Source organism: Pseudocercospora fijiensis (genome assembly GCF_000340215.1).
Source record: "Pseudocercospora fijiensis CIRAD86 unplaced genomic scaffold MYCFIscaffold_8, whole genome shotgun sequence".
NCBI lineage: Eukaryota > Fungi > Ascomycota > Dothideomycetes > Mycosphaerellales > Mycosphaerellaceae > Pseudocercospora > Pseudocercospora fijiensis.
In genome coordinates, this window is record NW_006921539.1 from 180897 (window position 1) to 309139 (window position 128243).

At 44.8% G+C, this 128243-nt stretch overlaps 24 protein-coding genes across 24 annotated transcripts; 10 read left to right on the forward strand and 14 right to left on the reverse strand.

Annotated features, from left to right (window-relative positions):
* Positions 1 to 37228: 37228 nt before the first annotated feature.
* MYCFIDRAFT_177677 (uncharacterized protein) lies at positions 37229 to 39594 on the reverse strand (the record flags this gene model as incomplete). The annotated part of the gene is made up of 14 exons (XM_007931637.1): positions 37229 to 37407; positions 37529 to 38175; positions 38202 to 38234; positions 38273 to 38726; positions 38756 to 38961; positions 38996 to 39007; positions 39052 to 39070; positions 39107 to 39160; positions 39189 to 39228; positions 39260 to 39274; positions 39300 to 39337; positions 39364 to 39396; positions 39449 to 39551; positions 39583 to 39594. 14 exons carry the CDS (start codon positions 39592 to 39594, stop codon positions 37229 to 37231), a joined length of 1845 nt encoding a protein of 614 aa, XP_007929828.1.
* A 536-nt stretch (positions 39595 to 40130) lies between these two features.
* MYCFIDRAFT_79874 (uncharacterized protein) lies at positions 40131 to 41033 on the forward strand (the record flags this gene model as incomplete). Its single annotated transcript, XM_007931638.1, has 4 exons — positions 40131 to 40268; positions 40323 to 40700; positions 40750 to 40920; positions 40980 to 41033. 4 exons carry the CDS (start codon positions 40131 to 40133, stop codon positions 41031 to 41033), a joined length of 741 nt encoding a protein of 246 aa, XP_007929829.1.
* Positions 41034 to 41474: 441 nt separating this feature from the next.
* Positions 41475 to 43817, reverse strand: MYCFIDRAFT_208641 (uncharacterized protein; the record flags this gene model as incomplete). Its single annotated transcript, XM_007931639.1, has 12 exons — positions 43283 to 43817; positions 43097 to 43249; positions 43040 to 43059; positions 42816 to 42992; positions 42512 to 42790; positions 42103 to 42473; positions 41822 to 42066; positions 41691 to 41787; positions 41653 to 41658; positions 41558 to 41624; positions 41515 to 41532; positions 41475 to 41490 (listed from the first exon to the last, which is right to left on the reverse strand). Exons 1-12 carry the CDS (start codon positions 43319 to 43321, stop codon positions 41475 to 41477), a joined length of 1488 nt encoding a protein of 495 aa, XP_007929830.1. The 5' UTR covers positions 43322 to 43817.
* Positions 43142 to 44123, reverse strand: MYCFIDRAFT_166897 (uncharacterized protein; the record flags this gene model as incomplete). Its single annotated transcript, XM_007931640.1, has 1 exon — positions 43142 to 44123. One exon carries the CDS (start codon positions 44121 to 44123, stop codon positions 43359 to 43361), a length of 765 nt encoding a protein of 254 aa, XP_007929831.1. The 3' UTR covers positions 43142 to 43358.
* Positions 44124 to 44153: 30 nt separating this feature from the next.
* Positions 44154 to 45170, forward strand: MYCFIDRAFT_212105 (uncharacterized protein). The gene has a single exon (XM_007931641.1). It carries the CDS (start codon positions 44296 to 44298, stop codon positions 44620 to 44622), a length of 327 nt encoding a protein of 108 aa, XP_007929832.1. The 5' UTR covers positions 44154 to 44295; the 3' UTR covers positions 44623 to 45170.
* Positions 45171 to 45340: 170 nt separating this feature from the next.
* MYCFIDRAFT_190069 (uncharacterized protein) lies at positions 45341 to 46755 on the forward strand (the record flags this gene model as incomplete). Its single annotated transcript, XM_007931642.1, has 2 exons — positions 45341 to 45462; positions 45513 to 46755. The coding sequence occupies 2 exons, from the start codon at positions 45341 to 45343 to the stop codon at positions 46753 to 46755; spliced, it is 1365 nt and encodes a 454-aa protein (XP_007929833.1).
* A 1555-nt stretch (positions 46756 to 48310) lies between these two features.
* On the forward strand, positions 48311 to 49991 carry MYCFIDRAFT_204651 (uncharacterized protein). The gene is made up of 2 exons (XM_007931643.1): positions 48311 to 48528; positions 48655 to 49991. The coding sequence occupies exons 1-2, from the start codon at positions 48337 to 48339 to the stop codon at positions 49735 to 49737; spliced, it is 1275 nt and encodes a 424-aa protein (XP_007929834.1). The 5' UTR covers positions 48311 to 48336; the 3' UTR covers positions 49738 to 49991.
* An 8396-nt stretch (positions 49992 to 58387) lies between these two features.
* Positions 58388 to 59464, reverse strand: MYCFIDRAFT_35055 (uncharacterized protein; the record flags this gene model as incomplete). The annotated part of the gene is made up of 2 exons (XM_007931482.1): positions 58388 to 59293; positions 59345 to 59464. The coding sequence occupies 2 exons, from the start codon at positions 59462 to 59464 to the stop codon at positions 58388 to 58390; spliced, it is 1026 nt and encodes a 341-aa protein (XP_007929673.1).
* A 179-nt stretch (positions 59465 to 59643) lies between these two features.
* On the reverse strand, positions 59644 to 60562 carry MYCFIDRAFT_183603 (uncharacterized protein). The gene has a single exon (XM_007931644.1). The coding sequence runs from the start codon at positions 60184 to 60186 to the stop codon at positions 59917 to 59919; it is 270 nt and encodes an 89-aa protein (XP_007929835.1). The 5' UTR covers positions 60187 to 60562; the 3' UTR covers positions 59644 to 59916.
* On the reverse strand, positions 60242 to 61651 carry MYCFIDRAFT_108105 (uncharacterized protein; the record flags this gene model as incomplete). The annotated part of the gene is made up of 3 exons (XM_007931645.1): positions 60242 to 60674; positions 60717 to 61293; positions 61354 to 61651. Coding segments are annotated over 3 exons (1308 nt in total), but the record flags the coding sequence as incomplete, so codon positions are not given.
* A 1226-nt stretch (positions 61652 to 62877) lies between these two features.
* On the reverse strand, positions 62878 to 63618 carry MYCFIDRAFT_177683 (uncharacterized protein; the record flags this gene model as incomplete). Its single annotated transcript, XM_007931646.1, has 7 exons — positions 62878 to 62977; positions 63013 to 63031; positions 63068 to 63109; positions 63159 to 63230; positions 63279 to 63329; positions 63362 to 63557; positions 63592 to 63618. The coding sequence occupies 7 exons, from the start codon at positions 63616 to 63618 to the stop codon at positions 62878 to 62880; spliced, it is 507 nt and encodes a 168-aa protein (XP_007929837.1).
* Positions 63619 to 64090: 472 nt separating this feature from the next.
* MYCFIDRAFT_79866 (uncharacterized protein) lies at positions 64091 to 65778 on the forward strand (the record flags this gene model as incomplete). The annotated part of the gene is made up of 5 exons (XM_007931647.1): positions 64091 to 64151; positions 64204 to 64295; positions 64349 to 64420; positions 64489 to 65467; positions 65552 to 65778. 5 exons carry the CDS (start codon positions 64091 to 64093, stop codon positions 65776 to 65778), a joined length of 1431 nt encoding a protein of 476 aa, XP_007929838.1.
* A 707-nt stretch (positions 65779 to 66485) lies between these two features.
* MYCFIDRAFT_109391 (uncharacterized protein) lies at positions 66486 to 67833 on the reverse strand (the record flags this gene model as incomplete). The annotated part of the gene is given in 2 exon segments (XM_007931648.1): positions 66486 to 67593; positions 67610 to 67833. Coding segments are annotated over 2 exon segments (1332 nt in total), but the record flags the coding sequence as incomplete, so codon positions are not given.
* Positions 67834 to 68106: 273 nt separating this feature from the next.
* On the forward strand, positions 68107 to 69637 carry MYCFIDRAFT_166906 (uncharacterized protein). The gene is made up of 3 exons (XM_007931649.1): positions 68107 to 68224; positions 68442 to 68525; positions 68587 to 69637. The coding sequence occupies exons 1-3, from the start codon at positions 68125 to 68127 to the stop codon at positions 69552 to 69554; spliced, it is 1152 nt and encodes a 383-aa protein (XP_007929840.1). The 5' UTR covers positions 68107 to 68124; the 3' UTR covers positions 69555 to 69637.
* Positions 69638 to 74857: 5220 nt separating this feature from the next.
* Positions 74858 to 77422, forward strand: MYCFIDRAFT_156328 (uncharacterized protein). The gene is made up of 2 exons (XM_007931650.1): positions 74858 to 75872; positions 76077 to 77422. The coding sequence occupies exons 1-2, from the start codon at positions 75429 to 75431 to the stop codon at positions 76977 to 76979; spliced, it is 1347 nt and encodes a 448-aa protein (XP_007929841.1). The 5' UTR covers positions 74858 to 75428; the 3' UTR covers positions 76980 to 77422.
* An 867-nt stretch (positions 77423 to 78289) lies between these two features.
* MYCFIDRAFT_198895 (uncharacterized protein) lies at positions 78290 to 80008 on the reverse strand (the record flags this gene model as incomplete). The annotated part of the gene is made up of 1 exon (XM_007931651.1): positions 78290 to 80008. One exon carries the CDS (start codon positions 80006 to 80008, stop codon positions 78290 to 78292), a length of 1719 nt encoding a protein of 572 aa, XP_007929842.1.
* A 345-nt stretch (positions 80009 to 80353) lies between these two features.
* MYCFIDRAFT_34820 (uncharacterized protein) lies at positions 80354 to 81372 on the forward strand (the record flags this gene model as incomplete). The annotated part of the gene is made up of 2 exons (XM_007931465.1): positions 80354 to 81215; positions 81266 to 81372. 2 exons carry the CDS (start codon positions 80354 to 80356, stop codon positions 81370 to 81372), a joined length of 969 nt encoding a protein of 322 aa, XP_007929656.1.
* Positions 81373 to 81830: 458 nt separating this feature from the next.
* Positions 81831 to 82624, forward strand: MYCFIDRAFT_57882 (uncharacterized protein). Its single transcript, XM_007931571.1, has 2 exons — positions 81831 to 82108; positions 82182 to 82624. The coding sequence occupies exons 1-2, from the start codon at positions 81861 to 81863 to the stop codon at positions 82288 to 82290; spliced, it is 357 nt and encodes a 118-aa protein (XP_007929762.1). The 5' UTR covers positions 81831 to 81860; the 3' UTR covers positions 82291 to 82624.
* Positions 82625 to 83945: 1321 nt separating this feature from the next.
* Positions 83946 to 85444, reverse strand: MYCFIDRAFT_190078 (uncharacterized protein; the record flags this gene model as incomplete). Its single annotated transcript, XM_007931652.1, has 4 exons — positions 83946 to 84253; positions 84343 to 84744; positions 84801 to 85043; positions 85096 to 85444. 4 exons carry the CDS (start codon positions 85442 to 85444, stop codon positions 83946 to 83948), a joined length of 1302 nt encoding a protein of 433 aa, XP_007929843.1.
* Positions 85445 to 86010: 566 nt separating this feature from the next.
* On the reverse strand, positions 86011 to 86244 carry MYCFIDRAFT_123698 (uncharacterized protein; the record flags this gene model as incomplete). The annotated part of the gene is made up of 1 exon (XM_007931653.1): positions 86011 to 86244. A coding segment is annotated over one exon (234 nt), but the record flags the coding sequence as incomplete, so codon positions are not given.
* A 390-nt stretch (positions 86245 to 86634) lies between these two features.
* On the reverse strand, positions 86635 to 87361 carry MYCFIDRAFT_212110 (uncharacterized protein). The gene has a single exon (XM_007931654.1). The coding sequence runs from the start codon at positions 87248 to 87250 to the stop codon at positions 86657 to 86659; it is 594 nt and encodes a 197-aa protein (XP_007929845.1). The 5' UTR covers positions 87251 to 87361; the 3' UTR covers positions 86635 to 86656.
* An 821-nt stretch (positions 87362 to 88182) lies between these two features.
* On the reverse strand, positions 88183 to 90536 carry MYCFIDRAFT_190080 (uncharacterized protein; the record flags this gene model as incomplete). Its single annotated transcript, XM_007931655.1, has 3 exons — positions 88183 to 88426; positions 88562 to 89625; positions 90522 to 90536. 3 exons carry the CDS (start codon positions 90534 to 90536, stop codon positions 88183 to 88185), a joined length of 1323 nt encoding a protein of 440 aa, XP_007929846.1.
* Positions 90537 to 102093: 11557 nt separating this feature from the next.
* On the reverse strand, positions 102094 to 105224 carry MYCFIDRAFT_208647 (uncharacterized protein; the record flags this gene model as incomplete). The annotated part of the gene is made up of 7 exons (XM_007931656.1): positions 104634 to 105224; positions 104458 to 104599; positions 104304 to 104419; positions 102284 to 104260; positions 102213 to 102254; positions 102149 to 102182; positions 102094 to 102118 (listed from the first exon to the last, which is right to left on the reverse strand). The coding sequence occupies exons 1-7, from the start codon at positions 104662 to 104664 to the stop codon at positions 102094 to 102096; spliced, it is 2367 nt and encodes a 788-aa protein (XP_007929847.1). The 5' UTR covers positions 104665 to 105224.
* MYCFIDRAFT_51051 (uncharacterized protein) lies at positions 104499 to 106775 on the forward strand. Its single transcript, XM_007931537.1, has one exon. It carries the CDS (start codon positions 104568 to 104570, stop codon positions 106599 to 106601), a length of 2034 nt encoding a protein of 677 aa, XP_007929728.1. The 5' UTR covers positions 104499 to 104567; the 3' UTR covers positions 106602 to 106775.
* Positions 106776 to 128243: the final 21468 nt, after the last annotated feature.

The window sequence follows — 128243 nt, forward strand, 5'->3', positions numbered from 1 at the left end:
ATAAGCAAGCGTAGGATAAGCGGCTTACCGGACTCCGCGACGGCTTAAAGCATATTAATGCTCTTACTATATTAATAGTACGTGTTAAGGTAAGGGCTAAGGACATAGATAGGAGAAGTTATAATAACTCCCTAGTCGACATCGCAATATATAGTAACAGCGATAGCACTAATACAGTTAATCCGGCTGCTAGTGCTATTAGATACATATAATACGTACCTCGTTTAATAGCGAGGGTACTGTTAAATAACCTTGTAAATAGGGATAGTTAATCGTTTATAGATAAGCTGTTACGGGCTTAGTAGAGGGACGCCTTTGCTACTAAACGTATAGACAAGCTTGTAAGTAGGCGAAAGACTCGATCTAGCAAGAGTAATAGTTAGTCGATCGACGACAAAGGTTACTTAAAGTTTAAGGGCAGATACTATATCCCCGCTAAACAATCGATTAGACAAGAGCTTTTAAAGAGGCACTATAACGGTAAGCTCGCTAGTTACTATAGCACAGAGAGGTCGCACGAGTTACTATCGCGCATATACTACTAGCCAAATAGTAAGCGGTATATAAAGGAGTATATGCAGACCTATGCAGTATACTAGCGAGTTAAAGTACTAAAGCACTTACTATTTAGCGAGTTGTCTTTACTCCCTGTTCTAAAGAAGCCTTTTGTAGAGCTTACAATAGACTTTATTACAGGTCTCCCCCCTACTAAGCGAAGAGGAAGCAAAGACATCTTTAATGCTATCCTAGTCGTCGTAGACCGATTTACTAAGGGCGCTCGTTACATCCCTGCTAGGAAGGATTAGACAGCTATTAACTTAGCTAAGTCACTATAGAATAACATCTTCTATAGCTATTAGGGAACCCCTAAAGGGATAGTCTCCGATAGAGGCTCGACATTCACATCTTACTATTAGAGTAAGATATGCCTATAGCTAAGACTTAAGCATCGCCTGTCTATAGCGTTCTATCTACAAACAGATAGCTAGACCGAGAGGCAAAATGCTACGCTATAGCAGTACCTGCGTAGCTACATTAACGAGAACCCTAACGACTAGGTTAACCTCCTATAACTAGCCGAATTCGTATACAACAATAGTGTCCACTTATCTACTAAGGTTTTACCTTATTTCGCTATAATAGGCTAGAACGCTGCTATGCTATAAGACCCCCTATCGCTCGAGGCCGAGCGTAAGGAAAGGGAAGCGGGTTAACCTAAGATACTAGCGGCTATTAAGAGGGTTCAAAAGATGCGAGAAATTCACGCTAAGATAGCTAACAAACTAGTAAAGGCCTAGGCCTATTAGAAGGCCTACTATAATAAACACTACCTCCTAATAACCTTTAAGTAAGGCGACCTAGTTATGCTTAGCATAAAGAACCTCCGTATCCGCAAACACCCCTCGCTTAATAGCAAAACAAGGCCTAAACTCGCACTAAGGTACATTAGCCCTTTCCGTATCCGAGAACCTAGGGGCACCTAGGCCTATTAGTTATAGCTTCTACCTTATTACACTATCTATGACACCTTCTATGTGTCCCTCCTTAAGCCGTACTACCTACGCGAAGGGGATGAAGCACCTACTAAATCCGAGGACATACTAGCTAATAGCGAAGAGCTATAGTCTATAGAACGTATCCTAAAGCATCGGACTAGGCAGGGCAAGAAGGAGTACCTATTGAGATAGCAAGGCTATTTACCTAAATAGGACTTATAGGAAGCTAAAGGTTCCTTTAAGGACATAACCGAGTTATTAGATAAGTATTAGACTAGCGTAAAGAACAAGAAGAAGGCTAAAAGCTTATAATGTTACTATTAAGGCCTAGGATTAATGCTACCCCCGGGGTACTATTAGCTAACTAATTAGCTACAAGCAATTGTTAGCAATAAGAGACAATAAGGCTATACTACTATAGTAAACGCGCACCGAGTGTTAACAAGCGCGCTACGACGCGTTAATTAGTTACTGCTCTTTTAAAGACTCTACCTCTTGTTCCTTTATTCTACCGAGGCCTCGAGGCCTAGGCAATCGACGAGAATACGCGCGCGCGCGTACGAACGGCGGTGTATTAGAAGATGGCTAGCGCGGCTATGTTAGTAACGGTGTTACAGAGTGTGTTGCTGTTCGAGAAAAGAAGGATACCGCTATATTAGTAACGGTGTTGCTAATGTTATTATTAGTTAAAGAAGGAAACCGGAAGCAAGGTAAAGTTAGCGCTAAGACGGCTAGCGCCGCTATTATTAATATTACCTAGTCGCTACTATTATTAACCTTACCTACGTTAAAACTTTAAGGCACCTTTAATTAAAACTTTAATTAAAACTTTGAGGCTAAGTTAAAACTTTAACTAAGTTAAAAGATTAAGCGACCTATAGACTAACTAAGGGCAAAACTATAGAGCTAAGCTAGCCGGGGTCGATCTTACGGACAATAGGTTACTCCTCGATCTATCTAACCCTTTAAGCGAGGCGAACCTCTACTACTACACTTATAATAGCCTTTACCTATAGAAACTAGACGAGCTGTGTTTTTTAAAAGATAAGATAAGATTGATAATTGAAGGCTACCAAACCTAACTAATTAGGGCTAGCGAAACTACGAACAATAATAGCCCTCGTAATAATAAGAACAATCCCTCGGAACGGACAACCCTCGGAAGCGGACATTTCTAGGTCTTTTAAGAGTAGACGTAGAGAACTCGGTACGATATTACTTAGAACAGAGGTAGTGCTGCAATACCCCGTATACCTACCTATTATAGTAGGGAAGGTACGCTCGTATTATAATTAGTCGATAGTCCTTAATTCTTGTAGCTTTATGTCCCTTTACTTTATTATATATAAGGATAGCGCAGTTGGAGTTAGATATTGTATTAGAAGGTGAGGTTTGATATAGTTATATAATCGGTAGTTGCGTATTCAATTTAGCGCGGATTAAGCAGCTTATTAGACCTGCTAAGTTAGCAGCGATAGAGATTAGAACAAGACCGGCTACGAGGGCGCGGCCTTTAGAAGGGAAGCGTATATTAGGGCTAAAGAGGCTACACGTAATTAGCATGTAACTAGGCCGAGTGAAGCTAGGGTCTTAATGCCTTAGGTAGGGCTTGGCGCTTAGCGTTAGGCTAACTCTCCTACCTTCCTCCCTCTCCTCCTAGATCCTTATCGAATACTATACTAATTCACTACTACCCTATCTACCTGCTAACATAACCCTTCTTACAAAAGACCCTTAAGGACGACTTACTACCTAAGACCGACTCTATCTAGATATCTAAGATACGACCTAAACTAAGATAGGAACTAGTCCTTAAATTAGACCGCCGCTATGTATTCGAATAGGCTAATCTTATACGTATTTAATTTATAGTCGAAGTAGAGATAGCTAAACGAGCTATTTAGCTCTAATAACGGTTAGAATCTAAGATACGCCTAGCTACCTACCGTAGCCGCGGAGGAAACTAAGGTTCCTACTAGAACAATAATGCTAACAATAGGAATAGTAACAACGACTATAGAAGGGGCCGTAGCCGACGGCTATATAGAGGAGGCCGTAATAGGGGCCGTAGAAGGGGCTCGTATCCCTACAATACTAATCGCTTAACTAATAATAGCAGTAATAGTAGCTATAGCAATGTTCTAACCGGATTAAAGTGCTTCAATTGTAATAGTACTAGCTATCTACTAGGCTAATGCGACAAACCTAAGGACTAGGCCCGAATCGACCGTACTACCGCTAAGCACCGAAAGCACCTTTTAGTAGCTAACGCTACCCCTATAGGCTAACCTTCTTATTAGTCGAAAAAAGAATAAGCGCTATACTAACTATTAGCCTTATACGGCGTAAGACTATCGATATTGTACTAGCTATAATACGCTCCTACCTTATATAGGATACGAAGGATACTAACTATTAAACTAAGGTTATACTAGATCTAGGAAATTCAGTTAGTGCCCTTATTAGCTATCGCCTAGCTAAGTAATTAGACCTTCGACAACTGCCTAGGACTAACCTACTACCCCTTGCTTAGTTTAATAACGCTCGGTACTTAACCTATAGAGCCTACTATATTTATATAGTTCTAAGAGATAACCTCGGCAACGAGCGCCTACTAGACTTTACCGCCTATATAGTAGATATAGACAACCTATATAGGGGAGCTACTATTGTTATTAGCAACCCTATTCTTAAGCACTACGCTATTACTATAGACTTAGGCCTTTAATAGTAGCGATTTAGAATCGCTAGGAAAGAGGACATTAAGTATATCGACGTTAGCGAGTGCCCTAACGATATTAGGGTCCTATTTATTAGTAACCTAACTCTAGCGGATCCGACTACCGACCTACTCGGTAGTAATAACGACGAACCTATGCCCCCTAATAGCATAGATCCTAATTAGCTTGCTCGTATACTATAGCCTATTCGCGAAACCTATATTAATATATTTAAATACTACCTAGTATCGACATTGCCTATGTTTAAAGAGACAGACTATAAGATCGATATTATATAGGGTAAGGAGGTTCCTTTTAGTCCTCTCTATAACCTTAGCGAACGAGAGCTTGCTATATTACGTAAGTACCTAGATAAAAATCTAGCTAATAGCCGGATACGGTATAGCAATAGCCCTACTAGTACACCTATCCTATTCGTACTAAAGAAGGATAGTAGCCTACGTTTATACGTTAATTACTATAGACTTAATACTGTTACTATTAAAGACCGCTATCTACTTCCGCTTATTAATAAGACCCTCGATCGCCTTTCTAGCGCCTGTTTCTATACTATATTAGACATTAAGGATGCGTACTATCGTATCCGCATTCGTAAGGGCGATAAATAGAAAACAGCCTTCTATACCCGTTATAGCTATTTCGAGTACTTAGTTATACTATTTAGGCTAGCTAATGCCCCTACTATATTCTAGTCTTATATTAATCGGGCCCTATTAGGCCTATTAGATTACCTTTGTATAGTTTACCTAGATAACATCCTAGTTTATATATACTTACCTAATATTGCGGAGTACTAGGCTATAGTCCGTAAGGTACTCGATCGCCTAAGAATATATAGCCTATATTACAAGCCTTCTAAATATACCTTCGCTGCTAAGGAGGTAGCCTTCCTTAGCTTCCTTGTATTAACCGAGGGTGTTAAGGCTAAACCTAATTAGATTACGACTATTACTAAGTAGCTAACGCCTACTAGTATTAAGGAGCTTTAATCGTTCCTAGGTTTTACTAACTTTTACCGCCGCTTTATTAAGAGCTATTCGAGGCATATAATGCTACTTACTAAGCTTACTAAGACTAAGGCCAACCCTTCTAGAGAGTTTAAATAGACTAATAGAGTACAAGCCGCTTTTAACGGTCTAAAGTAACGCTTTACTAAAGTCCCCCTATTATACTATTTTATACTAAGTAAGTAGATCCGTATTAAGACTAACGCTTTATAGTTCGCTATATTAGCTATTATGTTATAATAGGCTAATAACACCTACTAGCACCTAATTGCCTTCTTCTCGAGAAAGATAATTAACGCTAAGCGTCGCTACGAGACCTACGAGTAAGAATTGCTAGCTATTATCGAGGCCTTTAAGTATTAGAGGCACTACCTCGATAGGGCCTAATATACGATTTAGGTCTATACAGACTATAACAACCTCCGTAGTATTACTAAGGTTACTAGGGTTATAGGTCGATAGGCTAGATAGGCCGTCTACCTCGCTAGGTTTGATTTTAATATATTATATCGGCTAGGCGTAAGCAACCCTACTAATAGCCTATCGAGGCGACCTAATTACGATAGCGAGACCTAGTATATTAATTCTTTGTTTCTAACCCTATAGTATAAGATTGCTATAGACCTTGCTATAAAGCAAGCGTAGGATAAGCGGACTTCCGGACCCCGCGGCAGTAACAAATACTATAGCGGAGTTATCGTTCTTCTAGTATATATTAAAAGAAAGGACGTAGATCGCTCGAGCTATAATAACTCGATTAAGGACATTGCTATCTATAGTAATAGTCTATATAGCGATAGTACTATAGAAGAGGTTATAGTAGTTCCGGCTACTAGTACTATTAGATATATATAATACGTACCTTATTCGATAGCGAGGGTGCTATTAAATAACCTTACAAATAGGGATAGTTAATCGTTTATAGACGAGCTGCTATATACTTAGTAGAGGGACGCCTTTACTACTAAACGTATCGATAAGCTTATAAGTAGGCGAACGACTCGATCTAGTAAGAGTAACAATTAGTCGATCGACGATAAAGGTTACTTAAAGTTTAAGGGCAGATACTATATCCCCGCTAAACAATCGATTAGAAAAGAGCTTTTAAAGAGGCACTATAATAGTAAGCTCGCTAGTTACTATAGTATAGAGAGGTCGTACGAGTTACTATCGCGTATATACTACTAGCTAAATAGTAAGCAGTATATAAAGGAGTATATACAGACCTGTATAGTATACTAGCGAGTTAAAGTACCAAAACACTTACTATTTAGCGAGTTGTCTTTACTCCCTGTTCTAAAGAAGCCATTTGCTAAGCTTATAATAGATTTTATTATAGGCCTCCCGCCTACTAAGCGTAGGGGTAGCAAGGATATATATAATGCTATCCTAGTCGTCGTAGATCGGTTTACTAAGAGTGCTCGCTATATCCCTACTCGGAAGGATTAGACAGCTATTAACCTAGCTAAGTTACTATAGAATAATATCTTCTATAGCTATTAGGGAACCCCTAAGGGGATAGTTTCTAACTAAGGCTCGACATTTATATCTTATTATTAGAGTAAGATATGCCTATAGCTAAGACTTAAGCATCGCCTATCTATAGCGTTCTATCTATAGGTAGATAGCTAGACCGAGAGGAAGAATGCTATACTATAGCAATACTTACGAAGCTATATTAATAAGGACCCTAATAGATAGGTTAACCTCCTATAACTAGCCGAATTCGTATATAATAACAGTATGCACTTATTAACTAAGGTCTTACTCTATATAGCTATAATAGGCTAGAACGCTACTGTACTATAAGACCCCCTATCGCTCGAGGCCGAGTATAAGGAAAGGGAAGCGTATTAAGTACTAATATCTAAGACACTAGCAGCTATTAAGAGAGTTTAAAAGATGCGAGAGATTTACGCTAAAATAGCTAATAAACTAGCAAAGGCCTAGGCCTATTAGAAGGCCTATTACGGTAAACACTATATACCGATAACCTTTAAGCAAGGCGATATAGTTATGCTAAGCACTAAGAACCTCCGTATCCGTAAGTACCTATTACCTAACGGCAAAACAAGGCCTAAGCTCGTACTAAGATATATTAGTCTATTCCGTATTCGAGAAATTAAGGGCTCCTCCGTATAGGCCTATTAGTTGTAGCTTCCTCCTTATTACACTATCTATAACACCTTCTATATATCCCTCCTTAAGCTATATTACCTACGCGAGGGGGATAAAGCCCCTACTAAATACGAAGACATACTAGCGGATAGTAAAGAGCTATAGTCTATAGAACGTATCCTAAAGCATCGAACTAGATAAGGTAAGAAGGAGTACCTCCTAAGATAGCAAGGCTATTTACCTAAATAGGACTCGTAGGAGGCTAAAGATTCCTTTAAGGATATAGCTAAGTTGTTAGATAAGTATTAGACTAGTATAAAGAATAAGAAGAAGGCTAAGGGCCTATAATATCGCCTAGGAATAATACTACCCCGGGGTACTATTAGCTAACTAACTAGAGGCAAGTAATTGTTAGTAATAAAGGATAATAAGACTATACTAGGCGCGCTACGACGCGTTACCTAATCGCCTACTCTTTTAAGGATTCTACCTCTTTACTAACGCGCCCTATAGGTCTCTCTCTTATTCCTTCCTTCTATCGAGGCCTTAGGGCCTAGGCAATCGGCGAGGGCGGCGCGCTTATATATAAATAATAATAATAATAATAACGACGGCGCGGCCGGCGCGGCTATATTAGTAATAGTATTACGGAGTATATTGCTATTTAAGAAAGGAAGGACATAGCTATATTAGTAACGGTATTACCGAGTTGTTATTAGTTAAAGAAGGAAATTAGAAGAAGGTAAAGTTAGCGCTAAGACGACTAGCGCCGCTATTATTAATATTACCTACTATTACTACTATACTTACGAAGATAACCTTACTTATTATAAAGGAATACCCTTCTATACCGCCGAGACCCTTACTAGGTACCTATAAGGTATCCTAGAGGTGCCTCGCCGGTAACCCCGAGTTACCTAACTCTTAGTACTATAGGATAAGGCGCCTATTCCTATCTCGAGAATCGCTCGTTCCTTAGGCGATATCGTTAAATGCTAAGACTACTATTTACTTATATTAATACTCCCTATATACTACTTCCTTATAGAATATCGCCTCTAAATCCTCCTTAGAAGTATAGCCGTACTAAGTACGACCTCTAAGTAGTAGTACCTACGTCGTCGGTACCTACTAGGCCCCTTTAAAGTGCCTCTAAGCTACCCGAAAGTACCTCTAACTAGCGTACCTACTTCTAACGTAGTACTACCTACTTATTAGTGCTATACCTCCTAAACGAAGTAGTAGGGCCGCCGGCGGAACTAGTATATCGTTATCTAAGAGAAAAGGTCCTAATATTAACCCTCTAGTAGAAGAACAAATATTCCCTACTAGACCTAGAGACTAACTTTAGGACGATAATAAAGAAGATAACGATACTACTCTAGACGATACTATAAGTACCTTAAAGGGACCTCGTAGCTCCCGTATAAGTAGCCGTATAGAATCCGGTCCTAAAGAAGAGGATTAGAACCTAAACCCTTAGGCTAATACCTAGTAGATAGTAAAGAATAATATTAATCGAGTTTCTCGACTTATTAATACCCTCGATACCTTACTACTAGAGGAATTAGAAGGCTAAGCTTTCGACGCTTACGTTTAGAAGCGTAAAACCCTTATAGATCTCCTTACCTCCTTTAAGAGTAAGATTACTATTAAAAGGAAGAGGGTAGAGACCGTCGACGAGACCGTAAGTCCCGCCGGCGCCTCGTAGGTACCTCTAGGGCCTCTAAGAGACCTCTTAATTAAGCTCTTTAAGAAAGATCCTCCCGAGCTTCTTACTATAAATAACTAAGCTTTTCTTAAGTAGGCCTAAGTATACGAGGCCCGCTTCTTCTATATAAATTATACCGATCGAGATAGTACTAGACGTACTTTATAGGCGACTAGTAAGGTTAAACTAGTAGAGATTACTACTACCGTTAAACGGCGTATCTAATCGTATATAGATAACTATACTAAGTTTAGATAGTCCGAATGCAAAGAACTTATTAAAGATACTATTAGGCCTCCGGCTATATAGCGAGCCGAGAATGCTATATCCTACTAGGGTACTATATACTACGCTAATTAACTAGTAATAAAGTTCTACGCCTATATAAAGAAGGTCGAAAGCTAAATTATTAAGATATTAATTAAGAGGCTATCTAAATTAATAACGAGTTAAGGAAGGAAAGAAGAAGCTCTTCTATAGAAGGGGCCTTTTATCCGCTCGGCGGAGGCCGCTTAGCGGAGTCCGTAGGCTTTAGATTACGTAATTCGGATTACGTAACCTTAAGTTACGTAATCTCGAATTTTATATATAAGTCGCTAAGATCGTAATAGCACTCCCCCCCTTCGTAGGCGACGTCTACGGCGCTATTACTTATTATCCTTAGATTGTTACGATTATAGCAACTAAAAGTAGTACGCTTAGTCGTATTAGTACCGCGGAGTTAGTAATACGTAGTAGGCGCGGTTTGCGTAGGTATTAACGGTAATAGTCTTCTACTACTTCTTATATATTAGTAACGTCCTTAGTAGCTTCCTATATTAGCTTATTATAACCGATCTACTTTACCTTATATTATATATTATCCTTCTTTCCTTTCGAGTCTAATATCTATTCTACCTCCTATTCCTCGTTACTATCGATAATTAATAGTAGTAGCGGCTCGTATCGCTAACTAGGCACACTCGCTTTAGGTACTAGTATAAGGAGCGACGTATAAAATATATCGTATACTCGTATTAAGTTAGGTAGCTTTAGCTAGTACGCGTATAGTAATACGATTTTAACGATCTTATATAGGCTAGAGTTCTTAACGTCGAGCTTAGCGTTTAGCCGGTCGGTACTTATACCTTTAAGGGATAGAAATACCTTATCGCTAACTTAGTACGTAGAAATAGGTCGATAGTATTAGTTAGCGGAGTCTTCTATACGAGACTATTAGTATCTTATCTACTCGATAAGGTAGGCTTCGAAGGTCTAAAAATAGTCTATCTAGGCCTAAGCGTTATAGTTAATTAGTAGGTCCTTTTCTAGTAATATTAAAGGCTCGCTTCCGAGGCGCGGATTGTAGCTATAACTAGCTTAGAAAGGTAATAACCTAGTAGTCTTAGATAGTACGTTATTTATTACGAATTCGGCGATAGGAAGCTATAAGCTCTAGTTATCTTACTCATAGTTAATATATAACTAGAGATATCTCTCGATAACCTCGTTTAATCGCTTAGTCTATTTATTAGTTTAAGGGTAATAAGTAGTTAAAAGGTTACGCTTAATATATAGGTACTTATATAAGTAGTTCTAGAACTTAGAGATAAACTACGTACCGCGGTCTAAAGTAATAGCGTTAGGAAGGCTATAAAGCTTCTAAACGTACGTAAGGTAGATATCGGCAACCGCCTAAGCGCTTAAGTATCCTTTTTTATATATAAATAGGATAAGATATCGTATCTTAGTTAATCGATCGACGACGATAAGGATCGAGTTATAACTAGAGCTATTAGAGAGGCCGGTAACGAAGTCTATTATTACGCTCTTCTATTAAGTAGTTAGTATAGGTAGAGGGCGAAGGAGTCTACGTTTCGCCTACTACGACAATTTAGTCCGAAAATAGATATAGTAGGTACTAACGTATTATTTAATATCTTTATATATTCGCGGCTAGTAGTAACTACGGCTAGTAAAATAGAATATTTTTATAATACCGAAGTACCCGGTAGTAGAATAGTCGTAGTATATATAGATAATATCGGTATAGAGTAATCTATCTATTTCCTTAGTCTCTAGTATATAGAAGTAATTATAGTAAAATAGAAAATTATCTTTAATTTCGTAATTCGAGAAGAATAAAAGAAGATTATTAGAGGGATTCGACCCGCTATAAAGATATCCCTTTACTTATTAGAAAAAGGCGTCTTTAATCGAGGCCTCTCGAATTCGCTTAGTAATACTCTCGGCGTTAATTAAAGTCTTAGCGCCGAGGGATTCTATAGCAAATATAACCGTATTATCGCTAGCGGCGTCGATACGAGCTTTTACAAATTAGGGTTTACCCTAACCCTAACTCTAACCCTAACCCTAAGGGTCGTTACCGTAAAAAACGTAAAAGTCGTTAAATCGTCCGTTTCTTCGAGAACCGTAGTTATTTACCTTAGGGTTACGTAACCCTAACCCTAACTCTAGCTCTAACTCTAACCCTAACCCTAAGGAGAAGATTTTATAGGCGGCAGATCGGAGGTCTACTACTAGGTTATATAGCTTTAGTACGAGTTAGTAGTTATACTTAATATATAGGTCTTCTATCGATAAGAATAGATCGGCGAAGCGATATATAAGCGAGTCTAGCTTAGCTCTTTATTTACTAAGGTAGTATATAATCTCGAAATTAAACCTACTAAGGAACTCGCTCTAGCGAGCTTAGCAGCGGTTAAGTTGCTTAGTAGATATATAGAACTATAGGTTACGGTAATTAGTAATAATATAAATAGGTCCTTTATTAGACTAATAGCCTTCTAATTTAAATTTCTAAGACTCGAAGGCCTTAATAATAGCGAGAAGCTTTTTATTATAGATCTTATAATTATATTTAGTAAATATTATCTTTTTTAAGAAGTAGGCGACGGGCTTCTATATACCGTTAGTATATAACTAAAATATAATACTAGTAGTAATATAATCGGAAGCGTTAGTCTCGATTATTACTAGTAGGTCTAGATTATAATAGGCTAATACGGGTATAGAGGTAAAGGCGGCCTTAAGCTAGTCGAAGGCGTCTTAGTAAGCCGCTATTTATATAAAAGGAGTATCTTTATAAGTTAATAGGACTATAGGCTTTACGATTTACGCGAAGTTATAAATAAAGTAGCGATAGAAGTTTACGAAGCTAAGGAAGGACTATATATCCTTAACGTTAGTAGGAATAGGCTAGTTATATACGGCCTCGATTTTCTCGTCGTTTATATAGATACTATCGATACTAATAATAAGGCCTAGGTACTTAACTATTATTACCTCGAACTCCGATTTCGATACGTTAGCTTATAATCCGGCCTTTAGGAGCGCGTCTATTACTTAGCGTACGTAATAGTAGTATTCTTCGATAGAGTTAGAATAGATAAGTACGTCGTCTAGGTATATAGTATAAAATACGTCGAGGAAGGGCCGGAGAGCGTCGTTAATATATTATTAGAAAGTTAATAGTACGTTATATAGATAGATAGATATTTCATTTGCCTATTATAGTGCCTTTCGGCCTATGTAGGTCTGTTTCTATATATTGTTTTAGGTAGGAAACCAACTTAGTTAGTAAAAACCTCCCTCCTGTCCTATTTATAAGTATTAATCTTCCTCGTTTCCTTATTCTCCTTCCTCTAGGGTGTACTAGTGTTATAGTTATTACCCTCTGACTACCTTGCCTGCTACCCTGCCCTTCTTTCCCCCTCTTCTTCCCTCCTTCTTATCTACTCCTTAGTTTCCCTTACTAGTGCGAATTGTTATACAAATCCCTGTTTAATAATCTATTTTACTATCCTCTTTAGGTCCTCTTTGCTCTAGATTAGCTTATCGTATTCCCTTTCTATTGCTTTTAGTCTCTAATTACTTCTGCCTTCTAACTATTAAGGGCAGACTAGCAGTATATGCTTAGGGTTCTAAGATTGGTAGCTATATTAGTAAGCCCTACTTTCAATTCCTAGGACGTTTCTTCTAAACAGGTAAGATCTAAGTCTAATATATTCAGATCTGATTTAGATAGCTAGGCTTGCCTCGGCCCTATTTAGGTCCTTGTAGAGCTAGTAGTTATGTTAACTAAATTTGATTAGCGCCTTTAGGGTTCCTAGTCTAACTTGTGTTTTGTTCTATTCCTACTCCTATAGGTATCTAGCAATTGATTCTACTAGGCTTTATTTCTCTCCCTTTAGCTTGTCTTCCTTTAGCCTTATATTTAGTCCCTAAAGCTCTTTCTCTAGCATTTCTCTTATTAAGACTCTATATTGCTCTAGGTCTTTAACTTTCTAGGGAGTTATTTATAGTCTATCTCGCCTCCTAGTCCTAATATACTAGGCTTTTATCTTGTCTAGTGCTTTTTAGATAGTCTGTTAGGCTAGGTATTCTATTGTCTTTGCTATATATTAGTATCTTAGTCCCTTAAAGTATTGTTTGACTAGTAGGATCCCTAATTCTATTTCTACTACCCTTATTAGTATAGTTTTGTATGCTCCTAGGATTTTCTTTAGGCTTTGGGTTTAGGACCTACTAACTAGTTACTTAATCCTCTTTAGTGTTTTCTCCTAGGCTGTCTATATCTGTACTCTATATAGCATTGCTAGCTTAACAATTGCTTTGTATATAACTTTAGCTTTCTCGAACGTAGCCCCCTATATAGAGGCTATAAGCCTATTAATAGATTGTATATTAGTATCTGCCCTCTACTTTGCCTTCTTTACTTATAGTCCCTAATTTAGTTTTGGATCTAGCTAGATCCCTAGTACTCTAAGCTCTACTAATAGTTAGGTTTTAAAGCCTTAGATAGTGATTGATTGCTTTATATTATAGGTTAATTTAGCCTTACTAAAGTAGATAAGCTAGTACTTTTCTAGGGCGAATTTTGCTCCGTACCTCCTTACCTATTTCTTACACTCTTAGTGCTTCTCTTCTAGGATCTTGCAGTTTGTTTCTGTTGTCTTAGACTAGGCTAGGATGTTTGTGTTATCTACAAACGGTAACAAACCCTAATGCTAATATGTTTTTTGATTCTAGGAGTAGGAGTAGGTCTACTATAAAGATAAGGAAGAGGATTAGGGAGAGTATTAATCCTTAGGGGATTCCCTTTTTAGTTAGTATTAGGTCTAATTTGAATTTACCTAGAATAAGCTATATTAATCTTTCCTATAGGAAGGACTAGATAAATTAGATTATCTAGCTTAGTATAGCTTTCTATCTAAGTATATATAGGAGCCTTTTATAGGAGACATTGTTAAAGGCTCCTAAGATATTAAGGGAGAGGAGGGTTGCTACCTAGTTTTAACTATAGTACTAGATATGCTTAATCTGTTCTATAATTAGTTCTATAGCTATTAGTATTAACCTCTTCTTTCTTCCTCCTATCTAGCCTTTAGGAAGGATATTCCTTTCCTCGGTAAAGGTTGTTAGCCTTTTAGCGACAATTTTTTCTAGTACCTTGCCTATTGTATTAAATAGGGCTATTAGTCTATAAGCCTTAAGCTATATATAGTCTTCCTTCTAAGGCTTCCTTAGCACTACTGTTAGGGACTTCCTAAATAGTCTTAGGTAGTGTCCTAGTGCTAGGCTTTATAAAAAGATATTAGCTAGTACTAGGGCTAGCCCCTTCCTATATGCTTTTAGAAGTTTGTTGTAGATCTTGTCTTCTCCTAGTACCTTATTGCCTGGAATTTTCTTTAGGATCCTTTTAATAGTTTCGGGTTTAACCTAGGTGTCTCTTAGTGTGCCTAGTAGTAGAGTCTCTTGTTCTTTCTCCTTTATATCTAATAGGTCTGCTTGTACTTTTCTATAGAAGAAGTGTTAGCCTAGGGCTCTTACTTTCCCTTCTATTATAGTCTGCATTTGTCCTTATTAGTCTATAATGTCCGGGAATTATAGTAGTATGTCCTTATCCTGTTTAGGTCTCCTTGCCTATTTAGCTATCCTCTATATCTCCTCTAGTTTCTTTGTAATTATTCCTATTATAGATCTCTATTCTTGTATCTTGTCTTTCTTAATCTAGATCTTCTTTTCTTAGTAGGCTTTATTGTAGTTGTCCTATGCTTCCTAGGTATAGGTTTGTATCTACTGCCTCCTAGCCTTCCTTACTGCTTTAACCTTCCTTATATACTTATTAGTCTAGTATAGTTGCTAGTATAGTAAATGTTTCTTTACTAGGGTATGCTTTCTAGCTACCTGTTTTAGGATTCCTATTAGTTCTTCTACTGCCTTATTAATGTCCTCTAGCTTTAGTAGGTACTTTGTTAAGAGTTCCTCTAGTTTTAGGTCCCTTTCTAGTTCCTCCCTAATCCTGCCCTATTAGGCACCTTTCTAGTTAAGCTTCTCCTCTAGTTCCCTTTCCTAATTAGCTTAGACATTTAGCTCAATCTGTACCGGGAAGTGGTCTAATAATTCTTCTAGTTCCTAGTTAACCCTATATCTTGTAATCCTGTTCCTAATCTAATATAATATAAAGTATAGGTCTAGTATGCTGCTACTTCCTCTTGCCTCCTAGGTAATTAGTCCCTTTAGGGTAACAATTTCTATTCCTTCCCTCTCTAATATATCAATTAGTCTTCCTACTAGGAAGTAGTAAGCTAGGGTAAAGTCTAAGCCCTAGAGGGGGTAGTAGAGGTTGAAATCCCTAAGTAGGATTTAGTAGGTGTTCCCCTAGATAACTCTAGGTAGTCTTTCTAGGGTTTTTAGTTAGGTACTGCTTCTTAAGTCTAGTAGTAGGTTGTATATACAGTAGACTTAGAGTGTACCTTAGGATGTCTCTATTTGAACTAATATTAGGTCCCTATCCTCCTATAGTATAGCCTACTAGGTTTCTGTATCTATCTCCTTACTAATATAGATATATATCCTTAGGGCTCCCTAGTTGTAGATAATTGGGTAGTATCTTAGGTCTTTAACTATTGCTAGTCTCTTTATATATAGGTTGAGCTAGGGCTCTTAGATTACAATAATGTAATGTTCTTTTAGGTTTAGTGCTTAAAGGAAGCTCCTCTGCACCTTGTCTTTACTTTTGTTAACATTGTACTATATAATGTTTAGTAATATTGCAATGTTTATTAGGTTTCGTCTATATTATTTCCCTATAAGTTTTCCTTTAGTCTTCCCTTACTTTAGACTAATATTTGACTAAGCTTTGTCTGCCCTACTTCCTTTCCTGTAATGTTAAGGTATCTTAGTCTCCCTAGTTGCTAGTAACTCTCTTATACTAGTAAGGCCCTAAATGTAAACCTATTATCTTGTCTAGACCTCTTTTGTAGCACTTAGCTAGGTTGCTTCTGCACCTAGCTGCCCTAGCTTATTATATATCTTTTTAGTGTATTAATTCTAGCTTCCTTTGCCTTCCTAGCTGCCTATATTCTTACTAGGCATTCCTTCGCCTAAGAGGGGTGTCTTTTAGTGCAGTATATATATCTTGCTTCTCCCTTATATGCTTTGCATTCTTTGACCTAGTAATCCCCTATATAATAGGAGCAGGTGTTAGTTGTCTTTATACACTTTGCTGCTAAGTGCCTATAGTGTTAATATTTAAAGCACTACATTATCCTATAGTTGCTTCTATGTATCTCTGTTTCCAATCTTTTAAAGTCCTAGAACAACCCCTAGTCTAGCACTATATTAGCTTGCTCTGTACTCCCTACCTAGATAATTAGGGAAGACTGCTTCTTAGTCTCTTCGATTTTCCTTTTAATCTATACTACTTTTGTGATCTTTAGGCCTAGGTATGTAGCTTAGTTTTGTCTCTATAGGCTCTTAATATCCTATTCTTCCTTAAAGCTTCTTATTATACTATAGGCTATAATTATAAATTGCTGTTAGGAGACCTTTGCTGTTTTCCCTATCTTAGTTGTCTATTCTTTTTGTATTTCTAGCTTCTTTTTGTCCTGCTCTTATGCTATAAATAGCTTAATTACCCCTTTACCTTCGTTCCTAGCCCTAATTACCTCTTTAACTGTAATTCTTTCTACAATCTCTTTCCCTATAAGTCCTTAGATTTCCTTTTGCTCCTATAGGTCCGTAATGTAGACTCTAACTACTGTCCTCGGGGGTTTTAGCGCCTCCTAACTAGCTACTGCTACCTAGGTGCGGTAGTTTAGGCTTGTCTCCTATTGTTTCTTCGTAATCTTTGCTGTAACTGTATTAGCTACCTTTGTAATTACGTAGCTTGCCTAGTTATAGATTGCTTTTAGTCCTCTAAGGAGTTCTAAGATTATTATCCTATATGCCCTCTTAGGGGTTCTTCTATCTTCCGCCTTTAGTACCTCCTCTGCCCTAGTATACAGTGCTTTCTATTCGTCCTCCCTTCCTTCTTAACTGTCCTCCCTTCGTCTCTAATTGTTCGCTGCCATTTTTTTTTTTTAACCTCTAACTATTCGGCAAAGGATATATAGTTGTCGTAGCGTATAGAGCACACTACTAGATCGTTTTCGGCTATTAAACGGTTAGTACGTTATATAGCCCGAACGGTATAACCTTATATTCAAAGAGGCCGTATCGAGTACGGAAGGCTATTTTCTACTCGTAGCCTAGTTCGATATAGAGTTAGTTAAATACTAAGATAATATCGAGTTTAGTATATACTACTATCTTACTTAACCGATCGAGTATCTCTTAGATAAGAGGGATTAGATATCTATTCTTTACCGTAATCTCGTTTAGCTTACGATAGTCTACGTAGAATCGTAAACCTCTACTAGGTTTCTTAATAAATAGTACTAGCGAAGAGTACTATAAGGTTAATACTTAAATAAACCCCTTATCGAGGTTGTCCTTTAAATAGTTACGTAGGACTTCTAATTCCTCGTACGATATACTATAGAGCGGGCTATACGTCGTTTCCTTACCTTTAATAATATCGATATAGTAATTTTACCTAGGTCGATACGATAGTAGCTTCTTCGTATCTTCCTACGAGAATAATATTAACCTACCGTAGTAGTACTAAGGGACTTTATCGGTAGGATTAATATACTTCTTCTTAGCTATTTCTTTCTCTATATCCCGTAGCGATATAGCGAATACGAATAAATCCTTCTTCTTTATTTACTAGTTAAAGACCTACGTACTTATAGGAGCTATAGTTATACCGGCGATATAGATAAGCGGCGGTAATAAACGTTTTAGCGCTAGTCGCGGCGATAGATATAGCGGAGGTAAGGGTAGAGATAAGAACTATATCGATACTAACCGGCGCGTTAGATAGTCGCGCTATATATAATATCTTCGTATCGAGTCGATAAGTTTTACCGTATCGGTATTATCTAATAGATTACGAGCTAATTACTACTATTAATAGTATTGTATTGCTATAGGCTCGGCGTAAGCTAGCGTATCGTTATCTTTGCGATCGGATAGGCCGTAGGTACGAACGATAGTATATAAGTCGTTATAGTATTCCTTATAATAGTTAGAGTTAAACTATACTCGGTTAAGCTTCTAGTCGATACGAGGGTTATACTTATTAAGCTATAGGCGGCCGAGAATAATAGGATAGTGTCCTAGCATAGTAAGGTAGAAGGCCCTATATTCGATATAGCTATTAATATTAACGGTCGCTCTAGTATACTAAGTAACGTTAGCTATAAAGCTACCGTTAAAGGTAGTTAATCTACGAGGCTCCTTTAGGTTATAGATAGGGAGTTAGTATTAGTATACGTAATATAAGTCGATAAAAGATAAACCGGTATAACCGCAATTAACTATTACTAATAATTAATATTCGATATTCTACCCTATATCTAGTACGCTAGACTAAGGTTTATTACGAGCCGTTAAAGTATAATATAAGACGAGATATTAATTATCGCCCTTAGGTATAATACTTCCTAATAATACTAATAAACTAATCTTTAAATCTTTCTACTATCGATATTTCTTTCTATAATTATAGTATAGGCTCTTCGGAAATAACGGTATAGATAACTCTATCGGTATAGGCTCTTAAACGCGACTTTATTTAAGAGCTATACTTTTCTCTCCTTATCGCTACTATTAGCGTTCTTATTATTAGTAGGAGATAAATCGGTCGGATTAGTAGCGGCGGTACTAAAGGCGGAAACGTTAGTATTTAGACAATTACTACGGCCTTAAGCGCGGCGGATAAGCTCTAGATAAGTAGTATTAGAGTAGACGTAGTTACTACTATAGAAGCGGTATAAACCCTCGTAGCGGCGGCGATCTCTCTCTTCGATCGTTACGTAGCGACTATTACCCTAACCCTAACCCTAACCCTAACCCTAAGTAGTAGAGAGGTCTATAGTATCTAGGTCGCGGATAGTTGTAGTCGTAGTCGTAGTAGTACCGGGGTTATTATTATTATTGTTTGCCGAAGTAAATTACTCTTAGTTATTATACGGAGTAATATATCCTTATAGAGTATACTAATTATTAGAGCCGCTAGTATTATTATTGCTACGGTTAGTATTCGAGCCTTAGTTAGTAGTATTACTTAATCCTAGCTTAGTATTATCGCGGCTACTTTCTATACGATACTAGCGGAGCCGATTATCGATAATAGTTAGTCGTCGGTATAATACTAAGAAGTTAGTAGGCTTATTATATATATTACTAAGCGCTACTTTTAATTCGGAAGATAAGCTACGCTTAAGAGCGTTAACCTAAGCTCGGCCTTTATAACTAAGTAAGGCGTTAAGTCGATTAAACTCTATAAGGTAGTAAGTAAACTCCTTATTCTTCTACTTTAAGTTATCTAGCTTATAACTAGTAGTAGCGACCTTATTAGGATCGCCGAAGGCATTAACTAATAGGTTACGGAAGTTATCGAAGTCGTCGAAATCTACGATTACGCCTTATTTATTATAATAGATATATAGCTAGACTATCGAGCGGGCTTTACTAGTAGTACGACTATATATATATTAACCGATCTTATAGTATCGGAAAGCGATTATTATTAATTGTTAACTTAATCGTAAGCTTAGTAAGGAAGGGCTTTAGCTTCTTGCGGTGTCTATCGTATTTCTCCGGATCTAGATACTTCTCGCTTTTACTATATCTAGTATAGTTATTATTATCGTCGAAGCTACGGTTAAATCGAGGGCAATAGGGAGGCTCTAGTCGATCGCGAGATAGGCTATAACCCTAGTTATCGTTAAGGTTAAAGGAATCCTCTTAACCCTTAGGGTTAGCGTTTAGGCGACCGAAGTATAAATAGCTAAGATAGTCGAAAGTACTAAGAGGTCGACGAGAACTACCGCTACTAGGTATAGTATCTCCTAGTACTAGGTATACGTCGAAAGGGCGATAGAATAGGGGTCGGCTATTATTTAGTATAGGTCCTTAGCCGCCGACCGGATTACGTAATAAGGACGCTTCGGCGTTACGGCGAGTATAGGTAGCTTATTCGCTAGCTCGGCGGGCGATATCTTCTACGGAAGACTACTATTATTATAGACGTACGGCTTACTAAGCTAGATTATTACGTTGCTAATATGCGATATCTAGTATATTACGTACTACTTCGGCGGCTTAGCGTTAGCGTTCTACTTTAGTATAAGCCTACGCTAGCTCGCTATTAAGGTAAGTATTAGTCTTATAGTAGGCTTGTTATATCTACTTAAGTGCCTCCGCCCCTTACTAATATTATTAACGAAAGATAGCTACTAACCGGTATAGCGCAGTTATATACTAAAAGATGTATTCGGCGGCCTCCTACTTATTTACTCTACTAAAGAGCTACTAGAAGTCCTAGAGGTTACTAGGTAGAGGCTAATATAATATACTATCGATATCTATAAGACTAGGTCGTAGACCCTACGGTAGTTATAGCTCTAGTATATAGTTTAACTAGGCACTAGCTATTCCTACTTAGTTAGGCGTATTTATATATTCCGAGCTACTACTACGATTAGTAGGCGGTCGTAAAGGATCTATAACGAATTAGCGGTATTACTACGGTCGAGTAGCTTACTATACTTAGTATAGATTAGTGTATAGGTCTTAATACGATATAAGGTTTATTAGCGCTATTATATAACGAGAAGCGTAAAAGGGCGATAGCGATCGCCGGCGATATAATTCTTCGTATAGATAAACGATAGTACCTACGACGCTATCGTAGGTAATAAAGGAACTCGTTATTCTATTAAGATATTAATTAAGAGACTATCTAAATTAATAACGAGTTAAGGAAGGAAAGAAGAAGCTCTTCCGTAGAAGGGGCCTTTTATCCGCTCGGCGGAGGCCGCTTAGCGGAGTCCGTAGGCTTTAGATTACGTAATTCGGATTACGTAACCTTAAGTTACGTAATCTCGAATTTTATATACAAGTCGCTAAGATCGTAATATAAATCGAGTATAGTTTTCCTAAAGATAGATCGTATAAAACTATACGTATCGACTTCTACTATACTAAGCTTCTAAAAGATATCTAAGTAGAGATTATCCGCATTAATAAGCTAATTTCGTTTTAGACCGTTAATAATCTCTTTAACGAGGCATACCGTATCGAAGACTCGGAGTCTATAAAGAAGAAAGATACCGCTAAGAATACTCGCAACTCTAGCGGGTCTTCTAAGCAAGTATCTAGTTCTAGAACCGATACCCCTCCTAGTACCTTATAGGTACCTCTAAGGGGCCTTAGGGATAGAGGTAGCAGTCGGGGTTAGTTTAGAAACCGTAGCCTAGGCTAAGCCTAGGGCGGATTAGTAAATCTAACCTCTAATTCCTCCGCCGGAGACAGCTAAGCCTCTACTAGTTCGGAAAATACGAAGCCCTAGTCGCTTCCCTTTCCTTACTACGACTAGGGCCTAATACTAGAGGAAGAGAACGACGTATTATCGTCGACGTTAAGGTGCCTTATAAGGGCCTTACGCGTACCCTTAAGGCACTAATCGATTATAGTACTTAAATTAACCTTATCTCTTAGTATATAGCGAAAGTCCTAGACCTAGTACCGCTAGATCTAGTCCCTCCGAAAGTTACTTTCCTCGATAACAATCGTATAACGATCTATAAGGCTTACTCCCTCTCTCCGATAGTAAAGGATAAGACGGGTATTAAGCGTACTATCCCTTAAACCTTTTAGGCTAGGACCTTTACCGGATACGATATAGTTTTAGGATAGGACTAGCTCGCCGATACTAATCCTCTTATCTCTTTCCGAAAGGGAACCTTTATCTAGAACCCGATTACCGGAGACCTAGAGGACTACTTTAAGGCGCCTAATAAGCCCCTCGGAGACTCCTACGAGGTCCTTACGAATAATCCTATCCGTCGTATTCTTATAGTAATCGTTAACGGATCGGCTGCCTTCTAGCTTAAAAATAGCCGGTATATTATTAGACCCGAAACTACTAACGAAGAACTACTAGGTAATAATCCTAACGTCGCTAGTGCCTCGGAGGTACCTCTAGACTACCTCTATACCCTAGTAGTAGAGGCTCTTACAACCCTCTCTACCTAAGGAGGAGGTAACCGCGATCCTACTACTATCGATTGTAGTTAATAAGATCGTTAGTAGATCGGGGCACTTATTACTTATTCTAGGTTTAAAACCCTTTGCGACCCTTACTCTAAATTAACTTCGCTTCCCGGCTCTATCTATTAGTATACTATTATCGCTACTACCGAAGTTTATTAAGAAGTACCCGAAGCATTTTAAGACTACGTCGATGTCTTTAATACCGACCTTGCTAGTATTATTCCTTAGCATTCTTAGTACGACTATGCTATTAAACTAGAAGTAGGTAAAGTTCCTCTATAACTTCCTATTTATAACCTCTCGTAGGACGAATTAAAGATACTCCGCGAATATATCGATTAGGCTCTAGCTAAAGGCTAGATCCGGCCTAGTAAGTCCCTATATAGTATACCTATCCTCTTTGTCCCTAAGAAGGATAGTAGTATTCGTCTATACGTCGACTATCGTAGCCTTAATAAGATTACTATTAAGGACCGCTATCCGTTGCTACTTATTAGTAAGCTTCTTAATCGGCTTAGTAAGGCTAAGATCTTCTCTAAATTAGACCTTAAAGATGCCTATTATCGTCTTCGTATTCGCGAAGGAGATAAATAGAAGACGGCTTTTAAGACTCGTTATAGACTATTCGAGTATCTCGTTATACTATTTAGCCTAGCTAATGCCCCTACTACTTTCTAATTATATATTAATTAAGCCCTTATAGGACTAGTTAATCGCATCTACGTAGTCTACTTAGACGATATCTTAATCTATTCTAAGAAGCCTAAAGAGTATAACAAGCATATCCGGATAGTTCTTAAAAGACTGCGTTAATAGAAGCTATATACTAAGCCTTCTAAGTGCGAATTCTATACTAAGCATATGGAATTCTTAGGGTTTGTTATTACTCCGGAGGGTATCGTTATAGATAAAAAGCGGGTAAAGGCTATCTAAGATTAGCCTATACCTCGCAGTTATAGAGACGTTTAAGTCTTCTTAGGTTTCGCTAACTTCTATCGACGTTTTATATAGGGATATTTACGTATCGCCTGTCTATTAAATAAGTTATTAGCTAGCGGGAAGTTAGAAGAGAAAGGGAAGGGGAAGAAGAAGGTTATTAGAGGGCTATAGCAATAGATAGAAGATACCGAAGAATCGTTTCGTGCTCTAAAGTAGGCCTTCTAAGAAGCTCCTATCTTACGACACTTCGACCCTACTTTACCGATTATAGTTATTACTAATGCCTTAGATACGGCCTATACTAGTATCCTCCTCTAACTAGGTGCCTCGGAGGCACCTTATTAGTGCTACTAGCACCCTATTACCTACTACTCTAAGAGTTTTATAGGCGCGCAGATCCGTTATAGTATACTAGACAAAGAATTAATAGCGATTTCTAAATACTTTAAAGTCTAGCGATACTACCTTAAAGGAGTAGCGTATCCGATTAGAGTTATAACGGACTATTATAACCTAAAGTACTTTATAACGACTTAGGAGCTTAATAGCCGTTAAGCCCGCATTGCTAAACGCCTTACTGCTTATAACTTTACGATCGAGTATAAGAAGGGAATATCTAATCTATCGGACGGTCTCTCCCGCCGTCCTAACTACTTCGGTAGGTTTAAGGACAATACTAAACGTAGAGAGCTAAGGGACCTCTTACTTAGCCTTAAGCGTTAGTTAGAAGTTACCCGGGACCCGCGGCCTACCGTAGAGGTACCTCGCGGGCCCCTCGCGACCGTATCGGTAGAATAGTCCTCTCCTACGGACTCGCCCGAGGATAGTTAAATAGATTATTTAACGATAGCAAGCCTCTGCCTCTAAGAAGAGAACGAGGACTTAGATAACTACGCTTTCGACAATGTTGTCGGACTATACCTGTAAGAAGGGTATATTAGTAGGTAGATAGGGTAGTAGTAGATATAGGTAGTATTCGATAAGGAGCTAGGAGGAGAGGGAGGAAGGTAGGCAAGTTAGCCTATTACTAAGCGCTAAGCCCTACCTAAGGCACTAAGACCCTAGCTTTACTTAGCCTAGTTATATACTAATTACGTATAGCCTCTTTAGCCCTAATATACGCTTCCCTTCTAAAGGCCGCGCCCTCGTAGCCTATCTATATTCTACGACCTCTATTACCGCTAACTTAGCAAGTCTAATAAGCTACTTAGCCCGCGCTAAATTAAACACTTAACTACCTAATTATGTAACTATGTTAAACCTTACCTCTAATACAATATCTAATTCTAACTGCGCTGTCCTTATATATAATAAAGTAAAGGGATATAAAGCTATAAGAATTAAGGGCTATCGACTAATTATAATATAGGCGCGTCTTCCCTACTATAATAGGTAGACGTACGAGGTATTGCAGCCCTACCTCCGCTCTAAGTAATATCGTTCCGAGTTCTTTGCGTCTACTCTAAAAGACCTAGAAATGTCCGCTTCCGAGGGTTTATCTACCCCGAGGGTTGCTCTTATTATTACGAGGGCTATTATTTACTATCGTAGTTTTACTAGCCCTAATTAGTTAGGTTTGGTAGCCTTTAAGTCTTAACTAATTATATCTTTTCAAAAAACTTAGTTCTTCTAGTTTCTATAGGTAAAGGCTATTATAAGTATAGTAGTAGAGGTTCGCCTCGCTTAAAGGATCGGAAAGATCGAGAAGTAACCTATTATCCGCAAGATCGACCCCGGCTAGCTTAGCTCTATAGTTTTTGCCCTTAGTTAGTCTATTAGTCGCTTAATCTTTTAGGCGTCTTAAAGTTTTAATTAAAGTTTTAATTAAAGGTACCTTAGGCTCGTAGTATAGGTAAGGTTATATCCGTAGGCGTAGTAATAATAGTAAGTAATATTAATAATAGCGGCGCTAGTCGTCTTAGCGCTAACTTTACCTTGCTTTCGATTTCCTTCTTCGACTAATAATATACTCCGTAATCCCGTTACTAATATAGGCGCGCGCGCTATCTTCTAATACGCCGTTATTCGTATACGCGCGCGCATCCTCGTCGATTGCCTAGGCCTCGAGGTCTCGATAGAATAAAGGAACAAGAGGTAGAGTCCTTAAAAGAGCAGTAACTAATTAATTAACGCGTCGTAGCGCGCCTAGTATAGTCTTATTGTCCTAGTTTGCCGGCTTCTAATTAGTTAGCTAATAGCACCCCGGGGGTAGTATTAATCCTAGGCCTTAATAGTAACATTATAAGCTTTTAGCCTTCTTCTTATTCTTTACGCTAGTCTAATACTTATCTAACAACTCGGCTATATCCTCGAAGGAGTCTTTAGCCTCCTACGAGTCCTATTTAGGTAAATAGCCTTACTATCTTAGGAGGTACTCCTTCTTGCCTTGCCTAATCCGGTGCTTTAGGATACGTTCTATAGACTATAGCTCTTTACTATTAGCTAAGACTTCTTCTAACTTAGTAGGCGCTTTATCGCCTTCGCGCTAGTAATATAGTTTAAGGAGGGAGATATAGAAGGTATTATAGATAGTATAATAAGATAGAAGCTATAACTAGTAGGCCTAGCTATTGCCCTTCGGTTCTCGGATACGGAATAGGCTAATATATCTTAGTACGAGCTTAGGCTTTGTTTTACTATTAGGCGATAGGTGTTTACGAATATAGAGGTTCTTAGTGCTAAGCATAACTATATCGCCTTGCTTAAAGGTTATTAGCGTATAATGCTTGTCGTAATAGGTCTTTTAATACTCTTAAGCCTTTGTTAGCTTCTTAGCTATCTTAGTATAGATTTCTCGCATCTTCTAGATACGTTCTATTGCCGCTAGTGTCTCTAGTACTTAACGCGCTTCCCTTTCCTTACGCTCGGCCTCGAGCGATAGTAGGTCTTATAGTATAGCAGCATTCTAGCCTATTATAGCTATATATAGTGAAACCTTAGTAGATAAGTGTACGCTATTATTGTATACGAATTCCGTAGGCTATAGGAGATTAACCTAATCCTCGGGATTTTTATTAATGTAGCTGCGTAGGTACTACTATAGGGTAGCATTCTGCCTCTCTGTTTAACCGTTAGTCTATAGATAGAAGGCTGTTAATAGCCGATACTTTAGTCTTAGCTATAAGCAAATCTCGCTCTAATAGTAAGATATTAGTGTCGATCTACGATTAGATACTATCCTCTTAGGGGTTCCCTAATAGGTATAGAAGATGTTAGTCTATAGCGCTTCCGCTATATTAATAGCAGTCTAATCTTTGCGCGCCGGGATATATCGAGCGCCTTTAGTAAATCGATCTACTATAATAAGGATAGTATTATATACATCCTTGCTGCCCCTACGATTAGTAGGAGGAAGGCCTATAATAAAGTCTATTATTAGCTTAGCAAATGGCTTCTTTAGAACAGGGAGCGAAGACAACTCGCCGAACGGTAAGTGCTTCGGTGCTTTAACTCGCTAGTATACTATACAGGTCTATATATACTCCTTTATATACCGCTTACTATTTAGCTAGTAGTATATACGCGATAGTAACTCGTGCGACCTCTCTATACTATAGTAACTAGCGAGCTTACTATTATAGTGCCTCTTTAAAAGCTCTTATCTAATCGATTGTTTAGCGGGGACATAGTATCTACCCTTAAACTTTAAGTAACCTTTGTCGTCGATCGACTAATTACTCTTACTAGATCGAGTCGTTCGCCTACTTATAAGCCTATTAATACGGTTAATAGCAAAGGCGTCCCTCTACTAAGCCCGTAACAGCTTATCTATAAACGATTAACTATCCCTATTTATAAGGTTATTTAATAGTACCCTCGCTATTAAACGGGGTACGCATTATATATATCTAATAGCACTAGTAGCCGGAACTACTATAACCTCTTCTATAGTACTGTCGCTATATAGGCTATTACTATAGATAGCAATGTCTTTAATCGAGTTATTATAGCTCGAGCGATCTACGTCCTTTCTAACGTATACTAGAACTAGAAGAACGACAACTCCGCTATAGTATTTGTTGCCGCCGTAGGGTCCGGAAGTCCGCTTATTCTACGCTTACTTATTAACAATACGGGCTATAGCAATCTTATACTATAGGGTTAGAAACAATAAATTAATATACTAAGTCTCGCTATCGTAATTAGGTCGCCTTAATAGGCTATTAGCAGGGTTGCTTACGCCTAGCCGATATAATATATTAAAATCGAACCCGGCGAGGTAGACGGCCTATCTAGCCTATCGACCTATAACCCTAGTAACCTTCGTAATTCTACGGAGGTTATTATAGTCCGTATAGACCTGAATTGTATACTAAGCACTATCGAGATAGTAGCGCTAATACTTAAAGGCTTCTACGATTGCTAAGAGCTCTTACTCGTAGGTCTCGTATCGACGCTCTATATCGATTATTTTTCGTAAAAAGAAGGCAATCGGGTACTAATAGGTGTTATTAGCCTATTATAACATAATAGCTAATATAGCGAACTATAAAGCGTTAGTCTTAATTCGGATCTACTTACTTAGTACGAAATAGTATAATAAGGGGACTTTAGTAAATCGCTTCTTTAGACCGTTAAAAGCGGCTTGTGTTTTATTAGTCTATCTAAACTCTCTAGAAGGGTTTGCCTTAGTCTTAGTAAGCTTAGTTAATAGCATTATATGCCTCGAATAGCCCTTAATAAAACGGCGGTAGAAATTAGCGAAGCCGAGGAACGATTAAAGCTCCTTAATAGACGTAGGAATAGGCTATTTAGTAATTGTTTTAATCCGGTTAGAATTAGCCTTAATACCCTCGGTTAAAATAAGGAAGCTAAGGAATAACACCTCTTTAGTAGCAAAGGTGCATTTAGAAGGTTTGTAATATAGTCTATAGGCTCGTAGGCGGTCGAGGACCTTACGTACTACGGCCTAGTGTTCTATAATATTAGGTAAATATGTATAAACTAGGATGTTATTTAGGTAAACTATATAGAGATAGTCTAATAGGCCCGAAAGGGCCCGATTAATATAGGACTAGAATGTTATAGGGGCATTAGCTAAGCCGAATAGTATAACTAAGTACTCGAAATAGCTATAGCGAGTACGGAAGGCCGTCTTCTATTCGTCGCCCTTGCGAATACAGATACGATAGTACGCATCCTTAATGTCTAGTATAGTATAGAAGTAGGCCCTAGAAAGGCGATCGAGGGTCTTATTAATAAGAGGGAGTAGATAGCGGTCTTTAATAGTAACAGCATTAAGCCTACGATAGTCGATATATAGGCGTAGGCTACTATCCTTCTTTAGTACGAATAGGATAGGGGCGCTAGCAGGGCTGTTACTATACCGTATCCGGCTATTAGCTAGGTTTTCCTCTAGATACTTACGCAATATAGCAAGCTCTCGTTTACTAAGGTTATAGAGGGGACTAAAGGGAACCTCCTTACCCTCTATAATATTAATCTTATAATCCGTCTCTTTAAATATAGGCAATGTCGATACTAAGTAGTATTTAAACACATTAATATAGGTCTCTCGAATAGGTTCTAGTATACGCTTAAGCTGTTTAGGGTCTATGCTATTAGGGGGCATAGGTTTATCGTTATTACTACCGAGTAGGTCGGCAGTTAGATTAGCTAAGGCGGGGGTTAGGTTGCTAATAAACAGGACCCTAATATTATTAGGACACTCGCTAATATCGATGTATTTAATATCCTCTCTCCTAGCGATTCTAAATCGCTATTGTTAACTGCCTAAGTCTATAACTATAGTATAGTGCTTAAGAACAGGGTTGCTAATAACAATATCGGATAGAAGGCTGTCTATATCTACCGCGTAGGTAGTAAAGTTTAGTAGGCGCTTATTGCCGAGGTTATCTCTTAGGGCTATATAGATATAGTAAGCTCTATAGGTTAAGTGCCGAGCGTTATTAAACTAAGCAAGAATTAGCATCTAACTCTAACTACGAGGAACCTAACTAGTCTAGCGACGAAGACCGCCTAGAATTATAGCTAGATCCTAAGACTAAATAACCTTAGTTTTATAATTAGTACTATACGAGTCCGATACGAGATAGGTGCGTATAATAGCTAGTACAATGTCGATAGTCTTACGCCGTATAAGGCTAATAGTTAGTACGGCGCTTACTCTTTTTTCGAAGGTTAGCCTATAGGAATAGCGTTAGCCGCTAAGAGGTACTTTCGGTGTTTAGCGGAAGTACGGTTAATTCGGGCCTAGTCCTTAGGTTTGTCGTATTAGCCTAGTAGATGGCTAGTACTATTATAGTTAAAGCACTTTAATCCGATTAGTAGACTACCGTAGCTATTATTATTATTAGTAGAGCGGTTAGCATTATAGGGATACGAGCCCCTTCTACGACCCCTATCGCGGCCTCCTCTATATAGCCGCCGGCTACGGCCTCTTCTACGGTCGTTACTGTTTCTATTATTAGCATTGTTTTTATAGTAGGAGCCTTAGTTTCCCCCGCAGCTACTACGGTTGCTACGGTTAGTACTAGTTAGTCGGATCCTCGATTCTAGTCTTTATTAGAGTTGAATAGCTCGTTTAGCTATTTCTACCTCGACTATAAATTGAATACGTGTTAGGTTAGCCTATTTAAACACACGGCGGCGGTCTAATTCGAGAATAAGCTCCTATCTAAGCTTAGGGCGTATTTTAGAGATCTATATAGAATTAGTCTTAGCCGGAAGGTTATCCTCGAGGGTCTTTAAATAGGCCTTAAATAAGCGAGCCGATTAATTAGTCTTCTATTTAGCTCGAAGATATAGGTCCTAAGTATATTATTGCCTTAGTATAGGGTTTCTAAGGGTATCTAGTATAATAGTTTTATAGGTTTGCTACTAAACAGCGGTCTAATTAGTAAGGGAGTTAAAGTAGTTATCCTAGGTACGCTTTAGGTCTCTATTAATGTACTATATAGCACAGACGACTAGCGAATAGTCGTCTAGTAGGGCCCTTAGTGCATTTCGCTAGTCTAATTTACAATCGCGTATGTAATTATTATACTGTTTACGGCTAGAGCTATTAAATACGGTATAGTCTTTAAGCTTAGCATCCTTCTTTTAAATAGAAGGTCCTACTACTAGTTCTAGTCTAGCAGTAGTTGTTAGGGCTTCCTATAGGCGGCGAATCTCGAGGAGATTATCCTTTAGCTATTGTTCTTAACGTAGGGCAGTAAGCCTGTTTTAAGTAGCTTCTTAAAGTCTCCCTACTAGTTAGGGGCTAAAGGCTAGTTAGCTATATCGTCGATTAACAATATTGTTAAGAATGTCGTTAATAGGCAATTCTAGATTATTACCTAGAATTATAGGTTCTTCTTTAGTAGGCCCTATAGTAGGCTCTTCGGTAGGAGGCACTTTAGTAGGTGCTTTAGTAGGCACTTTAGTAGGCACTGTACTACTAGCGTTGTTATTGCTAGCGCTGCTAGCGGTAGCACGGTTGTTATTGCTTCGTAATAAGCCGGCTATTATAATAGGGGGTAATACTAATAATGTATTATTAGCCCCTAAGATGCGGATATAGCAGAATTAGTAGATATTAGTCTAGTACGATTGACTTAGTGTAATAGGCCGTATAGAAGGCCTTGCTTAATAATTAGTACGGTTGTTTCGATAGAATAGTACGTATAGGTCCCGTTCTTCGGGCGTAATATAGTTAGATTAGTCTTGTTCGTAGCTATACCGCTAAAAGCTTAAAATAAGGACTATCTAGCTACTGCCCTTAAAGGGTAGATCGAATACTATATAAGAAGGGTATATTAGTAGGTAGATAGGGTAGTAGTAGGTATAGGTAGTATTCGATAAGGAGCTAGGAGGAGAGGGAGGAAAGTAGGCAAGTTAGCCTATTGCTAAGCGCTAAGCCCTACCTAAGGTACTAAGACCCTAGCTTCACTTAGCCTAGTTATATGCTAATTACGTATAGCCTCTTTAGCCCTAATAGTACCTTACTAGGGCAGGACCGACGGCTAGTACTAAGAACCGCAACCTTTTAATGCCTCGCTGTCTTATTACTACGTTAGTAGATAGTAAAACGGCGTACGCTATCGAGCTACCGGCGTCCCTTATAGACCTTATTCGGGAAGCTTAGCAAAAGGACGCTTTTATAGAAGACATCCGAACCGGAGCTATATAGGCGGCCGGAAGCGATGCGGATAAGGTACTAATAGAGCCCCTCCTAGGTACCTTAAAGGCACCTTAGCGCCCTCGGCTAGAAGGATACTAGGAATTCGATAATAACAACCTTCTTCGTTACGACGGAAAAGTATATATTCCTAGCTTTGTACCTCTTAAGTAAGAGATCCTTCGACGGAATTACGATAATCCTATCGCTAGGCACTATAGTACCGTACGAACTTAATACATTATCGCCGCTAAGTACTATTAGCCTAGGATTACTAAAGAAGTATCTAAATACGTCTCCTAATACGATGTCTATTAAAGAACGAAAACTAAACACTATAAGCCTTATAGTCGGCTACGCCCGCTAGAGGTCCCTAAGGTGCCCTAGAGGTACCTCTCTATAGACTTTATTACTAGGTTGCCGCCTTCTATTAGGTTTAGAGGTCGTATATATAATTCCGTCTTAGTTATTATCGATCGATTTTCTAAAATAGTACGTTACTTCCCCGTTATAAAGGACATTAACGCAGTTGCACTAGTAGAGCTTTTCTTTAATAAGGTCGTCTATAATACTAGAGCTTCTAATAAGTTAGTTTCTAATCGGGGATCAATCTTTACTAGTACTTACTAGAGTGCTTTCTATTACTATCTCGCTATTAAACGCCGTCTTAGTACTGCTTTTTATCCTTAGACCGATAGTTAGACCGAGCGTATAAACTAGTAGCTTAAGAACTATCTTCGTATCTACTATAATTAGGACTAAGACGATTAGGCTCGGTTACTATATACTGCTACGTTTGCTTATAATAGCAAGCCGTATAATAGACTTAGTAGTAAATCTCTAATTAAGGTTGCCTTCGGTATTAAACCGAACCTTCCTAATAGTATTAAGATCGTATCGAGTAGGGAGTACCTACCTCTAGGGTACCTCGATAGTACCTCGCTAGTGCCGCCGAGGACTAAGAAGCTCGCGGAAGAAGCGTATACGTTTCTATCCGATAGACTAAAAGACTTCGAAGAAGCTCGCTCCTCGCTCTAGTATACTTAGGAGCTATAATAACGCTACTATAATAGATTAACGAAGGACAAGCACTTCGCTATCGGTAATTAAGTCCTATTATCGGCAAAGAATATTCGTACGAAGCGTCCTTACCGTAAGCTCGATAATAAATATCTTAGACCTTTTACTATTATAGAGCGCTTCGGAAGCTAGGCTTATAAGCTTAACCTACCCCCGTCGATAAAGCGCTTATACCTAGTATTCTATATATCGCTACTAGAAGGATATAACGCTCGTAAAGGCTACTAGCTACCTCCTATCGACGATATTAAGGAGGATAGATTAGAGGAAGAATATAAGGTCGAGGAGATCGTCGCTTATAAAGGAAGAGGAAAGAATAAGAAGTTTAGGGTTAGATAGAAGGGGTATTCGCCTAAATAGGACGATTGGATAACGGAAGAGCAGTTAGCTTATTCTCTAAATCTACTCGTAGAGTATAAGGAGAAGATTAAAAACGCCGCTAGTACCTAAAGCACTATAGAGGTACCTCGGAGGCCCTCTAAGAGGGCTCGTAAGACCCTACCGACGACTAAAGCATCTTCTTCTCGTCGGCCTAGTCTCCGACTAAGGGCAAATTAAGACAGTACTAGTAGATAAACTTTATAGAAGTTATTAATATTACCGGGCGACTGTTATTAATTTCCTAGCTATCTAAAGTATCCTCTTCTTATTTAGGATAATAGTATTAAAAGCATACCTATTCGTAGAACCTTCCTATCTCTACCTATACGCTAAGCGTACTTAAGGTATTCTCGAGTCGCGTATATTCTCGCTCGAAAATTTATAAAAGCAATACTCTATACCCTATCCGCTTAACCTAAGCCCCTCGTAGGTACCTCCGATACCTCTCGAAAATCCCTTAGCGGACTTTATAGCTAAGGAAGATTAGACGCTAAAACTTCGTACTAAGATACTCCTTACTAATCGCCTTAAAGTACTACTACTCTATCTCCCTATCGATAGTTATATTCTAACCCTCGGCGGTTAGATCGACTAAGCGTCCCTTCGAGAAAGCCTCCTAAGCCGCCTAATAGTTAGCCTTTAGCTAGTTATCGTAATTCGACTAATCCTAGCTAGAGGGTTCGCGGTTAAGGAGATTGTCGTTCTTTAGACGAAGGCGGATACAGTTATAGCCTACCTATATCTTATCGGCGTAGTTGCGCTAATCCGCCTTACGGCGAAGGGTGTCTTAATAAAGAGCGCTATAGTTATTAATGCTTACCTTAGCGTAGCGACGGAGGTACTCGAGAAAATTAGCTATACGCTATATTATAGGAGGGATCTATATAGCGGATTAGCGGGTGCCTCTAGGGCGCCTCGTAGGTAACACTTATAGGCTTGCAACCCTAACCCTATATAGGTCTATATCGGCCGCACTTTATATCTTCCTTAAATTCGTAGCTATCTAGTATAGAGAGCTACTTACCGATAGTTATCTTGTTCGTACCGATATTCTAGCTCCTACGGACGTACTCGAGGTAGCTAGCGTAGCTAGTACGAAGCTCTAGGCGAGGTTCGAGAACCGGACTTACTCTATAGAAGTTAAATAGGACGTCCTTAGAAGGGGTATTAGCCTCGCTATCGATATAGAGGCGGCTATCGTTATAGTGCTCTAAGGGGCTACCGCGACCTAAGGTCTTCTAAGCGTACGTAAACGAGTTATCCGAAGTACTACGCGGTATACCGCTACCGCCTTAATTAATAGGAGTAAAGTTGCGACCGCTACTACTACCGGAACCTAAAGCTATAATAAAAGGGTCGGCGAGAGTTAGCTCTTATAATAATAGCGGTAATAGTAGTACTTAAGAGGTATTAGCCTTAGTGTTTAAGGGACTAGGAGAAGTATATCGGAGCGGAGAAGTATATCGGAGCGGAGTAGTATTAAGCGGGCGATCTAATACTAGTTAGTATTAATAAAAAGAAGAAGAAGGTTGTTTAACGAAACGCGCGCTTTTAACCCTAGCGACCTATACTTACTTCGCGTATAGACGCTTCTAGTACCTTATAGGCACCTCGGCGGTAACTCTAAGAGGTCGCGAGTAAAGCGTATATAACGTAGGTAACGTAAAGGGTCGGCGTAACGAACATACCCTTATTAATCGTTATCCCTAGTAAAAACTAAGTATACCGACCTCGACTACTTCTACGCTTTAGTATATAAGCACTCTTTATGTTTCCTAGGGAAACTATAGTATTTAGTAGATATCGAGGGCGAAATTAGGAGAAGGAGAAAGTAGAAGAAAAATACGCGATTATCTAATTCCTAGTAGTAAACAAACCCTATATATAAAAGTTCCCTAAGTAAAGGAGCAAGTACCGCAAAGGTACCGTAACCCTACCTTAAAGGTAATAGGAACAAATAGTACGTTCTAAGGCTAAGCCTAATAAGTATAACCGCCGAGCGGATACCTATATATACGGCAACGACTACGCCTTAGCGAATAGCTCTTTAGTCGTTTAGCGCTTGCCGTCGATGCTAGAGGTTTCTACTAGAAGTAGGGCAAAGGTCTATATAGGACTACTCCCTAGCGCCCTACTCTTCTCGGGCGTAAGCCCTATATAGAGGCACCTTAGAGGTACCTCTATCCTACTATCGACGTTTCGTAGTAATATTTCTACTACTAGACCGCGTATCGCTATACTAATCTAGTAGCGGCGTAGGAAAGCGTAAGTAGTAAAGGAGGTAGCGGCGCGGGAAAAACATATAACCTAAGAATAGGCTATCGAGAGGAGGGGGATACTATAAGGGAATACCCTTCTATACCGCCGAGACCCTTGCTAGGCACCTATAAGGCACCCTAGAGGTACCTCGCCGGTAACCCCGAGTTACCTAACTCTTAGTACTATAGGATAAGGCGCCTATTCCTATCTCGAGAATCGCTCGTTCCTTAGGCGATATCGTTAAATACTAAGACTACTGTTTACTCGTATTAATACTCTCTATATACTACTTCCTTATACCTATACTACGGCCTAAGGCCGGAAGCGTACTATACTAACTAAGTTAAAAGAATAGCTATATTAAAGGTTTAATTAAAACTTTAAGCCGCTTAAAAGATTAAGCGACTAATAGACTAACTAAGGGCAAAAACTATAGAGCTAAGCTAGCTAGGGTCGATCTTGCGGATAATAAGTTACTCCTCGATCTTTCCGACCCTTTAAGCGAAGCGAGCCTTAACTATTACACTTATAATAGCCTTTACCTATAGAAACTAGAAGAACTGAGTTTTTTAAAAAGATATAACTAGTTAATACTTAAAGGCTACTAAACCTAACTAATTAGGGCTAGTAAAACCGCGATAGTAAATAATAGTCCTCGTAACAATAAGAACAACCCTCGGAACGGACAAACCCTTAGAGCGGACATTTCTAGGTCTTTTAAGAGTAGACGCAAAGAACTCGATACGATATTACTTAGAGCGGAGGCAGTGCTACAATACCTCGTACGTCTATCTATTATAGTAGGGAAGATGCGCTTATATTATAATTAGTCGATAGTCCTTAATTCTTATAGTTATATATTACTTTATTATATATAAGGATAGCGCAGTTAGAGTTAGACATTATATTATATTAGAGGTAAGGTTTGGTATAGTTATATAATCGGTAGTTATGTATTCGATTTAGCGCGGATCGAGTAGCTTATTAGACCTACTAAGTTAGTAGCGATAGAGGTTAGAATAAAGACCGGCTACGAGGGCGCGGCCTTTAGAAGGGAAGCGTATATTAGGGCTAAAGAGGCTATACGTAATTAGTATATAACTAGGCCGAGTAAAGCTAGGGTCTTAGTGCCTTAGGTAGGGCTTAGCGCTTAGCGTTAGGCTAACTAGCCTACCTTCCTCCTTCTCCTTCTAGACCTTTATCGAATACTACTTGTACCTACTACTACCCTATCTACCTACTAATATAACCCTTCTTATATAGTCCTATAGTTCGAAGTTTCTTATAAAAAAAGAGTAGTATTACTTAATACCGACTAATCCTAGCTAGGTAAGATTCGTATCCTTATATAAGCGATTCTATTCGCATTTATCCCTAGACTATATATATACGCGAGCCCGACTCCTTTCTACTAGTTATAATCTGGAAGCGAACTAGGTAAGGTATCGAGACGGAGAGACTACCCTAGCGTCGTTTATTAGTATTATACTATCTATTTACTATAGTAGCAGCGGTTCTAAATAATATTAGCTTCGTACTACGAGGCCTTATCTATAATATTTATAGCTATAGATATATACTAGATATACTTACTACTAGTTAGCGAACTTAAGTTCTAAGTACTATCTACTCCTTATAACTTACGACTCGAGTTAATCGAAGTAAGCTAGGCGATACTAAAGGTCTTCCGTAAGTGCTTCGAGTCGTCTTTATTTCCTATCCGCGTCGGTACGTAAATACTACTGCTTTATACTACTCTTATAACCGTAAAGCGAGACAGGTAAAAACTTGTAACTTACTTTATTATCTCTAATAACCTCGAATTGTCCTTAAGAGTAGGATTCGACTTCGACTCCCTAGTTCCTATAGTACTTTCGAAGCGAACGAGGCAAGATACGTTCCGAAAAATTCCACTCTATACTTACCTCTCAAAACGCTTCGAGTTCTTCCATCTCGCCCTTGTTCATGGTCTGTACTCGATGAAACATTGCTGCGAGCGAGCCGCGGAGGTCGGAGCCTGTGGGAGCTTCGGTGTATTCTGCCAAGAATTCCTTGTACCGCTCTTGGATGGTGTCGTCCTTGTAGGTGCGTCTCGTGAAGCTGAGCTCTCGTGCCGGCTTCAAGGCGGTGTAATATTTAGATAGGGATTCGACCTCGACTGCCTAGTTCCTATAATATTTTTTTCGAAGCGAGAGAGGCAAGATTTTTCGATACATCTCATCTATCACTAGATCTCCGCCACGCTCCCGTCGATCGTCTCGACGTCTGTACCGGGCCACTGCGAGTTACCGTGCGCTCATCCTCCGCCCACGAAGGACGATCCTCTCCAATGACTTCGTACCACCTCCCCTTGTACTTGTACTCCTTGACGTAGTCTATGGGCGCTGTTGGATCTAGCTTGGATGTGCCGGCGATGGTAAGGTCCTCCTTGTTCAGTATGCCCTTAACATTGGTCCTGACTTGCTTGGGTGGAGAAGCTGGCTCAGTGCTTAGAACTGGAGGAGCCACTGCTCTCGAGGCTGGAGGGTGAGCTGATTGACCTTCTTGCACCGGTTTGCGCTTGGGAGCTTTTGCTGGTGACTTCCGCCGAGCCTTGGAGCTTGCTCTGGGAATGCTTTTGCTTGCCTTTGGTGGCGGTCGAAGATCATCCGGCGCTTCAACGTCTTCCAAAGAGCGCTTGGGAGAACGGCCTCGCGAAACGGACGCGTTTTCTGAAAGTCCAGCGGTCGCTTTGGGCTTCTCATCTTGCGAATTCGCCGGAAAATTCGAGAAGGACAATTGAGTACTTGTCGGTGTAAGAAGAGTTGGGCCGTCAGAAGACTCGAATTTGTCCACTCTTTTCGTTATTGGAGATCTTATAGTGAGCTTCGTGGTGCTATATCATGTCAGTGATCATTCGACAAAATTCGTCCGTGGCGTGCGATTGTGCCCGCACTGCGTACACGGTGGCACAGCCGCTCGAGCTTGCTCACCTTGGCTTGACCTCGCCACCTGCATCTTCGGGGGTTGAGTCCAAGTCGGTGAGAGACGAGTCGTCGTCCTGATCTTTGACCTTTACGACTGCGCTATCTCTGCGTGAGACGTGGGCCCTTTTGGAGCAATCTACAAGGACAGCTGCCTTGTCAAGCGCAAGGTCCTGTGCCGCCGTGGTATCCGGATGAGTATGACGGGGCTTGCGGGGACCTGGGTGTCTGATTTCCGCGAGATAGAGAGTAGCATCTTCCTCTGAGCGAAAAGGCGGGCTTTGATATCGAATACGCGTCGATGTTGCGCCATCAACTGCCCGCTTCATTCTTGACTGAGGTTCCATGGTCTTGTCTGGTTCATGTGCTTGGTTACTGTGATTTTTCCGTGGAGAACTAGGCTGCAGGCATTCGCAAGTGATCGTAAAAGTAGTTTCGAGATGTATCTGGCGATTCTCGCCAACTTACACAGTGGCGGAGCTGTACTAAAACTCGTTGCGTCGATTTCCGACTCGGTTTGCGCCGTGGTGTGACGAACGGGCCGACAGGGATACGTAGCGTCCGATAAGTCTGCGCGTTTGACTTGTTCTGGTCTTGAAATATTCGCGGAGTGAATGCGTGTTGTGGGATGTTCAAATGATGATGTTGGAGATGTAAGGAGAGAAGAGGATTCTAGACCTGAAGAGGAAACCTCACTCCTAGCGCGAGGCATCAATCACATGGAAGGCACACTCGCAGTTCTGCCTGAATTTTCCGGTCCGACAATAGGATGCGTTGTAGGTACACACTTGAGCGATTTCGTTGATTCTCATGAAAACAATGTCAGGTTGAGATTTCAGGGACGGCAATTCCCAACTTTTGTTCCCATGCCAAGGTCATCATCGGCAGTGTTCCAAACTGTGTGCCACCAACCTTGTACCCTCACAAAGCTTGCTCGTGTCAGACATCAAAAGCCGCTCTGGGTACTTGTCGAACATCGATCAATCGACTTGTTACAACCATCTTACGGTCCTGACATTCACAAAACTTCATTGACTGCAGCCCAGCTCACGGTGGGACGGGGCTGTACTTTCGCTCACCGATCGACGAATGTGTCAGACAAAGCAGAAACACAGCCATGGTACCAGACTTGACTACATTAGCCAGAAAATTCTTGAGAGCCTCTTTATCTTCTTCGAACAACACACCCATGCTGAATCTCATTCAGTCTAGTGGATAAAGCCACGGTCTGTCCTCCTTCGATTCCCTCGCTGGTATCGCTCGCCCTTCTATTCTGCACCCTATCAGGCTACACAAAACCGAGCTGCATCGCCCCTTACCATCATGATCATGTTGGAAGACTGGCCGTCGTACCAAGTTGACGTGACCAATGGGTCTTGCGAAGAAAGAAGCTTCTACCACTTGCCCGGCACGGCGACGATATGCCTCAGCTGTCGTTAGTACATACCTCAATCTCATTGTAATCTCCGATCAGCTCCATACCCAGCCTTTAGTCATAGCCGTAGATTTCTTCGCCGTTCGTGCAAGTCTTTTTGCAGAGGACCCAACAGATGTCTTCATATGTGACCTGTAGACGCAAATATCACGCGTTCAGACTCGAGAAATCCTTCTTTTGTAGACGAGCTCCGATAGAAAGGGATTATGATCTTCATATCGTAGCCGCAGCCTTGTCATGCTACGCAGAAGCAGAGCACCTGCCTTTCCCTACGATTGCAGTGAAGTGATTCGTCCTTTGCATTCCTGCAGCGGCAGCAGCGACCTGAGCGCGAGAGCCACTTTGAAGTGAGGTACATATATGTGTTGATATCTGAAACTTTTCACCGACCACGCAGCAATTCCAGAAACACCTAACATCAATTCGTGGATCATGAGAACTCCTCCGGCGCTGCCGAGTCTTCTACTTACCTCGACAACACTCTCGACACTAGCTTGTCCGTCACCAAAAGAGCACATCCTCAAGCGGTGGTACAGTGTTTGGATTCCTGCCGAAGGCGATCCCCGTGCCGTAAGACCAAACAGATTCCAACGCACAGGTAACTGCTGACGAGACTCGGTACAGATTGGGGCGTGGCCTGTGGTTGAAGGACGTCCAGGAAGTCCTCGCATCCAGCCAGTCCGGTACTGCTGGGCAACTGAAGCCGATTACGAGACTTTGCACGACCTCTTCATTCAAGCAGTCGCAAAATGGAAGATTGCAATCATAACATCAGCCCTGAGAATCCAGTCTGATACCGGAACAGAAAGCGAGCCTCACAAGAAGTGTATCTGCAGCGATTCTGGAGTTCGTGACGATGCCCTGCGGATTTCTGACATGACTGGAGGAAACGAATACCCAAACAGTGCCGGTGTCGCCACCCTGGGATATCACTATGTCCAAAGCCACGCGGGCCGGCACTTCCTCAAGTTTTGTCGCAGTGTCGATGCAGGATTTGATTCTGTAAGTTGGGGAGTCCGACATGTCAATTCTCCTGCTGACGGTCATCAAGTTAAGTATGGCTCATGAGATCGGTACGGCATGGAATCCAGATTCTTTTGCGTTACATGTATCTCAAGCTGACCACGCAGGGCACGTGATCGGCTTGCTCCACGAACAGGCCAGACCTGACGCGTCCAAGTGGATCGAGTTTCGATGTGAGAATCTTATAGACTACGAGGCGGTAAGTTTTCTCCCATCTCCAGCATGGCGCAAACCGACTCAACTCACCAATGTGTGAAGGCCAAGAAGAGAATTGGAGCAGCCAATAATGGGCACACAATCAAAGATGCGTGAGTCTAACCAATAACACTGTGCGCCGCGATGATTTTGCGCTGACCGATGGAAGCTGCAATGATTTATATATCGCCAGGAATTATGACTTCTTGGCTACTCAATACTTACCCAGAGTGACCGGCAAACTAGGTTCTCCTCAATGGTCAAAGGACTTCGACTTCCAAAGCATCATGTTGTACGGCTCATATTTGGCAAGCAAGGACAAGGACAAGAAGCCCGTGATCTTGAGGAAACGAAAATTCCGGAGATCTAAAGCTGATCTGGTTATGGGCGGCTGGGCAAAAACGGTTTCGATGGGCGATGCAGCTCGTGTGGCATATCTGTATCCAGCTGAGGACTTCGATGCGGACGCGCAGAATGAGTCCGAGCCAGAATGGGCTCCTGTATCTGTCACTTGGGTGTATCATGATTAACTGAGACTGGATTTCCTTCTTGGGCAAGTTATAAGTTGGGGGATCTGCAGCTGAATAACTTGCTTCACCTTTTCAGATGACCTTCTCTGGACATGTGAGCTATGTGCTTACTTCTCATAATTGACTGAATGTAGCATTGTTGCACCAAGATGCCTCTTGTTTTCTGGGGGCGTCTTGACTTGAGATCAAGCACAAGGCTCCTTGACTCCCGTCTTGATGAGCCACCACTACGTAAAACAATGACAAGTCAGCAGATTCTTCATCCACCATATGATAGAAGGGATCGAATCAGTGCTTACATTGATCGGTACACCAGTCCAGTGGCCTAGAAACATTCCAATCTATCGAAGACCTCAGCTAAGTCGACGTACGAACCGCGGCATTTCGCAAACATACCTGCATCATCCACCAGTACGTGACTGTATTCATCTCCAGCTTCCATTCGAAAATCGCAATCTGGAAGATGGCCATCCAAGCAAAGAGACCAATCTCGAAAAAGAGCAACGACAAGAAGTCTGCCTTTGCCGCTCGCCACAATGTCTTGGTGCCATAGTCACCAGTCATGGGTGCTATCGAGTAGTACTGGAACACGATACCGAACGCTATTGCGAATGCAAAGTCTGATGACAGTCAGAATGTAGCATGTAGATAAGGACAGGACGACTGACCGATGAGATATGCTGGCCAAAGTGTGCGGCCGTTGATCGTGATGCCTGCGCCGTCGACGATCCATTCGCCGATGATGTCACCGAGAACGCAGCCAGCACCACAATGGCAGACAGCTACAGTGATCGTAGCAAACATTGGTCGGTCTTGTCTATGACAGGCTGGCTCGGCCGTTGCTGGCTCCTGTTCCTTTGAGCCTCCATGGCAGCAATGGCCCGCTCCCGACTCCACTGCTGGCTTCTCGTCTGTCTGTGATGGCAGTCTGCTTCGATTTGGTGGCTTAGCTGGTCTGCCATAGTTGAGGTATGTCCAGAGCGTGATCGGCCAAAGGTAAAGCGCGTTGACCACGTAGACGGGTATCCTGCAAAGCAATTTCAGCCATGCACTCCATTGCGTGACGTGTTATTTCCATTCACGCACATTACCAGCATCATGGTCCTCCAACCTCGTCGAAGGATGATGTCGATGGCGATGACAAGTGCGGCGATGGCTGCGATCCCGATGGAGACGGAAGAGATCACGATGAGAGCCAACGGCTCGTGGTAACCTGCGCGTGCGCCCTGTTGCTCCATATTGTTGTTGTGCTTCTCGCTGTCCAAGGAAGGATATATGTTTCGGTTCTTTGCTGGATGGAGAAGGAACAAGTCACTTTGTGCATCAGCAGGCGCAACGCAGACGCTCTTTTGAATCCGCACCTGGTGACGGCGTCGTGAGTTCTGCATTGAGCGCTTTATGCGTATGTCGCAATTGTTTGCTGGCGAAATGTGCTATGCACGTCGGCAACGGCAAGGTGAGTTGAAGCAGAACTTCATTGGCACGCACAAGTACCGCAAGCGATTTCAACGTCATTGAACGCACAGAATCTGTCACGACAGACTCGCTGAATCCACGGTTGTCACCAGGCCAGCAAGCATACGTTACGAGCACGTAAGCACGCCTCTAATTATCTGTACGAGGGAGGCATGCACCTCCTCGGCACTGCACGGTTCTGGAGCTGCTAGCAATAATTGGGACGTGAATGCGACTGCTGTGGATCAACGGGTAATGCGGAAAATATGTCCATGTTCCTTGCCGATGAAAAGACCTCCGCCGCATGCAGTCTTTTCCATCAGAGCAAAGCCAAGTTTTTGTTTTAACCTGTCAGAGTAATGCTTCGAAGTATTCGGCGACAGAATCAGACTCCCCTCTCATCTCTGGACGATTTTCCATTGTCGTGAGATCATGAACAATCAAGCTGTTGCAGGTTTCAGAGCTTCTCGCGTGGGAATTTGATCCCGCTGATCTGCTCCAACTCCTTCAAGAGTGTGTCTTGAGCATCGATGTCACCGGCCACGCTCTGATGTCGTCGTCCTTTCTGTGCGCCAGGTCCCCAGTATTCGCCCGTAGATCCAACACCCTCGGCCAGCGCAACGTAAGTCTTCACAGAAGCATTGATATCATCGGGAGCGCTTGCACCACCCATCTTGGTCGGCACCCATCCCGGATCCAGTACATTGCTCTCCTCTACGCCTTGGGCTTTCAGATGCCTCGCGAATCCAAAAGCAAGCAAGATGTTGTGCAGCTTAGAATCCCCGTAGCCGCACTCTTTCAGGTTACGCAGTGAGCCATCGCCTCCATTGGACATTTGAGAACCGAGAAATACGTGTCGCTTTGAAGCACCAGCGACCAGAGATGTGAGAGCAAAGGGCGCCAATGTGTTGGTGGCAAATAATAGGCCATAGTCGCCTTCCGCTGCCTTCTTGCCGCTGACTCCGTGCATCACGCCTGCGTTGTGGACGATGGCATCGACAGAGCCTAGGCTTTTGATGTCGTCGGCGAGCTTTCTGACATCTGAAAGTGAGGAAAGGTCGGCAACGAAGCACTTTTCGGCTTTGGGACAGTTCTTCATTGCATCTTCGGCACGAGACGCAGATCGCGCATGGAGGTAGACTTGATGTCCACGGCTGGCAAGCTCCTTGGCAGCCAAGGAGCCAAGGCCATCAGCAGATCCGGTGATGATGATGCGTGCCATGTGGGATGTTGGTTGTGCTCGACGGATGAAGGTACAGAAGAGATGGAAGTCAATGTTGTCAATGAAATGGGGATCAACCAATTACGTCAGGCATTCGTAAAAGCCGGCTTCGAGGTCCTTTCGGTCGCACAGGACAGGTACTCGGGATCTCTGGGACCAAGCACCCCGAAGCATGCGAGCAATGAATGTAGTCGACGACATTGTCGGCTCGCCGCACATTGTCTCCAGTAGCACTGCCCAGCCTCTGGATGCCATCTACCATCTCTTCTCGATCATCATTCTGGCCTTTCAGCCCGACGACCTTTTCTTGAACATTATCGATCGTCTCTTCCGTACGACTGACCCCCTTTTCGATATCCCAGCTCTTCGTGTACACACGACCAATCGTTTCTCCGACTTATTTCACCTTTGCTTCTACACTGTTGCTCGTCTCTTCAATTTCGTCGGCCTGATTACCGTCCCTGACCCAGCTTCAAACGATGACTGCTCGAGCACTTAAACGGCGCCTTTGGCTGGAGCGTTGCCAGCGCGCACAGTTCTACGTCTGGGAGCCATATCGATGTCGTAGTCTACTGTGTCGGGAATACTGAGATCTCAAGCCCGTCATCGTGTGAGAAGACTGAGCGTACAACGGGGAAATGAGAGCAGGAGTAACGCACAGAGCTGCAATGAACGGGAATGTCCCTACTATTCTGTACCGCTCGATCTTGGACTGCATGTATTCCTGGAGACTCTCGCAGTTGGTGCGGACGCGCTACGTTGATGCAACAGGCGATGTGAGAGGAGGACCGGAACCGGAACCAAGAGCGACAACCTGAGGCTGGTGCACGTCGGCTTGGCAGCGGTTTGCACTTTCTCCTTCCTTCCCTTCACTCCGATGTCTTCTCTGGCAACATTTGACGACGAATGGAATATATCAGCTACACTTCCAGGATCTTCGCGAAGGTCGTGAGGGACAGTTTGACGCCACCTGAGCCACCCTTCGGCCAGGAACCCACTGGACTGTACGTACAATGGAGTACTGGCCGATGATAACAAATCTTGCCCGAAATGGTTTCCTTGAGCGGCCGTCTGGCCTACGTGACTATGTCCATGTCAACCGATGCCGATAAGCAATGTACTGTACGTCATGACCTGCTCTCAGCACAAAGAGACATGTCGAGAAGACAGTTCAGAAATTCTTCGACACTGCGAAGCCGTAGACAAAGTCCGGCATAATGTTCGCTTTACGGCCTTCAAGGCCGTCCTACATTAGAATTAGCAGGAACACACTCCAAGCGTATAGCAGCCTCACTTCGACGCATGCTCAGAAGTTTACGATCAATGGCGACAGACTATGGTAAAGAAGTTACTGCGTGAAATTCAGAACGATCACTGAGCTGAGGCCAGGAACGATATCCATCACACAGCACAGTGGTCTGCCCCTAATGCCACGACCGCGGCTGGAGGTCTGTCCAGGCTGAGCGGTACAAGCTACGACAAAATGGCCAGAGACTGGTTTCGCGATCAAGTCACGGCACTTGGAGCAGAAACGTATACAGTCAATGCCACCGGTTCACAATTTGCAACCTTCCCGGGCAAGGGCAAAGTGCCGCCAATCGCTATGGGCTCTCACCTTGACTCAGTTGCTACGGGAGGTCGCTTTGACGGTCCGTTGGGAGTGTTGGGCGCTCTCGAAGTTGTCCGCAGCATGAAAGAACAGGCTCTTGAGACTTTCGCACCTATCACGCTCATCAACTGGACCAACGAGGAAGGCGCTCGCTTCTTTCCGCCACTCGGCTCCTCTTGTGTCTACGCAGGCCAGAGCAGTGTGAATGCTGCGCATGAGAGTAAGGCCAACGATGGCGGGAGCGACACTCTCGGTGCTGCTCTTGCGTCTATCGGATATGTTGGACATGGACCAAACACGTTCCAGGAGTTTCCCATCTCGGCACATTTTGAAATTCATGTTGAGCAGCAGACCACTTTGGAAGCAGCGGGAAAGCCAGTGGGTTGGGTGGAAGGCTGGCAGGGCATTTCCGTGCTTGCAATGACGTTCCATGGCGAGGACGGGCATGCGAATACCTATCCGATGGAGCGCAGGAAAGACAGTCTGGTCACAGCTGCAAAAGCGATAGCTGATATCGAAGACCTTCCTTCAACACATGGTGGCTCCACAACAGTCACGAGCATTCTGTCAGGCCCTGTTGGCTGCTGCAATATCCAGAGCTGGACGAAGATCGTTTTCTGCTTGATGCACCCGGACTCGGAGAAACTTGCAGCCATGGCGAAAGATGTAGAAGCCCGAGCAAACAGCCGAGCGGCAGCCGCAAGAGTCAAGCTTGACACTACTCGCATCATGCACTTGGAGCCCGGCAAGTTTTGGCCTGAGGCTGTTGAATGCGTGAAGCGTGCGTGCGGCGACAAGGGCATTGGAGCTAACACTTTGACTGCTCACGATAGTACGATGACCACGCTTGTGTGTCCTACGGCGATGGTGTTCGCACGAGCCCAAGACGGAGTGTCACATGCTGCCAAGGAATGGACGAGCAAAGAGGATTGCGCTGAGAGCGCTTTGGTGCTCGGAAAGTCAGTGCTCGAGTATGATTACCTCCTGCAGCATGATCTGACTGTCGATGCTTTGTCTGCATAGTTCGTGCGGTGGAAATTTAGCGAAGCACACATCTGAAAATTCAGTGGCTGTCATCGTACTTGCCAGAAAATGAGTCGAAGCAGTCGCAATGTCCGCGCAAATCAGGATCAGATTGAATGGCTCCTTCCCATACACTTCACATGCGCGTTTTGGCAAGGGCGGGAGATGCCCGTGCTGGAAAGCCTCACGGTTGTCAACATCTTGAGACTCCACATGCAAACCTGCGTCGCAAGTGCACGCCGCAAAAACCGAACATGAAAACCCGAGGCCTCATCACCTGCGCTGGCCTGCTGTACGAAGGCAGCAACTATTCCAAATGGCGCGCCAAAGTCGAAGCCATCATCAAGCTCCACTATGGCAGCACTGACCCGCGCCAGCCCCTACCAATCTTGGCATATGTCGACTCTGAAACATCATCAGCAAAGATCCGTTATCTTGTCAGTGAGGGACTTCTGCAGCGTGTGCCAGAAAACATCAAGAGCAAGCCTTTGCCACTTCTCGACTATCTGTCGGAGCTGGCCAAACCATTTGATTTGATGGGCCTCACAGCAGAGGTCAGGGTCAAGATCTATGATTACGCGCTTCAGAACGAGGAGGGATTTCATGAAATATGGTGGCAATTCGAGGGGATTTTGTACAAGTCAAGATCTCCAGCGCTGCTGTGCGTGTCACTGCAGGTGCGAAAAGAAGCGATGCCTGTCTTCTACGAGACAAAGAAATTCGGTGTTAGATTTGCAGACAGCATCGGCCGCTCGACTAAACACACGACCTTCGCGCTCCAGAAATGGGCAGCCAATATCGCAGGAGAACGACTCCGGCATCTGCGCAATGTCTTCTTCCAGGTCCACCAGGAGCATCTCACGTTCGACGTCGATCTTCACTACTCCGAGCAAGAAGGTCTCCACATGTCTTGGTTCAAACTTCATTACAGCGATGACGATCATTTCGAAGACCAGCTGAAGGCTCATATCGCAGCCACTGAAGTGTACCGACAAGCTACCGACATGAAAGGCGAAGCCATCATCTTGGTTATCACAAGCAAGCGATCGCTGTGGGGGATTGATGTATGAATTGAACGGTGGAGGGCGACTTGATGGACAAGGGGATGTGTTGATCTGTACGCAGTACGCAGAGTCGAGGAGTGACACTTCGTCCAGGGAGGTGATGGTGATGCCGCTTTCAAAGACCGGATCAGGGACATGCCAGATGCCTCGGCATCGAGTGGTTCAGCACGGGTACCTGAGAGAGACACTGGGAGATGGTGGTATCATCACATGCAATGATAATGATCCGGATGATCAAAAGCTATCGTCTTCTTCACTTCCCTCTGTCCCTTCCACTTCTCCATCACAACCCTTTCCCATTACCTAACATCCCGTTTCCTCGCGACCCCAGTCTCCAGACGCAAAGCTACGGCCAATACCAGAACCGCGCGTCGACAAGGGTCCAGCAGCCGCGCGCCGCACCTGCCCGACGTTCCCCAGAGCCTTGAAACACCAATTGAAACTTGGAAAGATGACCTCTACAAATACAACAAACAACTCACCGCCAAACCAACGATTACAACAACTCCAAGGCCAAATGGGGAGCATTAGCAACGGAAGCGTGGCCACGTCGTTCACCAGCGATGTGTGCCCTCAAGCTCCAGAAGACCCGCTCTTTGGACTGATGGCCGCCTACCGCAGAGACACTGATCCAAAGAAAGTCGACTTGGGCATTGGAGCGTACAGAGACGACAACGCAAAGCCGTGGGTGTTGCCAGTTGTCAAGAAGGTAAGGCCATTCGACGGCCCGGTATAGGCGTTGTCATATGAGCTCTACGATGATCAGATCGTGATCGGGCATCGGCTGCATGCATCACAAGTTTCAATGACTCCAACTCACTAATGGGAATCTCAGGCCGACGAGATCCTTCGCAATGACCCAGACCTCAACCACGAGTACCTCCCAATCGCTGGTCTCGCCGACTTCACATCCGCCTCACAGAAGCTCATCCTTGGCAAGAGCTCTCCTGCTATTGCTGAGAAGCGGGCAGTCTCGTTCCAGACCATCTCAGGCACTGGTGCAGTCCATCTTGGTGGTCTCTTCCTTGCCAAGTTCTACCACCCTTCGAACAGTGAAGCGAAGGCAGTGTACGTTAGCAACCCAACATGGGCAAATCACAACCAGATCTTTGGCAACGTGGGCCTCCAAGTAAAGACATATCCATACTTTGACAAGAAGACCAAAGGTCTCGACTTCGATGGCATGATCAGCGAGCTTAAGAAGGCTCCTGAGGGCGCCATCATCCTGCTTCACGCATGCGCACACAATCCCACCGGAGTTGACCCAACACAAGAACAATGGAAGCAGATTGCGGAGGTGATGAAGGCGAAACACCAGTTCCCATTCTTCGACACGGCATACCAAGGATTCGCCTCAGGATCGCTCGCAAAGGATGGTTGGGCAATCAACTACTTCGTCGAGCAAGGATTTGAGCTTCTCATCGCCCAATCATATGCCAAGAACTTCGGTCTCTACGGCGAGCGTGCAGGCTGTTTCCACTTCATCACTGCTCCCGGCCAGCACGCCAACGAGACGGTGGCACGCGTCGGCAGCCAGCTGGCCATTCTCCAGCGATCCGAAATCTCCAACCCACCTGCTTACGGCGCTCGCATTGCCTCACTCGTACTCAACGACGACAAACTCTTCGCGCAGTGGGAAGAGGATCTGCGCACCATGTCTGGTCGCATCATTGAGATGCGCAAAGCTCTCCATTCCAAGCTCAATGAGATGGGCACTCCCGGGACTTGGAATCACATCATCGATCAGATCGGTATGTTCTCTTTCACTGGCTTGAACGAGCAGCAGGTGGCCAAGCTGCGCGAGCAATTCCACATCTACATGACCAAGAACGGCCGTATCAGCATGGCTGGTCTCAACACCAAGAACATTGACTATTTTGCCAAGTCAGTCGACAGCGTGGTGCGGGAGACTTCATAGAAAGAACGGCTCTGGAAGAACTTGACTTGAATGACATGAGAGGATGAATGAGGAAAAGAAAAATCGACAGCGGCTCAACGCCATTGGGGCGGAGGGCTGCATGATACAGCTACGTGTATATGTGTAAAAACTCAGCATGGGAATGGTGTGAAGCCTGGCGCTCATCGACTCAGTAGAAGCTGACCGACCGAAAGAGCAATGCAATGCAATGCAATTGTGGTAGGCTCACTCGTACCTCTGTCTACAATTCTTCCACCATCTCGCCCTTTCTCACCTCCTCCCCTCAAATCCATACCATCTCCTCCCCACGTCTCACATACGACTAGTTGAAAGATTAAAAGCCTTCCTACCTAACTATAAGTCTATAACACCCTCAAACAAACAATATTACTCCTCTACTACGCAACTCCTATTAACAAACTAGCAGTTAGTTCCGTAACCCGTGCGGTATTGTAAGAAGCTATTGTGTTATTATCTACCTATAAATAGAACAACCTCCCCCTAGGAATAATTATAACACTTAGCTCCTAATAACTAGTTATAACTAGTCCGCTATTTAATCCCTAGGTAAAATTATATTTAATTCTATATATACTAGACGTAGATTAGTTATTATTATATTAGCTAGATAGATCTATATTGATTATAATATTAGAGTAGTTAACGAAGTAGTATATAGTATATTAGTAGATATAGTAGGTTATAGGTAGGTCCTAGTTACTAAAGTTACTAAAGACTCTTACTAAAATATACTAGAGATTTCTTAGAAGCTTAGTACTAGTTCTTCTAGTTACTAGGTCTTCGACTACTATATAAAGAGTATAGTAGGTATTAGGGCTAAAGAGGCTATACGTGATTAGCATATAACTAGGCTAAGTAAAGCTAGGGTCTTAGTGCCTTAGGCAGGGCTTAGCGCTTAGTAATAGGCTAACTTGCCTACCTTCCTCCCTCCCCTCCTAGCTCCTTATCGAATACTACTTGTACCTACTACTACCCTATCTACCTACTAATATACCCGTCTTATATAGTATTCGATCCACCCTTTAAGGGCAGTAGCTAGATAGTCCTTATTTCAAGCTTTTAGCGGTATAGCTACGGATAAGACTAATCTAACTATATTGCGCCCGAAGAACGGGACCTATATATACTATTCTATCGAAGCAACCGTACTAATTATTAAGCAAGGCCTTCTATACGGCCTATTACACTAAGTTAAGCATACTAAGCCGATACCTACTAATTCCGCTATATCCGTATCTTAGAGGCTAATAACACATTATTAGTGTCGCCCCTTATAATAGCCGGTTTATTACGAAACAACAACCATACTACCGCTAGTAGCGCTAGCAATAACAACGCTAGTAGTATAGTGCCTACTAAAGTGCCTACTAAAGCACCTGCTAAAGTGCCTCCTACCGAAGAGCCTACTATAGGACCTGCTAAAGAAGAACCTATAATTCTAGGTAACGACCTAGAATTGCCTATCGACGACATTCTTAATAATATTGTTAACCGTCGATATAGCTAACTAGCCTTTAGCCCTTAGCTAGTAGCGAGGCTTTAAGAAGCTACCTAAAACAGGCTTACTACCTTACGTTAAGAATAATAGCTAAAGGATAATCTTCTCGAGATTCGCCGCCTCTAGGAATCTCTAACAACTACTACTAAGCTAATAGCAGGACCTTCTTTACTACCTATCTAAAAGAAGGATGCTAAACTTAAGGACTATACCGTATTTAATAGCTCTAGTCGGAAGTAGTATAACGACTATATTCGTAACTATAAACTTAACTAGCGCAACGCACTAAGAGCGCTACTAGACGACTATTCCTTAGTCGTACACGCTATATAGTACATTAATAGCGACCTAAAGCGTATATAGGATAACTATTTTAACTCCCTTAACGATTAGACCGCTGTTTAGTAGCAGACCTATAAAACTATTATGCTAGATACCCTTAGAAACCCTATACTAAGGCAACAATATGCTTAGGACTAGTACCTTCGAGCTAAGTAAAAGACTGACTAATCGGCCCGCTTATTCGAGGCCTATTTAAAAACCCTTAAAGACGACCTTCCGCCTAAGACTAATTCTATATAGATCTCCGAGATACGCCTAAAACTTAGATAGGAGCTTATCCTCGAATTAGACCGTCGCCGTATATTCGAATAAGCTAATCTAATACGCATTTAATTTATAGTCGAAGTAGAAACAGCCGAACGGGCTGTTTAGCTCTAATAACGACTAGAATTAAGGATCCGACTAACTAGTACTAACCGTAGCAACCGTAGTAGCCGCGGAGGAAACTAAGGTTCCTACTATAATAACAATACTAATAATAGGAATAGTAACGACCGTAGGAGAGGCCGTAGCCGGCGGCTATATAGAGGAGGCCGTAATAGGGGCCGTAGAAGGGGCTCGTATCCCTACAATACTAACCGTTCTACTAACAATAACAATAGCTACGGCAGTCTACTAACCGGATTGAAGTGCTTTAATTGTAATAGTACTAGCTATCTACTAGGCTAATACGACAAACCTAAGGACTAGGCCCGAATTAACCGTACTTCCGCTAAATACCGAAAGTACCTCTTAGCGGCTAACGCTACCCCTATCGGCCCCTCTAATTAGTCGAAAAAAGAGTAAGCGCCGTACTAACTATTAGCCTCGTATAGCGTAAAACTATCGACATTATACTAGCTATTATACGCCCCTGTCTTATATAGGACATATATAGAGACAACTACAAGACTAAGGTTATGCTAGATCTAGGAAATTCGGTTAGCGCCCTTATTAATTACCGCCTAGCTAAGCAATTAGACCTCCGATAATTGCCTAGAACTAATATACTAACCCTTGCTTAGTTTAATAACGCTCGGCACTTAACCTATAGAGCCTACTATATTCCTATAGTTCTAAAAGACGACCTCGGCAATAAACGCTTACTAGACTTTACTGCCTATATAGTAGACATAGACAGCCTCCTATCCGATATTGTTATTAGCAACCCTATTCTTAAGTACTATGCTATAGTTATAGACTTAGGCAGTTAATAATAGCGATTTAGAATCGCTAGGAGAGAGGACATTAAATATATCGATATTAGCGAGTGTCCTAATAATATTAGGGTCCTGTTTATTAGCAACCTAATACCTGCCTTAGCTAATCCGATAGCTAATCTTCTTAGTAGAGATAACGATAAACCTATACCCCCTAATAGCATAGACCCTAATTAGCTCTCTCGTATACTAGTGCCTATTCGAGAAACCTGTGTTAATGTGTTTGAACACTACTTAGCATCGACATTGCCTATGTTTAAAGAGACGGATTATAAGATTAATATTATAGAGGGTAAGGAGGTTCCTTTTAGCCCCCTCTATAACCTTAGTAAGCGAGAGCTTGCTATATTACGTAAGTACCTAGAGGAAAACCTAGCTAATAGTCGTATTCGGTATAGTAACAGTCCTACTAGTGCACCTATTCTATTCGTACTAAAGAAGGATAGTAGCCTACGCCTATATATTAATTACCGTAGACTTAATACTATTACTATTAAGGACCGTTGTCTACTTCCGCTTATTAATAAGACCCTCGATCGCCTCTCTAGTACCTACTACTATACTATATTAGACATTAAGGATATATACTATCGTATCCGTATCCGTAAGGGTAATAAATAGAAAACAGCTTTCCGCACTTACTATAGCTATTTCGAGTACTTAGTTATGCTATTTAGGCTAGCTAATGCCCCTACAACATTCTAGTCCTATATTAATCGGGACCTTTCGGGCCTATTAGACTATCTCTATATAGTTTACCTAGATAACATCCTAGTTTATACACATTTACCTAATATTGCAGAACACTAGGCCGTAGTGCGTAAGGTCCTCGACCGCCTACGAGCCTATAGACTATATTACAAACCTTCTAAATACACCTTTGCTACTAAAGAGGTGTCCTTCCTTAGCTTCCTCGTATTAACCGAGGGTATTAAGGCTGATCCTAATCGGATTAAAACAATTACTAAATAGCCTGTTCCTACGTCTATTAAGGAGCTTTAATCGTTCCTCGGCTTCGCTAATTTCTACCGCCGCTTTATTAAGGGCTATTTACGGCATGTAATGCCCCTAACTAAGCTTACTAAAACTAAGGCTAACCCGTCTAGGGAATTCAAATAGACTAACAAAACGCAACCCGCTTTTAACGGTCTAAAGAAGCGATTTACTAAAGTCCCCTTATTATACTATTTCGTACTAAGTAAGCAGATCCGAATTAAGACTAACGCTTTATAGTTCGCTATATTAGCTATTATATTACAATAGGCTAATAACACCTACTAGCACCCGATTGCCTTCTTCTCGAGGAAGATAATTAATGCTAAACGTCGCTACGAGACCTACAAGTAAGAGCTCCTAGCTATTATCGAGGCCTTTAAGTATTAGAGGCATTACCTCGATAGGGCTTAATATATAATACAGGTCTATACAGACTATAACAACCTCCGTAGTATTACTAAGGTTACTAGGGTTATAGGTCGATAGGCTAGATAGGCCGTCTATAGTAACGGTCTACCTCGCCGGGTTCGATTTTAATATATTATACTAGCTAGGCGTAAGTAACCCTACCGATAGCCTATCGAGGCGACCTAATTACGACAGCGAGACCTAATATATTAATTCTTTGTTTCTAACCCTATAGTATAAGATTGCTATAGCCTATATTGTTAATAAGCAAGCGTAGGATAAGCGGACTTCCGGACCCCGCGGCGGTAACAAATACTATAGCGGAGTTGTCGTTCTTCTAGTGTGCGTTAGAAAGGACGTAGATCGCTCGAGCTATAATAACTCGATTAAGGACATTGCTATCTATAGTAATAGTCTATATAGCGATAGCACTATAGAAGAGGTTATAGTAGTTCTAGCTACTAGTGCTATTAGATACATATAATACGTACCTCGTTTAATAGCGAGGGTACTATTAAATAACCTTGCAAATAGGGATAGTTAATCGTTTATAAATAAGCTGTTACGGGCTTAGTAGAGGGACGCCTTTGCTATTAACCGTATTAATAGGCTTGTAAGTAGGCGAACGACTCGATCTAGTAAGAGTAACAACTAGTCGATCGACGACAAGGGTTACTTAAAGTTTAAGGGCAGATACTATGTCCCCGCTAAATAATCGATTAGACAAGAGCTTTTAAAGAGGCACTATAATAGTAAGCTCGCTAGTTACTATAGTATAGAGAGGTCGTACGAGCTACTATCGCGTATATACTACTAGCTAAATAGTAAACGGTATATAAAGGAGTATATACAGACCTGTATAGTATACTAGCGAGTTAAAGCACCGAAGTACTTACCGTTCGGCGAGTTGTCTTCGCTCCCGATTCTAAAGAAGCCATTTGCTAAGCTAATAATAGACTTTATTATAGGCCTTCCTCCTACTAAGCGTAGAGGTAGCAAGGATGTGTATAATGCTATCCTTGTTATAGTAGATCGATTTACTAAAGGCGCTCGATATATCCCGGCGCGTAAGGATTAGACTGCTATTAATATAGTAGAGGCGCTATAGACTAACATCTTCTATATCTATTAGGGAACCTCTAAGGGGATCGTATCCGATCGTAGATCGATACTAATATCTTACTATTAGAGCGAGATTTGCTTATAGCTAAGACTAAAGTATCGGCTATTAACAGCCTTCTATCTATAGACTAACGGTTAAACAGAGAGGTAGAATGCTACCCTATAGTAGTACTTACGCAGTTATATTAACGAGAACCCTAACGACTAGGTCAACCTCCTATAACTAGCTAAATTCGTATATAATAATAGTGTCTACTTATCGACTAAGGTATTACTATACATAGCTATAATAGGCTAGAACGCTGCTATACTATAAGACCTACTATCGCTCGAGGCCGAGCGTAAGGAAAGGGAAGCGCGTTAAGTACTAGAGATACTAGCGGCAATAGAACGTATCTAGAAGATACGAGAAATCTATACTAAGATAGCTAAGAAGCTAATAAGGGCTTAAGAGTACTAAAAGACCTACTACGATAAGCGCTATATACTAATAACCTTTAAATAAGGCGATATAGTTATACTAAGCACTAAGAACCTCCGCATTCGCAAGCACCTATTACCTAATAGCAAAACAAGGCCTAAGCTTGCACTAAGATATATTAGCCTATTCCGCATTCGAGAGGTTAAGGGCTCCTCCGCATAGGCCTATTAGTTGTAGCTTCTACCTTATTATACTATCTATAACACCTTCTACGTATCCCTCCTTAAACTATACTACTAGCGTAAAGGCGATAAAGCGCCTACTAAGTTAGAAGAAGTCTTAGCTAATAGTAAAGAGCTATAGTCTATAGAACGTATCCTAAAGCACTAGACTAGGCAAGGCAAGAAGGAGTACCTACTAAGATAGTAGGGCTATTTACTAGAATAGGACTTATAGGAAGCTAAAGACTCCTTTAAAGACATAACCGAGTTGTTAGATAAGTATTAGACTAGCGTAAAGAACAAGAAGAAGGCTAAGGGCCTATAATGTTACTAGAAAGGCCTAGGAACAATACTACCCCCGGGGTGCTATTAAGCTAACTAATTAGAGGCAAGCAATTGTTAGCAAAGGATAATAAGACTATACTACGATAACGAACGCGCAACGAGTACTAACGAGCGCACTATAACTGTTAACTAATCGCCTGCTCTTTTAAGGAATCTACCTCTTTACTAGTATACCTTATAAGGTCCTCCTCTTAGCGCCCCTCTTATTCCTACGTCCTATCGGAGCCCTAAGGCCTAGGCGGTCGACAGAGGCGGCGCGCGCGCGTAGGCGGATAGTGTTAGTAATAATAATAGTAACGACGGTATTACGCTTATACTAAAGGGCGACACGGCCGGCGCGGCTATATTAGTAACAGTATTATAGAGTGTATTATTAGTCGAAGAAGGAAATCGAAAGCAAGGTAAAGTTAACGCTAAGACGACTAGCGCCGCTATTGTTAATATTACTTGCTACTATTACTACGCCTACAGACATAACCTTACCTGCACTACGAGCCTAAGGCACCTTTAATTAAAACTTTAATTAAAACTTTAAGCCGCCTAAAAGATTAAGCGACTAATAGACTAACTAAAAGCAAAAACTATAGAGCTAAGCTAGCTAGGGTCGATCTTACGGACAATAGGTTACTCCTCGATCTATCTAACCCTTTAAGCGAGGCAAACCTCTGCTACTACACTTATAATAGCCTTTACTTATAGAAACTAGACGAGCTGTGTTTTTTAAAAGATAAGATAAGATTAATAATTAAAGGCTACTAAACCTAACTAATTAGGGCTAGTAAAACTACGACAGTAGATAATAGCCCTCGTAATAACAAGAACAACCCTCGGAAGCGGACATTGCTAGGTCTTTTAAGAGTAGACGTAAAGAACTCGGTACGACATTACCTAGAACGGAGGTAGGGCTATAATACCTCGTATGTCTACCTATTATAGTAGGGAAGACGCGCTCGTATTACAACTAGTCGAAGGCCCTTAATTCTCGTAGTTATATACTACTTTATTACATACAAGGATAGCGTAGTTAGACTTAGACATTGTGTTATATTAGAGGTAAGGTTTGATATAGTTATATAATTAGGTAGTTAAGTGTTTAATTTAACGCGGGCTAAGTGGCTTGTTAGACTTACTAAGTTAGCGGCAATAGAGGTCGTAGAATGTAGATAGGCTACGAGGGCGCGGCCTCTAGAAGGGAAGCGTGTGTTAGGGCCAAAGAGGCTATACGTAATTGGTACACAACTAGGCTAGGTAGAGCTAGGGTCTTAGTGCCTTAGGTAGGGCTTAGCGCTTAGTAATAGGCTAACTTGCCTGCCTTCCTCCCTTTCCTCCTAGCTCCTTATCGAATACTACTTGTACCTACTACTACCCTATCTACCTACTAATATAACCCTTCTTATATAAAGAGTATAGTAGGAGAGTCCTAACTAGCTAGTAATCTATAACCTATTATTACTAGTAGCAAATATCCCGAAGTCTAGATAGAACGACTCTAAGTCCTCTTTAGTATACTATAAATAAGAATAGAGGGAAACTACCTAGTACCTATACTAGAGGAATTTTTTATAAATTTCTATTTTTAATTCTAGAGCGTCGAAAAAGAAGAAGAAAAAGAAAAAAAAAGAAAAAAGAAGAAAAAGAAGAAAAAGTAGAATAAGAAGAAGAATAAGAAGTCTAACTAGGATTTTTTAAGATTTCTAAGAAGAAGAAGAACTTATTAGAAGGTTAAGTTACTAGAGGAGGAGATTTGCTATATAGTAGAGAAACCTTAGTTAAAAGTATATATAGTATAGTAGTTAAGCTAAGGAGGGTTGGAGATATTATAGAATAATCAAGGTGCTTCAAAGGTATGTATAGTTGCTATAGGAATTTGGAACTAGTAGAGAAATCTGCGTAGCGTTAGTCGGTGGTTTGCAAGTGCACATGCAAGAGCATTAAACAGTAGCGGGCGGAAATTTTTGATTCCTTGTTTATAGCTCTTGTGCATTTGGCGATGCTAGTATAATGGAGATTTTCAAGATCCACACATTCCTATAGAGCTCTCCCTCCCTCCTTCCCTCCCTCCTTCCCTCCTCCTCCATCAAAAAACCAAATCCCAAATCACTAGCACCGAACAAAAAGCAGCCGAAGACCAAAAAAGCGCCTGAGCCGTACTCCTCCTCTCACTCGCTCGCTTGAGCTCTTGATTCCCCTTCCCAAGATTCTCCGTCGTCAAATACGAGTCCTGCACCAGCTGTTCAATCTGTTCCGCTTGCTGGGAAAGATTGGCGTGAAGCGTGGTATGGAGTTCCGAGATTTCGAGAATGGAGCGCTCAGCGGTGCGCACTTGGTCGAGTTGGGTTTCGTAGTGTTTGAGGAGTTCGTGGTTTTCGGATTGGAAGGTTTGGAGTTGTTCGGGAGTTAGAGTTTCTGTTGCGTCTGGATCCTGACTTCGATGCACTGTGCTTGCTTGCTCGTCGAGCGCGTGTTGGACATTTGCGCCAACGGTGGATTTGGCGAGGATGGATTTCGCCTTCTCTTCTGCTCTGCGTAATCGCGCGTCCATCATTTCCTGCTGGATGGAACTGGCATCTTTCAGTTTGGTCTGTAAATATAGAATCACGCTCTCGCGAACGGCAGAGATTGTTTTGCGCGCCGCTTCTTCCATCTCTTCCTCAGGAGACTTGGCCGTCACCGCGCCACCTGCTGCCCATCTTCCCAAACCACCTAGTCCACCTCTTGCTCTTTTCCGAAGTGCCACCACCTCCGCTGCCTCGTTCCTGGCATCTTCGACCTGCTTCAAAGCTGTGATCGCGCCGCTAAGTTGCTTCAGCAGTCGTTTTGTCTCGGCGTCGAAAGCGTCACGTTCACGGTCTGTCAGAGGTCGGGCACGATTGCCGTCCGGTCCTGGCCCAACTTGTTGTCGTCGTCGTGAGGGTGGGGCAGCAGATAGATAGGCAGGTCGTTTGGCTCGCAAATCGCGTATCAGGTCAGTAATGTGGGTGTTCTAGAGAATGGTCAGAAAATGCCAGGTCACTCTGCCAGAAGTTCTTCATACTATGGCATATGCCTCTTGAAGGAAAGAGTTGATGGTGTGAATATCGTATTCTTTCTTCAATACTACTTGGCCTCCTTTCTCCTTAAGGCAGACATTGAAATCAGCAGTGATTTCTGTCATTCTGCTTTTGCCCTGTCTCAACGATCTTTCTGCTCGTTTGTGACATGAAAGTGTAAAGCATTTGAGGAGCAAGGCCAGGTTACATCACTTCCCGTCAAGGCTCGGTTGGCTTGTGCCTTCCGCGCGGCAAGCAAAGCCAATCACGAAGCTCTGCATCCGCGCCTGTGGACTTCTTACTTGACACTGAACATGAATGCTAATGATAGGTCTAACGTCTCTTGGAGAGAATCTCGCTTTCTTGGAATTGAACTATCCCTCTAGCACCGGCAGCGAATTGCCCGAGCAGCTGCCCTTCCTTTTTGGCCCAGCAGCCATCATTTCGCACTTCTTCGCAGAGTGGTATACCGTGACCGAACAAATCATACACGCTAAAATGCTGTAGCAACTCTCTCTTTCGTGGTATCTTGCGTTCGTCTCATCGCTTCGTCAGTGGCACACTCGAGGCAGAACGCCTAGCGAGCAAAATCAAAGCAGAGGCTGTCTAAAGCAACAGCCTGGAGCAAAGTAAGCAAATGCATACCGACGTTGGAAGCCGGGTCGTCATTCATCGTCGTCTCGTTGGTATTGAGAATCGAGCGCGGCAGTTCAGCGCGGTCCAGAATATGGCGTGTTTCCAGAGCTATTCGCTCCGCTGTTGCTGCCCATGCCGTGGCTACCACTGTTGCTGCTCCTAACGAGCCCAGGGTCGCCGAAGATCTGAGGGCCACGAGGTCCAGGGCCATCGCCAAGGCCAGGTAGGTCCTTGGTGTTGTTTGGTTGAGCACGTGGGTCGCTAGACCACACAGGGAGGCCCTCTGATGGCAAGGACTCTCCGCTTGGCTTGCCATGGGCATAATCAGCCAAAACTCCATTGATCCCAGTGAGCGCCCAAGCAAAGACAGCTTGTTCGCGGATGGCAGCCATGAAGTCCATCTGATCTGGTCCGGCGGATGACGAAACAGTTGAAGTGCCCTTGCGAGCACCATGTGGGCCGAGGGATGGCGCGAACCCAGTACCGTAGCCAGCGGCGGCTCTGGTTTCCATTGGTGGCAGCATTGGCTCCAAGGCCCAAGGAGCGGCAAAGAAGCCCCTGTGGTGCACGGGCTGTGATGGGCGCTGAGTAGGGTGTGGAATCATGGGGCGAGCTCTCCTCAAACACACCACAAGGCCGTCGGAGGTGCAGGAGATGACGGCTTCGAGCTCGATTGGATCGCGTTGTACTTGAGGCGACCTTCTCTCGCGCTCTGGAGAAGGCGCCAAGGACGATGTGGACGACTCAGCGCGAGCTGCCTGGCCAAAGATTGCTTCGTGGGTATCGGCGTTGCGAGTGCTGTCGCCCGAAGAATGCCTGGACTCGTCACTATCGATGTCCATGGCTCCAGCTTGAGTGTCAGTCGGTGTTTCGGCGGCACGGAGATGAACGCCGCCTTCTTCGCTGGTGGTGTCGGTCGTAGTCATCTCCTCGTCACTCACGTCAGAGGCGGCCTCTTCGTCGTCGAGGCGAGGATCTCTGAACCAAAAGCGAAGGTAGGCGATGGAGTCGTTACCCTTGGCATTCTCGAGGCACTTGACCGCATCCTGCAGGCAATTCTCCGAGATGCAGTAATAGAAGCTTCGGCCGCGCATGGCTTCCGCTGGTATGCCAATGACTTCGGCAAGACCGCTAGTGGCGTACATAATGGTCAAGGTGCGCGTGAATCGATTCAGGAACAGGGCTGCTCGCGGTTCGTGCTGCTGCTTCTTTGCAGGCAGCGAGAACTTGGCCGAGAGATGTGACAACATGTGGTATCTGGGGTCCTTCGGCGAGGAGGAGAAAATGCGTCGTACCACTGGAGCTTCGAGGGCTCGCTCTAGTCACGTCAGTGATGGATTCTATGGCGCGCAGGCAGGCAGGCACGATAGTCACTTACTGTCAGATCTGAGTCCGCGACGATAGACACTGGTACAGACGACCATGACATCGTAGACGATGGTGAAACAGCATTCGCAGCCGATCCATTGACCATCAGCGTTGCGCACGCGGATGTAGGCCAGCACGGCAGCCTTGTCGGTGGCAACACGCTTCTGGTGGAACTTGCGGGCCGCTGGCAGCTCGTCCTCCGGGAAGAAGTCCCATGCGGAACGGTTGACGATTTCATCGGGCGTGAAGCCCAAGATGTCGACGACGGAGTCGGAGGAGTACAGGATGGTGGCGTTGTCGGTCAGATCTGGGCGGCGGGTGAGTGAATAGTGTGGAGAGGCGCACGCTTGCTGCACGGCTCACCATGAATGGAAATGAAAGTGGTGTCCATATCGACGGCAATGGAGGCAGTGCTGGCAGTTGGGGGAGGAGATGGAGAAACAGAACGTCGTGCCGAGTCAGCGGCGACAGCACATGGCCAGCGGGCAGGCTAAGCGTGAAGACTGGTCGGCGGCGGTCGCAAAGGTTGCTTTGTCGACGGCGAGGGCAGTACAGCTCTGCCGGACCAGGGCGAGGTGGAGTTCGGACTCGCTGGTCGATAAAGGTTCTGGTGCTTAAGCGGGAGCAGAGGCCTGGTGCTGTTCCTGGCTGCTGATTCGTCGTAGGCAACGTGGATGATGGCAACGGCCGTGCCAAAGTCAATTGCGGGCCAGGCAAGTGCTGGGGGAGCGGCGAAGGTTAAGGTTAATAAGGTGCGGTGCCTGGTCAGGTTGGAGTTTGGACGTGAGAGACAGGCACAGGGCGCGGTTATTGGAATCGTGTGCGTGAGATGGGCGTGAGAAGCAACGCTCTTGGAGCTGGAGTTGGTAGAAGTGCAGTGGGTGTGGGTGTGGGTGTGGGTGTGGGTGAGTCCGTAATGCGGGTATAGCAGCAGCAGCAGGACCGTTGTGTCGCAGACGTGCTGAAGTGTCAGCGTGTCACGTGGTTCTGCCTGAGGGCTCCGTGTGGAGGGGTCCGTGGAAAAGCGTCCGTGCACGATGACGCAGCCCTGCGGCAGCCGCTGCCGAGAATTTATTAGGAAACGAACGGGTCAGGCGCGCGAGGAATGCCACGACCACCGCTGCAACACGCATCGCCTTGACGCTCATCACCCTCAGGCCACACATGGTATTGTTCCAACTTCCAAGGCTGCAGGCCGTTCTGCTGAAGCCTGACGTCTGCTGTATAGCGCCAACGCAACGCGTGCGGTGCAGCGCCAATCTTGGCAACAGCATACCCGCTCTCAGAGTCTCAGACGACTGCTGCAGGGCTGCCTGTCTCCCGTCCCCGCGACTACTAGACTACGCTCCAATAATGTATGTTTTGCCTGGCCTACAAAGCCCATACCTTTTGCTCTCTAACCCAAATAAACATCCCTACAAGACTCTGCTCCGCCGCCATAGTATAGTATGCCCTCGACTAGCACCTGCTCGCTACTACTAAGCACCTTCACAGACTCCTCCGCCCCTAGTTACTACTCTTTCCTCGCGCGCTGCTATATTCCCTCCCTTGATGATTCGTCAGTCCTAGCGGGATGCTGGTAGCACGTAATGAGCTCGCCAGTCGCTAATTTCCACGGATTAGGAGGCCGCCACCTACCTACATATTAGCAGTTCTACAGAACCTTCACCTGATCATACCCCAGCACCCTAGAATACCTTATTGCTCCCGAAAACTAGGCTCACGCCCGTCGACTGCACCTGCCGGCCTGCACATCTGCATACCAACTTGTCAGCCTTCATAGGTCAAGGAAAGGCTCAATCCAAAGCGCACCACCGTCCTCTCGCCGGCGTGCAACACCATACATGAAGCCTTCCACTGCAGCACCAAGCATTAACACCCCGGTCGCTCATGCATTGATCATCCGCCCGGCCACCGCTACCGCTACGGGTCCACGTCTAGCTCCTACAACTTCGCATTCATCGTCGATTGAACTCGCTGTGTGACCTTCGCACGTGCACGCTCAACGGCGTTTCAACGGCTATCCGCAGCATTCGATAGCACTGCCGCATCGCTGTGAAGTCCGGCCAAAGGCGAGTCCTGCTTTGCTTCGCTGCCAAAGCTGCTTGTAGCAACGCTGGTCTTCACGGCAGTTATTCCCGCGTGCTGTCTCCGTACTGATGAGTCCGATCGGCTCAAAACTTCAGGAAAGCCGAGCCCTCGCCAATGCGATTCCTTAACTCAACGGGCCTATCTATCGAAATAGTACGTTTTGTATATTGAAATGCTCGTCCATACTGGAACGGTCGTTTTGCGTTTAGTATAGAGCCCTATTAGAGATACTCGTTGAGATCTAGCTAAATCCTCTTACCCTCTTCTTGTCGCGATTTCTCCCTACAGAACATAGAGTATGTACCTTTTCCAATACTTCTAGAAGATATAGATCAGATACGTAGCGTAGATGATAACGACAAAATGCATCTGTATTCAAAAATATATGCCGATTCGCGTTCTCGAAGGATCTCGTGCTCGAGGTTCGGCTTTCCCAAGCTTTTGAGCCGACCCTGTTTTGCATGACCGGCCAGACTCTGTAGAACCAACAGGGTAAACTTCCAGCAGCACCCTCGACAGCGACAGGCACTCTGGCGCCGCGCCACGGTCGCTCCTTCGTGCTCACAGTCACAGATAGCTGATGCTCGCAAAAACAAAAAACATCGTGGCGAGGTGTCAGGAAAGCGCAGTGATACCGATAGCGCACCAACACGGAAATGGCCTCACACACGCACGAGGTCTTTCCCAAGCTAGATTGCTGCACCAAATGGATGAACGGTAGGCGAGGCGCTCACTTTATATCATCTCTACGTCTGCCGCTTATCAACAGAACCATCAGATGAGACCATCTTCGACGTGAAATTCTACCCTTACGGCACTGAAGACGACGAGCAGATTTTTGCTTTCACGGGATCCACTGATGTACGTGCGCCAAACTCGATTATTTCCACGGATACATTATCTGACCTTCGCAGACGGTCGTATGTCGTCCAAAGCGCGGCGCGGACCCGCCGTTTGAGATATTGAGGTGGTTTCGGGACAAGGATGTGAGTAGCTCCGGCTTTTTTTTTTCATATGACGAGTTTCCCGAGTGCCACTAATCACATAAGCGCAGGCCGACGCTTCCTACAACAGCCTTGTGTGGACGAAGTGTCCCGAAACGGGAACTCCATGGCTCTGTATCGCGGGCTCCGAACCAAAGCACATCAAAATTCTGAGCATTGAGACTGGAAAGCCCGTGCGCACTCTCACCGGTCATGGAAAGGGCATCAATGATCTCGCAGTCTCGCCATTGTCAACAGACCTTCTAGCATCATGTGCGGACGACGCAACGATAAGGCTGTGGAACTTGGCGCGGCGGTTCGAAAAACAACCCTGTGTTGCATTGTTTGGTGGAGCAGGGAATCGGGCACCCGTCCTTGCCATTCACTTTCATCCGAACGGAAGGTGGCTCCTCTCGGGAGGTATCGACACAGCAGTATGCCTTTGGGCCGTGCCTGGGTGGGAGGAATTGGAACGAGCTGAAGACTCTAGCAGAGCCAGTGAACCCTTGATCGTCTACTACCCGCACTTCTTCTCCAAAGAATTACACCCGAACTATGTGGACTGCTTCGCATTCTATCACGACCTCATCCTCTCCAAAGCAGCCAGGGCTGCGGACAGCGACAAAAAGAAAGGCGGCAACCAGAATGAAATTCTCCTTTGGAAAATCGATGGCTTCGACTCCGATGATCCACCGCCAGAAGAACCCCCAATCCCAGAACCAGGCCACCAAACAAGATCCTCTTTCCCGCACGACGAGAAATTTCGGGGATTCCGTCGTCTTCTTACCTTCAAGATCCCGCACACCGACCGCTTCTACCACCGATTCGGCCTACTCCATACCCCCAATGTGAGACCAATCTTATGCATGGGCAACCAAGAATCTCAATACCTATTCTGGGACATGCAGCGATTAGAAGAAGGCATAGATCCTCAAGACCGACCCCTCCCCAAACCCAAGAAACGCGGCAAGCAAAGAAAAGGCCCCGCACTACCTAGCGACTTACAAAAACGAAGCGAGAGCGTGGCGGATAGTTCATCCCGAGGAACACGTAAGTCATGCCTACCTACCTACCTACCTACCTACCTACCTCTCTCGATGTCTCTATACTAACCCACCACCACGACACATATAGCCGAAGCATCTACCACCACAGCAGCTACAGAAGAGCGAGAGTACACGCTCGGCGATCCTTTCTTCCCCCTCGAAGCTCATGAGAGTGTGACCGCCAACACAAAGCTTTCGGCCAGGACGCATTTTGCCACTTCTCAGATTGCTTGGAGTCCGGATGCGACGGTTATGGTTGGGGTTGGGGATCGGGGGATGATTTGTGTTTTTTATAGGGAGAAGAGGGGTGTTTGAGTAGGCCGGGAAAAACAAGTCAGCAGCATCATTCAAAAGCCGAATGCGATGTCTCTCTAATACACGACAGACATGGTCGTGCAATTTCACGAAGGTTGGAATCTTGCCAAGATCGAGGCGGAGGCCGTTGTTTGGCGAAAGGACGAGTGGAGCAGCGTGAGACTATGCATCGCAGGCCTCAGATCGGATTGAAAGTAGGGCGGGATAGAGTACCGGATGCTAAATATTGGCGTCTGCATCCAGGGTAGGTGGCTGGAAGACCATCCATACATAATAGATCGAAAGCCGTATCTCTAATGCCAGAGTGAGAAGGTCAAAATACGGCCTTTTCCAGCGTCTTATGACTGTCCGCAGCTGATGTCGTATGGGACAGATGGTCATAGTAACACTATCGCTGCAGTCTACCAAAACTCGGCCCAGAAGACTTGTGATATGAGGTCGTGTACGCAGTTGAGACCAGAAGATGTGTTCAATGTCCGTTTTGAGTGCGCGTGGCCGAAGGTAGACGAACGACTACATATAAGCAAACGGTGCGCCAGTCCGGCAATATGACCTTGGAAAGTGCGCCCCGCAGATACAGGATGCAGGTTGGTTTGACCCGCTCAGTCTGCGACTGTTTTGCCAGCTTCTTCCGGCTCGGCAGCGGGAGATTCTTCTGGGTCCATAGGATCTACCGACTCCACTTTGACGTGAATACCTGTATGGGGCTCCAGCTTAGGTTCAGCATCTTGCTCCGCCTCCGCCAGAATGACAGTCTCCTCTCCAGCCTCGACCTCTTCGCCAGCCGTTTTTGGCTCAGGTGTTGCCGGCTTGAGGGTATCGGTGCGCTCGATACCCAGAGTTGGTACTTCATCTTCCTCTGTTTTAGTCGGTTCAGCCACAGGCTCTGGATCAGGATCTGCTGCCTTCGTGTATAAGATAGTGGTCGAGCGGTCAAGCCCTCGCTTCGGTTGTGGTGGGTCCTCGTCCTCCGGTTCGGCTTCCTCTTGGATGACCGTGGCTACCGTACTGGATGGATCCCTGGTGTGGGTATGGCGCTTTGTGGTATTGCCATGCGCAATGGTTGTGTTGGCTGGATCTGGGAGGGAGATGTCCTCGGGTGGCCTCGACAAGATGCTAAGCACCTGTGGTTTCTCATTCTCAGCCCGAGATGCGTCTGGTTCCTGACCTTCTGCTTCGGGTGGGATGGTGTAATTTTCGGGCTGTATCAGGTTGTACTCATCGCACACAGTCTTGTAGAAGATGTACAAGCCGGTCTTAGCCTCGACTCGCCAGAACATGTCACGATGCTGGAACCAGGCATGCGCGAAGATGCGGTAGACGCGTCTGAATATGTTTGTAATCTCCTTGAGCTGGGCTTGCATAGTCTTGTCATGTCCGCCCCCCATGCCCGCGGTGCCCAGATTTAAGCGAGACGGGAACATCTTGCTGCTAGTCAAAGATGTCGCTGCCCAATCTAGGGTATGGCAGCAGTAATCAATTGCTGAACAGCTCTTGGGTGGGTCGTGGACTGCGCATAGATATTGCCATTCGCTGGCTCGCATCTCGGAGCACGTCTGTGGACTGCATGGCGGGTCGTCGGCGAAGAGGTGCACAATGATGGCATTAGTCTTCTGGATGAGGAAGCGGCCCAGCTCGTACAGCCAGATCTCGGTGGAGGTGGCGTCGGGTGGTCTGCACAGCTGGCGCGCGAGGTCGGCCGTGATGGGCACGGTGGTGTTGGAATCGGGTGGGTGAGTGTGGTGGTAGTACAGTGCTTTGAGGTGTTCTGTGAGCTGGAAGGCCGTGTCGATCTGCACATTCCAAGTCAGCATGCTATATGGTCGGATACTGGGAGCTGGTATATGCCTCTGAAAGCTCGACCAAAGGAGGACCTTCCGTCATATCCTCTGATTTCGTGCCGGGGCGTATTCGCCGCGAAGCTCCACCGTCAAGGCTCTGCGACAGCAGCTTGTCTTGGTCTTCGAACAGCGACACACCAGGCGATGTTGGCCCGATCTGATCCTCTGCTATGGGTGGTGGTGATGGAAGCCGCGGTGACGACGACGGCGAGGCTGCGGCCGCCATGTCAGGCCGTTTATGAATGTTTCTCTGCTCTCCAAACGCCGTCCAGCTCTTCTCGCACTGCGCCGTGCTGTTGTTTCCAGCCCCCAAAGTTTGCCAACCATAGAGAAAGTCGATGCGCGTCCCGAATGGCTGGCCTGGCGTTGCGGCGCCTCGGATCTGGCTCCGATTTTGAGATCTGCAAGGGCCACCGAGCACGTCTCTCCAACATCACCCTTTTCTTCCCTTTTCCACACAGCCTGACTAGAAGCAGATATGGAGGGAGACGACGATGTGCCACCTATGCTGGTCACTGCCGATGGCGCGGATGCTGTCGAAGCCGGGCTGAGCTCTGAGATGCAGGATGTAAAACTATCTCGAGTCCCCATCACTATTATTACAGGTAGGTCATATGCTGATGCTGCGATCGGGCGCTAGCGAGCACTTTACATACAACTTGATACAGAGAGCGATATCACAGCTCATCGGAGACATTCGAGCTGCTCTTTCTCTGCTATCTGGACGAGATGCAAGACAGCATGTCTTCTCAGATCTCACAAATACATCCCTAGCCTTCTCTCGTCACACTTCAATGCTGGACACCCACTGACCGCATGAAGGATATCTTGGAGCTGGAAAGACCACCTTGTTGAACTACATCCTCACAGCACGCCACGGCAAGAAGATTGCTGTCATATTAAATGGTGGGTCGGTCTATCACGAATGATTGCCCTCTTCTTCAACACCGTAACCAATGATCTCCAGAATTTGGCAACAGCACCGACATCGAAAAATCCCTTACCATAAACCAAGGCGATCAACAAGCCGAAGAATGGCTCGACCTCGCGAACGGCTGCATCTGCTGCTCAGTCAAGGACTCTGGCGTGAACGCGATCGAATCACTTATGGAACGCAGAGGTGCTTTCGATTACATTCTGCTCGAAACTACAGGCCTAGCTGACCCAGGCAATATCGCTCCACTATTTTGGGTTGACGAAGGCCTCGGAAGCACGATCTATCTGGACGGCATCGTAACACTCGTCGACGGCAAAAACATCTTGCGCAGTCTTGACTCGCCACAAGGCGAAGAAGCAGTCAAAGATGATCATCGCGATCACATCGGACCGGTCCTATCAACTGCGCATCTGCAAATCTCACATGCCGACATCTTAATCATCAATAAGACCGACCTGATCACGAACGACGAACTCAAAGCCGTCCAAGATCGTGTCCGCTCAATCAATGCTTTGGCAAGAATCGAAACCACCGACCATTCCCAAGTCCCGCAACTTGAAGGTTTGATCCTCGATCTTCACGCATACGACAACGTATCTGCCGAAAACCTCGAATTCGCAAGCAAAGGTCACAGTCATCTGAATCCAGCAATAGCCACCATAACCTTGCATCTCCCCGTCCTGACCCCATCTGGGCTTGAAAAGCTCGACGAATGGCTGAGGACCACCCTATGGGAGACACGGCTACCCGGTGCAGCAGAACTTTCGTCAGAATGGGAGATCCATCGGATCAAAGGACGCATACCGCTGCGAGAAGGAGGTCTGAAAATCTTGCAAGGTGTGAGGGAAATATTCGAGTTAATCGATGCTGTTGAAGACGGTTCTGCCGATGGCGTCGATGGCAAGATTGTGATTATTGGACGGAATATTGGTTATGAGCAAGCTAGGAAAGCTTTCCAGGAGAGTATTTCGCAAGCAGTAGCTGGTGCGAGATCTTAGGTTCAAGAGATGTGCTGAGTTGAAACCGTGACCAACTTCACCAGTCAATGCTGTACCTATTTGCGAGGAAAGACAGAGAGACGATCCCCACGTCCTTGGAGTTGGAGGAATGCTCTCCTCGTGCAAGGAGGGCAGGTCAATTTCGACAGGACCAAGGCTCTACTCCATTCATCCCATCTCCATCTCCATCTCCAGACTCCACTACACTCTTCCCCCATTCGGCAACTCAAACTGTTAGGCGCCAGATTTGTCGGAGACCGAGGATGGAAGTACAGGGTGACCCCCTTGTCTCGGAGACAATGAAGGTTAGAGTTATCGACAAGGGCCTATCTATAAGCATATGAAAGCGGCTTAGCGTTGCTAAGAGAGAATAACCTTAGCTGCTAACTATTGTAGTAGGTAATAGATTGATTGCTATAGGCAATAGGCAGACTACTAGCAGCCTAATAGTAAAGATTATAGCATATAAGAAGCGCTAAGTAGACTAATCGAATTGGATTGAATACCGCGTATAAAAGCAGCTAATTACAAGAGCCAGTTATGCCTTCATTCAAACCTCCGTAGATATAGGAGATAATAGAAGAGACCAATCTAAGTAAATACAATAAGGTTAGGTTAGTAAGGAATGCCTCCGCTATTAGCAGTAATTACTGCTTCAACCCTCGCTAGTATACTATTAAGAAGGTTCCTAATATAGTCAACAGTTACGATATTAGTCTATAGCTATATAACCCTAGCTTCTATATTAGTACGTTTAGTAGGCACTCTGCTAGCATAGAGTGCCTTCTTAATAGCTGCCTATACATTCTTAATAGGGTTAAGGTCCGGACTGTTCGGAGGCTAGTCTATAAAGGGTATACCGTATACAGTTAGCTAGTCTTTAGTCTTCTTAGTACTATAGGCAGGAGCGTTGTCTTATTGGAAGAGTACGTATTTAAGATACTTATAGGGGTTAAATAGAAGGTCGTTGTCGTCTATAGTGTCTAGTATGCCTACGTCTCTCTCGAGGGCTTCGTTAGATAGCTAGTCGCCTATTAATCGCATATATTTAAGGACTGAAGGAAGGATATACTTAATATAGGAGGTAGCATTAATAGTACCCCATTCCTTCCGTTGCTATAGAATAATATTGGAGCGTCTAGTGCGGCCGGAAATAGCACCCTAAAAGAGAATATAAGGTATCTCTTTGAACTTAGGTACTAGGCATTCCTTATTAAACACCTTATTAGGTTTACGAGTAACATAGAGCCGTTAATAACTACCCCTATAGTAGGCAAACTCGTCCGAGAAGGACACGTTATACTAGTTACCTGCCTTCTAGGTACGGTATGCGAGTGCCTACTATAGGCGCTTTGCTATTGACTATTAGTATATTATATGCTAAAGACAATAGACAAACACTTGCCTTTGGTCCGCTTACTAAGCTATAGTCGTACTACTGCAACACAACGACGATAACCTATAGCTCTATAGATACGTCTTATAGTCCTTGCTAAGCAAGGTAGGTTCAAATAGTCTCTAAATTAGCTATAAGTTATACGCTTGTAGTTAGCATTGCCTATTTAGTTGATTAGCAATAGTTAGTTAGCAGAGGTTGTTTACTTGCCTTTAAGTGCTTCTGTTACTCTCTTAATTAGAGTCGGTTGTATCTTATTAATACTATCTAGCAGGAAGCGCACTCGTCGCTTCGGAGGTAATAATATTAGCCTAGATTTAGTAGGAGTGATTATCTTATAGACAATGCGAGAGACATTCTAAGGGCGTTATTATAGGAGGCTAGAGATATTATAAACAGTCTAACTACGCTCAAACAGCTCCTTTGTAGTAGCTCTAAGCCTATAGCGCTTAACAATGTCCTTACGCTTTATACGTTGTATATATTGGAAGGTAGTCTCTTTAATAAAGGACTTATTATATACCGGTAAGAAGCTATCTAGTTGCTGCAGTATAGCTAGCAGTTGCGAGTCACCTATCTTAGCTTGCATCTCTGCCTAGTTTAAGAGCCGCTAGAAGAAGGCCTTATCTAGTAGTGCAGTGCTAAATAATGGGTCTATAAGACCTAAGGGTAAACTAGGCTCCGCTATAGTGCTAAAGGACTCCTTAAATAAGTGCTAAAGAGGTAATAGTATATTAAATAGATCAGATAGTAGTTAGGTTAGAATAGTCGCCTTAAGAACAGGCGAGAAGGGAGGAGTTATCGGAGAAGCGGAGCCCTCGCTAGAGGAGGTATCCTCTTATATAGGTATTATAAGAACCTACGGAAGCGTACGAGGTATAATTATAGTATAGAAATAAGTATAGGAGTATTCTAAGAGCTCTAGAGGGTTCGAAATAAGGGTGTTAGGGAGTATATATCTCTCTCTCTGTTTATTAGCTTCCTCTAGCTAGCTTCTTATATCCTCCCTTAGTACCTACTATACCTATTGTTTATACGGCTCTTACGCGCCTACCCTGCCCTAAACACCTCCTCTTTTGCTTTATTCGGAGGCAGGACATTGCCTATATATCGTTGGCATAGTAGCAATGCTAGTATACTGCTAGAAAGAGGTATTATTAGTATAGGAGACTTCTAGTAGTATAGGGGTTGGAAATAAGGCCTCTTTATTAAGCCTTCTTAGCACTATAGTATGCGACACTTCCAATCGGATAATAATGCGAGTATTGAGTTGTTATAGACGTAGATAACCTAGCAATATTGCAAAGGTTAGTGTCGGAAAGTTAAGTTAATCTTCGGAGATGGCCAGACTCTGTATAAATAAGGCTGAAGTTTGAACTATCGTAGGTAGCATCGACCGGAGTTTCGTAATGAGTTAATTAATGCACTCGACAAAAGCTAGTTTTAGAAGACCTGTTTTCAAAGACAAGCCATCCATGCGTGAGATGATGGTAAATGACGGAAGGAAGTGTTGGTACGTACGTACCTTCGAGTTCCACGGAGCAAGGTTAGTTCTTGAGCAAATATCCGTTCTGCAAGAGACTGCGATACAGATTAATCTGGAAGTAGCTCGGCTCGGTGGATGCTGTATGTATATCGGAAGCAAGGCGGCAGTATGCAGTAGAAGAAAGTCTCACGACTAGCAGTGAAGTATTGCATCTGCTGATTCAATTGTAGCAATACTCAACAATGTCGATGTCGATGCGAGGAATTGAAACCTGTTTGCCGTGATTTCCATAACTTGATATCCGAGAAGTAGAGTATAGGGAGCTAAACTAATAACGATCGGCGGAAGTATACGGTTCGAAAAGTCTGTGAGGAATTCCGAATTCCTCTTTATCGCGATTTTCCCTAAACGGAGATACCATTATCAGTAGTGTGGCTGTAGACCTAGCTTGTGGGCAATCGTGTTCGGCGGAAGACTAGGCCTTCCTACGTGCGCGGTGCTGGAGATGAGAATGTATCCGCAGCTAAATTGGAGGCAAACGCCGCTCACTCCGTGAAGTAAGCGGCGTGTGACTGCACCAAGCCGCGGATAGAGGCAATCTTCACGATAAGAGAAGGTTTGACATGGCATAGGTCCGCGCCAGGCATAATAATCTTGTGTGGGAAACGGTGAGAGGCAAGCTAGCCTGACATTGCGACTTGCGGTGGGCGCACATGAAATCACATGAAAGAAGATACGAAAAGTTTCGGAGAAGGATGAGGTGATGGTGGAGGATGTGGTTGTTAGCTAATACTTCTAGTGCCTCTTCTCCACAACTCGGAGCAAATCGGGTGCTGCTTTCTTACCTTTGATCAACGAGTGCGACCTCGGCTTGAGGCTTACGGATACAGTACAGCAGAGTATCTGGCCGATACAGCACCATCGGTACACGACGGGGAGGAGAAGCCTTAGTAAGCTGCTGGTGTACGCAAGGCTCTCGTCCCCACATTCGCTGCACACCGCATCATATGATAGCCTGGTGGTTAGATGAATGGAAAGTGCAGCAGTCGCACGATACCTGCACGATGCACCTTCAGGCCTCTGCCTCGCTGGACATGTTTTATACGCCGCGATTGCTTGCACTTTCTGCTTTGAGCATGCTCCCACTGTGCATCCATAATAGATCTCGACACGTTCTCAGAACTCTGCGATTTCGTCCGCAGGCTTGTTAAATCCTCCGTCCTGCCACGAATTTAGCCTATATTGGTTCCGCAGTCAGCCTCGTGGAGTCATGGCCCGTGGGGGTTGACTTCGTTCCGCATCAGCATGTGAATTGTGGCTTGTGATTTGCGCGGGCAGCCAGTAGGAAGGCGTCGCGGCATTCTATTCCTTGGCGATTCCCGGAAGAAGTCGAGAACATGTCACAACTTCACTCGGTTTCCGGGGACTTGAACAAGACTTACCAAAGCCGTCCACTAAGCACGGTATTAGACGGCTGATACTGCACTGTAAGTTAGCCATGCTTTTGCCGGGTGGAGTGGAGAAGCCTCATTTCATAAGAATCCACAGGGAGCGCTTGCCGGGCTTGCCGGATCAGCGGCTGCTATCGCGTTCCAAACTCCTGGATCCGCGAATAGTAACGCAGCCAGGCTTCATCTACATGTTTTGCGCAGCAGAAGATGGCTGCCGCAGGCGTTCAAGGCTCCGCTGTTTGTGTGTTGGGTATTAAAATAAAAGGGACTGCCATCGCGAGGCCGAGGCTTGGCAAGAATTCTCAAAGATAGGCAAGCCCAACACGCAGCTCTTGTACGGAGCAAGACGTGGAGCGGAGTCGACTCCTTTCCCCAGATTGCTTGCCCGTTAGAGACAAAGGATCCCGTTCATCTCAGGGTGTAGGCTTTGGTTCGGGGGCGCACCGCACAGTGACAGACAGTGCCACCACCTGCTATTCCTGTCCTGTCCTGTCACGGATGCGTGCTGGTGCATCCTTGTTGTGCGGGCAACGTTGCGGGATGAGACACAGGCTCATTGGGCAGCTTCGAACAGGAGACAGCGGATGAGTTGTTGCGATTCAAAATCATCTTTCCGATCGCAAGTGAAATTGGCGCCTGTGATACGGGCCATGTTATCAGAGACTTGCGGCGGCGACTCGTCATCATGTCGGCCTCGCTGTTGTCGGTGAAACTGCGCTCTTCTGTATGCGGGCCTCTGTTACACCCTATGCGGCCTGGGAGTGCGCTCTTTTCAGTGCAGAGCTTTCTTGTCGGTCCGACGGTGGGACTCCATCTCGGCCAAACTAGGCAGAATTTATTGCAGCGCCTTCCTCAGCCCTACAGACATGATGCCGAGCGCAGCGCAACAGCACCATACTGCTGTAGTAGTAGCTCCGAGTGATGATATGATAAGAGGGTGCCACGCCCACGGATGCTCAGCCCCGTCTGACCGTCACAGGCCAGGCCAGGCCGCGAGTCGCAGAGCGAGGCTAGGGTGATGATAGATGAGCGTCCCCGTCGCGGCGTCGCCCTCGCCCTCGCCCCGTGGGTGCCCCGGGCAAGCTTCCGTAGCCGCATGATGCATCGTCCACAGCAAGGTGTGGGCCACGGTGTCGCGGTTGGTTCCTGCATGACGCAAAAAGGGATGCGGATAGAGACATCGATGTCAGTGTGGAGTGGGCACTCTGACTTTAGTTCTCCCGGCAGCACTCCCGCGCTTGTGAATTCCTTTTCTACGCACGCGCTTCTGCTTTCCGGTAGCAGCACCGCGCAGCGCAGCGTCACCCTTCACCACCATCCAACTCTGCTCTCTGCCCTCGCAACCAACCTCTCTCCTCCACAATCCTTGCACACTGCAGACCTACCCCGGATCAGCGTCTGCATTGCATTCCTCCGCTCCGTACATCCCGTGCGCACTGCGTCACCACTCACCACACCACACGCAAAGAGAATTTGGCTCGCCCGCTTCAGCCAAGCCAAGCCCCAAGCGACAACCGACGCCGCCCTTTCTTCCCGTCCACATGAACCTCAGCGACTTGCTTCACTCGCAGCAAACGCAGCAATCGCCGTCCGCCTCCGCCTCCGCCGACGACACCACCCGCCACGCACCTTCCACGTCGCCCAACGCGACCGCATCGACGACGACTTCCGGACCCATGGCCGGCTCCGCTGCGACAATGCCGGCAGTGGGCGTCGCAATGCAGAACCAGGACGAACACCGACCAGATTTGCCGCGTCCGTACAAGTGCCCGTTGTGCGATAAGGCCTTTCATCGTCTCGAGCATCAGACAAGACATATCAGAACGCATACCGGCGAGAAGCCGCACGCCTGCCAGTTCCCCGGTTGCACAAAACGATTCAGCAGATCCGACGAATTGACTCGTCATTCGCGCATACACAATAACCCCAACTCACGTCGCGGCAACAAGCAACAACATGTCGCTGCCGCCGCGGCAGCTGCTGCCGTCCAAGGCGGCATGTACGACAACCCGGCAACGCACCAGTTGAACCAAATGAGCCAACTCCACCAGATCAACCAGATCAACCAAATCAACCAACTCAGCCAGAATAACCACATGCAGCAATTGAACCAGCTCAGCCAGGTGAACGCCTTCAACCAGATGAACCAGTCGCCGAGCATGTTCAGTCAGCACTCGACTCCGATGCAGACTCCGATCCACCAGCCGCCTCCACCGATGAATCCCATCATGGCACCTCCAGTTCAGAAGACGACACATTCAGCCCCCAACTCTCAGTTGAGCTCTCCTAACGTGTCGCCTCCGCACTCTCATGCGTCTACATACACCAGCACTCCAGGCTCTTATCTTACTCGCAACAGCAGTGGCGATATTAGTCCAGCGCAAGGTGGCAGTCTCCATCGACCGATGGATATCAACCTGCTGGCCACGGCGGCATCGCAAGTCGAGCGTGAAAACAACACTCAGCTACCCAATCCACACTTGAATCTACCGACGAGGCATACCCCGTACCATCATCCGTACAACACTGGTCGCATGCCCTCGCTTTCTTCATACCACTACTCGTCAAATCCGACGTCGCAGCCTATGTCGAGATCACACTCGCATGACGAAGATGACCACAGGCCATACAAGAAGTCGAGACCAGGCTCTCCACAATCCACCGCCCCGCCATCGCCATCTTTCTCGCACCCAGACACTTCTCCAACTCCCGACCATACCCCACTTGCAACACCCTCGCATTCTCCGCGACTTCGCCCGCAGTTTTTCCACGCGAATGGCGTTCAGCTTCCGACATTGCACCACCTATCTATGGCTCACCAACCACCTCCGGCACTAGCACCGGTTGAGCCGTCGGCTGATGGTCAGCAGCCATATGTTCCAGCTCAGCACAGCGGACTGAGAATCAGCGAGATCATGGAAGCTGGTGACGGCGCTCAGCGAAAGCTCCCTGTGCCGATGGTCGCAATCAAGGAGAGCACGTATCAAGTCAAAGAGATCAAAGACATTTCCAACCCGGGCAGTGGCATTTGCAGCGGCCAAAGCAGTGCACGGCAAAGCGAGGCAGGCAACGATCTTTCAGAACGAATTTAGGCCTTTGCAGTCGTTCTAACTCGAGTACACTGGAACGACAATGAATGCAGAATGACAGAACCAGTCAATTGATAGAGTAATGGACCTGGCCTTTCGGGCACAGTCACGGATAGATTATGGACACATGACCGAATACTTTTTATTGATTTTATGGCGAGGAGTTCTAGCGAGATAGATCGGAAACGGCGAACTGTGGCGAAGAGAAGAGAATTCGCGGTCGCGAGACCTGCTGGGATGGGTTGGCGAAATGGCAGTGGCTATAGCAATTGGGTCTGATACTGATATGCTGCCATGATTACCAGCGGTCGAACCAGACTGGAAAGTGAAGGGGGGGTTTTTTTAGCTCTTGAGAGCTGATGCAATGCGCCATTCAGTCGCTCGTCGTAGCGCCAGCACCTGTTTATTATTACTACACTACTGGCAATAGAATGCTATCTCGTCTCACAATTCACTCGCTACTCTCAACGCTTGCAGCCAGCGCCAATAATGCGACAAAGCAGTAGCGAAGCGAAGCGAACACGCACAACTCTGCGGTCTCGGTCTCGGCTTACAAAGATTCTACTGTACAAATTTCGTGTGGTGATGAGCTGACTCGAGCATGTTGATCCCCCCCAATCCGTTGCTGTGCAGCGAAACTACTGCCACTTCCAACACCCGCGGATCCTCGGTCAAAGCCTTGATTCGGGAGGGAGGGATACGTCGGCGCTCACCGACAATTCTTTTCTCTTCTTTTTCTTTTTCTTCTTCTAGACAAGATAAGTGGAGCCGGGGAAGTTTGGAAGCCCTGTCAGATGGCGTCTGTGGAGTGCAGTGTGGAGAGAGAGAGAGAGAGAAGAAAATAATAAGCATTTCGGGGCTCGTTGACGCGAGGGGGGGGGAAGGTGGAATTGGAAGCGAGGGGATATTCTAGTTCTAAAAAGGTAAGCGAACGTGCAGTGCAGTGTGGAGGAACAAGTTTTTTTGTTTTTTTTTGCCGGATGCATCATGGCGACGACACGACACGTCGTTGTTGACAAGACAAGTTGTAGAAAATGTGGGGATGAGAATTGGTGCGGTTCAGGTTTATCATTCATTCATTCCATGTACTTATAAGTGATGCTAGCAAATAGGTCCAAGCAAATGGGTATCGTGCGCCAGCAAATGCACTGCAGCCATATCACAGCCATACGTCAATCATGAGCCATCCTCCATATCATGCATTCATCCCACGGCCAGAAACGCCGCGCTTGTGATGATAATAATAATAATGCAGAAGTCCAAAGTCCACATCGAAATCCACATGTTGCTTCAGACATTCAAGCCGTCATGAATCACTTGGCCTTCCTCGTCTTCTTTGGTGTGCCTTGAAGCACCTTTCCACCACTCTCCCTCATCTCGTTCATAGCAGCCTCTGTGATCTTCTGCTTCTTGGCCACCATCTCGTGGCGGTGCTCGATCTCGTTTTCGAACTCGCGAGCAGCGGTGCGCTTTGCATTACGGGCGTTCTTGAAGCGGCTTGCAAGCTCACCGAAACGATCAAGAAACCAGTCTCCGGCTTGCTCCCACTGGTCGAGGTCGAGAGTAGCGAGAAAGTCAGCTTGGCTATCTGGTGGTAGACCTGCGGCTGCTTTGAGCCTCTCGTCAAAGGTGCCTGCTTGTTGATTAGGAGGAAACTCGAAAGGTCCCATGTGGGGATCAGCATCGAACGGCTGCGCCTTCAAATTGCTGTAGTCCATCCTGAAGAGCTCTTTGTCTTCGTAATCGAGAGCACTCTCCTCTATTGGAGGATATTGCTCATCATGGCCATTGGCGGAAGGCCAGCCGTTGAAGCCAGGATTTGCTCCATCAGAGTACTCCTGGGCTGCTTCGGATGGTAGATCTAGACGCTGCTGGAGTGGGGTCTCTGCGCGATGTGCACGTTGCTTAGAGGGGAGCTGTACCTGTCCGCGCTCGAATGGCGAACGCGTCTCGCCACGTTCGTCCCCCGTGGGCTGCTGCGGCGGCTCATTCACTGCTGGAGCACGTGGCTGCTGGAGAGGTGGCTCTTCCGAACCGTGATGAGCCTGATCTGTTGGAACTGACCTGTGGCCATGCTGCGTCGATGGCCGAACCTGCTGCTGCTGCTGCTGCTCTTGCTGCAACATAACTTTCTCCTGCTGATTGTGACGCTGTAGCTGCTGGGTGGGCTGCAATGTGCGAGCCTGCGCAGGCTGCTGGCCGGGTCTTGCCATGTTCAGATGAGCTTGTGGAGGGGGTCCGAATGAGAAGTTTTGAGCCACGTCTTCCACAAGCGCAGTCATGTTCTTGGGTCCTGGCTGACCGAAGATGTTCGGCACTCCGAGTGCACCATGCTGCGGTAGCTGTGGCGTCGAAGTCTGAACCTGGACGTGCTCGCCAGCCGATTGAAGAGCACGAGCACCCGGTCCACGAGAACGCATGGCCGGATGAGCATATTGAGCGGTTTGCCCGCGACGGTCTTGCACGGCATTCTGGTCAACGGTTGATGGACTGCCAGAAGTCGTTTCTGGGTAAGAGTCGCCGCTCAGACGCTTGTTGATGGTGCTATGAGGCATTGCTTCATGACGTGCATCTCCGGAGGAAGGTCTTGACTGTTGTTGACCGTTGGCTGGCTGGTTCACGAATTCTCGATGGTGAGTATAGTTCTCTTCTCCCTCGCCATCATCGTACTCAGCTGGGTCGTGGACATTTCTCGATTTGGGCTGCGAATTCTCAAGCTGCTGCTTTGTCTTGGGCTGTTGCGTGGCTCTCGCGCTTTCAGCAATCGACGTCCTGTCAGCGGCGCTCGCATCAGTACCGAACACGTTCTGCTGTGCATGTGGCGGCGAGTCTCTCTGACCAGCAGATCTGGTGCCCGCATGCCGAGCCTGGGTTCTGGTTGTTTGCATGTTGGCCGACGCTGAGCCTTTCTTGCCGTTAGGTCCGATTTTGAGATCAGACAGATCACCCATGTCGTTCTGTCCATCGTACCCAGCTCCAGCATGCTGTCGCATCACGAAGCGATGCAGGCCTTGATCGTTGTCCTTGGCCATGATGGGCAATTCGCGCATCCGCCCCCTTCTCGCTGCGCACTGAGAGGTGGTCGATGCCACAAGAACGAGGCCACGAAGAAGAAAGCGGAGCCCGGCGCGTCGAACAGACCTCGGCAGCGGCGCCAAGATGACGCGAGACTCGGTGACTTGCAACGATCCTTTCGACCTTTCAATCACTGACGCTGAGCCATATTCTCTATCTACACTGCCAGACTTCCATTTCTCTTTGTAATCAATAAGACTCTGTAGCCATGGCCGATCCAGCGCATATCTCGCGCGGCATATTTGCCTTGCCAAATGAAGTGCAATCCCTCTTCTCGCATTGACCAAACACTGGCTTACCTGATGCAGATTCTCCTCAACATCTTTGCCCAATTTCCCTCTAAACATCTCATCCACTTCACGCCGACTTGTCGCCACTTCCACTCCTTGATAGTACGCTTGCTGTGCCATCGACTCCAGCTCGCGGCATGTCTCGACGGACAATCCGCGCTGTATCTTGAATGCGGTCCGCCGAGCGCGAAATGGACCATGTCAAAAGTAATATGCTCCTCCTTAGGCACTGGCGGTATGGAAGAGCTGGTCTGCGATGTACAGGAGCAAAGAGATCGAGTCGGTACAATCAAACGTATGGGAGACTTGTATACACGATTTCGGCCCATGAACCAGGAACCAGACTGGTTGTCCATCCCTCGACCTCATCCTGCTGGAGACATACCTGGCTCACGCTCATACGTCCCTGCGGATGCTGTGAAAACAAAGTTGGCAAACGCTGGTAGCGTAGTGTCGAGGACGATCGGCATCGATGCCGATTTCTCCTTCTCCCAACTTGAGACAATGGCTTATCTGGGCAAACGTGAAAGTACCCGTGGTCTGCTCTGCAGTGTACAAGAGCTCTGCAGAGGCACCATTCGTGTCTGGCGGCACTGGTTGGCAGATCACTGCGAGAGTAAGAAATGGTCTGATGGCGAGGTAGTGAACATCATCCGTGACCATGACGATACTGCAACTAGTAGCAGGTCCAGGACCAACAGTATTGCCAATGCTCTGGATCCACGAAGAGATTCGACCATTCTCTGGCTGAACACCGGAGATGACAATGCTGGAATCAAGTTCCGTGTGAAGGAGCAGAAATGGCGTCGTGACATACCTGTACTATTCGCTAGCGAGATGGATGCTCCTGTCAGCTACCAAGTCGAGCTGGAAGGTAAGCGTGAATGATCGTGGAATACTTGAATTGGCTGACAATCGATTTAGAGGTCCTTATAAGAACGACTCACCTCCTGCTGATGCTTGAGGAATCGCAGGGCCGGGTCGTTGAGAACACAGGCAGAGCATTGATCTTCGGCTCGTACACAGGCTGATGACGTTCCTGGAACCGTTTTCATACACAAGCGCCTGTGACTGTGTCTATGGACAAGGTCGCTCCTAGACGCTCAATGCTTTCACGGCTTACTTGGGCCCTTGCGCTGTTCCTAAGCAAGGTCGTTGCACTGGAGATCTGCTTCAGACATCATCTGTGCCTCGCGCTTTTAGACTTTTAAAGGCCTCGTAGGAGACGACTCAATGCGCTGATGAATCGAGCGGGCACTTGGCTCTAGAGCGATGCCAACGCCTGTCGATGGCTGTCAAAAGATTTGATCGTGGCGCCGTCGAGAAAAACAATGGACGGCGATTTTGTAGCATAGTCAATTTCACGAATCTCATCATTATGGGAAAGCCGACCTCGGCAAGAGCTCCACCGACGCGAAAGCCAGAGCTCCAATTCTCATGAAATAAATGGCAAGCCCAGCCACAGCCGACCTAGAAGGACATCGAGCAACAACAACACCCAAAGGATAGACACGGAAGCATGACTGCAGAACCACGCCGCATTGGGCAAATCGTGCGCCTGAAGCGCGAATGTTTGCAGGCATACAAGGACTGCCATGCCGCCGTCTGGCCAGCTGTGCTCCAGCAGATCAAAGATTGCAATATCGTCGATTATTCCATCTTTCTCGACGAGTCTTCTATGACGTTATTTGCGTCGATGAAGTATGCTGGCAGCGACTTCGATGCCGATATGGAGAAGATGAAAGCGAACCCAGAAGTGCGCAGGTGGTGAGTGAGGCTCCGACCTTCATGTTCATTCTCAATAGCGGAAATGGAAGCTGACAACGAGGTATCACATCAGGTGGCAGATGACGGACAGCATGCAAGAATCACTTGTGCCGGGTAGCACAGGTAGCACAGACGAAAAAGGCTGGTGGCAGCCACTGGAAGAAGTGTTTCGAGCCGATTAGGATGTATATACTATTGCCGCCAAGCTACAACATCGACCGGCGAATCCCAAAGATCAATCGCGAGCTTGCGGTCCATTACCTCTCCACTGTCCGGAGGCAGTCTCCAAACAGTAATCCCGAATCCGCTCATCTTCAGACTCGTCACCAGTGGGCCGAGAGTCAGCCTTCGCACAGTGAAACCTCGCCTCTCGAGCTCGACCTTCGCCAGCTCCGCAAATCGTGCCAGGACTTCGTCCGAAGTGCTTCCCAGACTATTCAGCAATAGCACGACCTCACCATCGGTCTTTGGGTTGGTAGAGCTGGAGAACGGAATGAAGGCTCGATCCTTGTCTGAGACATCTAGTAAAAGATCAAGCATCTGCGACACGAGAGCGTCTGGAGTAGGAATAGGTGAGATCTGTTGCAATCCTGGCTCACCATGAGCGCCCATACCAAGCTCGATCGTATCAGGAGGAAGCGTCTGTAGATCAGTCAAAGTCGCGTTCGGGAGGGCAACTCTATTTCAACAATCATCAATTAGCATGATTATTATCATTAGTCCCGCGTCCAACGTGTCCCATTTCTTCCAACATACCTATCAAAAGCAACTCCAATCGTCCCAACATTCGCCGCAACATACTCCATCACCTCCGCAACCCTCTCCAACCTCTCCCCCCTCTCCGCCAACCCACAAGCACATTTCAACGCAACCAAATGTCCACTCAACCCCCTCCTCCCCACCCTCCCCCCCTTCTCCCTCCCCACCCCAACATCATCCCCCACCGCACAAAATCTCACATGATACCCCTCCGCCCGCGCCCTCGTAATCGCCAACCCCGCATTCAAAATATCTCCCGTGTAATTCCCACACACCACCAACGTCCCTTGATTATTCCTATCACTAGTGCTCAAAAGGTTTTGTCGTTGGCAGAGTTTTATCGCTTCGAAAATCTGCGTCGCGGTCGGGGAGGCGAAGATGTTTCCGGACACGGCGGCCGAGAGGTGGTTTTCGCCTACGAAGCCGCTGAACATGGGCTCGTGACCGGCTCCTGCGAAGCCGATGGTCGTGACGTGGGAGGAGGAGAAGGTTGGGAGGTCGGTGCGGTAGAGGATTTTGGAGTCCGGGTTGTAGGAGAGGGTGGGTTTGAGGTGGGTTAGGCCGGTGAGGGCGTCGTGGATGGTGTTTGCTGGGTCGTTGATGAAGTGGAAGGTTTCTTTGTTGTTGGAGGGGGGAGGGGGAGGTGGTTGTTGCTTGGTTTCTTCTGTTGACATTGTGATGATCGAGGTTTCTTTTTCTTTATTACTTGTGAAGGAGAGAAGATGTGGAATTGTGAGGGGAGAAAACTGATCGGGGATGGAGCTTCAATAATTCCGACTTATTACGCTGTGCAGCATAGCATCTACGTACACTGGCAGCCATGCAGTGCATTCTTATTATGAGAGCTTGAAGAGGGGTGAGGGCCAGAAGGAGCAAAGAGCCACGATGCCTCCACCTTGAGATGGCCGAGGCCGGATTGCTGAATTGGGACAGCCGAAGGACATTCACTCACGCTACTACAAGCACGAGAAGGCAGGTTGGTGATGAGATGCCAAGTTGGTCTTGAGTAAATAACCCGAAACGCGTTTTGTGGAGTATTCTATGTACGCAAAGTCCACAACTGTTGCGTACTCTCAACTCACGAAGCCTTCACCTCGCTGTCGTCCTGATCACCTTTCTTTATAGCATGAATTCTATCCCATTCTTCCCTGTCATCCTCTTCATCGGCGTTGTTAGCAGTGAGCTCGGGAGAATCTTCATCCTCAATCTCCTCAGGCAAGACCAGATTGAGAATAAGTGCCAAGAAGCCCGCGACTGCGAAGCCAGTTTCCATGACCAATTCAATGGCATTGAAGAAGCCAAGGAGCGCTCTGTTATCGCCCGAGGATGTGAACACATAGCTGAGCCATGTGGGCTGAAGAGTGGCACCAAAGCCAACAGCGAGTGCTGCAGCCAGAATGAATCGATTCCGCCTCGTGAATGGCATGGTGGAAATGATTCTGATACCAGATGCAGCGACAGAGGCGAAGAGGAACCCAGGACTGCGTTTGGAATCGCAACGAGTGCGGCGGCGAACTTGGCGAATATACCCATGATCAGAAGCCAGGAGCAGCAAGCATAGCCAGCTTTTCGGTTTGCGCATCTTGTCAAAGCGATGACTCCGTTGTTCTGCGCGAAGACACTCATGGGTGTAATCGTGAAGAGTCCGGCCAGAATCCTGTTGATGCCATCTGATAGCATACCGCCTTGAATGCGACTGTCCAACATGGGCCCATCGACTTGCAGTTTTGAAACGTCACAAGTAGCTGTAATGTCTCCGATGGCTTCCATAGCCAGGACAACGTAGACGGCAAGTAGGGGAAGCACAATCGGTCCATATACGCTTAGTGGGAAGGTGTGTACCCAGATAAAGCTGGCGACTGGTGCAGAGTCGATTCCTGTACGTCTTAGTGTTTCCATACGTCTTTCTCTTCCTCATGCCTTGAAGACTTACCGGAACGATCAAAGTAGCCACATGCAGCAGCGACAATACAGCCTACAAGGAGGCCGAGGACGACCGCACAACTCTTCATAATCGGAGAACCAAAGCGTTCGCATAGAATAATGGTCAGAAAGACCAAGAACCCGAGTCCAATAAACTCCGCGCTTCCCCAGGGTAAAGCATGCGGCGCACTGATAGTCGGACACAGCTGGGAAAGTCCAGTCTCAGGTCTGCTGGAGCAATCACCAGAGCCGCCTGCCCAGTTGGCCATACCAGTGGCGATGAGTTTCGCACCGATCAGGAGTACGGACAAGTGGCGGGAAGATCCTCTTCAAGACTTCTAGCGGCATAAACGACATTAAGATTTCCAGTAGTGCGCAGACGCACTGGGTCCCGAGGATGGCGCCGTCGCCACGAGGACATGGGAGTTTCGTTCCATCTGCGGCAGTTGGACACATCCCGATATCGTACATTTGAGACAGAGCGCCAGTTGCTACAGGAATCGTAGCGAAGGATGTCCCAACCACGGACATCAAGCCGGTTCCAACATAGTAAGGAGTTTTCCAGATATGGAATCTGCTGATCTGGATGGAAGAAAGAATGGCGCAAACGATGAGTGAGGTGCTGACGAGGTAGGACTGTTGCTCGCTTGCCATCAGTTCGCGGCGGGATCCTTGATGAGATAAGGATTCCTGAGCGAAAAATTGATCGAGGTCTGTTAAGGTCTCCAGGAGATTATTCTACTGTGGCCATGACTTTTTTTGTCGCATCGGATGTCGGCAAATAAATAGATCCAATGCGGCCCTGAATTCAATTCGCCAAGCCAAGCCCCAAGGAGGACTCAGAGCCATCCGAGTCGAGAGTGAAGGCTCCGTAGCTAAGAAACCACGTCAAGACAAAGAAAGCATCAAGCATCAAGCCTCTAAAGACCAAGAAGAAAGAAAAAAAAAAGGAACGCGTTCACAAGCTTCAAAATTTCCCCCTACAGCAGAAAAATATCCAAATGCCTAGAACTAACCCGCCAACCAACCAACCATCGCTATGCCCAACTAACTAACCCATACCTCTGAATCCATCGACGACAAAGATCCCCGTACTGTCCTGTGTTCCATCCGATCGCCCCAAGTCCCGCTCCCATCCCCTCATCCAACTAAGTATGAATAGCCCCACCCCTCTGAGTCGTAGTCGCAGTCGAAGGCGTAGGCGGAGCGGGAAGAACGCCTAACATCTGCAACGCCTTCTCGGCCGCATCTTCGCGTGCATTGTTGATGTATGTTCCATCGTACCAGAAACGAGCCGGGAAGGAGCCGGCGCCGGCGATGCTGACGACGCAGCTCCAGGCTGTGCGGCCGCCTGGGAGAAAGTGAGTGAGTGGGTGGGGAAGGGAGGGGGGGAGGGGGTGGAACTTACCGCGTCTGTCGGAGACGATTTGGAAGTTGGGGGTTCGGATGCCTTGGGTTCGACAGAAGTCTGGAACGAGGATGAGGTGGTTAGGATGGATGGTAAGGTAAGGTAAGGTAAGACGAACTTATAAGACGCTCCTGATGTGGAGAAGGTTGGGGGCCAGAAGACGAAGTCGATACGGAAGCCATGATTTGTTTCGAAGAAAAAAAAAGATTTCGTGTTGGCTGGCTGGCTGGCTGGATGGATGGATGGAAGCGTTGTCGACTGGAATAGGAAAGAGTAAAGGTAAAATGTGAAGGCTAATGGTAGGTAGCTTATGCCTTCACGCGACAGCAGCAAAAGCAAGGGCTTGCGGATTGGGTATCAAGAGAACAAGAAGGTTTGACTTAGCGCGCGCGCACGCAGGTGAGATACGTCTCGAGAGTAGAGAGCAAGAGCAGAGCTGTGGCCCAAGGGAAAGATTCTTATAACGTGTGTGGTTTTTGTTTATCAGCTGTGGCAGCGAGTGTGTGTGTGTGTGTGTTGCGTTTTGCATTGTGGTTGTCAATCACAAGAGAAACGTGGCAGCGTTGCGAGCAGCACGCAGCCGTCGGTGTGAAAGGTGTCAGACCTGTGCCTTTCCAGACCGCGGTGTTCAGAGAAGTGATGGTGTAAGAGAGGACTTCTTTGTTGGAATGATTACCGCGCCAAACGACGACTGCCCACTTAAAAGACAAGCAGCCGAAAGGTAGCCCGCATGGCATGGCACACGCCTGGAAAGGGTGGCCCCATGGACTGGATCCTGCTCGTGCCATCCGAGGGCCCGCTGGATCGGCGCGTGAAGCCTTGGACCGAGCCGGCACCCATTGGGGACCGAAGCACATGAACTGCTGATCAACGGCTGTGGTCGGAGTGCTCGAAGGACATTGGGTATGTTGATAGCGCATATCCAAGGCATAATGGAAGCTACGAAGCTCTGTGGTCGCCGACAGGACGCGATTGACTGCCGTCCCCAGGGAGCGTTCATGCATGAGTCCACACTCCACCGCGGACGGGATACTTGGACCAACAAGGTGCATTAGAGTGCTGCGTGACGTGTCGATGGCCTGAAGCACAGCAGCCCAAGAGGCCAGAAGTTTAGAGGCTAGAGAGGGCCTATGACGTGCGGACGCAGCACTGTCCTGTTTTCCCGCTCCACAATTGATGACATGACAGCAAACTGGGTGGCGTTGTTTGTGCGTGAACGATGTTTGAAGCAAAAATCCTGTTGAAACTCGCAAATCACATTGGTCGGTTACACAGGCGTCGATGGTACTGGTCGGGTTCCTGCCGTATTATAAGTCCCGAGCTGCACCTGTGGGCGACGGAGAGCGGGCGCTCGCATACGTACGGCCTGTCAAAGCGGCGGCATGCATATGAACCAGGATCAAATCTCCTCAGACTTCCCGTGCGTGCAGACTTCAGGAAGCGAAGCGAAGCTTTGCAGAATAATGAGCGCGAGCGCGCTTGCTGCGTGCTCATTGGAGCTGGAACTGAAGCTTGTTGATCTGTCGGTATCAAAAGGATATCCTCCACAAGACCGCAACACCTTTACAACCCTTTCAGTGTGCATTCCACACATCTGTTGTTGCATCCCTCCAAACGCGAGTATGTGCTGCTTGCAGTATGAAGGTTTCGGCGTCAAACGCCCAGCAAACACTGCGCTAATGCCATGTCCATGCTCTGCTGACTGACTGGCATAGTATGCTCCACCCGCGATGCATATTCCATGCGATGCAGTACTGTCAAAATGTCAAATGCTCACAAGGGGAAAATGGTCAACCCGAGATCCTGCTTCCAGCAGTCAGAGGATCAGAAGCTCCGACGGAAAGATGCATCCAAGCCTCAGTGATACCGAGAATCTGTCACGTTGACCTGACCGCCTCAGCGTCATCGATCCGATCCACACACCGCTCGAGAGGTGTGTCGCATCGTGCTCGGCGGTCCGTGGAGCCGGGTCATACGACGACGATCAATTGACCGCTCTGGGAGCGGTAGCACCTGCGGAACTTGAGGGTCGACTACTGCTGGACATCTGGCGACTGTGACTCCCACTCGTGTCGCGCTTGAACATCTCATTGATCAGGCGTTTGGGTCCGACATATTCGACGCCCATTTGTAGTCGTGGAATGAGTAATTGTTTCGAGGTCCTCGAGTGGAAGTGTGTCTTGATGGAATCATCGACGAGGGCGAGCAGACCAGTCGCAAGAACCACACTGCAACGATGGTTAGCAAGGGGGTGAAGCGTCCACGCTGCAGCCTGCTTCAGCCTGCTCCAAGTCATGTCGGGTGTGGAAATGGTCGCGCACGACGCTGAAGCAGGCTGATCGCGCACACATGATCGGACTTACTCTGCAACATCTTTCTGCCCACGGGCAATGGCCTCATCGGCGATCCACATCGAGCAAGGCGGTACCCAACCTCCAAGCCTGTGTTCCTCCTCCATCTGGGCAGGCGTGAGCGGCGCAGGAATGATGTGCGCAACAGGTCCGTCTTGACCAGCTTTTGTAAGCTGATATGAGACTGCTTTGGTCTCGCCCCCCTTTCGCACAGTGCGCCTCCAGGAATAATGCGAACCCCAGTACTCAAAGCCGTAGCGCTTACTGCCCTTCCCTCCAGCCCGCTTCATGTCGAGATGCGCATAGTTGGAGAACTCGAGATGCATGGTGTTCGGATCGACGTGCTGCTGCTGGGCTTTTGGAGTGGCGCTCGCCGAATGCGGCCGAGGATTCCCATCGAAATCAACGGACGAGTTCAAGGACGCGTAACCAGAGTCATTCCGTTTGAGACTTGCCAGGGTTGGAGTTTTCTGCTCGGACCTTGTCCGCATACTACTCAAAGCATTGCTCAACGATCGTTGAAATCCAGGTCGCTTTTCAATCGGCGACTTGTGGACCTTACGAGATGAGTGGCAGACTTCACGACCAGAGTCTCTGCAGTAGCGACGCAAGGAGAACTCGCGATCTCGTAAGTCATGCATGCGCAAGTGGAAGAGAGTCATGTCACGTCTTCGGCCATGGAGATTGACGTCGGTGTCAACGCGCAAGTTCATGTTCCCATCCAAGGTAGAGTCGTCATGCCGAATGGCAAGTCTACGATGTGATGGGAAAAGCTGGGAGAAATCTGCTGGCGTAGCGGCAATGGCGGCTGGACCATAGCGCTGTGCACTGTACTCAGGGACGTGATAATCAGGAAGCTCGTCCTCTGCCGGGAGCTCGTCGCTAGCTATCGAAGACGTGTACGATTCCACAGATGTACGTGGACTTTGTTGAGGTATTCGATCGTCGAAGTAGCGAGGTACATTTTCGCTTACGCCTTCGCAGGTGTTGTGATGTATTCGAGTGGGTCGTTTTGAAGAAGCGCTCGAGTATTCGGTGGGAGCTGTGCGGTATGACTTGTCGCTGCCGCTGTGTGACTCCTGATAAGACCTTGTTTCCAAGTCACCGTCGGAATCTTCGGGTCGGTCGCTGTCGTAGGCGGATCGGATGTTGTCGAGGTCGCGTCGGTGATGGAGCGGCATTATGGCGAGTCTGGGGGGGATGTCGAGTGTCGAGGTGGAGCTAGCTGCAATGTATATGCAATGGCAAGATGCTGGCAATATGGGTGATAGTGGTGCCAGACGCCTCTCCACGTGTGTTCCCGAGCACGACAGATGCTGTGCAAGTGGTGTAGCTCTGGTGCATAAAAGATGTATATATGCGTGTCGAGTGAAGCGGAGCGAAGCGCGCGTGAATAAGCTTCGCGACTTTGACTTGTTCTATTGAGTTTGGGGCATGGCCATGGCTGTGAGGATGGGTGGCGAGTGCATGCCGCGCGCACGGGTCCCGGGGACGGTGAGGCACTGCACTGGACTGCGAGAAGTGGACGGGCGTAGCAAAGGCAGAAGAGTGCGCGTTGGAGATGATGATAAAGGCGAGGAGGATGGAGTCTCCTGATCTCTCAGCGTTCCCGTTGCCGCTACCGTTGCCGTGCGAGTAGAACTAACAGTAACGTTAGTAACCACAGCAGCAGTGAAGCGGCGCTGAAAGGATGAGCACACGCACACGCACACGCACACACACGCACTCGCACTCGCAACCGAGAAAGGCGTCTACCGCGGTCCGCGCTGGCGGCAAGGTGCCAAGGTGTGCAGCGAGAGTTTTTAGACGACGAGACTAGGAAGGCTGGCCGCTGGTGGTGTGCGCGCGGCGAACCCAACGCAGAACGCCATTTGCCATTTGCACATCGCACATGCGGCGCCTCGCTATTGGACTTGTCTCCTGCAAAGTGACCTGCAACGTCGCGCGCGAATCGGACAATGCTGCAACACACCTGCTGAGCACCCATTTCAGGCAGAATAATGCTACAGTACTGGCAGGCAGATCAGCATCCACGGTGCAAATGTGACCGCTGCTCAGAACAGGAGATTGTCAGTCGCAGATTGAAAGCACAATTTGACGCGCCGCTGACAGTCCCACGGCTTTTGCCGAATAATGATCACCATCTTGGCACTGCCACTCCAGCGAGCCTTTCCGACCACACCACTCATATTCTCCGCCCTGACACGAAACAACAGGACCATGCACCTGGATCATCACCTTCCAACACAATCATCAAGGCCTCTTCATCTATCCATTGATGCATCTGTCACAGCATGCTGTACTGTACCACAGCCTTCACCGCGGCAATGCAATGTGATTGCAGCTGTCGAAAGCATGCTTCTCCAATCGCTCTCCCGCCACTTCTCCTTCGAAGCAGTCACGAGCTCATCTGGCAGCTGCAATCTACTCCTAACCGACACATCAAAGCTCATCATCACTTCCTCTCTTGCAGCCAAGTGTGCAGCTAACATCCACACCACCATCCCACCAACCGGGAAGCCTCTGACCTCAACAGGCATACAAACAATCAGAAGCAAAAAAAACCCCCCTTCTCCCAAAGCTGACGACACGTGATTCTTTACCCACAGTAGAACTAGAGCTAGCCTTGCAAAATCGCACGAATCATCTGTGCCAGCTTGTCTCATTCGCTGCCCTTATCCTCGTTTTGAAATCAAGATTTCCAAGGAACATCGGCCCTCCACATGCTGTCCACGCTGCATCTCGACAGTCTAGAATACAAGTCAGCCTCCAATCGGCCCAGAAGTCCCGTTCTCTACAAATGGGAGCAAAGGCCGCTCCAACTATCATACAAGACAAGAGTCATCAGACCTGCTTCACATTCACACGCAGCAGGGAATTCACCACTCCTCTCGAGCCAACCAGTCCAGTAGACATATACCTCCCTCCTCCCTCCTCCAATCCGATCACCGATCGCATACACACTAGAATACGGTAGTAATAAAAAGCAAAAAGGAAAAAAAATGTCTTCAAACATCGCGTACAAGCTTCTATAAAAAAAAACAAAATCTACCTATGCACATAAACTTCGTATATAGTACTAACAAGGCCTTAGGCTATATAGACAGATCTAGAACGTGTAATACATACATATAATAAATACTAATATAGTACTACTCTATATAGTATAGCCTTAACTATAAATTCGGCTTTTACCTCCCTCCCTAGTACCGAATGTTTTACTATAATTAATTAATATATATATAGTATACATAATGCCGTCATCCTACCTTACCGGTCCGTAGCTTATTACTTAGGCCTTAAATACCTCGCGTTAAATTATCGATAAGTATTAAATTATCGATAAGATAGTAAATCTCGTATCCTCGTCTTATTATAGCGTATCTTATACTAATTATAAGTATTTAAGCCCAATTATCGATTTCCGCCTTCTTAGTACTATACTATAACCTTATCTCTTACTATTACTTACTATTATTATCCCTCTTGCTATAGATAATATCGTATTCTTATAGCGCCGAAGTAGGCGAAGGTAGCCTTAAAAGCCTCGAAGGTATTAAAATCGACGAAGAAGGCGGCGGCTATAGTAGAAGGTATAAATAAGGCGGAGGGCGAGGTTAAGAAGCGCTAGCGATAGGCGCCTTATAACTAGACGGAAGAATAGGTAGAGTATATACTAAGGGCACTTATTAAGCGTATAGCGAAGCAGAATAATAACTAGGGCTTTCTAGAGTCTAACTTATCGGACGTCGCGAAGGAGTTAAATACTTATTATAAGGTAATAATTACCTCGAAGTAGGTACGTAACAAGTTTAACGCTTTCCGACTACTATAGAAGAGATAGAAGGGGCACCTTAGAAGGACTAGTAGATAGCAAGGTTAGCCGCCTCGCTCGGAGCTAGACGTAGAAGACGCCTACTTCGAGGCGCATCTAGATTACCTATCGTTTAGAGAGAATTTGCCGGACTTCTATAACTAGTTAGAGGTGCTGTTTAGTAATTAATTAGCGACTAGTAAAGGCGCGTTAGAAGCGGCTAACTTAGCGATGCTAACGGTAGAAGAAGAGGTAGAAGGCGAGGTTATCGCGAATAAGGAGGAATAGCTAGAATTAGATAAAGAAGAAGGCGCTTCTATTATACCGAGTATACTACTTAGTCGCTTAATAAGCACTAATAGCAGTATTAGCAGAGGCAGGAAGAGAGATACGCTATCGCTATAGAAATAGGCTATAGCGGCTTCCTCGAAGAAGACGAAGAAGAATAAGGATATAGAGTCCGAGCTATCTAAGACTCGAGTCTACTCTCGCGATAATATTAGTATCGCGATTAACAACCTCGAGAAGCCACTCTAGCGAGTAATAGCTTCTATTAGCGCTAACCGACAGTTTACGGCGGCTCTAAAGGACACTATTATAACAGCCGCTACTCGTAAGGCTATAAACTGCGAGGGCATTTAGAAGCTTCTATTTAGCGCTCGTATAGCGCTTATAGATATCCTCGAGAATAAAGGTATATTAGGAAGGGTGCTTAGTTGTCCTAATAAGGACTTTAAGCTAATGCTAAAGTATCTGTTAAAGAAGAGAGGCAAGGTAGACGAGAGCGAGTTAGAGCCGGTTGCTAAACCTCCCGTAGTCGAAGTACCGCCTTAGACTGCCCCTAGGCAGGTTAATAATTAAGCGTACTAAATACTAAGTTAAATAGCGCCTTAGAATATGCTGTTTGATTACCCTAGTTAGCAGTTGTATTAAGCAAATAGGGGGCAGCTATTGCCGTCGCTCTAAGAGATAGAGTCTAGTATTTAATATAGATATTAGTAGTCGTAAATTAGGCGTAGGTAATGCGCATTTGCTAGAATGTCGTAGCTTTGTCTATACTATAAATTTGTATAGAGGTGTTGTTAGTTTTTGCGTAAATATATTAGTACAGACTTAGGAGCTGCCGTTACGGTTATTTTTAGAGATGTTGTCGCCCTAGAAATAGCTCGAAGTATACGTATATATAAAGCTAAGCTCGAGGCTTAGCTAAACCTTCGGAATTGAGCTTTATTACAACATTCCTTAACAATATATTAACTAATTTTCCTCGTTATTTTTTTATATAATGCGCCTGCTAGTAAACTTTTAGAACAATATATTACGAGAGAAAAATAGTAGTATTATTATAGGGATAATTGCGATATAGTAATAGGTATCCGATTTTAACGCTAAGCGCGGAGGTACCCGCTTTTAGATACTAAACGACTTCTACAGGCGCCGACGATAATAATAGTGCGTACGAGATCTATTTAAAGTTCTAGAAGATAGCAGAAATAGCGCTATAAGGTAAGGAAAACCGCTAAGACTAGAATATACCGAACTATACGGCGATTTCGACCGCCGCTCTACTATTACTACCCCCTAATTATTACTTTCTACCTTTAATCGTTATCGTATAGAGTATTAGTTGCCTGTCTTAGCTAATACTCTCGCTACGCTGCTATCGATATCTTATCCCTATAAACTGCTATTTTACTCTTTAACGCTATCGATTAACAGTTAATCTTAGCGACCTCGTCTTCGACAATATTATCCTTATTAAAGCTAGCATCTCTATCCGGCGGCTCCTATTAAAATACCTCTGTTTCGGCCTAACGGTAAGCGATTATAAAGTTGTTTAAGGCGTAAATAGCGACGACAAATCGCGCCTATTAAGTCGCCGAATAGCCCTTGTTTAGTCTATAGCTAAATAACTACTACTGCTCCTTTAGTATACTAAATCGCCGCTCGATATTGTTACGGACAGGCTAGAAGCCAGCCCTCTATAGCTAGGTCTTAGCATTGATGCCTTAGGTATTAACTTAATATACCTAACTTCCGCGTTTACGAGAGAACTTCCCTCTCTACGCTTCGTCGACTATAGCTAGCGACTTAATATTATTTATTCACTTACTCGTTCCTTAACAGTACGAAGCGTCTATTAACCTCGCTAAAGTCCTTAGGTTCTCGTACTAGAGGCACGCCGACTTTACGCCGTGTTCGAGACAAGACGACCTACCTATTATAGTAGGCGCCGTGCTACGTAGGATCTATACGCTAAACTCTATTAAGTAGAGCCCGCACTAACTAAGAGCCTATTAAGAAGTCTACTACTATATCGCGTACGTCGCTACTATAGATAGTAAGGTATCGCCTCGTAGTATACCGCTACCTAACGATCGACTAAACCCGTAGGACTAATACTATACGATTAGCGACCCGTAGTAGGCACCTCCTACTCTGTAAGAGCGCCGCGCTAGCAATGTTAATATTTAGACTATTCCGCCTACCGCCGAGCTACTCGTATAGCTATTCTAGTAGTTTAATAGAGAGCTTACGTACCGACAGCTCTATCGCTATCTTTAGACGTACGAAGTATAACTACTTTAGCTTAAAAGCGAGCGGTTATCCGCCGAGAAAGAGCGTAATAATGCAGAGGTACGAGCCCTCGCTACGGAAGCCGCCGCTACGGCGGAGATTAACTAGACGCAGACTTAAGCTAAGAGTAACGTAAAGACGGCAAACGACCGCACCGCATACCTCTAATAGCAATAGAAGCAAGCGATAGACGAAGTCGATCGTCTTAACAATACGATTTAGACCGTTAATAGGAGTAAGGGCTTCGGCCTACTATAGTAGAGGCCCGAGAAGTCTAAGAAGATACCTAACCCCGACGCGTACGATAGAGACAGCAAATTAGTACTAAAGACCTAGTCTATTGCTGTATTCCTTAAGTTAACCGCTAATGCAGACCGCTTTCTAACCCTCTATAGCAAGCTTTCTTATATATATAGTCGTCTCGGTCCGAAAGCGCGTATCGTCCTTATTCCGTACGTTAAGATCGACCGAACGAACGACTAGCCGCGAATTACCTTTACCCTTAATACGGTCGCTGCCTTTAAGAAGGTTCTAATTAAGGCATTCGGAGACACTAACGAGGAAGCTACTACCCTAGCTAAGATAAAGAGCTTAAAGCAAGGTAGTAAGGACTTCGCTTACTATCGAGCCGAGTTTAATACGCTTAATACTATCGTCGGATACGAGGGATTAGCCCGTAAGGAAGCCTTCCGCAACGGCTTAAGTAAAGAGCTTCGTAATAAGTAGGCCCGCTAGTAGGATGCTAACCTGCTCTCGTACGAGGATGTCTATAAGCGTTTAGAAGCTCTTAATCACTCGATCCGCAAGCGTAAGACTAAGGTTAAGGCCTCTAGCACCTCCTATAGCGCCTTTAGCTCGAACTCTACTACTAATAATAGTTAGAACAAGACTTTAGTAGGCTTATCCCGGTCTGCACCCGCTGCTTAGTAGTAGGCTTAAGCTTAGCAATCGACTAACCCTTAGCGCCGTCCGTCTAGCGCTCTAGCTTAAGCAACTCTAGGCGCTAATAGCGCTCCGCTAAACACCTCTAATAGCGGTAATGCGATAGATCTCTCGGCTATAAACAATAGCAAGCGGGCACCGCTAACTTAAGAATAGCGCGACGAGCGCCGCCGCCTAAACCTCTATAGTTATTATAGTAAAGGCGGGCACTAGAAGAGCTACTGCCCTAACACTCGTAAAGGCCGCGCTAACCGTAGCGCTAACATCTCCGCTATAGCCGCTAGCAACCTAGACATAGCTCCGGAAGCTAACAACCCTTCCGCTAACAACTCTTGGTAGTAGGAAAACTCCTAGTCTCTAAGTTAAGTCGCTCTTAGAGACCTCCTATCGACAGTCTATAGAACCTAGTCTAGCAATTAGTCTACACTCCTTTAGTCTAGCGTTTAGCATTATAGCATCGGCATAGATACCCTTAGCATCGTAACGACACTTGTAACCGTAAAGAAAGAGATATGCTTCGTATTAGCTTAGCAGCCCTTAGGGTAGAGCCTTTTATTCGCCCTAACGAGGAACATTTAGTCTTACCCTATACACTATATACAGACTCTGTAGCTTACGAATTATACAGTATAGTTGACTATAGCTGTACTAGACACGCTTTTATAGACACTAATTGCGCGTATATGTGCTAATTGCCTATCTTTAAGTTGCCTACGCCTCGACAACTTAAAGCCTTCGATAGTACCCCTATACCCGATGTAACTTATATAGCTAAAGCTACCCTCGATGTTCTCGGTTACAAGGAACATATCTACTTCTTCCTTACTAAGCTTAGCTACTATCCGGTAATACTCGGCAAGCCGTAGCTAAAGCAATATAACCCTCGTATACGCTAGTACGATAATACTATACTCTTCGACTCCGAATACTATAAGGAACACTATAATAAATATTACGCAATAGTTAGAGTTACTAGCATCGCTCCGAGTAAAGACCCCGTTATTAAGATATCCGTATTACCGTCGACCGGATCGCCGACACTCTTACACTTTAAATTAGAAATAATAGACTACCGAGAACTACGAGATACGCGCAACCGCCCTACGAGGCCTAATCGGTTACCGTTACCGTTACCCGCTTTTAGTTACCTAGTACGCTAGAGCTCTAAATCACCGTCGATTAATACCGTTAATAACGAGCTAGAACCTTTACCTATACTAAAAGCTCCGATACGCCCTTCCGCTATTGCCGTCGTATATAAAGCACGAGCAATAGGTATCTATACTATTAGAGCCGCGCCGTTTAATACCCTCTCTACTAAGAAAGGCTACTAAGTCTTTGCCGTATCCCTTTGTAATATTAAATAGGCTATTACCGCGAAGAAGAATATCGATCCGTCTATAAAGCTCCCTTCGTACCTATACTATCACCTTCCGACGTTCTTAAAGCAAAACGCGTCTACCCTGCCTCCGTACCGCGCTTACGACTATCGTATCGATACTACTACGGAACTAAAACACGGCCCTCTGTACTTAATGTTATATAAGGAGCTAGAAGTGCTACGCGATTATCTTAAAGACAATCTTAAGAAAGGGTTTATTCGGGCCTCTAGCTTACTAGTATCCTTACTAGTGCTGTTTGTTAAGAAACTAGGCGGTAGATTGCGCTTCTATATCGACTATCGCCGCCTTAATAAGATTACGGTAAAGAACACCTATCTAATTCCCCTTATCTAGGAGACTCTGTTACGACTTAGTAGGGCTAAGTACTATATAAAGCTCGATATAATCTCCGCTTTTAACCGCCTTCGAATAGTATAGGGCGATAAATGGAAGACTGCCTTTAAGACCCGATATAGACTCTACGAATACCTAGTAATGCTATTTGGACTAGCTAACGCCCCGTTATTATTCTAGCACTATATTAACGATACGCTAGCTCCGTACCTCGATGTGTTCTATACTACGTACCTCGATAACGTCCTTATCTATTTAGACTCCTTAGAGGAGTATCGCATCTATATAGATCGTATACTTACTATACTAGGCAAAGCCGGCCTACACTGCGACATCTCTAAGAGCGAATTTAAAGTACAGGAAGTCAAATACCTTAGACTAATCGTTACGACTTAAGGCATTAAGATAGACCCGGAGAAAGTAGATGCTATACGCAATTAGCCTACTCCTCGCAATATTAAGGATGTCTAGGCGTTCCTTAGGTTCGCTAATTTCTACCGACGCTTTATTAACAAGTTCTTACGAATAGCCCGTCCTCTAATAGAGCTTACTAAGAAAGGAGACGGCAAGAACCGCTTTTAATAGACTAACAGTTGTTAAAGGGCTTTCGATACGCTAAAGGCCGCCTTTATAGCCTAACCTGTCCTCGCCTACTATAACCCCTCGCTACTAATTATAGTCGAAACGGATGCTTTAGACTACGTCGCTATAGGTGTTATATTATAGTAGCACGCCGAAAGCTCAACCGGAGGGACTTAGAAGCCTATTGCGTACTTCTCTAGCAAGATGTCTCCTATAGAATGCAACTACGAGATCTATAATAAGGAATTATTAGCAATTGTAAAGGCCTTCGAATAATAGCGCAGTAAGCTCGAGGGTTATCTAGAGATTATAAGGGTACTTATAGACTATAAGAACCTAGAATATTATATAACAACAAAACAGCTTAGTCGTCGCTAAGCACGGTAGAGCGAGTTCCTTAGTCGTTTCTGTTTCTAAATTACTTATCGAGCCGGAAAGCTAGGTGTTAAGCCGGATAGTCTTACTCGTAGATTAGCCGACCTACTAATAGTTAGGGATACGGTAGACGAGCGTATACGCGCGCAATACTAAGTCGTCTTAAAGCCTAGAAACCTCGACTCTGCACTACGGTTATCTACGGTTACATTCGATAGCAAATCTATCTTCGATAATATAGTAGCCGCGAGCTATAACGACAAACAGGTCCTACGTATAAAAGAGTGTCTCGATATACGTACCGCTCCGTTAAAGTCCGATAGCACATTGTACTAAATGTTACCTTCTAAGTGCGAGTTTGTCGCTAACCTATTATACTATCGAGACAGTCTGTTCGTTCCGGACACCCGTAACCTACGCATACGCATTATCGAAGCTTGTTACGCTTATCCGAGCGCTAGACATCCTAGACGAGAACACATATACGACCTAGTTAGCCGTTACTATTACTAGCCTAAATTACGTCGCGATGTAGCTCGGTATATTATACACTGCTATATATATAAACGTACCTATAGTAATCGCTAACGAAAGCAAGGTCTCCTTCGCCCGTTACTAGTGCCCGAATACCGCTAGCAACATATTACCCTAGACCTTATTATAGGACTTCCTATATTAACTACCGGACACAATGCTATACTCGTAGTTATAGACCGGCTTACGAAAATAAGACACCTTATCGCTATAACTAAGAAGCATACGACGGCCTTAGATATAGCTAAAGTCTTCTTAGACCGCGTCTAGAAACATTATAGCTACCCGAGAACAATAACTTCCGACCGAGGCCTATAGTTTGTGTTACAATTCTAGCGCGCTCTCTATCGGCTTACTTATACTAAGCTCTAGCTATCGACTGCTCGATATCTATAGACCGATAGGCAGACGGAGAGGTTTAATAGCACAACGGAAGCGTACCTACGAGCATATATGAATTATAGCGGTAACGACTAGACCTAGTAGCTTCCTATAGCCGAGTTTGTAGGCAATAACTAGCGCTCCGACACTATCGGCATGTCGCCGTTCTACGCCTGCTACGGCTATAACCCTCGTATAGGTATTAAACTCGATAATGTACCTCCGGGTACGGAACTAGTAGTAGTCGACTTCGTTCGTTGAGCTTATAAGTTAGAGCAATAAGCCGTACGCTACTTACGATAGGCCTAAGCGGAAATAGAACGCACTACTAACAAAGAACGCCGCCCGCACCTAGCTTACGACGTTAGCGATAAGGTCTTCCTCTCTTTAAAAGGAATAAACATAGAGTGTAACCCGAAACTCGAATAACGTAAAGTAGGACCTTTCCGCATTATCGAAGTAATATCGCCGTATGCGTACAAGCTCGAATTACCTTAGTCGATAAAGATTTACGACGTGTTCTACGCTTTACTATTATTACCGATGCCGCGATCCTCGCCGATACTAGGATAAGACAATGCACCTCCGCCGCCCGTTAATATCGATAGAGAGACTAAGTACGAAGTCGAAGGCATTATTAATTTACGCTAGTTTAGCAAGAAGAGAAGTAAGAGTAGAGTATTTAAATACAAGGTCCTTTAGTTAGGATACGATAAGAGCGAGGCTTTATAGATAATAGTAGACAATGTCGCTAATGCGACTAAAGCAGTCGCTAACTTCTACGTACGGTATCTAAATAAGCTACGCTCTAGCAATGTCCTACCTACCCTCCCTACTTCCGCCGCTGCTATACGCGTCTATAGCATTGCCGCCGCTGCTACGTTGTCGCTAGCGGCTGCCCTAGAGGGGGGTAGTGTTACGGACAGGCTAGAAGCTAGCCCTCTATAGCTAGGTCTTAGCATTAATGCCTTAGGTATCAACTTAATATACCTAACTTCCGCGTTTACGAGAGAACTTCCCTCTCTACGCTTCGTCGACTATAGCTAGCAACTTAATATTATTTATTTACTTACTCGTTCCTTAACAGATATAGTTACGAAGCTACGAATAGCGTAGATTAAATAGCTCTTCCTTCCGCTTAGGCTTTAACTCGGAGGTATACTATTCTCGAAGGTAGTATCGCGTCCTTTAGTAAGGAACTAATATATACTTAAGGTTCTTCGAGTAGCTACCGTCGGCGAGGTAGAACCTGCCTTTAGGTATCCTTAACCCTCTTCTAACCGCCGTTTGTAGTATAGTACTATCCGCCGCCGAGCCCTCCTATCTAGGCAATATATATATTATATAGCCGTTAAAATCGTAGCAAGCAAGCACATTCTACGAAACACTATCTTTACGATTGCGGTATGCGCCTAGATTAGCTACCCTTACGGCCTTAAATAGTACGTAAGTGCTATTAAGGGCACCTATACAACCTAAGAAGTATAGCTAGAATTTAGGGTTGTCCGATATCTTACTCGGTATACCTTCGCTTCTATTAGGTTGCCGCGACTTATCTCGAAACAACGTATATAACAACCGACTAATTTTAAGAATAGCTCTTCGATAGCTTAATAACGAGTGCTAATATATCCGCCGCAATTAACTATAAGTTATACCGTACGCCGCTATATTAAGGAATATAACTACCTATTTAGCCGGACTAATTCGCGGACCGCCGGTAAGGTCGTATTCTTCTATAAAGGTGCTTACTAACGCCTTAAGAACAGGCTGTCGAAGCCTCGTCGTATTATAGCAGTATTCCGGCGGTCTAACTAGTATAATCTACGTCTACTACGAGCCTAACTCTAGCGCTACGAGAGTCGATATTATACCCTTCGGTCGATAGCGTAGTCGCTCCGTCTCGTCTAGCAATAAACGAAGTATCTAAAGTACTATATAGACTAATAGGCATAGTACGAGGTCCTCGAGATCCGCCTCTATCTCCTCGAAATCGTCTATTCTAGCTATATACCCTATAAAATACCTACTTCTACGACAACTGTAAGAAAGAGCGAGATATACTATACTAGACCGGATAGAGATATATCCGTACGGGAATAGGCGCCTGCTCTTTAGTAGTTTAATTATAAAAGCAAGCCTGTCTTGCTAAAAGGCTACTTTTAGAATTAGCCTGTCTAAAGAGGTAGATTATAGATAATTGGACTGTCTTGTAGATAAGATCTATAATTGAATGGATTATAGGTATTTAACGCGTCTTATAGTAGACCTACTCGTCTTATAGATAAGACGCCTCAATTATAGATAATTGAGCGCGAGGTATTCAAGGCCTTACCTGACAACGTCTGTCTCGGTTCTCTCTCCTCTCGCTTTCTTTATTCGGCTTCCTTCCTTCCTTCCTTCCTTCCTTCCGAATGAATCCACAAATTGGCGAGAAGCGAGCCGACGGGGGACCCGACGACGACATGCAAAGAAACCACGTGGTTCTAGTGGGAAGAAAGGAAGGAGCGTAGACAGGTAGGTCGAAAAGCATTTTCCATTCATTCATTCATTCCCTTTTTAGACGAGCACGAGACCACAAAAAAAGGATTGTTTTTTTTTTGCTACAGGTACACGAAATACCCACCACTCACTCCAGCAAGTTTGATTTCTTTTCACTAGTAGCTGTCCGCTGCACTTCCATGTCCATCACCTTGCATTCATTCTTCATTCATGATTCCACGTCGATGCAATACACCGGTGGTGTGATTCATCATCTCCAACTCTGGCTCGAGCTGCGATGAAGCTCAGCACTCATCGATTCGAACTCCATATCCCAATCGTCAATGTCGGCGAACTTGGCCTTCGCAGCTTCCAACTCCTTTGACTTGACCACTTCTTGCATTGATAAGCATACTTCCGGGAGTGTGGACTCTTCGGCATCCTCAAAGTCTGAGCCTTCATTCTCCTTGTCGGATTCCTCGAGTCTGCGACTATACGTCTTTTGCTGTTTCTTACTCGTGGCGGCGGAGGCTTTGGCGGGTTTGTTGGTTGTCGTCTGCGTCGTCTTCGATGATTTGCTCTTTTTCGTGGACGCATTCTTTCGACCGGTATATTGCACGCTTTTCGTTTGGTTTCGCATTCTCCCTCCAAGTTCATCTTCATCAACATCGAGATGGCTCGTCTGCAAAGGCGCGTCCGAGTCTTCGTCAGATTCTTCGAAATCGAATTCCGATTTCCGGTGGCGAGGTTTGAGTGCACGTCTCCTCCTGGGAAGCATTGATTGCAGCGTTGCGGTTTTCACAGGTTTGGACTTGGCTCTCGACTTCCTCTTGACCGGCTCGGGAGATATCTGGGTGGCCGGTGGTCGCATAAAGTCTTTTTCACCTTGTTCATTGTTGAAAGTGTTATGTAGTGGGCTGCTGCTCAACGGATCGGCCATGGTCGCATTAGGCACATCGTCATCAGCATCTCCTTCATCACGTTCAACGCTCGGCCGTACGTCCGCTTCCTCGTCGTCCTCCCTTTCAGTAGACGGAACAATGAAACTGCCACCTTTGGCCAGATAATCCTGCCGTGATGGTGGCGGATCTGAAGGAGGCGTTGAAACCGATGGTGAATTCTCGACTTGAACGTCGGAAGTCAATGTTGGTTGAGGTGTGTCAGCTCTTGCGGTGGAGGACCTAATCACAATCTCTTCATCAAGCTCATCCTGCCCGGGTTGAGTCGCTTCGTATTCATCTTGCAGAGAGTCAGGCACCATCTTCTGCCTTTTCGCTCTGAGAGCGCTAAGCGATCCAGAGGACACGTCTGCCTCATCAGACTTTCGCTTTTTCTGCGTTGACGAGCTCGACTGCCTCTCCTGCGCCTTCGATTGGCTCAAAGTTCTCCTCTTAGCCCTCCCGACGGAGCTTCGCACGACTTTACCAGCATTCAAGGGAGTGCCTTCGGCTTCTGGCGCAAAGTCGTCTTCATCTTCATCCTCGCCATCCAGGTCAAGATCAAGGAGACTCGAGTCTTCGACAGCATTATCGTCCACAATGATGTTGGTAGCGTTTACCAGAGAAGGTCGCGCACTAGCTGTCCTCTGCTGAACCATTTGGAGCATGCTTGGCTGACGCGGCCTGCGTTTGAAGTTCTTCAACGCAAGTATGCTGCTTTCGACGAGTGGAGTATTGTGTGTCTTCATGATAGAGGCGGGTGGAATGATCGAGGTACGAGTTCCTTTCACCGCGCTGAGCTTTCCGGGCGGTGGGGGCGAAGGTGTTAAGGAGGGTTCAGATGGCTCCGCGGCATTAGTGGTCGATGTTCGCACGTTGTCTTTGACCGATAGAGGGTCAGATGATGTTACCACCACGTCTGATGGGATTGCTGTAGCGAGTGGTTTCGCACGCTGGCCGCGCGCAGTCGCTTCCATTCGTTCTTTCAGTCCTTGAAGCACCTTGCTCGACGCTTCGCTCTGAACAATCTTTCGTGTAGTGCGCGCGGGCCGGGTATTTGTCTTTGGTGCCGCAGCGGAGGCAGTCTTATTCTCGACCAGCTCATCTGTGGTCAATGGCGCTTCAGCTGGCTGGCTGGCGCTCTTGTCACTCATCGGCCCCAAACCACCTGCCATGACCAATTCATCCTCATTCTGCTTGTACTTCTTCGGTCGCCCACGCTTTGGCTTCGCGTCCTTGACCAGGCCCTCCGTGTCCCTATCATCGGGGTAGACTGGTACATTGACTTTCGCCGTGTTGGTCTTCTCCTTCAGAGCCTGTCGCGTCGCTGGCATTGCGGCTTTGGTGCTCGCTTGCGACGCCGGATGATTGCGCAGTCGTGCCATGGCTGCCACATGTATTGGTTCCCTCCCTCAGCGCATTCCTATTGATGATAGTAGTGGTTTCGACGTGGGCGACGCGTGATTGTGGTGGTGATGTGGATGACGCGAAGAAGCGAAACCAAAACAAGCTGAGCGGGCAAGTGCTGCCGAGGCTCGATAATAACACCTCCCTTTCTCGACCATTCTCCCGACATCTCGGAGCGCTGCCAACACTGCACCTTTGACTGCTACAACCCGTAAATGCTGGGTCAAAGGCAGTAGATCGATGGTGTTCCGATGAATACTACGTTTCGCTTGGCCTGCAGACCCTTGATCAGATCAACTGTTCCCACTCCCTTGCACACCACTTTCTCATTCGCATTGTCATTGTCATTGTTATGCAAGTCGTTCTCCAACATGGCAATCAGAAAAGCACCAGACCATGTGGCCAAAGAGGCTGCCGCCACCATCCACGCTCCTCGAGATCCAAACACGCTGTCCAACTACAATGCTTGGCGGACGAGGCACACGACAGCAGACTTTGATGTCGATTTCGATTCCAAGCGCTTGACGGGCGTGGTGCATCTGGAGTTGGAGAAGCGTGCCACGGAAACCAAAGTCATTCTCGATACCAGCCATCTCGAGATCACCGGCGTCGAAGTCGAGGGGGAAAAAGCTCGATGGGAACTTGCTAAATCCAGGATTGAGCCATATGGAAGTCCACTGACCATCAATGTCGAGGAGAAGCATCGCCAATCCTCCAGCCCGATACTCAAGCTCCGCATCGGAGTCAACACGACGAAGGACTGCACTGCATTGCAATGGCTGACCCCTGCCCAGACCAGCAATAGGAAGCATCCTTACATGTTCTCGCAATGCCAAGCCATTCATGCTCGATCGCTCTTCCCTTGTCAGGATACGCCCGACGTGAAGTCCACATACAGCTTCAACATCAGATCCCCTCTGCCCGTGCTAGCCTCTGGACTTCCAGCAGGAGTCAAAGACTTCCGACCAGGCGAAACTGGCAAGCCGGGCACTCTTCTGTATGCATTCCATCAGGACATTCCAATCCCGTCATACTTGTTTGCGCTGGCAAGCGGCGATCTAGCATCCGCCTCTATTGGTCCTCGGTCGACAGTGTGGACAGGACCAGAAGAGCTCAAGGCTAGCCAGTGGGAGTTCGAGAAGGATACCGAGGCTTACATCCAGGCCGCCGAGAAGATCGTGTATCCTTACGCCTGGACGACGTACAATGTACTTGTCCTCCCACCTAGCTTCCCCTACGGCGGCATGGAAAATCCTATCTATACTTTCGCAACACCAACTGTCGTGTCTGGCGATAGACAGAATGTTGATGTCATTGCACACGAGTTGAGCCATTCTTGGTCTGGCAACCTGGTCAGCAATGCTTCATGGGAACACTTCTGGCTAAATGAGGGGTGGACCACTTACCTCGAGCGTCGCTTGCAAGCCGACATTCATGGCGGCGATCAACACCGTGATTTCTCAGCGATTATTGGGTGGAAGGCGCTTACAGACAGCATCGAGCAATTTGGCGAAGATCACGAATTTACGAAACTCATTCCTGACCTTAGCGGCAAAGATCCAGACGATGCCTTCTCGTCTGTGCCATACGAGAAGGGCTTCAATTTCTTGTATCATCTCGAGAAGCTGATCGGGAAAGAGAAGTGGGACCGTTTCATTCCTCACTACTTCACAACTTTCAAGAAGCGAAGTGTCGACAGCTACGAGTTCAAGGCTACACTCTTGTCGTTCTTCGAGTCTGACCAAGAGGCATCGAAGAAGCTCAATGATCTCGATTGGGACACTTGGTTCTACAAGCCTGGCTATCCTCTGAAGCCCAGCTTTGACACGACGTTGGCCGACATCCCACTCACTCTAGCCAAGGAATGGCAAGCTCTCAACGAGAGTAAGTCAGACTTCAAGCCCAGCAAGCAGGATATCGCAGAATTCAACAGCAATCAGAGCGTCGTGTTCCTAGAAGCCGTGCAGACTTGGGAGAAGCCGTTGAAAACAGATCTTGTCGATGTGATGGGTGACATATACTCGTTTGCAAGCAGCAAGAACGTTGAGCTCGTATCTCGATACTTCGTCGTTGGCCTACAAGCTGGTGCGAAGAGCGTGTTTGAGCCCACTGCCAAGCTTCTCGGTGAAGTCGGCAGAATGAAGTTCGTTCGTCCATTGTACAGAGAGCTCATCAAGAATGATCCGGAGCTCGCGAAAAAGACTTTCGAGAAGAACAAGGACTTCTATCATCCGATCTGTCGGGGTATGGTGGAGAAGCTGTTTGAGAAGCATGCGAAGGCCTAGGTTCCACACAATAATGGGAGATGGCAACGGTTCAGCCTTCGCAGGAAACTAAGCCCTCTTCTAAGGTTTCGGTGCTACTAATTAAGCGAGATGGCGGAAGGGGGTAATCCCTGAAAACGGGGTCTAACTGATTAAGGCTAGCGTACTACCTAAAGAAATTATCCGCCTTTTTAAAAAGTTCACGTCTAACGTCTTTAAGCTAGCTACTGTCTACGGGAATTGCCCCCGTCCGCTATCTCGCTTAATTAGAGTATACTATCTATACCCTATAGAAGAGCCTCCGACCCTTGCGACTACTATTTTATTAGATAGGAGAAGCATATTATACCTATATTAAGTTGCAATCTTCTACTCGGATAGTAAACGCTAGCATTCGGTTCTTAGTAAAAGAGGGTATATAAAAGCACAGCTAGTATTGCGAGTCGCTCTTAATATATAAGGCTAACTAAGCCTAGCGATTAATAGTCTAAGTATTTTCGGACTTTAAGTTACTTATTATCCGAGCGAAGCCGGATGTTTTTACATTACGGAAACTTTTTTACTAATCGCGACGATCCTGTCGATAGGATCGCTTAGGATCCTTAGGATCCTTAGGATCCTTAGGATCGTACGTTAAAGATCTTGTCTAATAGGATCGTCGCGATCTAGAAATTCTAGCAAATCTGTTCGTATTAAGAATTTTGTTCTTTACCGTCCGACTCGTATATCGAGTCGGGCTCGAGTCGTCGTATATGCTAGTACTAGCATTTAAATTACATTTTCTATCGGATCTGTATATTATACGATAGTTGCTTCTACTAACATCTAACGTTTATACGCATACTCGGGTAACTACTAGCATTTGTATACGTCTACTACGTATACTAAGTTAGTACCGACTTAGCGACCGACTCGTATAGTATTAATAGATTTCGTTATATTGTATAGGGCATCTATTTATTATAGTTAACAAGAATGTATTCTATTCGTCCTCTACGGCTATATTAAAGCGATATACCTCTACCTTCTTTCGTTTGTTTCCTTTCGACTTCTTCTTCTCTTTTACTATATATCTCCTAATTCTTCGATCCTACGTTTCCTTATTAAATACTATCTTCTTAACTTTGCCGCCGTCCGCCTCTATATCCGCCTACTATATCTACTCCCCCTCTTCTAGCTCTAATATATCCCTAACGCGATTACTTACCGCCGCGAATAAAGTCTTGTCTATTATATAAGACTAGTCGGAATACCTACTATTCTTATAGTAATTAGCGCGCAATCCTTCCCTATTGCTATTACCGCGGTATATCTATACCTTTAGTATTAATTGTCTTCGGTTCTATTATATTCTATTATCTCGGTTGCACTTATGCCGTTGCCTCCCCGTACCGAAGCAAACGGATTAGCAGCCCCCGTCGGCTCCTAATCTGTCGCTTAGAAACTGCTCTATAGTGTAGGCAGTCTAATATCGTTTTTCTTAGGTAGGGCCTCCGCCTCCGCTAACCTATCTATCGTATTGTCGCCGGCTTTGAGTTGTTTACTTAATTATTACCTAGTAGACGCTTTAGGACCTGTCGATTATATTAGTAGGTAAGAGAAATACGGCGCTCGTAGACTACTCTTACTATAGCGCTCGATCGATCCGCCTTTATCGTTAGAATCTAAAACGACGTCGATTGCTATAAGTGTATCGATGTCGTTACGTACGCTCTCGAAGTTATTTATTAATAATTTAGGGGTATCCTATGCTCTGCCTATATACCGTGCGTATATCTTCTACGCTTTCGACAACCGAAGGTTACGAGCAGCTTAATCTGTCGCATTCTACGCAGTTATCCGATCTAGGAACGGCTAGTGTATTAACTTGTAATCTAGGGCTAGCTAGATCGCTTTACCTCTAACTTTAGTTAAATGCGACTCTATCGACTATCCGGTTAGTATTCTACCGAGTACCGTAGCGGTAGACAATATTATAAAAGGGGTAACTTTGTAGTAGTACTATTTGATATATATCTTCTAGCCTCGCCGATCCTACTAGAGTAGCATATCCGCTAGACATTTGTATATAAGCTTACTAAGGTAGCGCGTAGTATATGTCGACCGTTAGCTATTATCTAGTAACTATACTATTTTAGAGAGGGTCTTACTAGTTTCTCGTCGTAGCACTCGAAGATTTAGTTATCGAGCATCCTCTTAGCGTATACTATCCTTTTTAGAGTGTCGGTTATTGCGATCGGTGCTTAGTTTATTAAGGTCAATCGGATATAGGTATTAATATAGCCTCGCTCCTTTCGTATAGCTTCTCGTAACTATTCTAATATTAGTCTCGATGCTGTTATATCGGGATCTCTACCGACTGCTTAGACTACGTCTCTCGATAGTATATAGCTACCCGGCTATAGTACTATTGTACGTAAAGCTAGTAATCGATCGTAGTTTTTACTATATACCTTCTTAATTGTTTTATCTACCTATACTAGGGTTTAGGTAGTAGGAAACATCGTCTTACATCCTCGGGCCCTAGTTAACGTAATAGCGAATAGTTTACGACGCGTCTCGTTTAGACCCCGTAGTGGTTCGGTTTCCGAACTACTAAACGTATATAGTTTGGTTTCTTAGCGGCGAACTAGCTCCCTAGTTCCGGTTTGGTTTTTTCGAACTATATAGATTCCTAGTTTAAACTAGAGACTATATTAGTTTTACTATAAGGACACTCTTATTCGACTGCCGGCTACGATTGCCGGCTATAATAGTAACTCTATTATATTTACTACGCTCTTTTGCCGTTGCTAGGGCGTAGTTGCCGTTGCTAGGGCGTGGTTTTGCTATAAGGACACTCTTATTCGACTGCCGGCTACGATTGCCGGCTATAATAGTTACTAGGTTGTATTTACTACGCTTTATTACCGTTACTAGGGCGTAGTTGCCGTTGCTAGGGCGTAGTTGCCGTTACTAGGGCGTAGTTGCTATTGCCGGGGCGTAGTTACTGTAGTTACGAAAGCTTACCTATATAACGTTACGTAGGCGGCAACAATTAGGGCTTCGCGATATTCTTATACTTTCAACTTCTTCCTCTATACCTATACCGACAACAACTACTATACGCTACGCCCCCGCCCCTTTCCCTTACAATAGCAAGAGAGAAGCGCGCCGCGCGCTAAATAGAAGATAGAACTAAAGACCGCGAGTTTGTTTTGCCTAAGCGTCTAACTAAAAAGCGTAAGACTAAAGAGGAGTACTCTACGAAGAAGAATTCCGTACGAGACCGCGAGAGAAAGGACAAGATAGATAAGGATAAAAGAGCTAAGGATAAGAGAAGAAAGGCGCGGAATAAGGCATTCTATCGATAGCTAGCGCCTATAGAAAAAAGTAAAGGTTGGAATAAGAAGACAACCTAAGAGAAGGCTAAGAGGAGGAAAGAATTACGGCTAGTTTTCGAGCGTAAAGTTCTAGTAGCGTAAGTCAATCTAGCTAGCGGCTATAGCTAGCAGCTATAGCCGGCAGCCGTAGCCGGCAGCTATAGCCGGCATATTTTTCTTTAATACGTTAACTAATAGCATTTAGACCTATAGTCGCTACCTCTATCGATACGACCGATAGTAACGGAGATGTTTAGATAGCCGAGAACAACAATACTAGAGTTTAGGATACCGCGACAGAGCTTAATACTACGAATAAAGGAACTAAAAAAAGCGAGGAGATACTATACGTCGATCTAGTAATAGGTGCAGTCTTAGGGCCTAACGCTATAGACGATAAGCGCTAGGAGTAGATCGAGTACAGTTAAAGAGACGAGATACTAGTAAAGGGCTAAGGCATAAGTCCTATTAATCTAGAAAATTATAGTCAAAGCTACTACGAAAAGCTAGCAAGGATTGGAATCGAGACTAGTCGTCTTTATATCCTCGATATAGAGTAGAAGTTTCTTTATTAGTATTAAAGCGAAGCCTTTACGTCTATAAAGGCAAAGTAGCTTGCGATTAATGCGATCGGGGCTAGGTATCTAGGGACGGCAGAAGTATTACTATAGGAGGAAGGGGTATAGGTAATTATTCTATACTCGGCATATATAGCCGGCGTTCGTAGCCGGCAGATACTAACAGTTAAATAGAAAGCGTTTCTCGAAGGTAGAGTGCTACTACTATATAAAATCTTTACTAAGGCAGAGAGGGCTTGTATCCGGAATCTAAGCTACTAGTAGGATAGGTTAGCGTTGGAATTCTCTAAATCTCTATATAAGCCTCCGAAGGATTACCTATTTCAGCGATACGGCTTTATCTCGACTACTCCGTAGGCACCCGAAGAAGCTCGAGCGCTCTTTAAGGTCTTTACTAAGAAGCGGAAGGAGTCGAGGATTAGGATTAGTTAATAGAGCTATTAGTTAGTCTTAGGTTTCGTAGTTAGACTCGGCCTAAGCATTTGCTTATCGAGTATCTTATACCGAAAGAGGATGGATTAAGACTAAAAACGAGCTTAGATTCGTTAGGTATAGTAGCTCGGTTCCGTTAGTAGGAGAGAGCCGCCGTATAGAAGGCAAAATTCAGGTAGTTAGGGTAGCTAGGAAAGAAATTCTAGTAGTTAGGCTAGCTAGGGTAGCTAGGAAAAAAAATCTAGTAGTTAGGTAGCTAGGAAACAAAAAAAAAAGGTAACTAGCTATTTACTACCTAGCTATTCCTAACGATACGATGCTATAAAAGAAAGGGTGTTTCTCTATAGCTACTAGTATATATCTACTACTCCTAAGTCCTTACCTTACCGTACGAAACCTTAAAACATGCCGACCGACATTGTATATACACTAGGCGCTATACTAGGAAGGGTAACAACGAGACGATAGTCGAAACAGTCTAGTATACGAGCGAGATTACGACAACGTCGAGAGGAGGTCGCATACTTACCTTCGAGCCTATCGAGTCCTAGACGACGATTAGGGCTAGATTTATCCTCTCCGAATCCTAGTAGTAGGAATTCATTATAGGGTACTACTACCTAGTCCTTACCTTTACGGAGTCTAAGCAGAAGGTTATTCGGAGACATAAGAACATCGAGTATTAACCCGGAAATCTTCGAAAAGGCTAGCTAGGCGTATCTTTAGAAACCCGAGTATATAGAGCAGTTCAATTAATAGGTCTATAAGATATAGTTCCCTTTATACTTACGTTCGAAGGAGTATAAACTCCGGAAGTACTCGATGCGATAGGGGAGTAAGGAGCGAACGGACACATTCTAGAAGTTCTTTATAGAGGGGGTATTGCACCGTTATACGACTTCTCGACTTAAAGGTTAACTAGTAATTGTCTATAACTTCTACGGTTTAATCTTAAAACACCCGAAACTAGGGGATAGGAACTTATCGCCTACGAACTATCTCTATTCTAAACGGTGTCGGGAATCTTAAGGAGAGAGGAGAGTTAATATAGATATAGCGTTCTAGAAAGAGGTATGTCTTCTAAAATACCGGCTATAGCTGCCGGCTATAGCTGCCGGCTATAGATTCCGGCTACCTAAATCAACCGTAGAGATCTAGCTAATTATTATAGGCTACGCTTAAGGAAGCTCTAGGATTAAAGGCTACCGATTTCTCCCCCGAAGACTTTAAGCAACTAGCAAACGAAATGCTAGCTATAAACGGTCTTCCGGAAGACTTCTACGAAAGGGAGTCTATATAGAAGACATACCTATATCTTATAAACTACCCTCCCCTATTTCTCGGCGCGACAACCTAGCGTATTATATTCGAAAAGAACAAAGAGGCTACGTTAGACGATATTCGGGAGATCCTCCGTAATACTCGCCGAGTAGCTATTACTATCGATAGCTAGTTAAGCCGGACTATAAGAGCCTCCTTCCTCTCGATTATACTATACTTTATCAATTCGGATTAGAAACTCTAGGAACTTATAATCGGATTCCCTAAAATTCTAGGTTCCTATACTAGTAAGGATATAGCGAAGCTTGTCTATACGGTAATAGACAGGGTTAGCGTAATAACGAAACTGATCTCGATTACTACGGACAACGCTAGTAATAATCGAACATTGTATAAGGCGTTGTATATACAATTTACTCGTATATATCTTTAAAATTACTAATTGTATCGATAGGGTCGAGTACGTAGAGGAGATTATAAGGTCTACAATCTAGCTTAATCTTCCGAATATTAAGCTCGCTACGATTCCGGATACGTACGACAATACGCACGATAATAACGATAAAGAGGAGCCTATTAATAGCCCTAGCCCTATTAAATCGGAGCCGACGTCGTTGCTAGTTGCATCCCTATAGAAGTTTCCCTGCCTCGCTTATATAGTTTAAATCGCGATCCGAGCCCTCTTTAAGACGCTTAAAATTACACTATTAAACGACGACTAATAGAAGATCCTAGATAAGGATAAAGCAAAGTCGAAAGTCGAGAAACTTATTATAGCAATAAGACGGGATAAGGTAGAGAGCCTCGCTCTCGTTTTATATAAGGTATAACTTTTGTCCGTAGCCGGCACCTATAGCCGGCAACCTAGTATAGTTCTAACTCTTTTTCTCTAGCTTCGTCGTCTAGCAATATATACGAACTCGAGCTTATAGAGATGTAACCGATTCGAGGCTATTTAAAAGAACCTAATCGAGCGCCCTAAAACCGATGCCTAGAATATCGTATAGAATAAGCGATAGCAAAAGCGGCCTCCTTAGCGCCTACTCCGTTTTACCTAAGACGTTAAGACCCAGTTCGATTCGACTTTCTATATAGTTACGAGAGGATGTACTTTACGTACCGCTCTCGAGATCTATTAGAGTTCCGAGGGTATTAAGTAGCTCGGCCTTACCGCCGCCGAATAGCGCTAAGTAGAGTATCTCGTCGATATTAGTAAGTATTACGCGAAGGTTACTACTACGATTAGAAGAACCCGAGGACCGACGATCTACCTTGTCTTTACGTACTATAACTAGCTCTTTAACGAGCTCGAGGAAACCGTAGCTAAGCTAGCTAAGAAGAGCGTTCCCTAGAAAGTAGCTATAACGAAAGCTATAGATACCTCCTATACTAAGTTGCATAAATATTATAGTACTACCTTTAACTCGTTCGGGGATATCTATAGCGTTACGTGCTTGCTCAACCCGGTAGAAAAGGATATATACTAGTAGAGGCCGGAATAGAAGGCGGACGAGGTATAGCCGAAGCATTACTAGACTATTCTAGAAAAGATATTCTACGAGCGTCGGAAAGAAACTAGTCTAAATGCAGCTCCTATAAAGAAAAAGAAGGTTTAGAAGGCTCCGATATTATACCTGTTTCGTAGGCAGGAAGTAGAGGCAGAAGAGGAAGCAACTACTAAAGTAAATAAGGAAGAGTTCGATCTCTATCGGCGCGCGAGTAAGTATAAACCCGTAGGCTCGGAAAGAGGGCTAATAATCTCTAGATCTTACCGGTCTTCTAGACGAATTCGGAGACGATATTCTCGCTATATAGTAGCGGTTAGAGCCTAAGTTTCTAACGATAGCGTCGGTCGCTCGGGACGTCCTCGCTATCCCGAGCGTAGGTATAGGCTATAAGAGGTCTTTTAGTATCGCTCGTTACTAGGGCCGCTTTAATCGAATATACTCGCCTACTACCTTCGAATCTATTATAGTATTCCGATACTATCTCCTCTACTAGAATCGCTAAGGCAGGTTACTAAAGATTATACTAAAGGAGTTAATCGAGGAATTAGAAAACCTTAAGATCGAAGAAACCTAGGAGCGCGAAGAGAATGCGAAATTTGGTTTAAGCGAAACCCTAATTAGCGATAACGAAGAGGAGGAGGGCGGAGGTAGAAGGCGATACCGGGTCGAGAAGCGGAAACGTATATAGGCTTAGAGCAGCTTTAAGGAGACGAAGCGTTTACATATAAGGTAATATAGCCGGCATATATAGCCGGTATATATCCGAAATGTGTTTCGAATTCCTAGGACCTAAACAGACTAGTTGCTATAGCAACCGACCCCGCTTACCTACGGACTATTTCTAATTCTCTATTCGCTCTTCCTCTCCTTCTTCCCTTTCCCTATATTCTTAAAGACAAATATACCTTAAGGATTCGGCTCTTCGGGCCTTCCTAAGCCGGCTGCCTCCCCTTCCTTAAGCTACTATCCTTTATTCGAATCTAACGATAATCTAATAAGGCGGTTTGATAGAAGACTATTTGTTCTAGAAGGCAAAAAGCATTAATGTCTCCCTACGATTATATACTTATTAATTTTCTAGGTCCTACCGATATGCCCTCGTCGCCTAAACGCGTAGATAAATATCTTTAGAGGCTAAAGGGTAAGGGTAAAGCAAGCTAAGTATAGGGAGACCGTAGCGAGAACGAGATATCGGAAGAGCAAGGCTCTCCGTAGTATATACGAAGGAAGGGGGTTCCTCGGAAAACAGTACCGAAAAACAAGAAGGCTATAGGTAGATAGGAGAAGGCTAAAAAGAGTAGGCGGACGAAGACTATCGCGAAGAAAAGTTATCTTTCTATTAAAAGAAAGGGAATAAGGTAGGACTCGACGATAAAGAAGCGGCGCTTCAAACTAGGTACTATTGCCCTTCGCTAGATCCGGCTTTTCTAAAACAAAAGAGGGACCGAGCTTTTAATCCCTAAGACTCCCTTCTAGCGACTCGTCCGAGAAATTACATTAGATTTTCGGTCTAGTATACGATTTACGGCTAAGGCGATTAGTACTCTTTAGGAAGCTACGGAGGCATTTCTCGTAACCGAGCTTAAGCTTTTAAACCTCCTTGCTATCTATACGAAGCGGGTTACTCTTTAAAATAAAGATATACAGCTTCTAGCTAAAATTCGGCGTCGGTTTATAGCGGATTAGTTGGAAATTATATTTAGTCGTTAGATTAACCTAGGAGGAGGCCTATTTTCGCATCCTTTTACCGGCTATAGGTACCGGCTATATTTCTGATTTTATCTCCGCGCCGTCCCTAAATCTAAGGTACGAAGTAGAAACCTAGCGCTCTATATTTACCCGGCTCTTATAGAGACGAGCTATATTTAGATTAGTTTCTTCGTATATCGCAACCTAGCGGGTAGTAAGCGAAAGGGCGATAGAACGTTTATGACCTATATCTTAGGATACTCTTATTGTACTTTTTATACTCTTTTCTAATACCTTACCTATAATCGCTCCGCGATAACCGAGTGAATCCTCTATACTACGAGGCAGATAGCAAGCCTACGAGAGAGAAACTTTAACGAGAAATTCTCTATAATACGTAGCGCTATTACATAGCTATAGATGCGTACTAAGTCCGGCAACTCGAAGAAGATTTAAGACAGCGACCGAGCAGGAGAATAATAGTATATTAGTAGAGTCGAGGTCTTATAAGCGAAGTATAAGATAATATAGGCTCTTAGTCGTATAGAGTAACGTACTATATAAATAACTAGGCGTGCTACTCTTATTCACTTACGACCTATATCCTAGGATACTCTTCTCGTACTTTTTATACTCTTTTCTAATACCTTACCTATAAGCGCTCCGCGACAACCGAGTGAATATAAGCTGTAGGGTTTCCGCTCGGTACCTTAGCCTCCGAGATAGGGCGGAGTTGAATTTAGAGCGATAGCCGGCACTCGTAGCCGGCACTCGTAGCCGGTATATAGAGACGGTAGTAGGCCTTTTCCTACTAAATAACTAGCTTGTTTAGTATAGCCTACCTAATATTTCTTATATTTACTAGCAATAGGCCTAGGTTACTTATAAGATTACTATAGCTAGTAAAGGCATTACTAAAGAATATCTATACTATAGTAGGATACTATTATTACGCCGGCTATTTATTAAAAGGAGGCTTTCGCCTATTACTATACCGGCTATATATGCCGGCTATATTTCAAAGTCTGCCGTACCTGCCTTTTTTAGCCGTACCTGCCTTTTTTAGCCGTGCCTACCTTCTTTCCTTACTCTAACGTTACTATAATATAGGCTTGCGCGAAGCTTACTCTATTACCTAGCGATACCGCGATACTACCGCTATATTCAACCTTCGTATCGATACCTATACCTCTACGCTCTATATCTACTACCTCCGCAATACCCTCGCTCCGCGCGCGCCTTCGTATACCTTCGTAACGCACTTTTTTTCTTAATTCGACGACTTTTATAATAGCGAGTCTACTTAACTAAGTTACGACGCCTCGTAAGAAGGGACCTACTACTTCTACGGGTCGCAATAAGATCGGAAATAGTAGAACGAGTATAGTATATTAACGTAAGATAGCTACTGCTACTACCGCTAGCTCCGGTATTAGAAAGGGCGTCGCGAGCAAGGCTCCGCGTAAGACAACGGCGGGCAAGGCTCCGCGTAAGACAACGGCGGGCAAGGCTCTACGTAAGACGACAACTAGCGCTTCTACTACTAATAGCAATCGTGCGAAGCGTCGATAGCGCCTAGGAAGTAAGTCCTATTTATAGCCGGCAGCGTAGCCGGCAGCGTAGCCGGCAGCGTAGCCGGTATTCTTACTGTCTTTTTACTAATCCTTCTTTAGCCGTAGCCCTCCGTAAGATTCGGCAGTATTAGAAGAGTTCTTAGCTCCTAATCCGCAAAACTCCTTTCTAACGACTTGTTCGCGAAATTGCCTAGGATTATAGAACGGACCTTCGCTTCTAAGCCTCCGCGATAGGCGCCCTTTAAGAGGCTATAGAAGCCTACCTAGTTCGTATCTTCGAATGTATATTTCTCTTCTACCTCTTTTCGGACTATACTAATACTATTTTAGCGGTCAACCTTATAGCTATCTACGCGAAGCGTATAACGATTATAGATAAGGATTTTAAAGCACTCGATTAGATTCTAAAAGGCTAGAATGTCTACATTCGAGACGGTACTAGGTAGGATAGATGTTCTAGTAGAAAGGATGTTCGTAGTATTATCTACAAGCTTTTCTATATACGAAATGAGCCGCTATTATACGGCGCTGTATACCGCGCTCTAAATACTCTCTAAGTATATGTATATAGTATAGTATACTTTATTGGCCGTACGGAATGGAAGTCTCCTAAAATCCCGTTAGTACTAAGGAGTAAAAAGGCCGGCTACGCTGCCGGCTACGCTACCGGCTACGCTACTAGCTACGCTGCTAGGTTTTTTAAAGAACTAAAAGAAGATAGATATTCCGGTTGATTTGTATTAGTTTAGATTTTTATAAAAAGAAAACAGGGAAAAATAAGGAAGGTTAAAGAGCCTAATAGTTATAGTTATAGGCACTATCCCTGTTTTCTAGAGTATATTATATACCTGCCTTCGCAACTCTACCTAATACTCCCTCTAAATATCCTTATACTCTACCTACTAAAAATTCAACTAGGTACCTAGACCTACAGCTGCCTCTATATCTTTCACTATCTTCTATAGGTTGAAGGCCTCTTCTATAGTAGCCTCTACCTCCTTATGCAATACGAAGTCACTATCTGCCCTACCCTTTATATCTCCTAAATAACTAAGAGTTCTAAGGAACGAACTAGCATTCGGCCTTAGTATACCGAGTAACTAGTGGAACGTTCTGTAGAGCTGCCTTATAGCTCTTTTATATACTATACCGATACCGAGGGAGGAGCTATCCTAGTACTTAATATTATCGAATAGTTCGGTAGGAAAGTATATAAACTTCTTAAGGAGGAGGACTTCTAGGGAAATCGATAAGTTCTGCCTAGATCTAGATAAAGACATTCTACTAAGTAGTTAGGGAATTGAACCGTAAACGAAAGGATGAAATTTATACCTAAGGAGTGCAGTTTCCGAACTGAACTATAATGCCTTATATATATGTGTGTGTGTGCTTTTAATTGGTTAGTGCCCTTAGCTAATTGTCTATAGATTTGAGGTTATATAAGTACCTTTATACAACCACGTAGCCTAAGTAGGATTCGAAAATTCTATAAGTACTAAGGACTAAAAATGCCGGCTACGCTACCGGCTATACTACTAAGTCTTACAAAGGGCTTACTTGAAGCTACGTATACATTCGTACACTTCTTAAAAACCGATAAATTATATGGTTCGAACTAGCTACTTATATAGTTGCTTAGCAAACCAACCCAAACTAAACTAGAGTTTCGGCTTAGCAAACTAAACTAAACCAACCCGAACTACTGCGGGGTCTAGTCTCGTTATATAAGATTTGCTCCCTTGCTTCGAGTAAGCCCTTCTTTCGATTTAAACGTTCTTTACTAGAAGTCGTTAAGCCTTTGTCTCGCTTCTTACGTCGTTTTAATAGCTTTGTATCGTCGCTCTAATCCGCCCTATCGTCGCTATACTTCCGTTTTAGCCTTGCCGGATCTTTGCTATTCTTGCCCTTATACTAGTTACGTTAGTCCTCTGTTACCGTGCTCTAGCGTACGTTACCTTTATAAATTTCGATCTAATGCTAGTCGCTATATATAAACGAGTATCCTCCCTGTTTTCTTCTTTAATCTAGTATCCCTATCCGACTCTATCGAGTTAGATAACGACTTAGTTCTGTATTTATCTTCTTTGTAGTTGCGACCTATCCTAAGTATACTATAACGAGTAGTAGTATTATTGCGAATCTAACGTAGTATGTATTAGACTATACGCGTCTTCGTACTTGTTTACCCTACGAAAAGGGGGGTATTAAATTGCGGTTTTATCTTCTGCTCCTATATAGACTGCCCGAGTCGCTATCTATAATCGCTTATTAGTCCTGTCGGATATGCCCCGCTAACGCTGAAGCATAATCGTAGCCTATAGACTGTTCGCTATTTTCGTACCTTGTCGACGCTAGCCCGATTTAGTCGCGAGTCGGATTCGGGAACCATCAATCTAGCGCTATTATTAGTCTAGCGGTAATTATTGCAGTCTATACCGACGGCATATAGCAACACTATCGATATTGTACTAAAGCAATCGGCGCATTTAGACTATTCATTCCTCGCTCGGTCGCTACTACGGTATATATAGATATATATTCTTTATCGGTAAATCAATCGGCGTTAGCTAATCCGCTAGGTCGAACATATACCTTCGAAGCCGCCTCGTAGTATTACGGGTTAGTTAGAACTATCTCTATCGGCGTATTTAGCTAATTCGAGGTTAATAACACTATAGAGGCTCTATACTCGATAGATGCAATTCTAACTAGATTAGCTAGATATATGCAATCCACCCTAGTACGACGACTGCTAGTCGCAGCCGATTTAGCCTTTCCTTAACTATCGGGCTACCCCGAGTCCGCTATCGCTATAGCGCGATTAGGGTGCTTAAATATAGGCCGAGATTAAATAGATAAAGGAAGAGATCGCGGCGCTTAAGACTGCTATACGTAATATGCTTACTATATATTAGCATATGTCTAAGATTAAAGCGTAGTGCTTATCGTAGTCGGGGCATCTTGCCTTCCGTTTAATAAATAGATTGGTGCCTATTACTATTAGAGTAGGACTTCTATATCGGACTTAGTAAAATTAATTATTTATCTCGCTTTTCTACGTTTACATTTACGCTCGTTCTGCCTCCTTAATTTGCCTATAGATTACAAATCGCAGCTGTAGGCCTCTGCCTAATGTATCGGATAGACTAGCCCTCTACTATCGCTCGTTGTTAATTCGAACGTGTCTATATTAGTCGCTTATCTAATGCAAGGCGTCGACGCCGGCTTCGAAACTACAATCTACCCGCAGTATCTTAACTAATCGTTCGAGGTCTATATTATCGACTCCTACTAACGCGCGGCCTCTAACTATAGGCTAGCGATAATCGAGTTTATATAGTCGATATATAGGTTTTACCTTCCCGTTCTGCTCTTATACTATAACTATGCTCTGCTATACATTATTTAGTACGCGGTACGGCGGCACCGCTCTAGATCCTTCTAGTGTCGCTAGTCTAGTATCCGTAGATATAGCAATTTCCGCGCAATCGCTAGTATCGCCGACTCTACGCGTTGTTACGCGTACCGTTTTTCGTCTCGTCCGTCGGCGATAATTAGAACAAATCTTATATACTAGGCATCTAAACGCAGTCTGTCCCTCTACCGTACGGATCTGCTTTACTGCCTTAGGGAACTCTTCTTCGTATTTCTCGTCTGTTAATACTAGGTCGCATAGGTAACCTTACGTCCTTCGGCGTTCCGGTAATAACAGTAATCGGAACGTGCTACTAATCTAACTAGACTCCTAAATTAACCTCTCGACGCTAGCGTAAAATGCGTAGTATATCGACGGCGATAGGCTAAGGCCGCGGGTAATACCGCCTATTAAATATTAATCGCGAGGTAGTTAAGTACGTAGCATTCTCGAAGGCGGTAGTTATGTATATAGCGTAGTAGAAAGTCGACGTTAGTTAGTAGTAGAAACTAGAACTACTCTAGTCGTAGGGTTTGCTAATACCGACTCGGGCCCTAATTCGGTATCGAATCGGGTACCAAGCCTACTAGGCAACTTCTACATCCTCTATTACTAACTTCGGTAGCGGGTTCGGCAAATTACGTTATCTATTATCTCGCTTCTTAACCTTACGCCTAGTGTATTGTATTGCCGCGGATTTATATACGGTCGTTTATTCGGCCTCCTACGTAGACTACTACTCTAGTATACGATCTATAGAATATTTCGATCGTTTTATGCCTTTATTTACTACTCGTTATAGCTAAACACATGCCTTTTCGCCGCCGATAGAGTTAGTAGCATCTATAGAAAACATACTATCTTAATCGTTAGCTCGAACTATCTGTATGCCCTACTCTCGGGTCCTAAGACTAACCGCCTTACTAGCCTATACCCTCGTACTATAGCGGGTCTAGTCTACCCGCTATCGTATAATAATTGTTAGTTACTATAAGGACATAGATCGGTCAATTTGGCTGCATTACGTAGCTTATAAGTACTCGCGTCTCGCGCCGGCGATCGCAGTCGCAACTCTGCTATAAATAGGCTTATATTTACTTCACTAACTTTCGATTACTTATTACGTAGTACTATGTTTACTGCGACTTATTAGTCCTGCATCTAGAACCGTCTATCGTATAGGGGTTTACACTACAACGATTATCTGCAGCCTTATTACTTCGGTTACTAGTTGCGTAACTAAACTATTATATACTTAAGCGCTAGATACCTCACTTCGTCGATTTATTAGTTAGTTAGGCCCGACTCGCTAACCGACCTAGTTACGAGGTAGGTATTTAAGGTCGTTACCTTTCCTTATTACTACCTTCTTTAATATTTACTATCAACTCGCACTAATATACCTGTTCTATGTATATGCACCCCCTTACCCTCCCTATTATACGTATAGTATATTATTTCCTTCGCTAATGCCCTATTCTAACTCATATATAGGCCGCACTATGTAACTTAGCCGTCGTACTCGACTAGCGTTAAGCTAGTATATATAGATACTCGTTATATAACGCAACTCTAACGGCTCGCGTTAGGGTCGGCGGGTATAAGTAGCTCTCCGCTCCTATTCTTACCTCCGCCGACCCTAACGTATAGCGAATTTTACTAACTCTATTAGTTTATCTGCTACTCTCGGATAGTGTACGTCGTTGTCGATCTATAGTCCTTAACCTCTGTTATATAAGTATTACTAATTAGTATAACCTATTATATACTAATACTGTATACTAGTTATAAACTCGTCGCCTACTGCCTTTGCCGAGATAGTAGTCTCTACGAATGTCGAGGACTAGCTAAAGGATAACGAGCTACTAATCAAAGCCTTAAATAGCGGCAAAGACGTCCCTAAACATATTATACTAAACCTATATAGCATCGACAAGCCTCTTCTTACGTTAGTAATAAAAAGGCTCCTTCCGCATCTAGAGAAACATTTTTTATTTAACTAGTTAAAGGGGAAGTAGAGTCGCTAGCCCGTTAAGGGGCATTATAAGGAGGAGAAAGCTATAGTATACGCTATTGCTAGCAACCTCAACTATCCTACTAAACCTAGACGTGCGCTGTTAATGCCCGAATAGTACTTTAAAGATCCTAAATAGGCTCCGAAGTAGTACGTTAGGGGAATGCTTCCGTAGGACAATACAAATAGTCCGAATAATAAAATTTAGAGGTCTATAGTCTACTTAGTATGCCGCCTTGTATAGAAGGTTATAAGGGACAAGTTTACCCCGCCGGCCGGTAATAATACTAAAGAGGAAGACGTATCCGAGAGCGAGACTAATAGATCCCGATAAACTACGCCCTCTATACCTAAGCGTAGAGCAAGTTCTGCCTCTGCTAGTAAGACTAGCAGAGCCGGTCGGGTATTTAAGAGAATAACGCTAGGAGATTCGTACGGTAGCAAGGATACTAATCTAGTAATGTCCGACGCGCTACGCTCTACTAAGCCGGACCGGGCTAAGATTACGTTGTAGTTTAGTATTGTCGACTAGCGGTTACCTTTAACGGCAGACTACGACGTATTTAGCCTGAATTAGTCTGTCCTACAATCGAAGACTTCTAATAATATTAGTGCAAAGGATTTGTTACGGCTCTAGCTCGTACGAGAGTTATTGCTATCGCCCGAATAGTAGAAGTACGAATTCTTCGTAGTAATCGATCTAGCTCGCGGCCCTAAAGGTCTTTCTAAATGTAAGACTAATCCGATATTCCACTCCCTAGCTATAGAGATATACAATAGCTTAGATACTAGGATTTCTACTAGACTCGATTTCCTCGTCGGTAAAAATATAACGGACTATACTAGGATACCTTCTATATATCGTCGACCGTCCCTACTTAAGGCTTCTAGAACTATCGACCTAGCTTAGTACGGTGCTTCTATAGCCGGTAATCCTGCCGAAATCAATATCGGTTAGGGTCCGCAGTCGCCTACGAAATCGGCTATTAAGTAAGCTAAGGACGACCGACTCGCTCGTAAGGATCGCGCCGATCGCGAGCGCTATAAATAGCTTATCGCGGATAGATTCCGGAAGATATATAAAGAGCAGGAGGCAGCTCGGTAGGTAGCCGCGCGAAAAGCTGTAGCCGACGTCGCCGCGGATATAATAGCGATTTAGTAGGCTATCGACAAGGCAGTTAAGGAGATGCTCCGCGATAACGGTTATAATAGGAATACTGCTTTACTTCTAGTCGCCCTCGACGATTCGGTTCGAACGGCCGTCCGTTCCGTATAGCCCGATACGATAGAGTATACGGTAAAGACCTATATTGCTTCTACTCTGCCTAAGATATAGCACGCTTTAAATGGACTAGCACTATCCCTAGCACAACCTCCGGCGCAGACAAATGCTAGTAACAATACTAAGGATAATAGAAAAATTAATCCGAGCAAAGCCGATAATACTAATAGTAAGAAGGCCGGAGATATAATCGACTCGAAGCGAGATCGAATTCGCTAGAAATGGATCGAGTCGTTACCGAGTTAGATCGTATCGCTACTAGATCCGAATAAGCCTAAACTCGCCGTACGACTACCGGGTACGCAAGTAGAAGTCTAAGCCGACCCTCTACCGATCTAAACGTTAGTAAATTTTATCGATTAGATCTCGTCGGCGATACCTAGCTAGTCGATAGATTCAGATATAGAAACCGACGTCGAGAAGCAGTTATCTAGTAACGTATACTCCTATCTCGACGCTAAGAACTTTAAGTTAATGTGCGATTTTAGACTGCTCGATCCCTCTTAGACTTCGCCGCGTATAGGCGTTATTCCGCCTAATTAGAGATCGACTCGTCCGTTAAAGTCTTACTAATTCTATACAATTACCTAGACGCTTCTAGCTTCCGTTGCTAGCGCGGACTTCTATATCGGCGGTACAGACGTAGGTATAGGCAAGACGGCATATACGTTAGGGTACGTCGCTATAACCTCGATATAGCAGAGGGTATAGAGTAATAACGGGCTATTAACTACTAACGCCTATCCCTTTCGGCTATCTAATTCGTCGGTTAACCTAGGACTTCGGCTAAATAAGAAAATTGCGTTCGATCCGTAGGTATTAGCTAGTAGTACAAAGCCGGTTATCCGCCCTAGCGTTTACGTTATCTGTGTTCCGAAGCAGCTAGCCGAAAACTAGATATATAAGATCGACAACTTTATGCCCCCCGAAGCTATATTCGTATGTCTTATAAAAGACTCTAGTAAGCTAACGAAAGATAAGAGACGCAATAGAACTAGTCCGTAGAACTACAACTAGGTCGTATATATCGAGGACGTTCTTTATCTCGATTATATAGCGCTCCCGACTCGGTTAGAACTAGAATAGGTGTTCGGTACAAAGGTTGTAGATAAGTAGTAGTTTAAAAAAGGCGTCCCGGTGCGCTTATTGCTTAAACACGAGGATATAGAAGTACCCCCTTATTTATAGTACTATAAATAGATCGTCCTTACTACCTCGACTATAATATCTAACGTACTAGATTTTATAACGTACGAACGAGCTAAGAAATAGAAGTCCTAGACACGGTCGGAGAAATCTAATTCGAAACCGCCGCTACTTCGTATACTAGCTACGACTGTTATCGTCGACGAGTTTTATATTACTAAGATATATAGCGCTAAAGAGTAGACTACCGTCGCTAGTCTTATAGGCTATCCTTTCGTTCTCGGCCTAAGTAGTACCCCCTTTAGCAAACTATCTAATTTAGCTGTTATCGTAACTGCCTCGGTATAGAGATACGTTAATACCTACGATATAAAGGGGTACCTCTGCCCTGTTTAGTCGCCTTCTATAGTACAGTTTGATTTCGTCGACTAATCGCTATCGACTAAAGAGACGCGCGATATAGAACGTAACTTCTAGTTTAGCGATAATAGTAATATCTCCGACTCGGCTAGGTATATTAGCAATTAGGTTTCTAAGTACTTACAATCCGAATACTCTAACGCGATAGTAGGTCGAATAGAACTAAGTATTACGGATAAAGATACTCGGGCGCTAAACAAGTTTCGCCCTTAGTTGCTAACGAAAATAGTTCGCCTTAAGAAGACGCTAATATAGCAACCTATACCTAATGCTCCGCGCGTACCGGCTATCGATTGTCTACTATATTCCCATTTTAATATCGGCTTGCAATTTAAATCTATAGAAGATCTAGTACTAAGCGAGTAGGTCGAAGAATAGAAGGCAGCGGAAGATGCTAAATTTATATACGTATCTAAGATAATGCGGGTCTTTACTGTGTTTCTATCGCTACTTCTCGTACTACGGGGGGGCGATACGGACTTAATTAAGGAACTTAGTACTTTCATACTATAGGATATTAAAAACATACTTCCTAGGATACGCGACTACGGTTTATCGGATCCCTACCTCTAGGACTATATGCTAACACTATATAACGAGCCGGTTATAGTGTCGCTACGGTATATAATCCGAATTAAGCGTAGCAAGCAGCGCTAGCACGGGTATAGAAGTAAGATTGTGCTAGCTAGCTTCAAGCCGTAGAATGTCTTCGTTTTAGACTTAGTACGTATCTATCTGCCCCCCTATCTACTAAGCATATAAGACTAACATTTTTGTAGTATCTTTAGTAGCTAGCTATACAGAAAAAAGACTCCGAGTATTACGATAATATCCTAAGCACTAGCAATATAGTATACAGAATCCTTATCGATACTTAGAGTAGCTAGACCGATACTACTAGGGCCGACCTTATTAAAGAGTTCGTGTCTACGAGGAACAAGGTAGATAGATACAGCGACGAGAAGTGGCTTATAGTAGCATATACAAGCTAGATTACAACTAGTATAAACCTCCCCCCTACGGACACCGTTATTATTATCGACAACTACTAGACTCCGGAGGCTAACATTCAAATAGGTAGAAGAGTATCTCGCGCGGCCGGCGTTTAGAGGGCAGATTTTACGGAGTCGTACCGATTTATAATAGTATCGGTTGTAATTATATAGGTAGTATAGGTTACAAGCAGACAGGTACGAGCTTAGGATATACAACAATCGCTCGGCTTCGAGAAGGAAAAAAAGAGGAAAAAGGGTAAAGTATAATAGGATATAGCTATAGCGTACGTCGGCGCTAGTATTACGAGCGGGGGAAGTAGTATATAAAGTCGACGTCGATATAGTAGATACGCTATAAAATGTTAATACAAGCAAAGCAAGCCTAACGTTGTATTTATCCGCGCCTAATATTAATAACTACTACTATAGGTACAAATTGGCGATGCGACTCGATAACCGACTTAGGGTGCAAGTCGGCAAGCCTATATATTAGGAAGCGACCTAGACTACCGCTCTGCCCTTTAAATTAGCGATGCGACTCGACAACCGACTAGCTATCCGACTTAGTCCGGCTTAGGTTGCTAATCGGCAAACCGACGTATTAGGAAGCTACCTAACCTACCGCCCTACCCTTCCTATCCCCTCTTACTATATATCTATATAGTATGTTTCCCTATATTCCGTTACTACCTTCTTTGCGTATCGAGCATAATATTATTATATGCCTATTGTTTTCGTAATAGAAACGCAACCTTTTTACGCAATTGCTCTAACTCTAGTACTAACCGCTCTACCTCGTCTTACAGTTCTTTATTCGTCTTCTATCGCATAAATAGCGGCGGTCTATTCTTACGGATATATAGCGCTGCCCTACCCGAGATTCGAATGCTTCGTTTAATCTATCTAACCGGGTCCTCTACGTTAGGAAAGGCTAACTAGCTACTGCGTTTGTCGACTCGATTAAGTACTAACGACTTAACCGCGTACTGCGATTCTTAACTGTCCTTTACCTTATCTATATTATCGAAGTTCCCTATCGTTCTAGTGTTAAGTAGAACATACATAGTATAGACCCTAGGCTAGTAAATCGAATACAGTCGACTAGGTTACGTAGTATAGGCGATCGGTTAAACAACCCCGTAACCGTAGCTAGAGCGATTAGCAACTAGCGCGCTAGCTAGAACTATACTCGGCGCTACGACACTATTTACTATATAGCGCTACTATTATACGTACGGAGCTAGACTATAGTTAGGGCAAAGGCGTAGATAAGGTTAACCTCGAGATAAGAACTACGCCGGCGATAAGGAGTATCGCGAGGAGGACGCTACGGCTACGGCTATCGCGGGCCTCTAGTAGAATAAGAAGCTAAACCCTATCTACTACTCGGCGCCGCTATTATACTACGGAGTAAGATTATAGCTAGGGCAAAGGCGTAGGTAAAGTTAAGCTCGAGACACGAACTACGGCTACGGCTATCGCGGGCCTCTAGTAGAACAAGAACCTAAACCCTATCTACTACGCGGCGCCGCTATTATACTGCGGAGCTAGATTACAGCTAGGTTAAAGGCGGCAAGAGTATCGCGGGAGGATAACCGAGTCGCCTAACTTACTCTCGGAGTATCCTATAACTATACCTTTATTATTCTCGCTATATATTGCTCCGACGTATACAACCTAGCGTAATACCGTTAGGTTGTATACGTCGGAGCAAAAGCCGTTTAGAGTCAAGGTTAGGCCTATTATCGGCTTCGCGAAGGCTACTAACAAGATCTAGGTTTAGCGTTTTAGCAATACTAACTAGGTTAGATTCCGCCTTGCCGACTGTAGTATCCCGAATGCTATAACGCGACAGATTACTATAAATAATTACTTCCGTTAATACTACGGAATTACCCTTAGACACCTAGATCGTCCGGTACTTAACGTTATATACGCGCTAATCCCTAGTACCTACCTGCCGAGCT

Excerpts from the sequence above, each read along its gene's own strand:
- MYCFIDRAFT_212105 (XM_007931641.1), top strand. The coding sequence starts at position 44,296 with ATGCGAGCAATGAATGTAGTCGACGACATTGTCGGCTCGCCGCACATT.
- MYCFIDRAFT_204651 (XM_007931643.1), top strand. The coding sequence starts at position 48,337 with ATGGGGAGCATTAGCAACGGAAGCGTGGCCACGTCGTTCACCAGCGAT. Across the intron at positions 48,529-48,654 it reads TGTTGCCAGTTGTCAAGAAG|GCCGACGAGATCCTTCGCAA; the intron begins GTAAGGCCATTC and ends TGGGAATCTCAG.
- MYCFIDRAFT_183603 (XM_007931644.1), bottom strand. The coding sequence starts at position 60,186 with ATGGCCCTGGACCTCGTGGCCCTCAGATCTTCGGCGACCCTGGGCTCG.
- MYCFIDRAFT_166906 (XM_007931649.1), top strand. The coding sequence starts at position 68,125 with ATGCTGGTCACTGCCGATGGCGCGGATGCTGTCGAAGCCGGGCTGAGC. Across the intron at positions 68,225-68,441 it reads CCCCATCACTATTATTACAG|GATATCTTGGAGCTGGAAAG; the intron begins GTAGGTCATATG and ends GACCGCATGAAG. Across the intron at positions 68,526-68,586 it reads GATTGCTGTCATATTAAATG|AATTTGGCAACAGCACCGAC; the intron begins GTGGGTCGGTCT and ends AATGATCTCCAG.
- MYCFIDRAFT_156328 (XM_007931650.1), top strand. The coding sequence starts at position 75,429 with ATGAACCTCAGCGACTTGCTTCACTCGCAGCAAACGCAGCAATCGCCG. Across the intron at positions 75,873-76,076 it reads CCGCCGCGGCAGCTGCTGCC|ACTCCGATCCACCAGCCGCC; the intron begins GTCCAAGGCGGC and ends ACTCCGATGCAG.
- MYCFIDRAFT_57882 (XM_007931571.1), top strand. The coding sequence starts at position 81,861 with ATGACTGCAGAACCACGCCGCATTGGGCAAATCGTGCGCCTGAAGCGC. Across the intron at positions 82,109-82,181 it reads AACCCAGAAGTGCGCAGGTG|GTGGCAGATGACGGACAGCA; the intron begins GTGAGTGAGGCT and ends GTATCACATCAG.
- MYCFIDRAFT_212110 (XM_007931654.1), bottom strand. The coding sequence starts at position 87,250 with ATGCACCTTGTTGGTCCAAGTATCCCGTCCGCGGTGGAGTGTGGACTC.
- MYCFIDRAFT_51051 (XM_007931537.1), top strand. The coding sequence starts at position 104,568 with ATGAATACTACGTTTCGCTTGGCCTGCAGACCCTTGATCAGATCAACT.